The sequence below is a fragment of the Lagopus muta genome, chromosome 23, assembly GCF_023343835.1.
Source record: "Lagopus muta isolate bLagMut1 chromosome 23, bLagMut1 primary, whole genome shotgun sequence".
In the NCBI taxonomy this organism is placed as follows: Eukaryota; Metazoa; Chordata; class Aves; order Galliformes; family Phasianidae; genus Lagopus; species Lagopus muta.
The window spans coordinates 3,722,475-3,843,777 of NC_064455.1; the positions used below are offsets into that span (position 1 = coordinate 3,722,475).

The 121,303-nt window shown below is 49.0% G+C and overlaps 4 protein-coding genes and 1 long non-coding RNA gene across 10 annotated transcripts; 4 read left to right on the forward strand and 1 right to left on the reverse strand.

Moving 5' to 3' along the window:
• The first annotated feature begins 15,993 nt into the window (after nucleotides 1-15,993).
• On the forward strand, nucleotides 15,994-54,599 carry LOC125703966 (uncharacterized). Of its 2 annotated transcripts, none has more exons than XR_007381000.1 (5): nucleotides 15,994-16,089; nucleotides 44,415-44,596; nucleotides 47,508-47,752; nucleotides 51,210-51,433; nucleotides 52,292-54,599. It is a non-coding gene; the product is annotated as an uncharacterized LOC125703966 (long non-coding RNA). The 2 variants fall into 2 exon arrangements; XR_007380999.1 differs by lacking the exon at nucleotides 15,994-16,089 and adding an exon at nucleotides 39,147-40,646.
• A 2,860-nt stretch (nucleotides 54,600-57,459) lies between these two features.
• POU3F1 (POU class 3 homeobox 1) lies at nucleotides 57,460-59,420 on the forward strand. The gene has a single exon (XM_048968871.1). It carries the CDS (start codon nucleotides 57,498-57,500, stop codon nucleotides 58,620-58,622), a length of 1,125 nt encoding a protein of 374 aa, XP_048824828.1. The 5' UTR covers nucleotides 57,460-57,497; the 3' UTR covers nucleotides 58,623-59,420.
• A 15,598-nt stretch (nucleotides 59,421-75,018) lies between these two features.
• On the reverse strand, nucleotides 75,019-82,423 carry UTP11 (UTP11 small subunit processome component). The gene is made up of 8 exons (XM_048968917.1): nucleotides 82,039-82,423; nucleotides 81,882-81,943; nucleotides 81,339-81,441; nucleotides 80,979-81,092; nucleotides 80,419-80,512; nucleotides 79,986-80,116; nucleotides 78,534-78,644; nucleotides 75,019-77,973 (listed from the first exon to the last, which is right to left on the reverse strand). The coding sequence occupies exons 1-8, from the start codon at nucleotides 82,099-82,101 to the stop codon at nucleotides 77,890-77,892; spliced, it is 762 nt and encodes a 253-aa protein (XP_048824874.1). The 5' UTR covers nucleotides 82,102-82,423; the 3' UTR covers nucleotides 75,019-77,889.
• Nucleotides 82,424-82,591: 168 nt separating this feature from the next.
• On the forward strand, nucleotides 82,592-108,343 carry FHL3 (four and a half LIM domains 3). 5 transcript variants are annotated; one of them, XM_048968899.1, is made up of 7 exons: nucleotides 82,638-82,719; nucleotides 82,914-83,212; nucleotides 105,181-105,365; nucleotides 105,439-105,613; nucleotides 106,206-106,375; nucleotides 106,657-106,843; nucleotides 106,984-108,343. In XM_048968899.1, exons 3-7 carry the CDS (start codon nucleotides 105,210-105,212, stop codon nucleotides 107,133-107,135), a joined length of 840 nt encoding a protein of 279 aa, XP_048824856.1. In that variant the 5' UTR covers nucleotides 82,638-82,719; nucleotides 82,914-83,212; nucleotides 105,181-105,209; the 3' UTR covers nucleotides 107,136-108,343. The 5 variants fall into 5 exon arrangements, with proteins under 5 accessions (XP_048824853.1, XP_048824854.1, XP_048824856.1 ...); XM_048968896.1 differs by lacking the exon at nucleotides 82,914-83,212 and having other exon boundaries at nucleotides 82,592-82,719; XM_048968897.1 differs by lacking the exon at nucleotides 82,914-83,212 and having other exon boundaries at nucleotides 82,624-82,719; nucleotides 105,184-105,365.
• A 3,058-nt stretch (nucleotides 108,344-111,401) lies between these two features.
• On the forward strand, nucleotides 111,402-118,527 carry SF3A3 (splicing factor 3a subunit 3). Its single transcript, XM_048968892.1, has 17 exons — nucleotides 111,402-111,560; nucleotides 111,652-111,699; nucleotides 111,828-111,880; nucleotides 112,317-112,422; nucleotides 112,822-112,894; nucleotides 113,282-113,373; nucleotides 113,664-113,746; nucleotides 114,043-114,181; nucleotides 114,485-114,553; nucleotides 114,904-114,971; nucleotides 115,311-115,418; nucleotides 115,690-115,759; nucleotides 116,050-116,214; nucleotides 116,332-116,442; nucleotides 116,845-116,935; nucleotides 117,524-117,579; nucleotides 117,910-118,527. The coding sequence occupies exons 1-17, from the start codon at nucleotides 111,465-111,467 to the stop codon at nucleotides 117,985-117,987; spliced, it is 1,506 nt and encodes a 501-aa protein (XP_048824849.1). The 5' UTR covers nucleotides 111,402-111,464; the 3' UTR covers nucleotides 117,988-118,527.
• The last annotated feature ends 2,776 nt before the right edge of the window (nucleotides 118,528-121,303 follow it).

The following is a 121,303-nucleotide window of genomic DNA, read 5'->3' on the forward strand; positions in this document are numbered from 1 at the left end:
CTGCGTGCTATTCAGCGGACAGCACTGCTCATAAAAAGCAGATAGGAGCAAGTTGGGCTGCTGCCCCTGGTGGGTAGGAGAGAGGATGGGCTGATTGATGACCCTTGGCTGTTTTCTGATGTTGCAGTTGTTTTTTATGATGTCATTAGGAGGCTATAGTCACATTAAGGAATCCCTCATGACATCATAAAGGACTTGATATTTCGCTAATGTTATTTCAGCAGAGTGAAGCTCTGGCATTTTATAGTCTTTGCTTTCCCCATAGAATTAGGAGTTGTCTAACTACAACCTGGAAGAAATGCAAAAATAGTCAAATGCCGACTTCAAAAGTTATGGTTGAAGAATGCTAATGTATTTGGCTCTTTCTGAGCACACAGCACCTTTAGGTGGAATACATGATGTGTTTGTAAAGGATGCCGTCGGTGAATACAGATCCTCATGCAAAGGAAGGATCATGCCTTCCACTTTCTTTGATGCACAGACACAAAACTGTATTTTTTCTGGAGAGTTTTTGCAGTGGTACAAGAGGTGAATGGGAGTTAGTGCATCAGGGTGGCAGGTCAGGGCCTATGGCATAAGGACACCGAGCTGAGGTGTAGAATGAGATTGGAGAGCATTGGCAGCAAAGCCAGAAGCTCTCCCTTCCCGGCACACGGATAAGAGAAGAAACACAGGTTTGAAGAGTTTGGTACAGGTTGAGCACGTGCTGAGTGCTGCCATATGGAGGTGGGTGAGGGCTGATGCTGGTCAGCTTTACACAGAGCTCCTTGTCCTCCTGGCAGCAGCACAGGCACTCCCAGCTAAGCCTGCTCCTAGGGCCAGGGAACAGAGGAGGGGATGATTTGAGCACCAAGGGACAAACCAAATTGCAGTTTGGTTTATGGCAGTACTAAGGGATCTGCAGCATGGTTTTGTGCTGGCCTCTCCTGCTTTCTTTCCCCAATGCATTTTGGAGTATGTAAATCTGGAGGTGATGCCTCAGTCTGTCTCTTTGTCACAGGTAAAACACAGCTCTGGTTTTACACTAATTCTTTTGGTGAAATCTTTCAGACCATTCCCAAAGCAAAGGGCCTGACTTTTCAGCTCCATTTCTGTGAATGTGGTTCTCTGGCTATCCCAGGATTTGTATACACAGCAGCAGGAATAATATTTCTTGTATTGAGTGCTGTGTTGGCATCCAGATTCCAGAACTGATCTGCAGGAATGCTCAGTGCTGCTGCTCTGCAGGTATTAGAGAAAGAGAGAAAGGAAGAGAGAAAGGAAGAGAGAAAGGAAGAAAGGAAGAAAGAGAGAGAGAGAAGAGAGAGAGAGAGAGAGAGAGAGAGAGAGAGAGAGAGAAAGAGAGAGAGAAAGAGAGAGAGAGAGAGAGAGAGAAAGAGAGAGAGAAAGAGAGAGAGAGAGAAAGAGAGAAAGAGAGAAAGAGAGAAAGAGAGAGAGAGAGAAAGAGAGAAAGAGAGAAAGAGAGAAAGAGAGAAAGAAAGAGGAGAAAGAAAGAGAGAAAGAGAGAAAGAGAGAAAGAGAGAAAGAAAGAGAGAAAGAGAGAAAGAGAGAAAGAGAGAAAGAAAGAGAGAAAGAGAGAAAGAAAGAGAGAAAGAAAGAGAGAAAGAGAGAAAGAAAGAAGAGAGAAAGAAGAGAAGAAAGAAGAGAGAAGAGAAGAGAAAGAGAGAGAGAGGAAAGAGAGAAAGAGAGAAAGAGAGAAAGAGAGAAAGAGAGAGAAAGGGAGAGGAAAGAGAGAAAGAGAGAAAGAGAGAAAGAAGAGAAAGAAAGAAAGAAAGAAAGAAAGAAAGAAAGATAAGAAAGAAAGAAAGAAAAGAAAGAAAGAAGAAGAAAGAAAGAAAGAAAGAAAGAAGAAGAAAGAAAGAAAGAAATCCCCAAACTGCCTAAATCCTTTTATATCTAAGGCTGGTTATTTACCCATGGTGTATGCTCTTCTTTAGAGCTTTAATTGTAGTTTTCCTAGCTGACAATACATTTAACATTTCAAGAAAATACATAAAGTTGTCAGTTTCTCTGTTGCTTACTGAAGCAGTATGTTCCTTTTTGCCTTTTCTTTCCAAACCTTCCTTTTCCTAGCATATGTCTGTGCAGGAGGAGAATAACCAAGGTTCTTGGGGTAGGGGGAGAGAACATTAAGTGACATTAAATCAAAGATAATTATCAGCTGTCAGTCAGGGAATGGCACAGAGCCAGAGCAGCACTCAGCAGGGGTCTGCCTGTCCAGCCCCGTTTCCTTTCCCTTCCCAGTTTGCAGAAGGTGTAATGCTTGTCTTTAAACGACAGAATTTATTACCAGGTGAATCTGGAATTGTAATACACTGCTCCATTCTGGAGAATGAACACACTGTTTAATAGAGAAGTATCCCTGATGATGCACTGTGTTCTCACTGTTTCAGCCCCCCAACTTCAGCTCTGTGTTTTGTGACAGTTTCTGTCTTCTGCTTGGGAAGCAAAATGTTCCCATCGTTTGGAAAGGGTTACTGTCTGTGGCATTATTAATACAGCTATGTTGTTAAATGACTTTACATACACCATGTACAGTGTCCGACCTTTTTCAACGTGCTCCACATATGATTCTCAGTCAGAGACCCTCATCTCTGAGCAGCATCTGCATATAAGGGAGACTTTGTGGGGAAAACCAAAAAGGTCTCAGTCTGTTCTGGGTGATGTGGAATAGGAATGAGAACTTGTGTGTGTTCAGTGAATTTGGCCCTATGTACGAGGGTGTTTGCAGGGTCTGTGTGAAAGTGAACTTCAGATCAGGAGACTCTTCATAACCTGGAGTGCTGCAGGGGCTGTTTGGTGCCTTTTGTCACTTGGGCTGCAGCTGTCAGGCTTACAGGCAGCACTTTGCTGCCTGCCTTTCCTCTGTGCCTGCAGAACTATGCACACACTAGTACAAACTGCTTACACTGCCCAGCACACAAGGTGAGGACAGGCCTGCTCTGTGGAAGGACTGGAAGAAGGCTACTGGGATACCTGGGCTATGGGAGGACAGCATTAATTAACACCATCATTAACTCAGCCTGTTGTTTTACATAGAGACATTTTACTTTCTATTTTCCCCTTCAGCTCTCTCTTTGAGTTTTGTCCTTAGATGTGAAGAAGGGAGGAGAGGAGAGGCAGGCAAGGTGTGTGCACCTGATGCACGGGACCCTGGGCTGTGCTGAGCTGCTTCCCCAGCATTATCCTGGAGCCTCAGTGTTCTGCTCACAGCAGTGCTCAGACCAGGCCCCTTGACCCCCCGGAGCAGCAGAGGACCTCCTGGCACTCAGTGTTTCCCAGTGCCACCGCTGCCTTTGTGATTCTCTTATTTTTCAGTTGTGTGCATCACTGACTGCAGGTCTGCTTGCCAGGCTGCACCACCCTGGACATGCCTGGAGATGTCCTAAAGGAGGAGGTGGGAAAGGGGAGGGGGGAGTTGCCTGCAGCCTGGGATAGTTATCTGCTCGCTTTGAACAGAGCAACTGATGTACCTTTGGGGTTTTGCTTTCACACAAGTTCATCCAGTTCACCTACACACGCTGCTCGTTATTAATAGAATTGTTAGCAGGTTCACTCCACAGCTTGTAGGGAAGGTGTGCACATGGGTGGCAGCTGAAGACAGAAAATATCTGATTATATCTAATACTTATTTGGCTCATCTTCCCAGGTGTGCTGCTTTGCAGATAATGAAGCAGGCAGCTTCGCAGAGGGAGGTACAGGCACACCCTAGCTGTGGGCTCCGGCTGTATTCCAGCATCAGCTCCAAGTGAGGTACCTGTGCTGCTGAGGAGTTTGGGCTGTGTCTGCAGAGGAGCACAGACGTGGATGCTGTGATCTGCAGAGGTGTGAACAGCTTTGTCACTGAGCACCTGGTCTCCAGAGGCACCTGTGTTCTCAGCATTGACACAGAGTTGCTCTGTTGTCCATGAACACATCCTTCCCTTCTTGAGCCCTCTTTGGCCCTGATTTCTGTCCATTTAATGGATGATGCTAACAGCTACGTCAGCAGCTGCTCTGCACATAGCATGAAGCAGGAGGAGGCTGTCACAGAGCTGAGGGCTCCAGGTGAGATCAGGCTTGGGCTTCAGCTGGGGGCAGCTGAGGAACAGCAAAACGAAGGAAGGAACACCTCCAGAAATGATCAGGCTTCTCCACCAGCCTCCATGTGGTGCACAGTGATGCAGACTCCTCTTCCAACCTGCTCCACCACATCTAGACAGGAGCACGCAGGGGTGAGCAGTTCATTATTACTGAGCACTCCGTTCTGCCCTCACACGCAGATACTGATCTCAATTTAGCTGTTCAGCCACGGATGTCTTTGAACTCAGACCTAGCAGAGAGGGCTGAATCTTTTCCATCTGATTCATATCCAGAGCTTCTGCTATTTACTCAAGCCTCTCGGGTGGAGACATTGGGCTGGAGAGCTTGTGGGAACAACTCCCTTCAAGTTCTAGCTGCAATCTGAAAGCTGTGGTGTAGGAAGAAAAACAGGGTAACCAGCCTGTCTTCAAAGTGAGCCTTTCTTCTCCCCAGAGCAAGTGTAGTTCTGACCCGACTTAACACCGGTGCTCTCACACAGAATGAGAGATTGGTACACACAGCATTTCCAGCTTGTGGAACAGCTTTGCAAGTCCTTCTTCCCTGCCTCAGTGCAGCAGGTACATGTCTTTAATAGGCACTTTCTTCAGCACAATTACGTTATGGGGTGGCAAGTGACTTCTATTTTTCTTTCATCTGGATGGCCAAGTTTTCACGGCAGCCTTGGCAGCTTTGCAGTGCTAGCTTTAGCAGTAACATGTGCTCCATGCACCGAGTGACCCTCCTGCAAGGTAATGCCTCCCCATCTGCCTTGGAGGAGCTGGCTGGAGACCTCTGGCCTGCAGAGCACTGTTTTAGCTTGTCAGGATGGCTTCATTAGAATTTTCATTGCAGATTTAGTGCGTGAAATAAGTTTGGCTTCCAGCCTGGTGACTTGTCTCAGTCACCTCTGCTTTTAGCCTGTGTTCAGGATGAGCAAGAATGTCTTACTCAGTGGTAATCGTGTCATCTCGGATTTTTAAACCTCGCCTTTATTCTTGGCAAACCAACACCTAATTAGCTTGATAGTATTAAATGCACTGAATATTTTATGTGTTATCAGTTATTAATGGATGTTGCTGATATAGGATTCTATTTGACTCGAACAAAGCGCCTTTCACACCCCAGATGAAGCAAGCCTTACCTTGGTTGACTGCTGGGCAGAGATGGTGGCCTGATAGCCTTCGTGCTGGCCCTAGAAAGCATGGTGTGAGTGGGCTGGTTTCTTGGGCTGCGTGCCTGGTCATTGAGGGCTGTGAGCTGCTGGGATCTCCCTTCTCACACATCTTAGGCCACGAGTTAGAAGGCACTGTGGGAGCTCTTCAGACTTAATTGCGTTGTGTATATATTTGAGGAGCAGGGTTGTAATGCTTCTAAACAGGAAGAAAAGACAAAAGAGGTGGTATGCACCAATAGTGCACCTGCCATGCAGTTTGAACCTGCTCGGAGCAGGTGCAGTGCTGTGGCTGTTTGCTGAATGCTTATGGGTGACCAGCTTGGCCAAGCTATGTTGGTGCTGCAGGAGTTCTTTGGGGCATAAAGCAAGTCTCCTTTCCCAAGGAATTTTTTAATGCACCCAGATGCATAATAGTAATAGGAGCATTCTGCAAAAGGAAGGAGCTCAACCAGATTTACTTTAGAATAAAACAAATATTAAAGCTTATTTATAGCGCTATGCTCTCCTTTCTATTTATGAAGCCTTGACATATTTATCTTTTATTTAGAAATTATTAGTCCCAAACTGGGCTCAGATGCTTCGTCTCCTTCCTGAATTATGAGCGAGGAAGAATAGCGGAGCAATGATGCCCCTGGACTGATGGCTTTACATCTTTAATCTAATTAATTTATGAGCATTTCCAAGGGACTCCCTCCTACAGCACCCGAAAGCCTGGAAATCCCACACTGTAAGGGATTTCTATTGGACATTTTGTTCCTTTCTGCTAACCTGTAGCGTTCAGAATGTAAAAGAGTAATACGAATGTGATACAGGCTATTAGGCCAAATAGAATAATTTCTCCTGAGTTTTTGTTGGCTTTGACTGTCTCATTCTGATAAGATGCACACTGACACCGGGGTGAGAGGTCTCTATGTATTCTCCTATTGTGTGTGGCCTCACCCTCCCACTGTTTTCTGTAACAGCAGAAGCAACATATTGATGTGCTTTCCCAAAACCCTGCCTTGAAGGGGCTGGGATTTTCTTGAGCTCCCTTTAGTTCCTATAAGCTTGCAGCAGTAGATGTGCTGCATCAGAGCCATCCGAATCCGCTCCATTTCAAATCTGAATTGCGGTCCTCTTTTCCACTGACAAGTGTGAACAAATACGGAAAACTCCTGAATTAGCATTTGCTGTTTGTCAGTTCTTTGCTCTCTGACAGAATCAGACTCATATTGGCTCTTTCTCTCCCTCCCTCTTAATTAATTTTGCCTGTGCTGAGCAAGCGGGCTCCAGCGGCTTTTCTGCCGTGTGCTGATTTCCCCGTCCCCCTTTGATGTGTCTCCTGAGAGGGGCAGGGCATGCTGGAGAAGCTCATCAGAAAGACCTGCTATGGCTTATTTTCACGCTGCCTTGGGCAGAGCTCTTCTCCATCCCCTCCTCTCGCGTTATTTCTCCTTTAGCTGCGACTCCATTGCCACAATACAGCACGAGTTTGTAAGCATGGAGCCCAGGGCCAGCGTGCTGCATTGCTGCAGCAGCCAGTACAGGCATAGCACCTGTGTCCTGAGAGCCATCAGAAATGACAGAACTGCTGCCTTCCAAAGGCGCTGAGCACCCTTGTGCCCTCTGAGAACCCGCAGCTGTCCCTTGGGCACCAAGCAAACCCACGGTAAAGGCTGGCACAGGGATGGGGACACAGCAAAGTCCTCCTCAGTGCACGCATTTCCCCTTTGCTATCAGGGGATCTGCTGGAGAGAGAGCTGGCTGCTGACACCAGGGAATTAATGAGCTTTGAAAAATGTTGATGCCTGCCTCTACGTGTACGAGTGCGTGTGCACAGAGCAGGCGCCGGGCTGCAGCAGTGTGCAGTGCTCCTGTCGCCTTCCTTGCTCCAAAGCAACCCATCACAGCTCGTCACTTTTTGCCATATTTTCTGTCTCACTCTTTTTTTTCTTTCTTTCTTTTTTTTTTTTTTTTCAAGTATAAAGCCAAGTAAATGTTGGATTTCAAATGCCTTCATTATTTAGATTTATTCATGAGATTCCCACTTGATATTTCTGTATTGTAAAAGCAGTTTTGTGAATGCTTTGTAGTAAAAATTTTATGTGAAGGTTGGAGATTTACTTTGTATTAATTAATTATTGAATTTCTGTGGGATGTTCCTGTTCCACGGCGGGACAGAGACACTCGAGTTGGCAGCACAATGTGAAGCAGAGATGCCAAATCTTTGCCCAATACTCAACTGGGAACCTGGTGACAGTACACGAATCAATTCTCTTATTCCCACATCCCTGTGAAAATCCAGTTGTGCAAATCTTGGCTCAGAGATCTGCAGAGATGCAATATACCCAACAGTCTATATGCAGTATAAACTAGAGACTTAGCCTTGTGAAACTGATCATCACATTCAAGCAGACAGCGGGCAGATAACGCTGTGCTGTGTGTTTAGCATGAGTGCTGAGTGGAAAATCCTTAGGAAGAGAAAATTATGGAGATCATACTCCAGAGTGGCTGGAGAGAAAGTGAAAATGAATGACAAAACTGTATTCCTCCATTGTTGGAGGGAAAAATTAAAACACCACCAAATTTCTGATGGCAGATTTGTTTGGCAGGAGCATCCTACCATTACCGCAGTGCTTTCTCAGGCCCAACTCACCAGCTCCATACAGGTTATCTGTCACCTTAATGACAATACTCCAAGGCACTCCCCAGTGCCTTCAGCTTTCCCAGTGCTGAAAGCAGTGTTTTTTGGGCACGGTTCTCTGTTCTCAGCTGAGTTGGTGGATATATGTGCTGTGGGGTTGGGTCAGGGGTCCCTGAACATCTCTTTCTTTACTGATAAAACACTTCAAGATTTGTGTGTTTTCCTACTGCCCGTTCATCAGCCTCGGACACAACCAGGATTTCTCTCCATCCCGTATTTCCCACACTTGAGTTATGTGCTGCTTGTTTCAGCTGCTCTTTCACACTCTGTAATGGCACGAGGCCAAAACAAGCTTGTAGCATCCTGACTCTGGCGCTCACCAAGGAAATTAGCACGGTAACTCTGTGCTAGTGCTCCAAACATTGCACTCCTCGGAGGTGAGCTGATCTGACCTCCCTTCTTTGGAGGTCTGGCTGCAAAACGTGCTGCAGAACTTCAGGAGGGATCGTCTGCCCTTCTGCTGAAGGGAAACACAGATGCTGGGCAAAGCAGGTCCTGGGGTGGGTGGAGATTTCCTGCTCTATGCACAGGGGAGATGCTCCTGGAGATCAGCAATGGAAGGTTGCTGGAGGAGCTGCAGGAGGAGGTGCTGGGGCCATCCCTGCTGCTGGCTGCCCTGGCAGCTGAAGGCATGCTGCTTTTGCACCCTGTCCTTTCCATGCTGTAGGGGGAGTGAGGATGCTCTGAAGGCACTTGGTGCTCGCTGCAGTTGTTCCTATGCACGTTTCTTAAAGCAGCAGCTGGGCCTTAGGCGAGTCTTATGGCATGTTTGGTTTGGAGCAGAGCAGCCAACAGAACTGATGTCAGAGTATTACTGAATGTCTCCTTCTCCCTGGCAGAAAGTGAAGAGAAAGTGGTGTTCTTTATTTGGAACACAGTGTATCTGCCTCACCACAGACAGGCTGACCAGGGGCTGTTTGTTTTCCCAGCCCCATCAGCAGAAATATTTACCCTGCGCTAGGCAGAGCACTAAAAGGAATCAAAGCATAGAAATCCTTTGTTTGGGGAATACTTTCACAGTTCCTTCAGAAAAGCCAAAGCTAGCAAGCTGGCAGGGCTCTGTAAGTGTCCCAGGGCACTGCCCTTTCCAAAATGGGAACTGGCAGATAGGTGAGGAAGGGAGAACTCCCCTGTGCTGCAAGCTGTGCGGTGCAGTGGAGCTGCCCCTCTCTTTTTCTCTGCTAAACAGCACAACAAATACGCTCACTGACCTTGTTAGTGCACAGGCTGGAGTACCCCGAGGCTGTGCTGCAGCGTACACTTTTCTTGTCTTTTTAATTGAACTGCCAATTATGTATTTTAGTGAAAGAACTGGAGGTAAACAACCCACAAATCTGGTGGAGGAAAACGGTTAGCAAAGCCACATTTGCTAAAGCACATATTACCTCGCCCTTTGTTATCTCCCTCTGGTGTGCACAGGTCTTTCTGTGGGTTTTCTATACCTACTGCAGCTGTGGGAATTCCCTCATCTTAATCCTGCCTTCAATTTGTTCCTCTCATCAGCCCAGGCCTTCTAATGCACATCTTTAGTTGCTCTCTAAGGAATAATTGCAGTGCCTCTGCTCTGGGCTCCTCAGCAGTGCCCTGCTCTGCAGCCAGAGAAAAAATGCTGTAGGGTTTGTGCTGAGCTGGAAGACAGAGCAAGAATTTGGGATTCTGACCAAGCTCTGTGGGAAGAAATCCACCCAAGCCCTCTGCTCTGAGCTGAGCTGACCAAGAAAACCAGATGCATTTATCACCTTCTCTTTGAGACAAGGATTTGGTCATGCTCTTCAATATTTCTCTCCTGACAAATGTCCTCTGAAAAATTTATGGCATCAACAATCCGAATATCTATTTCTCCATGGCTTCCAGTAGTCACAGGAAGGCAGAACTTACACCTCACTGAAAGAATGAGCGACTGAATGCTGCTGAATTATTGTTGTGTTGAAATGAAGGCAGCTTGACTGAACTGCCTCAGCAGCCGAGAGAGCGGGACTATTCCAAATGAAAGGGTCTTGGTTTCACTAATTGGTATGAACCGTTCCTTTGACCCTAATTAGCTGTTTGTAATTTCCTTTTTTTTTTTGTGTGTGTGTGTGTGTGTGTGTGTGTATTAGAGACAAATTTGCATATCTGTAAGGGAGGAATGTGCCATTTGGAGCAGTGTGCCAGGGAGCAGCATGTGGTCGGGGTGGTTGGCACTGGGGCCATCTGGATGGGTGCCATCCAGACAGCTGATGACAGCCCTGAGCCAGCACAGCGTCTGACCAGGCTGAAGCTCCAAAGACACCAAGGTCATCAAGGCAGCAGTAAGAGTTAATTACAGTTTAGGCTTTCAGAAGATCCATCTTCACGTCACTGTTTTGATAATGTCTCTGTCCTGGCATGTCACTGCTGATCCTATCCTATCCTATCGCTCTCCTAGAAGGAGATTCATCCTCTGGTGGTGACTTACCACACCGTAATATTCTGTTGTCACCTGCGTGGTGCTGCTGACAGCTTGTTTTGGGTGAGGGCGTCTCTTCTGGGATGAATGCTTCCATTTTGGCAGAAAGAAGTTGCAGGTCTTTCCCTGTCTGCAAAAATTGCCCCGGAGATAGCACTTTCAGGAGCCATTTTCTGGACTGTGCTGAGGCAGAAGCTCCCAAGGAAAGGCTCAGCTCCTCAACACCCCCTCCTGCTGTCCTGCCATCTATCCAGCTCTTCCAGGGAGCTCTTGGTCCATGGGCCACAAGCATGCCGTGCTTCAGTTCGATGCATGCAAACCTTCCAGCTTAACCATGCACACTGTCCAGCTTTCATTTCAGAATGGAACAGCTGAGTGTTTGCACACGGGCTGTAACATTTGGCACAGCCACTACTTGGGTAGCAAGGAAGAAAGAGAAAGGGCAACAAAGTCTGCCTGGTACAGATTGCTTCAATCATGAATATTCATCGCCAAAATGAGGAGACTGGAGTTTTCATCGCAGCTCCACCCACTCAACTGAAATAACTGTTACAGCCTGTGCCAATAAACCGCCAAGGGAAGTGAACAGAAGATGGAGCACCGCAGAGGGTGCCAAGCAGACACGAACAAGAGGTCTCCAGCAGCAGCAAAGAGGGTTGTGTGATCTCATATCCTTCAGCAAACATTGAGCGTGGAGGGCACTGATGGCTGGTACTTCTATTCCCTTCGCTGGCTGCCACGTAGCATCCTCCAGGGCACCATGTGGACCCTCCAGCACCAACCTTTCCTTCTGCCTTCTTTTGGATGGCTGCAGCAATCCCCTCCTGCCCGCTCTGCTTGGGTTCCACGTCAATCAATTCTGTATCAAAACACCTCAAAATCCTTCGCTGCTGGTTTTAATTACAAGCATGTTAGCTGCTTCTCTCCATGTAATTACTAAAATGAATGGGGAAAGAAGAGATGAGAGGGTGTAAATGCTCTTCACACAGAAATGCAATTACGTCTGCGGGCATCTTTCCAACTGCTCCGTATGTTATGTAAAGTTTTGTGTATGTATGCGTGAGTTAATGAGGATATTTATGTTTTCCCTTCTTACCTTCACAATTTATTCATTTCAGTCATATTTTATAAGGTATTTGTGATTATTAGGTAGACAGATTGGTATCTTCTTTAGGCACAGTTGTATCTGCCTCAAAAACCAAAGAGAAGAGATTACACGATTATGTGCACTATCAGCTGCTATCTGATCTCATGTGCTGCTAATCTTCTGAACTCAGTCTGAGTGTGAAGAGCCTCTGAATGACCTGAGAGGTGTGACACTGAGGAAACACTCACACCTCATCATTTCTCTGAGGATTTGTCCTCCCTGTGAAATCACATCATGCTGCCCATATCTGTGATTCTCCTCCAGCATTGGCCTGGCTGGAATAAAAGCATGTAGCAGCACTGTGCTTTGTCCTGAGATGGGCTGAGCTGTTCTGTGAGCTCTGCTCCTTTTGGGATATGTGATAGGGATCACAAGGAAAGCCTGGAATACAATGGTGAGTGAGTTGACCAAGTCTATACGTATAGGAATAGCACTGCATAGTTCCTAGGATTTGGATGGCAGCTCTGTGGGACAAAATGTAGATGTAATACCCATAGGGTGTCATAACAGCACTAGAAGAACTGGTGATTTGGTGGTGGATGTTTCTCAGTCCAAACACTACAAACACAGGTGAAGAAAAGTGCATGCACCAAATGCATCCTTCTAGATGGTTCTTAGAGAGCTGCCTGCTGTTATTCTCTGCTTTCTGCCTTGGTTCAGGTTTCCTTGCAGCGGCAATGCTGAAATAAATGCAGGATGCTATTAAATTCTGGAGACAATCAACTCAGAAATCACTTCTATTTCTCAAGATAGAAAGTGAAATCCAACTTCTGTAGAGCTGATAGGAAGTTTCCTTTTGCTATTCCACTCCTTGAGGAGGCTGTGAAATAGAAAATGCCATTGGTTGTGCAGCGTGCCACATGGGGGACGTTTTAGTGATATTGTGCTCATTAAAGTGGTCTAGAAGTTAAAATACAGTGTTACTCCTTGTGAAGAGTATGTGTTATGGAAATCAGATGGAAACCGGCTTCATTTAAGAGGTATGCTAAGATGGATGATAGCACATCAAAAATGGGCAAGGTGTGTTAAAGCAGATGGAAAGAGTTTCTACCTTAATGCAACTAAGATTTTTTTGAGCCTGCTATTTGTGCTGCTTCTGTGCTAAAAATCTTTGTTTCTTATTTCCAACCTAATTTTTGGGTTGTTTTTTTGCTGTGATTCCTCAGGGGTATTGAAAGGAAGCTTTTATGCAAGGCAGTGGTTTCTGAGATTTGTGGGACAAGCCTGGGTAAAATTCAAATGCCTGTGTGATTTAATCCATTCAGAGCTGTTGCACTAAATCACAGTAGCTGTTGCTGACATCCAGCCCACAGAAACCTGGAAGCTGATGATATAAGTTTATCTGCGTATCTACAGGTGAGAACTCAGACAGCCTTGAATTGCAGTGCAAAGCATTTGCCTCTCCTCTGAATATATTTGGGGAATGAGCAGGGTCTGCTACTCTGGGAGCTCTGACAGAAGGCTTGCTGTGCTTTTTTCCCTTGAAATAAATTGTCCTCAAGGTCGTGCTGTATTCCAGAGTATCGTGCAGCAGGAACCTTCCCTCTTGTTTCCAGCAGCCCAGGTTATACAGGAACACACATCAGGGAGCCAAAAGCATTCATATATTACTGGTGGTAGGGTCACACTTACCAGTAGCTAAGTAAGGTCTCTCTAGGCACTGGATCTGTGCTCTCCCTTCTGCAGAAACCCTGAGCTGCTGGGCCATGGCTGAGCCCGCAATGATGTGGGGAAGGAGGCAGGGCTGAGCTGTTTCTGTAGACCCCCATGAGGTGCCTTTGGGGAAGCAAGTAGAAGCATCTACTTTTTGCCATTCTGATGCCATGTTCACGTGTGCTGTTACGTTATTTATGAACTTTGAGGTCTCAGCCATTCCTTTTAAGCTGATGGAGCATGCTGCAGAACAGGTGCAGGACTGGAGGTGCCTAGGAATGCAAGTTGGGATAGGAATTGTGAGAAATAATACAGTGGAAAATAAGATCAACTGAGGTATGTTCCAAGTGAAGGAAGAAAGGATAGCTTTCTCCATTCTTGTTTTTCCTCTTGAGAAACAATTTTGAAAGCTATGGAAGTAAGGGGCACAGATCAGGGCCCTCAGCTTGGAACGTGCTGTCTGGATGCAGTGCATAGGAAACGGAATGATCTGTGGGTTACCTGTAAGTCACCAGGTACAGGTTCAGGAACCTGACTTGAAGCATTTACCTGCCACGTGGGATTACATGCAGGAAGCTTCTGACTGGACTGGAAGAAACAGGGTTTAACACTGAGCTCCTGCTCTGTTCCTGACCGTATTCCCTATGGCAGCTGTACCAAAGTGCAGCATTGAGCTCCTCTTATCTGCCAGGACCTTGGCACTCCTCCTGCAGCATTACAGCGGTGCTTCTCCTCCTTAAACACATCTTTCTTCTTAAATCCGTACTCCTAACTTTATTTTTGGATGAACTCATAAATGAGAACCTCTATTATGATAAACTGAGTTCTTGCAGCAGCTCTAAATTGCAAATTAAAGTTGGAGCAGGAAGTTTGAAACATTCCCATATTTCGTAAGGGAAGCTGTAGTTGGCTCTGGCGTTGCTGGGGAACTCCCTGCCATTCTGTGGGGCAGCAGAGGCCAGGGCAGGGCAGTTCTGGTGGGGCAAACATTCCTGAGGCTGAGCTCAGGGTGCAGCCACCGTGCCCATTCAGTGGGCATTGCATCATGCGGAGGGCGGCTGGGGAATGAAACTGGGGCTCAGGCTGGGATCGTGTCCAAAACAACACTGAGCTCTTAGCTGTCGTCCTGTGCTCTACCACCTGTGTGCCTGGGAACAGCAGAGCTCGTGGAAAGGCTCCAGTAAATTGTAGGTGTGGAGTGAAATGCCTGGAGAGCACAGGGAGGGCAGGCGGTGCCAACCCTCGCCGCTGCCTTATTAAATTGAAGATGAAAGGATGAAAGGCCTCAACCCCCTTTCAGCCTCCCTGCAGACAGCCCTAGATGAAACTTCTCGGAACCCTGCGAGCTGCTCTGCTTTGCTGAGGGGAGGAAGACAATTTCACATACCTGCAGCACAGTGCTAGAACACAGACTGCGGCACAGAGTGGGAGCAGGGAACAGACAGGGAGTGATCTGACCACAGCAGTGTGGGGCTCCCTTGGGTGCTATGGGGAGCAGAGCCTGGCCTCTGCCTGGCCCCACTGTGCTGCCAGTGTCTGCTTCCATGTGCCCAAACTCCCCCATGCTGGGTTTCCTACTGGAAAGCCAAATCGCTTTCCCAAGGATCTCTACTCTGCAGCTTCCCTAAAAATCCACATGTTAGGAATATTTTTGCTGTAATTCCCACCTCAGATGAGCTCTGCTTTCAAGAGCCTGCAATCCAAACAGACTTCCAAGGAAGAAAACTATATATATATATTATTTTTTTTCCTCCCACTGTGATGGGAGCATGCAGCAGAGCCACCTCTGTGCGGTGCATCCTTTGCAGTCGGTGGCATCATTCGGCCCTGCTCCGCTCAGCAGCCAACACCATCTAACAGGGAAGGCAGCTGGTGTGCTTCTCCCAGGGAGCATGAGCAGATTCTCTGCTGTGTGTCAGCTGGGCAGAAAGTGGTGGTTTATCCTCCCCACAGTGGGGATGAGGGGGAGGGGGGAACGACTGAACTGAGCTCACACACAGTTAGATGGAGGATTATGTCATGGTTATGCTTTGCTTTCTCCATTCACTTCTACCCTGGCTTTGGTCTGTTGAAATTTGCTTGCTCTCCTCTTGCTGCATAGAGATCTGATTGATATTTTTTATATTGTTTAATTAAAAATGGAATAAACTACATAGAAGAAGCCTCTTGCTCCCCCACCCCCTCATGCCTGCTGTGCCTCCCAAACCTGAGCTCATTCCCGTCTGAGTGGCTGATGGGTATTTTTGCTCCCTGTGGTGCAAAATGCATTTTTTCTCCTGCTCTATCTGACAACGTATTTGCATCTAGTGCTAAACAAGTGAAGCAAAGCCCTCTTTGAAGTGCAGAAAGCCTTTTTTTTTTTTTTTTTTTTCAAAGGGGAAGCACAGAGTGTGGCATGTTGGCAGTGCACTTGGTTTGAATTCGTCTTGAAACGCTGAGATGCCTTTTGTGCGTCTTTATAATTACATCATTAGCACCTTTAAAGTCTATTCCACGATCTTTTAAATGCTCTGGGTAGAAATTCCAAGACAGGATTGTATCTGACCGAATGGCAGAGAAGCAGGCACACCTCGTGGGGCAACTCTGACCCATGCAGCAGCACCCAGCCCTTATGAAGATAGAGCTGTCTGCTGCGCTGTGCGCTCCTCCTGCGGGCTGTTACACAGACAGAAGGGGAACTCCCTTTAAACAGTCACTTCCTTAACCTTCTCTCAGGCCTTCTGAAGACTCATCTTTGATGCCTTCGAGTCCCTGCCAGCTGGCAGTGCTGGGCTGTTGCTGAGCAGAGTTCTGCTTGCTGCTCGCCTTCCACTTCCTCCTCCTCCCTCCCCTGCAGTCCGTCTCCTCCACCTGCTGCTGCTTGTTCTGATCTGGTTTGGGAGCACTTTGGGGCAGGGACCGTCTGATTTGCAGCGTGTCTGCATGGCCCCCAGCACAACGAGGTAAAAGCTATTAATTCAAATCACCCTATTTTTAAATGCAGCCTTATGGGATCAATACAGCTGTGCTATTAATAACAGCCAGGTATGGTAACTTGGTACTGTGCAGCAGCTTAGACCAGCCCTGCAGCCTGTGTGAGAAGGGTAATTTGCTCAGAGCTGGAACCAGAGCTGGATTTGAGTTCTCCATGATAGCTTTGCTGTGCTTTGGATTCCTGTTCCCACCTGCTGCAGGCTGGTGAAATAATTCCATCTGAAGAGCTCTGGAAATGATAGAGATGCCTTCTCCTCAATTCCCTGCAAGGTGGCATCACAATTTAATTTTTTTCCTCATTTTTCTCTGCTGAAATTGTCATTCATCTTTATAACTTCTGTGTTGACCAGCTCTAAGCAAACATTAAGACTATTAGCAAGCGTGCAGCTACTCCAGTGTTTTTGCAATATCAGGATGGCATGTCCTGCTCAGGTGATGTCCTTGCAGCACCTGCTGAGCTGAATCCCACCTTGGATTTGGTGTGCAGGCAGGGTGGCTGTTTTCCTCATGGGGACAGAGGGTCCTGCAGGCTGTGCTGTCACCTGCCAACAGAGGCTGGGATAGGTGCTGGGCTGCCAAGAGCATCCCACAGCATCTCAGTGCTTTTGGGCAGCCTGTCACTGCCGCTGGTGCAGCACAGCCCTGACACGATATCATCCCAGGGTTGTTTCTTGCAGACTGCCAAAGGCTGTTTCGGTGTGATGTTGTATCTGTCATTAAACATATGTGCCCTAAGACAATACTGCAAAATGACATCTCTGAGCAGTGAATTCTAGGACGGATCAGGCAAACATGGGAACACGGGTGTCTGCTCTTGCTCAGCAATGCTGCTCCACAGTGCTTCTGTCCAGGTGACTGCCATGAGTTTCCTGGAGGATTCTGTTTCGTATGGCTCTGAATACTGCACAGCAGCCAAAAGTGTCAGGATCTCAGTGTGTCACTGTGGTCCTGTGAGTGCATATCGTGTGGGAATGGGAGATGCATCTCTTTTGCAAAGGCATGCCATGCAACCTCTGCAGCGTGCCTGCTGTCTGGTGTTGAGTTCTCACAGGGATGCTGGGCCCCAGGCCTGGTTGGGCAATGTGCTCCAAGACTGCTGTACCCAAACCAGGAGAGAACGGTGGATGTAGGCATACAGCTGCCTTCCTGTGCCTCCAGTGAGCGACCTGTTTGAGCTGTTTGCTTCAAGGGAAGGCTTTAGTCCTCTGCTTTGCCCCTGGAGAAGCAGGTCCCATGGAGCTCCAGCAGTGTATGTCTGAGCTCTTGAGCTGTGCTGGAAGCCCTGTGAGAGCCTGGGACAGCCAGCCCCAAACCTGCACCATGCTGCACCCCAAGGCATGGTTTGGGAAGCCCACAGTGTCATGCCTGGCTCTGATTTCTGCTGGGAGATTTTCGTGTTGAAAGGTTCCTCCTATCCCATCTGCCCTAACAGTGCTCATCACAAGAAAGCAGAAGCAAGTGCTTGGTTTGATGATGCTCCTGCAAGCACAGTCTGATTACCTGTCCCCCAGGAACTGTCTGGGACCCATTTTCCTGCTGTGATCTCTTTCTTCTGGAGCTATGCTGGCTCTGCATGGCTTTGACTCTCACCCTGAAGAGTTGGGGCACTCCAAAGAGTGGCACAGATTGCTGTCAGTATGCCCAGGCTGCCGCTGTTCTGCAGCCAGGCTGATTTACAAGGGAAAAAGCCCTGAAAGTGAAGGGGAAGTCCCTTATGGTCCTGGTCTCAGGGATGATGAGAGTGGCTTTGCCTGGGCTAGTCTGGCTGCTTCATCTGTCCTTCTGCTGTGCTTTCAGTTGGACTGGGAGTATCTTGTTAAACAGTTTAGCAGGCATGCAGTAAGAACAGTTGACCACTCACAGATTCAGTGGCTGCTCATCCTCTGGGTGTTGCTGCCCCTCTGACTGTGACCATCCAGGACAGCAGCACAGCCCTCACATCTGCACACAGCTCTGTGTGGTTGCAGCTGGTGGTTCCACGTAGCTGCTCACTCCAGCTGTAGCTCACCTTGTACAGCATGTTTATGACTCAAACTGGCCTTTCTTATTTATCAGGCTGTTTTTGAATTGCTCAGTGGCAATGCATGTGTTACTTCCACTTGGGTGACTCTGCTTTCTTGTTCCCTTGTAGATGTTTGGAGAAGGGGAGTAGCGGTTCAGTGTCTACTGAAGGTGGCAAATTGGAATTGTATTCTCCAAATAAGTGTTTGGAGCAGCCTCCTTGAATAATGGTATGGAAACAAAACTATTTTAGTCACTTCTGCAGAAGGTGATGAAGCTGTAATAGGACCTGAACTTTGCTGTAGTTTCCTATAGTGAAAACAGTTAACTGTTGATTCAATTTGTTGGTGCTTCACTATTCACCATCACAAATGATGTAAATGGTGTCTGCCTGGCCAAGGAATGCTCCCCCCTTCTGTTCCCTCATTAGGAGAATGCAAAACAGTATGGAAGTATCTGTTTGCTTTGGGACCAACAATCAAGGGACGGTGTGTGTAACTGGCAAACGGTGGTGGGGGTTTTGTGATGCTGAAGTGCCCATGCTGACACTTAACCAGGAATTAACACCCAGAATTAAACAGAAACCCTTGAACCTCTTACACCAAGTTTCCACTTTGCTCTGTTCTTGGTTACAAAGCAAATCCCTTCCTCTCTGACCTCCCCTGTTCTGCCATTCACCATCACTGTGTGCACCATCACTCTCTTGAAGGCGAATCATCTTCTCCATGGTGTGAGCAGAGAACAACTTGGTGGGTTTTCCCCATGAGCAGAACTGCTGCTGCCCTGCCTTTCTTTTTGGGAAACACAAAAGATGTTTCTTCAGACACGAAGGTAGCACTTAGGCTTCCCATCCCTCCTACCCCCTGGCCCAGGCTTTGTAAATGTAAGTGCAGATTATGAATGCATGTGCGGTGTCTGATATTTCTAGGAAGAATACTTTATAACTGAAATCTCTCTTCTCCTGGGGATGAAAGCAAAACAAATTTAAGGATTAAATCACACAGAGGTATAATCCCCAAGGGAAACTTACTTTAGTTATTATGATTATATTACGATGTACGCCTCGGTACAGCAGAAGCTGTGTGAATACCATTTCAGTGGGGAATAATTTTTAGTCTTACAGCCTATAGTACATTATAATGCATTTCTAGGAGCCTGATGAATAATAACTGCAATCCTCAGATTTCTTTGGTTACTTTGGTATTCCCCACCTTCCTTTCTAAAGAGAAAGGAAGAGAGCAAGGTGTTCTTAAAACAAAAACTTGTACGAACTTAGGGAAGTTTTAAGCGAGCGTTAATTACAAATCTCTGGATATACTTCATGGTACACAAATGTTTATGTAGTTTGTGAACAAGTAACAGTGTAAGACACTGCATGGAGTCTGCTGTACTTATGTTCTGTTGTAAGACCTGAGGGATCAAATCAGGCAGGTTTTTGTGTGTTTCTGGAAGTGGGAAATGAGGTCCCCCTGCATATTGGAGTTGCACAGTCTTGTTCCATTATCTCCCTTGGGGCAGTGGATGAGCCCCCAAAGCCCACTCTGCACCTGGTGCTGAGGTACAGCAGTGTGCTCAGGGCTTGGCTCTTCGTGCTTTCACCCCTCTGTAATGTGAGAGGGAAATCTACAGCTCTAAGTGTCAGAAAACTGAAACTCTGGGTTTTTGGAGGACACCTTTTGGCAGATGCAGCTGAAGCCAGTCCTGGTGCTGGAACGAATACGAAATACATGAGACTAGTTAAAAGAAAGACAAAAGGATGAGGTCCCGATGTTGCCAACAAGTCAAAGATACAACTGACAAGGCTCTTTAAAAATGCTGTACCAGGGAACACGCACAACTCCATATCAGTGGCCAATGAGCTGCTCTAGAAAGCTGCCAGTTGGCTGAGCATCAGCATTTCCCATCTACGCAGCCAGCCCTTATCCTGCCCTGTGAACATCATATTTCACTCTGTGTCTACCAGACACCATGGTGTTTACAGATGATCAAGTAAAGTACAGGCAAACTAAGTGACTTGACCAAGGTCACACAAAGAGTCTGTCAGAGCAGGAACTTGAGCACGGGTCTCCAAAGCCCCAAGCTGGTGTCCTTACCATTAGATCATCCTTCCTGTGAAGACTGAAAATCCATACTGGTTGCATCGTTGCACTGTATACCGCTTCAGAACAGCTGCCCCTAGAATACTGTGCTCCTTGCAGAGCACTTCATTACCAGGAAGATATTGATTGACACGTTGGAGGGAGTTCAGAGAAGAGCAACAAAAATAATTAGGGAGTGGAGAGATTGACTTGAGAGATTGATTTATGAGGGAAGATTAAGTGAGATAAATATGTATAGCTTGGCTTACCTGCAGCTGAGGATGGAACATGGTAAGTCTGCAAATATTTAAGAGGTGTAAACAATCAGGAGGAAGAATTACCACTGCTGGTGCAGTCTGTTGGGAGTTTGGTGAGGCCACATGCAGTGGTTGTACAGAGCCCTTTCACAGAGTGGCTGGGCCACAGGTCCTGCCCCTTTATGTAGAGGGAAGAATGGCTTTTGGAGCCGTGAGGTTGGTGTGGAAGGGGAAGCTCCACTGGGGACATGGCTGGAGCATGCAGTCCATGTCACAGGATGCTGAGCTCTCTCCTACAAGTGATGGAGCACGATTCCCAGCCTGGAGCAGCAGGATCCAAAGTCACAAACCCGTGAGAAATGAGTGATGTGCCGTAAAGGAAACAGAAGAAATGGGGTTAATATCCCTTACATCAGTAAATGTCAGTTGCCATGGTAACTACAGTGCTTGATTATTATGGAATAGTGGACCAACAAGCCAGGTACAGCTTATGGAAATTCTTAGTAAACCTGAGTTAGGCAATCCCAGCTTTGATCTACCATGAAAACAAGTAGGAAACAAGCTAGCTGAAATCCCAAAGCAACTTCTAAAATTGCCTTTTTCAAGGAAAAGTGGGACTGAGCAGAAAGCTCTCCATGATGCTGTAACTTTTCTGGCTCCTGATTGCATTCACTAACTGATGTCAAATAGCTGTGCTCTAGAGCTTGCAGGGTGTCACCACTTGGCCAAGGCTGCATCCACTATATGTGTTCCCTAAGTGCTTTCAAAGAGTTTGGTTTTGACTTTTAGGTGTCTTTTTTCTCATTAGCCTTCTCTTAAGGCTGTGTGTATGTGCTAAATTCCCAGTGGGGATGGAATCACCATCCCTCCATCCATCCCTAGAAGTATTCAAGGAATGTTCAGATGTTGTACTGAGGGACAGGGTTTAGTGGGAAGTACTGGTGGTGGGTGGATGGTTGGACTTGGATGATCGTGGAGGTCTTTTCCAACCTTGGTGATTGCATGGTTCTAAAATCTGATCAAACCGAAAAGGATCTCTTTATGCATACTGAAATCCTCACTGAGATGTCATCACTCCAGACTCAGACACAGGGCTTGCAGCATGGACACAGCATATCTGGAGGAGCTGAGAGACTTGAGGTTGCTCAGCCAACCTCTCCACAAAGCCACAAAACGCCACCAAAGCCCCTTGGAGATGCTCTGCTTCAACAGGAGCCCCATCTCTGGGATGAAGGAGCACTTGATGAGTCCATACCTTGTGAATTTTGTGTTAGGAGAAAATGGTTTTTTTTCCTGACAGTTCTAAATTTTATCCCTTAATGGAGGGGAGAAGTAGGCACCGATTGCAGTCAGCGTGCAGGTTGCCCTGTGTTGGTGCACTGGAACTGCCCTTGATTTCTGCACCTCACTGACCTGTAACCACATGGAAGCTGAGAATGGAGCACATCTCTGTGTACAGAGAGTGGTGAGTTCCTCCAGCACTTGCCTGCCTTACCCCATCCACCTGTGCCCATGGAGCTGCCCTGCTCCAACTCCTGCCTTGTGCATTCCCATCTCCTTTTCTTTTCTTTCCATTGCAAGCTCAGTTTGTAGTTATACAGTCAGGTCTCCACAGAGTAATTTACTGGCAGAATCTCTCCCAGAATCCAGCTTGAAACCAAGCTGTAAAAACAGCTGAGAGTGTAAATAATTCATGCAGACAATATGACTTTTTTATGTAAATTCGGTGCATTAACCCTCTATTATAATGATGGACGACAGATATGGGCGACGTTGCCTTGGTAAGAGCTAATGGATGGCCACCATAAATTCACTGCACATTTTATTGTGTTGCTGGAAATTGTGCCTTCAGGCAATGCTGTTTACTTTTATGTAAAACTCAGGGTTCCCTAAATATTACAAATATTTTACATCAGGCTCCTCAGCATTTGGGCACAGCACACAAATCAAGCTTTCTTCATCTGAGTTGTAATTAAAGGTTTGTTATTTTTTTCAGGGACAATTATCTAAAACTATAAAGAGGAATATTTTTTCCCTTTAGATGTTCAGTCATTGACTTATTAGCAAAACCTTTGAAGAAAGATATTAAATAACTGCAGCGTATAACTTTGCATTAGGCTGTGTGTCGTCTGCATAGCAAATTTGGAAATAGTTCCTTGTTACTAGTTTTTATTTTTTACCATTCCTCGTGCTTAGTTACACATAAAATATTCTTCCTCCCCCCCCCTTGCATATGCTTCTCTTTATAATTCATTTCTGTTTTATCAGGGTAAATCTCTGACCCACGTCCTTGAGGAATTCAGTCTCAGTAAACACAGAAACTTTTGTTCATTGCAGGGAATTCTAAAGATTGATACTCTTTTTTTTTGTCACTTTTTGGTTTCGTGACTGTCTTGCGTGGACCTTCAATGAGTGAATTGGGGATGATGCACATGATTTGCTGAACACAAATGAGTTTCATATGTTTAAAAGCGTGTATTTAAAAACTACAGAGAAAAAAAATACAATCATTATTGCAACTATGCAATTAATTCACCTTAATCAAACATTCAGTTTAATCTCATTGTACACCGCAGCTTTGGGAAAAGAAAACGAGGTGAAAAAGCAGTCGTGTGTAGCAAAGGATCCTACTGCTTCCAACAGAAGGAATGGAATCCCATCTGTAATAAAGGCAGGTGATGCAGGGAGCAGTGGCACAACTGTCCCACTGGGAGCCTGGAGGACCCAGTGACCAGAAGGGCCTCTGGTGGAATGGGGAATGGTGTCGGATAGTTGTGCCAATGCATGTCCTCTCCATCTCCTTTCAGAGGAAGGCACCTCTTATCTTTGGCAGACCTTATTTTGATCTCTGGATGGAGAAAAGGCTGCACGAGGTTGCATAGGAGTGGTTTCAGTGCAGCAAGCTCGAGGAGAAGACCTGGCTTTCGTGGGAACTGAACAGAAATAGCATTGCAGGAGGCTCTTTGTTTTGGTTTTCAGAAAGCACTGAACAAGAGGAATGCAGCAGCTACCAAAAAAAAAAAAAAGCTAACAAAAATCAGTCTTGTGAATCACACGGTGTATTAAGTAAAGGCAAACGGTTTAATTGCACGCAACCTATTAATAATTGGGTTTATTTTGTTTCCTGGCTACGCGTGCTGTTTTCAGCTCTATTAGGAATGTCTCAAGGTAAAAGTGCATCAGCTTAGAACCAAGGGCATTCACTCATTATATTTTTTTTTCAGTCTTTAGTATTGGCTGGGATTCCTAAATTTGGACTTTCAGATTTTGCACCTTATTCTTCTGACGTGTTTTACTGCCCTGAAGCCACTTTGCAAAATTCATAGCGGCTTTCACATGCTCTGGTGCTTCTTGGGACCAATTCAATCTTGAACAATAGATGTGTGTGCAGTAGAGCCAGGAAATGTTACGCTGGAGATCCTGGGCTTATTCCCCAATAACATTTTGATTTGTAAAGTATTCCACTACACAAAACACACACAGGAGACAACATTAAAAAACATTAGAGCCCTTAGCCTGCAAGACAGAAAGGTGGCTTACAATACAGGTGGGCAGCATGGCCTGAGATATAGGCAGGGCATGCTAATAATCAGAGCAAACATTACAGAAAGCATTTTTGATGCTTTACGTTCTTCAGCCATTTAACAAATCTCTCCTGGGACAGTGTTTTGCCTTTAAAAAATAATAATAATAATTCAGTGGTATCCAGATAAGTGGTTCTTTCCTATTGTTTAAGATAATTGGGGTTTGTGGTTTGGAAAGGAGCGTTTCCCAGCCCTGTACCCGCATGGGGTTGCTCAGAGCAGAGCTCTGATGAGGGTCAGATGGCAGCTTTGTCTTTCTCCCCCTTCCCCCCTAACAGTTGGATGCATTGGAAGGAGGAATTATGTATAACCCCAGAGGTGTACGTGTTGGGTGGGATATCTCTGGATCCATGGGTCAGCACTGTGCTCTGGTCAATGAGAAGCAGAGCTACAAGGCATTCGCTCTGCCCGAGTGCTTGATTTAGAGGTCAAGTGTTCTGAACTCTTGAATATTAATGTATGTGTCTGTCACCTGTCCTGGACAATTTTATGTAATTTGTGGCAAGCTTTAGAAGGCTTTGGCTGCACTGAGGGAAAGAGCACTTTGCTCCCAGTGCCGCTGCCCCAGCTGCGTGCATGCATCTCAGAGGTGATAAAAGGAGAGGGAGATGTGCTTTCAGGTGGGAAGAGGGCTTGAAAGCAGTCAGGCTGCCTTGTGGGGTCATGAGGGAACGCTTCTCAGTGATGAAGACATCGCTGGGTCAGGCCAAATGCAGTCCACAATTACAGATTGCTGCGAATCTGAGAAGGGCAGGTGGGACTCACCTATGGAAATTCAAGAGCCTTTCTTAATAACTTGCTCCAAACTCATTGTATTCTTGTTTTTTTCACTGGATTTCTTAAGAGGCTTTTTCGTATCAGCCTGGTACATCACCTTCAGACCATCCATCTTCCTCCTCCTCAATCTGCTTGCACGGATTTCCAGATTTTGCTGCCAGTTTTGAAGCTCCTCACTGATTCTCACAGTTTTTCCCTGTCAGAAAAGAGTACAAAATCCAACTCACCCTTTGCCCAATGTATGGTCATCCAGAGAGCCTCGATGGCTCTTCCAGCCCACCAGCTCTGCCTGTGCTCTATCTCTGCCTTCCTTCCATGAATGTGATGGGGACAGAAGGACTGGGGACCTCTTGGAAAGTCCCCAAGGTGCTGGGGGAGCAGAGTGGGCACTGGGTGAGGTTTAGCTTTGGTAAGATAAGGGCCACGCTGTCACCTAGGACAGCAGACCCTTTTCTAATCTCTAAATGCAGCGTTGTCAATGCAGAGCAAAGGTTTCTGCTCACCCTCTTCTTCTCTGTTTAATACATTTAAGTACTGCACTCTACATATGAAGAATAGTGATGTTATCAGAAAGCATTCAAAAACATATGTTTTAATGAAATGTGTTGACAACTGCTGAAGTAAAGTTTTTGTTAAGTCTCAAGAGTTTAGCCATGACAAGCAGTATTAATGAATTGAATTAATTAAAAAGCATTTCAAGATGAAACGGGGCCTGTTCTATGTAAAATGCTCTATACATTAGACAAGCATTATGGAAATCACTGCTTTGTACTGCACTGTAATGCAGCCATTTATAAAAGCTTCTCAAGATCCATGGATAGCAGTAATTTGGGCTTAGCGTGTCTTTGAAATTCATTGAATACAGCATGTGCTATTTAAAAGCATGAAATCTGGATAGTTCCACTGCCATCAAAGTTCGCATGGCTTGGAGAAAGGGAGCTCAGCACGGCTGGGATGAGCAATGATGCACACAGGGAGGGGGAGACTGAAGAGCAGAATGGTGCAGCAGAATGGTGCAGCTGTGGGAAGCCATGGTGTTACAGAGCAGGCTCTCAGATTAGCAACAAGCCAGGTCCCAAACTGCCCCGAAATGTGGGTGATCTCATAGAGTCATTTCTTCCATTCTTGCTGCTCCCCTGCCTGTCTGCCCCAGGATCCCCTCCTTTATGTACCATGTTTCCAGCTCTTCTGGTTTTTTTTGGATTGCTTTTTATCTTTTTTTTGTCTTGAGTCACACCATCAACTGTGACCAGTGGCATTACAGAGAGATAGGCATGTATTCCATGTACTCCATACACAAGACACAGAACAGTCATGTGGGTGTGCCCACAGGGGACCCTTCTCTTATTGTATGGCACAGTTAACCTGAGCATCTGGCCATAGGGCTAAGAAGCCACACAAGGATAGCACAGTCCTATAACTGCATCACACCTGGCAAAGTCAGCCATAAAATGAGAGCTCTCTGCACACAGCTTTTCCAAGTGGGAAATATCTGTTTGTTTGCACGACTGTCTTGGTTGAATTAGAATTGAGACTTTTCCCAGGAAGCCAAGATTTGGGTAAGGGGGGTAACAACTTAGAGCACATTGAAGAACATATGTAATTACCTTTGAGTATCTGACTTCTTGTTAATAAACATACAGCCTGGGTGAAAGATGAGAGAGGAACAGTGAGATTTCACAGATGCGTGGTGAAGGTTCTTTCACTTCATGTGTTTTAAGATTGGGCTTGGAACTGACTGTTTCAAATGGATGCACCTTTATCTGTGTTGTAATTTGTCTGAGTCTTAATAAAGGAAATTACATCCCTCAAGAAGAAGTAGCCACAAAACTGTCAGTAGCTTTCAAATGTTGTAATGTCTTAATACTGCCTATTCGACCAAGAATGTGACTGCTCAGTGGGAAAGAAGGAAAAAAAAAAGTCCTAAATGCAAAATGATACAGTCAGGCTCCTCAAGCAATGTAAGCTGACACTTAAAGGATGGTAAAGTTTGCTAAACACTCAGCTGCTGCACATGTTTCTAGAATTATGTTTGATACATTGCTTGGGATGACAGTAAATCTGACAGGCAGCCCGCTTGCTTAGCATGGGGGGTAACTCACTTGGCCCTGAGTGTGTTAGGAATAGAGCTACCAACGCTGCATCCCAAAATGCTCCAGTCCGTAAGCAGGTGTGATTTTGCCTCGTAGAGGAAGAAAGAAAGAAAAAAAAAAAGAGTGAGCTCGTTCTGCTGCTTTGCTAAAACACAAGCAATATGTTTGCACATGTCACTGTTAACATTTGCATTCAGTATCTGCACGGTGAGAGCTTCTGAGCCTGCTCCTACCTGCCAAACAGGCACAGGTAGCGTTTGTGTCTGACCAAAAGAAGTCTCTTCCCCCTGGCTAGATACTGTGCTCCACGCAGAGCTGAAATGACGACCAGCACTTTCAGCTTCTTTCAAACTCTTCTTGCTAACGAGGCTCTAGGAAGGGCATGAAGCCTTTTGTATGCAGCCACACTGTTTCTTAAGGGCTGAAGCTGCCTGGCCTTGATTAATAGAGTAATTAGGCCAAGTCATGCTGGCAAGAGGTTCGGTGGTGGCAGTTTCTGCAGAGAGGGAAGGAGAAGGGTGGCACTGTGGCGTGAGTTTGTGTGACTGCAGCTTTGATTCTTTACGAGGTTTTATTTGGTGACACACGTGGTTTCTGTGCGAGGGGCAATGTTAATGCAGCTGTGTGTGTTGTGCTGGGCTGGGCCTGAGTTTTGATGCAGTAAGCAAGAAATGCAGCCATTGGCAACGGCTGTGCAGGGATGGAGCTGAGTGGAAGGAAGAAGGGCAGTGAGACACGATGGTAATGGAATAAGAAATAGCATTTGGAACTTCTCACTGCATGGAGTAATAAATAACCTCAGCGCAGCCCTCAGCTGTAATGAGAAAGATAGGAAGAAAATCAGTATCAGACTCTCTCATTATGACCAGAACCTCCGGGTGCAGTTGCCGCAGCCCTGAGGCAGTTGGCTGGGGACAATTCCCTCCATTGTCATTTACTTTTAGGAGTTGCAGAAGGAATCTTTTCAGCAGAGAACTGTTTCTTGACTCTTGGGAAGGGTGGCTGGCTTTGGAACTGCTTCTAAAGCACAAATTGGGGAACAGCTTGGCAACACACTTGGTTTTTGTTCACTCAGTGGCAGCAGAGAGTAGCATGTTGTAGTTAAATGGACATGGGCATTAATCACTTCAAATGATGCAATACACTCAGACCACGTAACAAATATTATTTGAATTGTATTTTGTGAGGAGTGACACAGATGCATTTCATCCTGAAATCCTGGCTGGAATCTGTATCTAATCCCAAGTGAAGTAATTTTGTATTCTCAACTCAGCACACAGGAGAACAGCAATCAGGATTGCAGTAGCATCACTGAACTGCTTACAGAACACTAGAAATTAATGAGCATTTCAGAAAAAAAATATCCTTGTAGCCTTCTTCAAGGAGAAATGCTGAATATAGTAAGGCAGAAGGTAGCACTCAAAACTGGGGGCACCAGCCAAGCCTGCAGCCTTGCAGAGAGCAGGCAGGATCTCCAGGTAGACACAATGTTCTCTTGCATGCGATGCTCTGCCAATGAGAGAAGAGGGAGATAACCAAAAGAATGGCAGAGAGTGTCATCTCCAGTGTTTTCCTGCTCTTTAGCCTTGTGCTGTTGCTTCGTGCTTCCTCAGAAGAGCAAATAAGCAGCCTGGCCTGGATGTGAAGATAAAGCAGGGCACGGTGAGCGGTTCTAAACAGGTCGCAACTTCGCGGTAATTCAACAAAAGTCCAATCATGGGCCTCCAAAACGGGTGAAGATATTCATCACATCTGATGAAGTTCCTATTAATTAGGGTTGTTAAATACTAGTAGCGCTTCTGGTACTGTTACGATTTGGAGGTTTAACTAACAACCCTAATGGGGCTACTTCTTCAGGATGTTAATTAGATATGGCAATTCCACTTACCCATGCAGCCTCAGCACACAACCATCACACATCAATATTTAATTTAATTACTGATGTTGTGGTGCAAGTCGCATCTGATTTAAGAGATAAATATGCTTAATTATTAATGAGATAAAACACATACAGTATGTCACCTTTTGTCATTCGAGCTTTATTAGGTATTGTCAGAAAAGACAAATGTGAACATCGGAGAGGCTGTGACATGGTGCTCTACATCTCTGTATGACTCCTGTCCTTCAGCTTACCTGAGCTCATGCTGCACTGCAAATAAGATAAGCAGAGCTGCAAGTGTGCAAGGCAACGTGTTGGACATTCTCTGCTCAGAGCTCCCCACAAGATGCCATTGAGAGCAATGGACACAAGGTGCGAGCACCGTGCAACGAGGTAGAGTTCTGGAAAGGTGATTGCTTATCCTTTTGTGAAGGAGGGGGAAGAAAGGACAGACAACTAAGCTTTGAGGCTAGTTATGGTGATTAACAGTATTAAAGCTGTTTCTAGCCTGGGTTGGGTTCCTGTTTCATGAGGGACTTTACATCCTGAACTGCCACTCGTACCCCGAAGACTTGTGGTTACATAGAAAACAGAATATGCAATATACAACCAAAGCAACAGATCTGGTGAAAGTGGTGAAACTGCTCATGTTCATTTTACTACAGAGGATCAAAACCTTTTGGAGGTCCTCCTCTGTACACAAAGTGTCCTTTGTAAGCCTGTGCTTCCAGGGGTTCACAAGCTAGCGCTAGAAGTTTGTGTGGGTTGAAACTTGCTGTGCAAGATCTTTGCCTGGGGCCGTTTGGTTTGATGTGTTTGACAAAATTTGAAGAGATCCTGAGTTAACTGAGCCAAACAAATAGTTTTTGAGAGGCTGAGAAGGTTTTTGGAGCTTCCTTGAGGGAAAATTCCCATTTGGCAGAAAATCTATGAAAGCAAAAGCAACTGACAGCATTGTAACCTACTGAAATGTATATTAAACTCTCAAATCTATCTATCTAACCATTTTTCTCTGTCTGAAATACAACTCTTCTATCAGTATTGAGATATACTAATTTAATGGGGACCTGATGGACTAACAAGAACGGTTAGCAAAGGAGATCATTTCCACATGGTCCTGGGAGAAATAAGGAGGGCTGGCCAACAGAGAAAGGCTGAGAAAGCCTTCAGCTGGCAAATGTGTCTCAGCACCCACTCAGCTAAAGGAAAATACCCAGGAGAATATGAGAAGAACGCTCATGGACCTAGCAGTAGTCAGGGAGGAAATGGAAATGCCAGTGCTTGTGGTGACGGAGACTTATCTCTGAGGGTGATAAAAAAGGAATTGCTGTTTTTTCAGCTCTGTGACCCAGTATTGTAGGTGGCCATCACAGGTGGCATTGTGATCTATCAGTGTGATTGATGTGCTGCAGTGTTCCCAAAGGGTGTGACTGAGGTGTGGAATTCAGCAGTGCTGAGCTCACATCTTCTGTCAGCTGCCAAAAGTGGAAGAGGCATCTTGGGACCTGTTCCCTCTAATTACACTCCTTGTTTTTTGACAAGTCAACGCATCCAGAATCAGAGAATGGGGGATGGAGGAACCTGTGGAACCCACAGCTCCACCAGCCAAGCCTTATGTGGAGGAGTATTGTGTTGGGAATGCTTTCTCCAGAAGACTGGCAGCTTGAATGACTAGCCAAGAAACGTCTGGGAAACAAGAAACTGTCCTCTGAGAAAAACCTGTAATTTTCCTCCAGGAGAGAAATAGAGCTGCGGCTGGAAGGATGGGGTAAAGCAGCACTGCCTCCAGCTCTGTCTGAGCATCTTGCAGGTCTTGTGTGGGAACACGGAGGTTGAGCATCACCGTGATGTGCGTGACTGTGTGTGTTCATCTGAAGAGTGAGAGGAGAAGGTAACAGGCAGCATCGCTCACTGGTCTGGCTTTCAGAGGAGCTGCAACACAAGTTCTGCCAACACCATGGCCATGCCCTGAAGAAGATGCTTCCTATGCTAGCTGTACCAGGCTCAGCAGCTAAAATGAAGGTGTAGTGTAAAATCAAGCTCCTATAATGAAGTTGTACAGCTTGGAAGCTTTACCTCTACTGTACCACATGGTCAGCAGTTGTACTGATATGTGAGGCACAACTGAGCTAGTTCTATTTTCCTGACTGTGCTGCTTTGGTAAACGTGTATTTCTTCCCTTTTATCCCAGAGAGTTCTGCAAGGCTCGTAGTCTAATTCTGTGATAGTCCCAAAAGCCCCGGTTTCATATTGCCATGTGGCAAAACGTAAGCTGTATGTGCCACCAAGTAGAGGCATGGTCTCATGGGATGTGCTGGAAACATGGCTGAGCATTGCTGGAGTGAAGATGTGCATGGAAGCAATAGTATGCCATTTCTTTTCTCTCCTCATTCTTCTAAATTCATACCTGTCCTCAGCAGAAGGGCTGAGCACAGCCTGGCTTGGACAGATGATTCCAACCCGCATGTGTAATGTCACCAGCACCTCTGTGTGAAAGCCTCTTGCTGTTCCTGAGGCCTGAAATTTATTGTTACTCTCACCTGCTAAGCCTGCTTGACTCTTGCAGGCCTGCTGATGCCTGTGGGTGATGACCTTCATCCTCTAGCTCTTCCCTCCCTGCCGTCTGCATGCTTTCATGAGACGATGTTGTGTTGGTCTCAGGATGCCAGAAGGCAGCATGCTGCTCTTTCTTATTAGAATCATAGAATCCTTAGAGTTAAAAGGGACCTCTGAAGGCTGTCTAGTCTAACTCCCCTGCAATGAATGGGGACACCATGGCTAGATCAGGTTGTCCAGGGCCTCATCCAGCCTCACCTTGAAAGTCTCCAGGGATGGGGCATCAAACAGATGGCTATCAACCTATGGCTGCTAATAAGTTGTCTGAAGTTTCTATGTTGACCACTCACCAGAGGGGGAATTGAACAGTAACAGTACTAAAGTTCTTCTTTTAGGGGACTGATATTATTGATAGCAGTGACCGAAACCTGGGAAATACGCTTGCACAACATCTGGCAATGTAGGCTGAACCAGATTGAAGATTACAGTGGTTGTTTGGCGAAGGAATAATGGCTGTTCTCCTTCAGGTATGGACAACTTTGCAGGCCTCTGCAGTCTGGAGTGCTCACCAGACCTTCTCACTTCTCAATTCACTTAAACTGGGTTCTCTTTCTGAGAAGCTGGAAGTTACATAGGCCCCTCTCCTGTGAATGAGTAGTTTGAAATTGTTTCCTTCAGTGTTCATTACTTGCACTTGTCTATACTAGTATGTAATGGACTTGTGCTGCAGAAGACTCACAGCTGGATGTGACAGAACCAGATGTTCACACCCTAGGCCAGGCACAGCTGTTTCCCTGTAGCTGGCAAGGGATGCTGAACAAGTAAATGCAGAGACAGCAAGACTGAAAAAAAAAATCTAAGGTAATCAGGCTGAATATGCCTGGAGATTTAGGCCGTCTGGAAGATTGCCAGAGGGCTATTTATTTTGATGTCTACACCTGCTGAATGGGAATGCTTTGTGTGAGCTCAAAGCTTTAAGCGATACTCTATCTCTCCCTTTTTCAGCACTTTACTCCCTCCAGCAGAGTTGCTCGCTTGATAAATTGAGCTTTGCAACTCTTTTTTTTTCCCTTTTCAAGACCAAAAAAAAAAAAAAGCTCAAACACCTAAAACTGATCTTGTTTCTTGGCTATTAGTGAGGGTGGAAGGAAAGCACTGCAATGCTGGGGAACAGAAAGGGAATGCAGTCAGTAAACTGCCACTTGTAGGGTTAAAGTCTGTAGGCAGTGTCATCTGTAAGATATTGCAATTTTCACTGCCCAATTTGTAGAGAGTTGGGAGCAAAATTCTCACAAGCTTCCTACCTGCTGCCTTGTGCACGTCCACTCCTTCATGGGCTCGGTGCAACAGATTTATCCCTCAGTGCCCCATCTGGCTCAGCCCTGCTGGCACACAGCCCTGTCCTTCCAGGCAACCTGTGCCTGCCTTGCTGTCATCTTGAAAGCTCTTAGGATTGTTTTCTTTCACAAAAAGGTTTTGTGTTGATAGCGGTGATGAGTGCGCTCCTACAGTGACAAACATTTCATCAGGAAGATTTCTCAGGGCCGAGGCAGTATTTTTGGAGAAAGTGAGAACAGGAACATCAAAAATTGAAAGAGTGCTGTCTTAGAATTATCTGAAGAGTAGAGTTCTCTGAAAACAAGTAGGAAAAAAGGTGGCTCCCTCCACATCCCTGTGCTTCTGTAAAATAAAGGAAAACATCTCACATGTGAGAGGGCAGTTACCTTAAAGTGTGATGCCCACTGCTGCTATAATAATCTCTTCTTAACATGCAGAAATCTGTCCTGTGTTTGATTTTTACCTGTATACTCCTGGTCGTTTTTCTAATGCATTCAGCTTTATTCTCTGAGCAATATTCCACTCACAGGCTTGCTGCAGCCATTAGCAACACAGATTTTGCCATCTCCCCATCATATGCAGCTGCACTGATGATAATTGTGCCCACTGCTGTCAGTGCCATTCCGTGTTCTCAGATGTGCAGCAAACAAGCATTTTCTTTTTTTTTTGCTCATGCGGGTGAGTTCTTCAAATGCTATTATTGTCCCAAAGGCAACAGGAAATTCAGTGGATTATCTGAAAATGTGCCATAGTTCTCCCTCAATGTCTTCACCTTTGCCAAAGGATGCAGTGGATTTCCTAACCTCATTTTTATGGAGTATTTCTTTCTTAACCCAATCTGGAAAGTGGAGAAAGTGATGTGTTGTTATGCTTTGCAAGAGAGAGAAGGAATTGCTTTTATTTCTGTCATTCGTTTGGATTCCATTAGCAGACAGGTGAGCACAGAGACTACTTAGGTTGACACCCTTGAAGGACACCAGATTCTAAAACAAATAAAAGAAGATCTACTGTGTGTTATAAGCAATAATCATTAATTAAAAGCCTTGTTAAAGCATTGCCGAAGAGTACTTCAGAAGAAAAGTAGTTATACTGCATTTCATGGTTAATTCAATGTCAATTAGCTGATTGTTAACTTCCCTCCAGCTAAATCTTGTTCAGTGCAGAGAAGAGAAATCAAAAGCATTCTAGCTTTAACAAGCCTAGTGTTTCAATCATTCATCTCTGGCCGCGGGCTCAAAATCAATGTCAACAGACGTTTCATTGCAATTTTATCAGCCATTTCTGCATGTCACCGTTTTCTTGGCTGCCCTGATTGTCCCTGAAAACCGCCTGTGAGAATCGGAAGGTCGGACAGGCAGCGTTTGCTCCCCTTCGCTGGTGGGTTCCTTGTACTCAATGATCGCTGCTGGTGTCCGGCGGGCTCCCCTCGTTCCTTTCCCGCCCGGTGCAGCGCTCAGCACCGCTCCGTTCAGCACCACGGACAGCGCCGGGCCGCGCCGTCCTGCGGGGAAAGGCTGAGGATCGTAGAATGGTTTGGGTTGGAAGCGACCCCAAGGATCCCCAAATTCCAACCCCCTGCTACAGGCAGAACCACCAACCTCCACATTTCAGACCAGACCAGGCTGCCCAGGGCCCCATCCAACCCGGCCTTGAACACCTCCAGGAATGGGGCATCCACAGCCTCTCTGGGCAGCTGTTCCAGCTCCTCACCACTCTCTCTGTAAAGAATTTCCTGGCTCTAATCTAAACCTTCCCTCCTTGAGCTGGGTTCAGCCCGCAGGAGGCTCCAGGGAGACCTCATAGCAGCCTTATGGTACCGAGAGGAGGGCTACGGGTACAGTGCGGAGGGACTTTATCAGACAGTGTAGCAATAGGACAGGGGATGACTAAAAGAGATCAGATTTAGATCGTTTGTCAGGAAGAAATTCTTACCCAATTCTTTATGTTGCTGCACAGAGAAGCGTAGGCGCCCCATCCCTGCAGGGCTCCTGGGCTCTGGGCAGCCTGAGCTGGTGGGAGGGGGGAACAACCCACAGCAGGGGTGGGGTTGGGGGCATTTAAGGTCCCTTCCAAACAAGCCATTCTGTGATCCTGTGAAATACGTGCCTGCATTGTTCTTAGAAAAATGTTGCCAAAAATAACAGACGACCCTATAACATTTATAAGACATCACACGTTCCCATTTGCTTCATAATGACAACACTAATTGTGAGATTGGTTTCTGCGAAGAGTATCAAGAGCTAAACTGAAGCCTGAAGTCAGCTGCTGGTGGTGTCTGGGACTTGTCAGGCTGTTGTAGGACTTGAATTGATAACAGGCTGTTTTCCACCTGAAATCACAGAGCATCTGACTGCTGCACTCATACTACGAGCAATGTAGCGTGGCATGTTACACACAGGAATGACACACAGGTGGAATTTCATGCTTCTTGCTGATTCCAGACCTGGTCCATAGTGCTTTAGCTTCATTCCTGTCTACAGCAGCACAGGCAAATAGATCCACAACAATGTTTCTCATCTGCTAAGACTGATGGGGTGATTGCTTCATCACAGCAATCATTGTGTAGGGATTAGAAGTCTACGGCGTTGTCAGCTTTTTCTTGTACAGCAATGGTGTTTTATACCTATACAGTTACATATCTATGTATATATGTATGGTATAAGGCAACTAACTTTCTGGAAGCTTAAAATAATACAGGATGCAGTCGCTGTAGGCAGAGTAGCTGTCCTCACAGGATTTTTTAAGGTTTGCTTTACCATTTCGGATGCTGCTTTCCAGGAGGAGCAAACAGTTAGCATTTGACTTGGAGCTATCTGTATCACTGCATCTCTGCCTTCAGTCTGTGAGGTAGAATTCTTTCTGGCTTTTTGCATTACACTTTTCCTCATTTAAATTCCGCCTGACAAACCTGCTGTTGTGAAACCCACAGTATGAGATTCAGTAGCACTGCCTGATCTGCTTAAAAAAGCCATAATTGACAAAAACAGTTTGTATCAGAGTGAGTCACTTATGGTCCAGTTGCCACAACTTTTATTTCTTCATTCATTATCAGTCATGACTAATGTTAGACAGGATGCTCCTGGGTATGTGGATCTCTATGATACACATAGCACACAGAATCAGTTAATTTTAACAAGAAATATGTATAGATTGCCAGAAATAGCATTTATCTCTTATATTTAGCTCTTATGCACCTTTTTTCTTAAGCTCATGGACAACACTGTAGGTTTCAGTTTTAGTTGTGTGATGAATTTACAGAGTAAATCTTAGCAGCATTATGGTGTAGATGCTCAAATATGTGGGTGTGGGATTACCACGCTTGAAATGATCTCTAATTTATATTGACAGGGACCTGCTTTTCAGTGCCATTGTAGATAAGGCTTTAGACTTTAGATTAATTTATAACTCACAGTGACCAAAGCTAATGAATGCTGTATTCCAGTTACTCTTGCCCCACTGGTTCTGTCTGTATCTCTGTCAATAGTTTTTATCATAGGAACCAGGAGCCATGAATGAAAAGCTGTGTCATACTAACGTGCTGCTCATTAATACACTGAATTAATGTGAATTTGTAAGAAGGAGAAACCTTTATCTTCCCATCCTTATTAAAACTGAGGAATCTTTTCTATCACTCAGTGATTCATTCTGTTCCCCTGTCTTCGTGTTCAGCTTGAAGCCATCATCACACATCCACCGTGCCACCTCGCGGAAGGCTGAAGATTGGGCTGACCTACACACAGCTGTAGAAATCCATGTCAGAAAGCGTGGCAGATTTAACCTGAAAAGAAAAAAGAAAGAAAGAAAGAAATTATTGGCCCTGCAGGGTAGAATATACATAGACTCAGTGTGTCTTTATGTATTCCGTTTGCACTTTTGAAGGAACTGATTCACCTTTGGGGTCTGTGGCCTTCTGCCTGCTTGCATGGCTCCTGATGGGAAGAGAGGAGTCACCGCCGTTACCCTTAACACTTGAGTTGGTTCTTCAGCCATTATCCCCATTCACCTTGGATAAAATGACTTCGAGAAAGGATGTGATCTAAATCTGCTGGCCAAGGTGAAGAGAAACTTGGCATCTGTCCAGGCAGCATTTGGTCAATGTTGCTACCAAGGTAAATGGGAGCCAAGCCAGCAAAGCAGAGGTGATTTCCAGCCTCGGAGTTGTTTGTTAACACCAGATAAAAGGCCTGTAGATCAGGAAGAAGTTTTAGGAGTTTGCTGCCTGACAACAGGCCCACTTGGTTGCTCCAGTTTGTGTCTTCTAGTTTACTAGATCTCCTCTTAGATGGTGTTGTCCTTTCTTCTCATGTTAGGACTGGAATTAAGCACTTGCCATGAGACTTCAGGAGCAAGGCAGCTTTATGGCTTCAGAATGGAGAATATGTACATCTGTGTACCAATGTCTGACCCTAGAGTCAAGGAGGACTGCAGAATGGGAATAGGAGAGAGACTTCCGATTGCTTCTGTTCCATAAAAGTCTTTTATAATGGAAATTTTGTTTTAAAATACAAAAAGTAGAGAAGACTTCACCTGTATACAGCTCATCTTAAATCTCTAAGCTAATGCATGATATACAATACTATGGAATAGAATGAAAGCAAGGCATCTGGCTTTCCAAAGGATCTATTCAGCTGGAGCAGATTTCTTGCAGACTACAAGAAGTTCATCTCCGTGGTGGCATTCCCTTCACACCACCCATCATCTCAGCTGTTGGTTCTGGCCCTTCCATTAGTATTTACAGTGGTGGGGGAGGTGGGAGATGAACTGGAGGTGAACCAGAGGTTGCAATTTCCTACTTAGATTAAAAAAAGATGCGTGACATGGCCCCTCTCTTGGAAAACATGAGTGCACATTAGTGAGGTTGTAGCAGCAGCAATAATGGGGCAGGATTGACAGGTAGGAATGGCTTAAGGAGGCAAAGCTTGGGGGGGGGGAGGGTGGAAGGGGGAGAATATGATTTGATCAGATATCACTGTTGTTTTTTCTCATTGTGAAACACTGCTGTTCACTGGGCCGTTTTACAGATATTCCTTGGCTGGAGCAGTGTAGTACCTTCACTGGATCCTGCAATCCTATGATGCTGCTCATGTTTTTTTCTCAGATCTGTTTTCCAGTGCTGCATCACAGTTCACACCGTGGCTGTGAGTTCTTTGTCAGAAGGATGCGCTGCTGGCGTTGGTGGAGTTGTGCAGAACCTTGCAGGGTGAGAAATGGCCAGCTGGGGTCTGTAATGCCAGTAGAAGCAGCAATAACCAGCAAAGGTGCACAGGTTTCACTGTTGGGGTTCTGTTTCTTCTTGCTTCTGTCTCAGAGACAGCTGCAGTCAAGACTTTCCAAGAGCTTATGCTAAGGAAAAGCTCAAAGTGCTGCAGTGCAAAACCTGAGCATCAGCAGGCTGGAAGTCAGCATGGTTTGGTTCAGGAAGATGCCAGTCCTGCTGCTCTCAATGGAGCCAGCAGTTCGCCCTGAACTTGCTATTGCTTCCACCTGTCTGCAGGCAGGTGTCTGTATCTCAGTACAAGTGAATCAGAATGAGTGTTTGTTTTCCTGGCAGGAACTTTAAAAAACGAAGAACAGATCTCCAGTGGAAAGACATTCATGTGAGCTGACAAGAGCCATCTTCTCCTTTGAGGTTCTGAGAAGTGGTGTTTTCAGTGCAGGAAGGCAGCTCCTGTCCCCCAGGATCTCAGGGCTACAGAAACAACAGCCGACTTCTTCCCAGCCTAAATTAGCTGAAGGTGGAGAGAATAAAACACTGTGGGGAAAATGTTGAGAGAAACAAAAAGAGGAAGAAAAAAATAAAAATGAGCAGAATAAACCTGAAACTTTTTAGAACAATATATTCTCCCATTCGGATTTTCCAATTTCTGGGACTACTAGACTAAAAAATAAGTGTCTTTTCCTATTAAGAAAATTGCTTTCACATTCCTGCAATGAACGGAGTTTTGTTTCTAATGATGGAAGAAGTTGAGTGCAGCTGCTGAGGAGCTGGAGTGGGGATCCGACTATCAATGCGTCACCAGCTAAATGTGATTTGAGATGCAGTTTGCTTTGCTGTATCTCAGATCTCAGAGCTAAACCACAAACTGTACATGACACAACTAAATTAATATTTAAAAATAATTACTTGCTGCCTGAAGGTAAACAGAAAAAGGGTAAATAATTGATAGCATTGGGACTGCCACACTGTAAGTCTGCTGAGCGTTTATGATGTGCTGCGAAGGTTCAAAGGGATTGCTCGTCTGCTGCCTCTGAAGGAGGGTTTTTGCTAATCATTCCAGGGCTTGTTTTGTCAGCCAGCAATGTTTTCAGAGTTTGAAGCACTGGAATAGAATGCCAGCTTAATTTAGGCGATTCTCTAACTTAATTTACCAACTTTCCTTCCAAGATTTGCATTGTAAATGATAAGGTGATTTTCATACATATGACTTTTTTTTTTTTTTTTTTAAATCCCATCAACATCTGAAGGGAATTTTCATGTGGTCTGCTGCCAAGAATGCAGAGCAGGAGCGTTTACATAACATGCCACCCCTGTGACAGTGCCCATCCAGCAGAGCTGGGTGATCCCAAGCAGTTGGCTTCACCTGTATCCTTCTAGCACCAGGACAGCCAGCTTTCCAAGTGGCCAATGACCATAAAGAGTGTCCAGTGGTTTAAAATTTGCTTATTTTGCCTGCAGACAGAAATGTTCTTGCTCTGATTATTGCATTGACAGTTGAAGAAGCATTCCAAAGAGGACTTCACATTTTTCCGACCTGCAGTGTATTTAAGCAAGGTGCCATACGCCCCTATGGTGGCACTGATCATCAGATGACTTATTTCTTTAAAAGAAAAAAAAAAGCAGATGCTAGGATCGTCAGCGATGCCAGCTGGGCCATGTGATCACATGCTTCTTGATGTTATCAGCAATACAGATTGTGCTGGGTGTGGGGATGGGAACATGGGCTCTTCTCTTTTGTGCCCCATCAGACCTACAGGGCTGCAGGAACTTCAGTGCCTGGCATTGCGTCACACTCTGGTGCTTGAAAATGCAATCTAAGCTCTCTTTTTTTTCAACACAAAACCAGTCCAACGCCATGCTAAGGTGTACAGACGTGTCACTGGAAGACGTGCAGTCATTCTTCCATGCTACCGAACAGCAGCACAAGTTGAAGTGGAATTCACGAGAGGTGTTCTCCAGCTGATACAGGTCTGGAAGTGAACAGTAAGAATGTTTAAATAGAAAGTTAGAAAGCACAGTTTGCAAGGAGGGACTGATAAAAGTGTGTTTGTGTTTTGTTTGGTCTCGAGGAGGCAAATAGGCTACAGCAGAGCTGCTGCCACACAAGTAAAATGGTGCAGCAAGGAGGAGAGAAAGCTCTGTTCTCCCACACTCTTCTTATAATGGCTTAAACTGGGCCCTGGAGAGTCAGGGGAAAAAATAGGAAATCCTTCTGATGGTAGAGGTAGGTCACTGCCGGAGCAGATGGCTGGGGGGCTGTGGAGTTTCTGTCACCACAGATTAACAACAAGTCAAACAAAAATTGTCTGTAAGGGAAGAATTGCAGAGTCCTGTGGTCCTGTCTCCCTGCCAGACCGGGGCTAAATCATTGAGACAGGAGGAAGCTGGGCTCTGAGACTCCTACAGCACACGTGGCTCTATGTGCATCCGCTCAGTGTTTGTGCAGAATGTGTTGTGGGGGTGTGAGGTGGCCAGTTCTCTCATTTCTGAACTAAGGTTATGGTATGTGGGTATTCCTGTGCGCCCTAGCTGCAAATGTCCTGGCTGACCTGAGGATCTCCACTCCCATTTGTAAAATAATGGCATTTCTTCTCTTCTGAAACCACGAGGATGGCACTGAAGATGTGGAATAGAGACTCAGAAGGCAGAAGATGTGGTCCTGTGTGAGCTCCCTTCCAGGATCCCTTCCAGCCTCAGCCCCGCAGTGCTTCTGCTCACCAAGAGGCAGCTTTTATTCCATCACAGGTAGGAAAGGGAACTCCTTTAAGTGCTTGGATTTCCCAGTGCAAGAGAAGGCAAAGCAAAAAAAAGTCTGCTCTGAACTCCAACATTCAGGTCACCCCCTCCTCCCTCCTCCCCACACCCAAAGACCACACACTCGCACCTCCAGGCGTGCACGTCTTCTGCCAGCGCAGAGGAGGTTACCAATCCCATCACAGGGCTGGTTATCTTTCAAAGGAAAAAGTCCTAAAAGAAACCCTGCGAGTTCAGTGGCACAGCCCCTCCTGCGCCACGGAGCAGGGCTGTGCTGTGCAGGGGAAGCTTTGCTCTGGGGGAAGCTTTCCTAGGAAGAAGAAGCTGGAGGAGAGTAATTGTTGTTAACAGGTTTCTTGCTTAAAGGGAAGGTGAAGCATTGGAGCAGGATGGACATCCCTGGCCAGTGTGGGAATTGTGGGGGAAACATCACTGTTTCTTATCTTTCAGAAAGGAGTTTCATGCTGTTTGCAGGCGTGTTTTGTCAGACTCGCCTCTGTGTTGTGTCTCCAGCCTGAGGAACTGCAAAGCAGGCCTCTGTGAAGGCTGGTGTGAAGTGGCACAAGGCAGAGCTGCACCCAGTGGCAGTGATGCTGCTGGGCAGAGCCCATGAGGTGCTGCAGCTCTGCTGCTCCCCTTGAGAGCCACAGCTCTGGGACAAGGCGCTCGTTAGCGTGGTCAACTTTCCTGGCTGATGGCTGTGGAAGAAAGCAGCTAATGAGGTGCTCAGAGCTGCTGCTGGGCTGAAGCAGAGCTGTCTGCTTTCCCAGGAGGTGCCCGAGCAAGGTCTGCATTTCAAACACCCGTAGCACATATGGCAGACAGCGCTTGGCAGGCACTGCACCAGCTCCAACTTCCCCAGGTGCCAGGATTACTGCTTATCTTCAGCACCTAATGCATTTTACCTCCCACATGGGTAGACCCCTCCCACTACTGCTGTTGTGCTGTGTCTTACAGGGTGCTGTAAGCATGGAGAAGCTCACTGGGAAAGAGACATAAGAGCTCTGCTTGGAAAGGAATGCACAGAGCATTGGCTTTCTTAAAATGGCCCCATTTCATTAGAGTGGTTTTGGACAAAAGTAAGATCTCTTTGAAAAGCTACTGGGTTGACCTATGCAATGGTTTGTCTTTAACCAGGAATTGGCTTTTCTACAAACAGGGAACGGTATTGCTAATGCAGGCTTGGTTTGACAGGGGGACTTGTGCTGGGGTAGGATTTTGGTGCATTATGAGGCTGGTGGTGTAGAAAGGACAGCAACAAAAATAACACGTGAACGTCGGTCGGATCAGAACCTGCAGGCTCTCACCTTGAGGAGAGCACAGAGGCTCTCCAGGGTGCAGCAATGAAGGCAGCCCAGGTTATGCTGGGGAGGGAGCGCAGTAATAGATGCAGTGAGGAGATTTTGCTGGTGAAATACCCACTTGAGAACCGCTCATGAGTAGAAGAAAAATGGATCTGAGGTCTTGCCACCTGAATTCCTTCCTCTACCTCGGTAGGTTATCAGCATGAAAACAGGAAATGAATTGGACACCATTAATAAAACATGAAGCCTCCGTGTTCAGGCTGTGTGCTCTGCTGTCGGAGTGTAGAAGGCACTGTGAGAAGGAAACAGAGGAGTCAAACCCACAAGTTCATTTACTTTTTAACTGCACAGCAAACTTTGGCTCAGAGTTGGAGCTGAACCTTTCTTTTTTTTTCCCCTTGAAATTATAGAAAAGCTTTTAAACCTTCATACAGAAGTGCTGAAGGATTGTTGCTGAGCTGTGAGCGTTCTCTGAACGTGGAAAATTTTCCTAGCAGATCTCACAATCATTAGGTATTGCCAATGGTATTTTTAACTCAAAAATGGCTTTCACAATGATGCCAGTTTTTAGACCTTGGTTTCGTGCATCTGCTTTTGGAGCCGTTTGTGTGGTGCAGTTTCTTCTCTCTGTGATGATCCCCTTTTTTCTTTTTGTAAATTGCTTATATTTGTGAATTTAGGAGCATCCTAAGACGTGTACCTTGCTGTATTTTAGGGACTTGCTTTGCTGGAGGGGTTTACTTGTCTCATCAAAATGTGTTTCTACCAATCAAAAAGGATTAGTTTCAAAGAATAGACTGAAAGACCCACCAGCACCAGCACTCTTTCTCTCTGTATTTTCAGACCATCTCATGAAAGCTTATGGTCACACCAGTTTGCAACCCGAGGATGAGAACTAGCAAAGCAGTTATGAAAAAGCCATGGGAACAAAAGCAGAAGACCCGGTTCAGCCAGAGACAGAGGCCTTCTGCAGCTCTCATAAAGGCTTGTTTTGCTCTCTGGGGGAGTTTAATTGCAAAATGTTTAGCATAGGTGAATCATAAGGAGCCTAACCATAGGAAGAGGTTAACCACAGTTGTAGGAAGGATTCATCTGAGGCTGCAGCAAACAAGTTCTTGGTGGGAAGAAACCAGAGGGCTCCTCAGCTGTGGACAGGCTTGTTCCTGAAACTCAAAGGGGGAGTTGGGCATCCAGGGCAGGAGTCCTCTTCCTGACCTGAGATAGGGCATAGCCAAGCATGAGGTCAGGTGCAGAGACAAGGGGTTGATTGCTAGCAGGGCTTTTGTCAGGCTGCTGTGGCTGCAACCACTGCTCATCTCCCACAGGAGGCATTACGATCAGCCACAGCTGTGCTGGGGATTAACAGGGCTTCCATGGCTTTGAACAAGCTGGTGGGTTCTCTCCTTAAATGTGGGAGATCTGCCTCGTGGGTCCTGTTGGGACCAAGGGGCTCTACTCTCATAAAGACGTTACGCTGGGTCCAAATTCCTTCAGGGATTTCTCATTGGAAAGAACCTGTTTGCTAGAATCTGAAATGCAAAAGTGAAACCTCAGCCTGGCTGAGTAACATAGACAGAGAAAATCCCCATCCAGCAGAGCTACAGACTCAGTGTCATAATTCACCTCAATTAGCCATGATTTTCTTGGCTGCCATCTACAAGTTTGACGATAGGAAATTGGATTTGACTCATTACAAGACAAAGGGGCAGTTTGGTGAACGTACAATTTCAGCCAAAATCATTAGTCAACCAGCAGAGCAAAATTGCCTTTCTGTTGAAGTTTACGTTACCGTTTGGTTACTTGTTTTTCTCTCTGGCTCGAACCACAGCAATCACAGCCAAGTTCTAATTCTCAGCTGTTTGAAGGTATTCAGCCAGGCTGACAATTCATAGGACAACACTCAAAGTCTTAGCAAGGTTCGGTCTAATTACACAGAAGGGTCTGTATTAATCTGTAATATTAAAATCACCACGCAATCAATGCACGTGCTAAAGAACGGATGTTATTTTGGTTGGAAGTGTCAAAATGCTTGTAGAAAAATTCTGATCCTTCAGAATGACAATCTAAATAAAAAAAATAAAAAACCCACCCATGTCAAAACCATTCTTTTCCCTTGGAATGCTTTGACAGAAAATGCCCATCTGCAGTGCTCCCATGCAGCTGCTGGTCCTGGTGGCACCTGAAGGCAACTTGAGATGGTTGAGTTTCCCCCTCAAGGTGCTGAATCTGAAACACGTGCTTGTGGAGGTCTTTAATGGGATGGAGGTGGCTGAGCATCATTTATTGAGTGTTCAGTACTGGAGTAGGAGCAGGATTTGCTGAACTCAGATTAGAATACAGCAGCACTCGGTCCTTGCGCAGGTACATTTCCCCAGAGAGATATTGGTAGAAATGGCCCTCACTATTCCTTTAAAGTGTTTCTGACCACCACATTCTGTTCTTTTTGATATAACAGAATGCTAAATGCCCAGATGGTTCCTGCTGACAGTGGTGCTGCTGGTAGATTACTGCTGCCCATCCATTCTCCAGGCACTGCACACCCAGGGCCACTGGGAACAGCAAGGCTGTGAGACCACCAGGTCCTTCTGCTGCCATCATCATTGCACCTCTCCTGCTCACGCTGCACCTGCTTTCCTTGTAAGTGCATCCTGAAATTGAGTTTCCCAGCTCCTCCCTGCAGGATTCTGCTCTATGCCAGTTGTTCTTTACGCTACGATTATTTTTTCTGTGTCTGGTGTAAACTTCTCCTTCCTTAGCTTCAGGTCAGTGCTTCTCATCTGGTGTCCCTCCCTCTCCTCACCCAGCTGCTCGTTCACATTAACTGCACGATAATTAGAGACTGATCCTGTCCCCTGAGCCTCTGCTTCCCCAGACTGTGTCTCCAATCCTGCCCTCCCGCAGCAAACCCCACTGAGATCCACAGCTTTGGCACATGTCCATTTGGGGCTGCTCCTGCTTTTCTATCTAGTTCTCAGCACACAGGTCTTTGATATTATAATGCAGGAATGGCAGGAGACCCTGGTTAAGCAAAAACAGAACCGGCCCTCCCTCCCTCCCTCCCTCCCTCTGGGGGTTACGGGTTATTAACAGAGCTTTCTTTGCTCAGCTGAGCACCATGGAGCTGCCAGGTCTCTGCCCGCATTCCTGTCTCACAGCTTCAGAATTCTCACCCTATTAAAAAAAGGCAGAAACGAGGCAGCTCCTGCAGCTCCCTGTCCTGCTGTGGTCACTGGTCTGAAGGCAGTGGTTTGTGACGTCCCACTGCCCACCTCTGCTGGGTTCCCCATGAGTCAGCTCTGCTGAGGAATAGAAATGAGTTCTGTCATTGGCACCATCAGTGTCTTGAACGAGGGGGTCGTTTGGGCTCGTTAGGCTCAGCTTATTTTTAAGAAATCCCTGTTCCTTGGCTGCTGTTAGGCCTGATTCTCAGGGGCTTCAAGCTCGTTATTCCTCTGTGCTGTCTGGTTGAATGGTTCATAGTTGCAGGCTTCTCCCTTTCCTGGTCATCTCAAGTGAAGTTGCTTTGTGTTCCCGCTGCCAGAGGTTCTCACATGGGTGCTGGGTGTTCCTGTGCTGACCCCCCCACTATGCCATCCTCTCTGGATGCTTTTCTGGTCCCACAGACAGAGAGAACAGCTCTGGGACGCTCCTCAACCCCACAGTGGGGACACAAAGCAGTGGCAGTGCCAGGTAAAGGGCTTGATGCTTACAAACCAGCTCTTGTTGGTTTGGGATCTTTCCATTTGAAGGCTTCTGGCACGTGAAGAGCCCTCCCCTGAGTTTTTCATCCCCTTTCAAGCTGCTGCAATAAACCCACGAACCTCTCTTTCATTTGGCTCCACCGATGCTGTCTGTGGTGGGTCTCCTGCTCTGCACACACGCACGCCCTGAGGCCTGGACTGAGCATCCCGATCCCACCTTGTGATGCCCCGTGTGCAGCTGGCAGCAGCAGCCCAACCCTGAGAGCTGTGTCATGTATGCAACCTGCCCTGCTGCTGACGTGAGGGCTCTGTGCAACACCTGGCATCTGCCTGCAGTGAAACAAACCGTTCAGCAAAGCTCGAGTGCGCATTTTGCATTGCTCACGGTGTGCAAACTGGGCACAGTCCAACGCTTCCACCTCTGCCATAACCCAGGGAGGAAATCCAGGAGGTTGCATCTCACTGAGCAACAGCACCTCTTGTAGCCTGGCTGCCAGCCTGGGGAGGAGGCTGAGCACATCCTGACCCTCACTGTGGCATCTGGGGCTGCACTGCTCTGTGCCAACAACAGTCTGTGCTGAAGAGCTCTTTCCTGCCCAGGGGTGTCCATGGGGCTCAACTCAGGAGGCTGCCAGTGCCCTGGACCAAGCCTGAAAAGCCAAACAAACATTTGGGCTGCTGCTTAAAAACCAGCTCTGTGGAAAGCTCCTATCTGCTGCAGCAAAGCACCCAACTGACAGGAGGAAACAGAACTGCTCATATTTTAGTTTGACACAAATAATCCGGGATACTGGCAAGAAGAAAAACAGCCGCACCTGCTGGCTGTCACCTGGGCATGGTTCTTGGCACAGAGCAGCAAGCTGGGGCTGAGGGTCAGGCTTCAGCCTCTTCCAGACAAGCCAGAAGCAGAAACTATCTGAAGAATCCCACAGACTCACACCCAATGTTCAAGGGCAGCGTTTCTCCCAGCACACACAACCCTGCCCAGGAGGCTAGCAGGGTTGTATTATCTGCAGTTTGAATCTGGACATGAGGAGGCAGGTGCTGCAGCAAACAGGCAGGCACATGAGCAGCTGCAGTCAAAGCAAGAGCAAGCACTCCAGGTCTGCACACTCAGCACATTGCATCCCGTCCCAGCAGAGATGGGGTTGTGGAGTGAGACAGGGAGCAACCGGGGGTGCGTCGCAGAGCTGCTGCCAAGTGGAGAGCACAGCAAGGCGAGCGCGTGGGCAGTGGGTTTGGTGAGACTGGAGGACGTGTGGCAGCGCAGCGTGTTGCACCATGGCACCATGCTGCAAAGCAAAGAGAACTCCAGACCGAGTCCTGGCAGTGCCAGGAGCACTCACATGGCAGCCACGGCTTCGGGGTTTGCAGCCCACTGGGGCTTTGCTTGTGCATGGGCATTGCTCTTCCAGAGGGTGTTTCACCAAATGGTTAGAGAGAGGTTTGTAATGTAAATGAAGGCTTCGGGGGTTGCTCTGTCTTCAGAAGGGGCTGAGGCCACAACTGATTAAGCATTGGGTGAGCCAGGGCAGAAGCAGTGCTTGTGTGGGAAGCATTGCCAACACAAATCTCTTAATAGTCTTTGAGTCTCTGCGAGGCCTTAAAATCAATCAGAGGATTAACTAAGCAAAGCTGTCTTTATGATCCATGATCCAGCTTTGTGCAATTGGATCCGGCTTTGCTTGGGCCTCTCTTTGCGGGTGGGCTGTGATGGTGGAGCCCTGCAGGAGATCTGGGAATTGGGCATCTGCAACACGCACAGAAGGGATGCCAGAGAGACACGACACTTTGTCTTCTCCCATCCCTCCCACTGGCTCCTCGTGATCCAGTGTTTCTCTTTACAGAAGCTCACTGAAGAAAAGCCACCGACTGCTCCTGGTGAGATGCCAGCTTTGTGTGGCTGCTGGGACGCCTTCTGCCAGGGGTGCATCACACCTTCCTGTTGTCCTATCCTTCTGGCACCTGGACTTTGGTTTCAGGGCTGGGCTGAAGCCTGGGAGCTGCTGCACCCGTCTGCTGCCACACGCGGTAGGAAGCATCACCTCCTGAGCTGCACTTTGGGGAATTCACCACTGAAGATGCGTCTCTGGTAGGCACATACAAAGGGCTCCTGGTGCATCAGCAGTTGGATGTTAGGAAGTCAGGTTGGATATTAGGAGAAATTTCTTCTCCAAGGAGAGGTGACGCATGGGCTGCCCTGGGAGTAGTGGGTCACTGTCCCTGCAGGTGTTCAGAACCATGGGGATGTGGCACTTGGGGACATGGCCAGTGTGCATGGTGGGGATGGGTTGGGTTTGGGCTGGGAGATCTCACAGGGCTTTTCCAACCTCAGTGATTTTGTGATTCTCTGATTCTATCATGGTCTCTGCTCAAAGCATTTCCCCACTTTTGGGTGTTTGTGTGTTCTTGGTTGCACAAACCACAGCTGATGGCAATCAGGTGAAATTTGTAGAATCATAGAATCATTTGAGTTCACAGAATCACAGAATGAATCACAGAATGGCCAGGGTTGGAAGGGACCTCAAGGATCCTGAATATCCAACCCCCCTTCCACATGCAGGGCCACCAACCTCCCCATTTAAGTTGGAGGGGACCATTGAAGGTCATCTAGAATTGCCATCAAAGCATCTGTAGACCTGGGAAATGAAGTCGGTCCAGGCTATAGCAACACATCCACTCAAGGGGCAGCTCCACAGATTCCTCAGTGAGGCGTAGGATGAAAGGACGGTGGTCTCTGCAATTGTGAGCAGCGTGAAGAAGCCACCCAGAGGTGATGCACTGATTATCTCTGCTTCCCCAAACACCAGGAGGTGGCCTTTTGTGAAACGTTTCCCTTATCTGCCGCGCAACGCCGCGGCTGTCGAAGGCTTCCATGAATTTCAAACAAACAAACTGGACGAAGCTGCGGGAAGGAAAAATAAAACAAACAAAACACCCTAACAGCTATTGAATAACAAACATCACTTCTGCCACTGGAAATCTCTGCAACCTGTCAGAGCAGTGCAGAGCTGCGAGGCGGCATTGCTGGGAGCGCAGTGCTGCTGACAGCCCAGTGCCGGACACAGCTCCTATGGGCATCTGTCTGCTCTTCTGCCCTCTGCCTCTCCTCCCCATCCTTTCACATTCTAGCACTTTTTAAAATGAAACTCACAGATTTGTGTTACAATTATATCCTGCACTGAATATATTTTTGCTTTGAGAAGAGCTGGGACGATTTTATGTGAAGGTGCCTTCTGGCTGCCCAGGAGAGCTCCTCAGACAGCCCTGAGACAGGCTGGCATGTCACATAAACTGCAAGTACGTGCCTCTGAGAGTAGAAGTTTCCCTGGGAAACCTCGGACTCTCCTTGTGTTATGGCCTGATTATCAAACAGCCGATTTACATCTTATTAGGTGTTTCCATCTGTTGATAGAAAAATGCCTGATTGCATAACATTCATTTTGCTCCTGATTGGATTCTCACCGTTGCCAGCAGCACTGGGGCCAGAGCAGCCTGCTGAAATGCCCCGGAGCTGGGGGCACTGGGCTGCTGGAGCTGTGGGCAGCACTCACCTGCACCTGGAGCAGTGTCTGCACACAGCACTGCAGACCCCTCAGGGCTGGCACCCACTGGGCTGCTGCCACCTACTTTTCCAAGTGCATTTTTCCAAGCCTTCACGCAAATCTCCGCTTCTTCATCCGTGCACACGGTTTTATGCAGCTTTGGTGATGCTTGTCTGACAGACAGCCTCTGTCTGCACTGCAGCTGGAGCGCATTGCACAGCTGGAACGTGGCACACAGCTGGAGCTCAGCACACAGCTGGCTGCAAGAGCTGCCACCTGCAGTCACCAAAGAAAAGGAGCAGTGTGGGCAGGGCTGAGCAGGTCGCCGTGTTCCTCTTCGTGCCCATTGCACTTTGCCAGTCTGTGTGTGGATGCTGCGTCTCTGAGGGCTGAACCGAGGAGGCAGCAGTGCCAACAGCAATGCATTTGGAAGCAGATGGTCTTTAGGGACCCTTCCTACCCGAGCCATCTTACGATTTGCTCACTGATAAATATTTGCATCGTCAAAGAGCCCTGAGAAATGTGATTACTCCAAAGCATCCCAGGATGTGTTGCTCTGTGGCAGTCACTGGGAGTCTGTTATCCTTGCACCTCAGAGAGCCTAAAAACTGTATTCAACAGGCGAGTAAAGCCAAATATTTTAATCAGCAAAAAAACAGAAGAGTGTTGAGATGAGTGAAGAGAGGAAGGAAATCCTGGGCTTGGTGCCTGGTTCGTAATCCCTGAACTGTCTCACTGTAGTGCTGTGAAAGCCAGGAGGAATAAGCCTGATACCATAGCATCTTGCCATCAAAAAACTGCATTAATACAGAACTGCAAAGGTAATTAACCAAATCAGACTTGGTCCAGTGCTGAAAAGGATTTCTTCCCCCAGGGATGAGCAGATGTCTCAATCTAATTATACAAGTTATTTAATCAGAACCAGAGGTTGGGTGTCTAATGAAAATATACCTAGCATGGGGGGAGAGGTTGCAGATAGGGAGCAGTGCAGCTAGGGGGGATTGGGGGGGGGGGGGGGGGAGAGAGGCATGACTTTGGGCTGGCAGCACTTCTAGAGCTCTTCTGCCCTGTTTGTGAGCACTACAGGAATGGGAATTTGGAAAAATATCAGTAGTGAGAAGAATACATTCTGGCAAAAGATTGTTTCTGGCATGGAGAGAAAATATTCTGGTAAAAGTTATCAACGCTTCAGGTCTCCCCTTCCCCGGTGCTTCTCCATGCAGCAGGCAATGAATCTTAACCACATACTTTGCCCACTCTGAATGAGTTGTTGTGTTTTCTCTGCTGCATACAGTCAGAAGGGGCCACGCACACGGAGAAGAAGCGCTCAACCATCTCCCAGATCCTTTGTTCTGAAGCATGGAGCATCTGTTTATGGCAACTGAAATGGAGAAACGCTCTGTGGTTGTGTGGTTGTAACACAAATGGGTTGTGATGTGCTGGGAGACCTCAATAAAGAGGGGGAGATGCAGTGAAGGAGCCACTTAGGTTAGTTCAGGTATCAACTCCAGTCTGTAGGAATCTGCTCTGCTGAGACACATTTGCACAGCGTGGTTCCTCTGTGTGGAAATCTGCTCTCAAGCCCTTATGCAAAAGTGGTCAGCCTTTCTATGAGCCCCCACCAACAGTAAAACTGCAAACTGAGTGTGGGTCGGGGCGGTTGCATGGGTTGGGTTGTTTTTTTTTCCTTCCCTGTGAACTTTTATAGCTTTGCAGAGACAACTGAAGCCGAGCTGAGGCACTGAGGCCATTGGAAATCTGACCCTGAATATTAAACAACCTGCCTGCGAGGTCGCACTCAGCCGGGGGATTTAAGCAGTTCTGAATTGCCGAACCGAGGTCCCCTGAAAGAGAATTTACCAGGCAATAAGAAATGGATTGACAGAAAAAGGAATAAAGATGAAATGCGACGTCTGCCGAACCCGTTTTTCCTCATTTCGTCGTATATCCTGGCTTCTTTAACCTCCCTGTTAATGAGAGCTCTTCCACTTTTGTATCCCCCAGGTGCTCGGAGTGCCACTAAACCCTCTTCCCACCCCTGGAAGGACAGACAGACAGACAGCAGTGCATGTCAGCGGACAGAACTGCAGCTGCACGGCTCCTCCTGCAGCCTCAGCGCGGGGTTGGTGGGGTGCTGGGAGCTGCTGCCCTCGGTAAGCGGGATGGGAAGAGGAGGTGACACATCACCGTGCTGTGACTCAGGAGAAAGGCCGAGCCCTGAGGGCCTGGTGAGTGCAGTGGGTGTTTGCTGCCCACAGCGTGGCTCAATTACAGGAGTGACAAGCTGCAGCACAGCTCACAGCCCTGGTAGACAGTTCTGTCAGCAGCCTGAGCGGTGCTGGGCCACTGCCAGCCAACGACTTGCAGCACAAGAAACAAAGCAAAACTTGACTTTGAACTATGCTGCCCTATATCCAGAATGGTTGCATTGGTTGCACGCTGGGTAAATAATGCACTGCTTTCACTGGGGTGCCTATTCTGCACTGAGGACCTGAGCTCTCTACCCGTGAACTAAAAAAGCACAGCTGAGCAGTGCTTTCCTAAGGTTCGCCCACTTGCAGGAGCTGTGATTTGGCCCTTTGTGAATATTTCTCTTCTGGGAATGCAGTTGCGAGCGCTGGGAATGAGCCAAAATCTGTTGTTGCAGATCTGGTCATCAGTATTTCAAAGTCCAATTAATTAAGTCCATTAGGCTTGGAAGGTGAAAGGTGTTGAGTCTTTCTTTATGAGGAGAAGAACGATGAGATCCAAGAGGAAGGGGTGGGTGGTGATGGGATGGCTGGGACCAGGAGGAACGGTCCCTCCAACAATGCCACCCCCAGGGCAGGGACTGCTTAAGGGACAGCACTGGGAGGGAAGAACACCAGCACCCAGTGTGGCCATGCTCCAGGCTGAACTCAAGCATGGAATCACTGCCTCCTCCCATCCACGTCTGTGGAGAGCTTTTTACTGGCGTCAGTGGCAGCAGGATCAGAGTCGAGTCTTAAGGCTCTTCCCCTGGAGCTCACAAGAGTTTAATAGAAAGGAAAAAAAAAAAAAAAAAAAGAGCCTAAGTTGTAATTAATCAGCTTCTGCTTCTCCTGCAGGAAAGAGTTAATGAAGGAAAAGCTTGTCTGGCCAAGGGGCTGGTGTGGCTCCAGGAGAGCCGTGACTCAGAGATGGAGCATCCTGCCAGAGCACCGAGCTCCTCATCCTCAGCTCCTCCTCTCCCAGCACAGCGATGTGAATGTGTTCAGCATCGTGGCTGAGGGTTTGTCCCGTACAGCACCTGCTCTTCCCACTCAGCTCCACACTCTTGGCTTGCGTAAGAAACTCCTTACCTCATAGTCTGTGGGTAGGACCTGGCACATCTGGCTGTATCGTGTCGGTCAGCGGTGCACAGCCCTTGGTCATCTCATTGGGGCTCTCTACAAGACAGGAGAAGGTTAACAGGATGATTTACAAGAGTAAGGAAAAGGACAGGAACAGACGGACTGGGTGAGTTATTCAAAGGTTTGACCAGAGTGTGACCAGCTTGGGCTCAAAACGAAGCGTGGAGCAACGAGATTTGGTGGCAGTGTCACAAAACAGCCCGTGCTCAACGACACACAATCCTCTGTCCCAGGGGCACGTTAATAGTTCTGTATAAAATGGATGTTTTCCTTCTCCTCAGCCCCTTGTCCCCCTGCCCAATGACCAATGAGGGGTCCCACGAAGCACCGACATGAAGGCAGCGGCGGTGCAGCAGAGCAGGGTAGGATGTGTGGTCCTGGCAATAAGTGGAATTACACCGCTTTGAACCCAGGCTGGCAGAGCATAAACATATGGATTAGCACCAACGCAACAGATCAAAACCCAAGGAGGAGGGCTCAAACAAGTCGTAATTTGTAACAACAACAAAACTGCAGGGTTTCATCACTTCAGCTCCCAACCCTCACACCTCAACCTCGCCGCAAGGAAAACAGCTGCCTCCCTTTTCTCTCACATCTGTCCTAAATATCCCGTTGGGGCAGCCAGCCTGGGAAGCACTGCCTGTTGGGTGGAACACCGCTGTCTGGAGCTGTGCGTTGTCAGAGCAATCACTGTGGGGTGGGGACAAGAAAAGGACACAGTGTTCAATGCCGGATCTGTTTGGAGAGTAGAAAACTGTTCCCGTGCAACCCTTCTTTTGCAGCAGCCAGGCTGCAGGGTGCTGCATGCACAGAGCTGCAGGTCCAGCTGCGAGTGTCCCAGCATTGCTGTGCTGTTTGGCTGCAGCTGCTGCTGCATCAGAGGTGACTGCAGATCGACAAGACAGGGCGACAGCACAACTGTAGGCACCTTCATCTGCTGCATGCATAATCCCCGGTGCTGAACCCTCTCCAAACTCATCCCCAGGTCTTATCTTTTCTAAACTGGGTATTTATTCATGTGGTTGTTTTATGTAAACTGCAAAGAGCCTCATTAAATGGAAACCTTCCCTCGTGAGCTTCATTATTAAGGTGGAATGGCACTCAGAACGCGCTGAGCAAAATCCATGAGCTTTGGTGTTACTTGGGGAAGGAATGCTCAGTGCTGGCAGCCCGGGGCTGAGCCCACCTGTCTCCCCCATTCAGGAGCATGCTCTGCTCTGGGATGACGCACTGCAATGGGCACTGTGTGCAGGAAGCTCCCAGGAGAAATCCTGAAGAACAGAATGGGGACCTGGGACCTGCCCTGCCCTAGCAGTCCAGCGCTGGGCCCTTTGGATTCTGGAGAAGGATGGAGCAGCAGTGAGGCTGACCTGGGCTGCAGCTCCAAGCTTGGGGCTGGCTGACATGGAGCTGTGGAAGGGGATGAGGTTTTGCAGCCAAAACTTCCCATTGCTGGAATGCTAGCCAGGTAAATCCCAGTGTTTTTGTGGATCCCTGTTCTCATTTGTGTTATAAATGCTCATGGCAGAATTGACAGCAGAAGACACACACACATGGTTATGGATGCATGCATCAATCTGAGGCTGGAAATGAATTGGGTTGCATGTATTTTCCCTTCCTTAACCCAACTGAACTCAATCCTGCTTTCCCAGGACTGAACACCAACAGGAACCACTGCAAATGAGTTGTTTCCTTTTGGTAGCAGTCACACTTGATGAAGCAGTGTGATATTTGGGGAACAGGCTGAGAGAGCAGAGAGGGACTGGATGCTCTGGCAGCGCCCAATGCATGCTGAGCCCTTTGCTGTCATCACCCCAGTGCCCCACTGGGAGCCGTGCATTGCCTCTGCTGTGTTTGGTGCCTCTCAGCCCCCCCATGCATCTCCAGCTGAAGGACTTGAGAGCTGATAGAGCTTTTTAAAGTGGGGATTATGTAAATGCATATTATGGCGCTTTCATAAACAGGGATTATTTGTCGAATGCTTTCGAGTGCTTCCTTCGCAGCGATTAAGGTCTGTTGTGTAAATAGGAATTTAGTGGCTGCTTAGCCTGAGTTCCATTGGTTCAATAAAAGATGAGAGCAGCACTTTTTTTGCATTCATCTTGGCCTCGTGAGAACATCTTTGGGGCGCTTCTCAGATAATTACGTGAACATCTACACCTACTGCCCACTGCAGGCAGCATACCTTGCATGTCCATATCGACCATTCTCCATTTCCCTTCCTTGCTACTTTTGTGATTAAATCCGTTGTCTCAGCTGCTATTCTGTTGGTTATCTCCCCCCAAGTTAACAAGTCTGAAAGTGTGGACGAGCAAAGCAAAGCGAGTACTTTGCCCTCAAATGCCAAAAGACAGAGAGGTCCAACACGTTGTACCGTGGATTATCTGTGCTGTAGTCGGGCAGTGCGGTGCTGTCAGTCACACAGGGAATGAATCCCATCGAACATCACCCATGGAGATGTTCATTCCTGGAAGTGGGAACGGACCACGGCCAATATTCCTGATGGGGCTCGATGAGGAAACGAGGTTTTGCTAGAAAACTTGGGTGCCCTTGGATGTGGCCACATCTCAGCCCCTCATCGCTGAGTGCTTTGGGTCACTGCTCTCCTTTGCATCTCCTTGGAGCAACTTTGCCGCTCCATTCTGCAGCTGGAGCTACCAAGGAAGGCATTAAATGGGAATTTCTCATCTTCCTCTCATTCGTTGTTATTTCCAGTCTTTAAATTCAACTTCTACCAAGCTGAGCAAGCCTAAAAGCACAAGCAGTGCACGATACCTTGCTTTGAGAAGATCATTTGTTTGAGTATAAACCAATATTACTTTCTAATTCAGCTGCGATGGGGATCAAGTTGTCACAAAATGCGTTTTCTCCTTTGGTGAATTCTCAAACACATAAACAGGAGTTTGAAAGGAGATCTCATCCTCAGCCTTTGGAAATGATTAATTTCTACTAATGATTTACTGATGTACACACGGCTTATTTTGCATAAAGTTGGAGCTGAGCACGTTTATTCATTATGATTCCCTTAAAAATGGATATAAATATCAAGAGCAATTGGCTACCAAAAATTTGAATATTGCAGCACTGCATCATGGGGAGCTGACATGAATATGAGTCGGGTGAGAAAAAAATACACAGAAAATGCTTATCCAAGTGTGATACTTTACAGCACGTCACTGAATCATTGGAAGGGGTTACATTCATTACAAATGTATGCAGTATTTGCAAAGGATTCCTTGGGAACTAAAAAAAAATAAAGAAAAGAGCAATATTTTCCTTAGTAAATGTGCTCTGTGATCTATGGAACACATTTCTCCTGTGAAGTCCAAAGCCTGGGCTCTCTGCAAGGCTGGAACACCTGAGCCATGGGATGGTTCACTGCTGGCACAGAGAGAATGAATGGGATGGGGGGCAGCTGAGATGCAACAGAGAGCAAAGGGCTGCACACCTTGGAAGGAAAAGCCTTTGAGAGGTGGCTCCCGGTGTCCGTATCCACCAGGAGAGCAGGAGGGCACCTGCACACGGCCATTGACATGTTGCACTCGTCCCTGTATTGATCTGCTGCTTCGACGGCCGCCCGAGCCCTTGGCAAAGGTCACTGTCTCTGTTCCCGTGTTACAAATGGGAGCGAGGAGGCGAAGAGATTAATTTTCAGAAGTGATTAATGTTGCCGGTGCCCATCCTCACTCACGTTGGGCCTCGAGCCCCAGTGAAGTCTGGAGCTGGGTTAATTAAGGTGTCCCCTGCCCCTCTCCCAGCCCCGCCAGACACGGCCGTTGCTCACTGTCGTTGCCTTTTCCCACAAACTCCTCCGCCCTTCATCCCGTGCCAGCCCTCAAACCGGCTCAGGGACTCCCCCAGGGCTGCTCCCTCTCCTCCCTGGCCTCACATGTCCTGTGACACCCAAACACTCACATCCTCTCCAGGCTTTGTCCAATGGCTCAGACAGAACTCCCACCTCCCGACGATTCGGGGCAGCTGCTGCCCTTCATCTCCGCTTCACCACGGGCAGAGCATCATTAAACAACAGTCAGACAAAGCAGCTGCAGGGGAAGTTTCTCCCAGCACCAAATAACTGTTATAGAGCCAAACTGCACTTTGTTTGAGTGCAGCATTAGAACAAAAACGCTTTCTGACAGAGCGAGAGCAGCGAAGCATATCTCCAGAACAAGGAGACCCTTCCAACTCTGGGAGCTGCAAAAAGGGGTCGGGGAAGTGGGATGTAAAGCAGACAACAGACAGATGTGCACTGCTAATGTCTGCCAATGCTCAAAGCAGTAACTGCAGCTCTTGGTGCCCCTGCGGCCATACAGTGCCATACGGTGCAGGATGTATACATCTCCACAGTGCCATACAGTGCCATGCACACTGTACTGTACAGGACTGTGCTGTGCTTTATTGGGCTCTACAGTGCCAAACACGACTGGACCACACCACATCATTCTGCACACCACCGTACCGTGCCGTATAGCACCATAATGTTCCACACAGCACCATACTGTGCCATATGGCACCGTACCGCGCCATCCACTGCTGCACAGTCCCGCTCACGTGCCCCTCTCCCGCCACCTCCCCGGCCCGCGCCCCTCGCCCGCGCCCGGCCCACGTGGACGCCCGCCGCCCGGCATGAATGAAGCGCCCTCCTCCAATCGGCGCCCGCCTCGCCGCCGGCCGCACGCGGGCCGCCCCGCCGAGCGCGTCTCCGGCCAATCGTGCGGCGGCGGCGGCCCACCCGCAGCCAATGGGAAAGGCGAGCGCTGGGCGGCTCCCCGGGCCGGCGGCGCCCAATGGCGGAGCGGCGCGGGCCGGCGGTGGCGGCGGGCGGGCCAATGGGACGCGGGGGCGTGGCCGGCGCGCGGCGGCGCGGCACCCGGGCGCGGGGCTCTAAAGCGCGGCGCGGCGCCGCGTCCCGCAGACGGCCATGGCCGCCGCCGCGCAGTACCTGCCGCGCTCTGCTGCGCTGCTGCACCCCGACGGCGACCGCCTGCATCAAGGCACCACGTACCGCGAGGTGCAGAAGATGATGCACCACGAGTACCTGCAGGGCCTGGCCCCCGCCGCCGCCGGGCACGCCGTCGGGTTGGCGCACCACCAGTGGCTGCCCAGCGCCGGTACGGACTGGGGCAGCGGCGGAGGAGGAGGAGGGGGCGCGCACCTCCCGCCGGCGGCCGAGCACGGCAAGGGCGGCCCGGGAGGGCCCCGCGAGGAGCTGCCCCCCGCCGCCGCCTTCCACCCGCGGCCGCACCTGGTGCCCCAGGCCGGCGGCTGGGCGCAGGGCGCGGGGCCGCCCCCCCACCTGCCCCCCATGTCGCCGCCGTCGGGGCAGCCGCTGCTTTACGGGCAGCCCTACGGCGGCCTCAACGGGATGCTGGGCCCCCCCGGCCCCGCGCTGCACCACGGGCACGGGCTGCGCGACCCGCTGGGCGCCGAGGAGGCGGCGGGCCACGAGCTGGCGGCCTCCCCGCCGCCGCCGCTGGGGCCGCCCGAGCCTTCGGACGAGGACGCGCCGAGCTCCGACGACCTGGAGCAGTTCGCCAAGCAGTTCAAGCAGCGGCGGATCAAGCTGGGCTTCACGCAGGCCGACGTGGGGCTGGCGCTCGGTACCCTCTACGGGAACGTCTTCTCGCAGACCACCATCTGCCGCTTCGAGGCGCTGCAGCTGAGCTTCAAGAACATGTGCAAGCTGAAGCCTCTGCTCAACAAGTGGCTGGAGGAGACGGACTCCAGCACGGGCAGCCCCACCAACCTGGACAAGATCGCGGCGCAGGGCAGGAAGCGCAAGAAGCGCACCTCCATCGAGGTGGGCGTCAAGGGCGCCCTGGAGAACCACTTCCTCAAGTGCCCCAAGCCCTCGGCGCACGAGATCACCTCCCTGGCGGACTCCCTGCAGCTGGAGAAGGAGGTGGTGCGGGTCTGGTTCTGCAACCGGCGGCAGAAGGAGAAGCGCATGACGCCGGCCGGGCTCCCGCACCCGCCCATGGAGGACGTTTACGCACAGGCGGACACTTCGCCGCTGCACCACGCGCTGCCCGGTGCCGTGCCGTGACCGCCGGCCCCGCCGCTGGGCCCCGACGGCGGCGGCGGAGCGGGCGCGGGCGGCGGGACGCGCCCCGATTCCTTCCTTCCTTTCTTCCTCGGACTGGCCCGGCCCGGCCGCCCTCCCCAGCCCTATTTATTCGGGCGCCGGAGCCGCTCGCGGCCGCAGCAGAAGTAGCCAAAGGTTTGCGATCTCTAATTTATTCCCTCCCGCGGGGCCCACGGCTCCGGCCCGGCCGTAGGACGCGGCGCTGCCCGTCCCGGCCCCTTTCTATTTATTTTCTAACCGTGCGCGGAGCTCTCTCCCTCCCGTTGGTAGGTTCGGTTCGGTTCATTTCCCCCCCCCTCTTCCACCCCCCTTTTCCCCTTTGGTTTCGGTTTTTGTTTGTTTGGTTTTTTTTTGTTGTTTTTTTTTTTGTTGTTGTTGTTTGTTTGTATCTTTATTGCAAAACCAATGTAGACTGCGAGGGTACGTTTCTATTTATGTTATAGTAAATATTTTATTACTTACATAAACCATTTACCCAGGAACCGGTCTCGTGTCGTCTTTCGGGAGCGGGGCGGCCTCGGGCCGGGGTCCATCTGGCCCCTATCCCCCCCCTCAGCATCCCACCCTCGGTGCGCTCCCCGCTGCCCTTCGGTCCAACCCCGCGCTCCGGAGCGCCGAAGGAGCGTCCCGCTGTGCCGCGAGTTCGTTACGCTGCGCCGAACTTCTGCTTTGCAGCGCGATTAGAGAACAGAACTTCTCTCCGCTTCTCGCAGGGATAACAGACGTCCGTGAGCAGAGCTCGAGACGCCGCGTTCTTGTGGTTTTTTTTCAGTTTGGTTTGGTTTTTTCTTTGGCTCCGAGGTGTTCCGCTCGGTGTCCCCAATTCTCACGGCTTCGTGCCCCGATGGGTCGCGGTTGCCGCAGGGAAAGCTGCGAACTGAGTTCTGCCGTGCTGTGTAGAGGGACCGACCCCCATCTCCTGTCGCTCTTCTCTTTCAGCACCGCCGGGACTGCGGCCGCCACTGCGTGTCCTTTGGGTCCAGCGGTGTTTTATGCAGAGGGAACTGTGCCACGTGTGCCCGCGCTGCTCAGATCCACTGCTCGGATGCGCGGTTGAAAGCTGGGGGTAAAGCATCCAATTTCCTTTTAATTTGGCAGAGATCTTCCCGTGGTTTCAGCTCCTAGCGTGGCCCTGCTGGAGTCCAGGCACCAATTCCATCCCACGACCTTCAGATGGGATTTTCTAGGGATAAAGAGGCGATATTCTGGGGGTAGCCTGCAGGTAAATTCATATATATGTATTTTTATATATTAAATGTAACTTATGCTCGGGAACTCGCACGTGAAAACTCTTGCATTTATTGCAGCTTGATTATTTTTTTTTTTTTTTTTTTTTTTTTTTTTTGTTGCGCCTTTGGGGCGCATATGCGTGCAGTGTTTCCCAAAGCAACAACACAATATTGGCAGTATTCACATTATAAATTACCACATTGCTGTGTAGGCACCCCATGTTAGCAGATTCAAAAATATCACGGCGTTGCTCGTCCCAAATTCCAGCAAGTGGTTTCCTGAGACTTCAAAATAAAGTCAATTGGTGAGGTGGTTTGGCTGCACGTTGGAACGGCTCCCAGTGTGTTGCTGGGCTGGGAGTGCTGCAGTGTGGGGCAGTGTTGGCTTCCCCCAAATGGAGAGCAGTAAGGGGGCTCAGGTGTGGGGCTGTGTGTTTTCAGGTGTGATGCGGGCTGAGGCGCCTTCTCTTGCAGACATGACTTGATCTAAAAGCACAGAATGGTGGGGCGGTCAAGTCCTGGATTCCAAAAGTTTTGCTGTATTTACTGAATTGTTCTGCATTCGCTGAATGCGCGCTGCACTTTGGAAATGAGGAAATACGTGGCTGTTTGGAGCTTATGCTTGAAAGAAAAAAGTGGAGGTGTGTAATGATAAATTCTTGGAAATGGAAGTTTGAGTCAATGTGTCTTAGAGGAATTTAAATTTATCATCAACTCCGCACTCTCTCCTCTCCGTTCTTTTGTGCGTCTCGCACACACGTACCATTGTGCTCCACTGCAGCTCTGCTGCCTTCCTCAGGGCTCTCGGGGAGGAGGAAACAAAAGGGGAAACAAACCGACGAAAGCAGAGGTTTGGTTTTGGTTTTTTTCCTTTTTTACTTCTTTAAAAAGCAACTCTTGTTTGCGCTGAGCGCTTTTAACTGCGCCGCTTTCCCACACCAGGAGCGACTGCAGCATCTCCTGCCCTCCGAGGCAGCGCGGCTGGCAAGCAGCCCCGGCGCTGGGGAGGAAGGGGCAGCGCTCACATTGCATTGCTGTAATGGATGAGATGCGCTGGGAGGGCGCACGGCCCTGGGTTGTGAGGTGTCAGCTCGGATCAGGCGCCGGCAGCGCTGCTGTGTGAGCCCTCCTGTGCAAAGAGAAACCCCGCTCGGTGCATCTGATTTCTGCAGCTGTGTTGCAAAGCAGTGCCCCCCCCAGGGTCGCCTGGCTGAGGTTTTGTTGCCTTCTTGGTCAGGGATTAAATGGCGATTACTGCAGGCATGGTTACTTGTTTTGTTTTGTTTGACTTCTTCCATTTGTTTGTTGTTTTTTCCTCAAGTGGGAGCTGCTGTGGTTGTATCAGAGTTCGGCGCAGGATGGTGTTGGTGCATGAAGGAGAAGCAGATGTAGAAGTGCCAAAAAATGCAGCAGAACACTCAGTGTATGGAGTGCAGATATGGGAAGGGAGCAGTTCTGTGCACCCCAGAGCTGAGCTGAGCACAGCGCTGGCACGGAGCTCTTGGTGTGCAGAACAGGGCACTGTCCATGTGCTCTTCTGTTTTATGCTGGCTGTTGGCAATCGGAGGAAAATAGCTTCTTTCTGTAAGGTGAGCAATATTCAGCAAGCCATCATTTGTTGGTTTTTTTTCTTTTTCCAAATTATTTTTATTTTTTAGTTGACGAAGGCGGAGAGGTGCTGCTCAGCTTTCTGTGCTTGGGATAAGGCTGTGTGGTGCCAATATCCCTTCCAACCCCTACAGTTCTGTGATATCCAACTCAATTCTGAGATTTCCTACCTTAGAACATGACTGCAGCCACTGGGAAGAGCAGCAGGGTGTGCTTGTCCTGCAGCAGTGTGCCTCTCCAGGCACGGTTACACGGAGCCGCTGATGCTGTGTCCCTTCATCCTTCCAGCAGAGCCTGTTCTTGTGCTCACCCTGATCCCTGCCCAGCACCTGCTGTGCCTGCAGCCCTTCGCTGCCAAACACAGCAGCAGAAACACTCCTCGATTTGCATGGAAGTTGGGAGCATTGCTGTTAGCACTTTGCCCGTTCCCAGCTTTGCTCTCCTGTGAGGATATTCAGCACCGTCCGGTTGAGCAGATATTTTAATTCTATGCTAACGCCGCCGTTGTTTGCATGTGTTTTAATTGAGTGCCAGTGCTGCTGTTGTTTGGCTGGAGCTGCTCAGCATCACCTGTTTTATCTGTGTGTCTAAGTGCTCGTGAAGTCCTTCATGCAAACCCCACAGAGCTCTGCAGAGCCAGGGCGCTCGGCGTCGCTCCCATTGCTTGCTTGCAGCTCTCACCCGCTGCACTGATGCACACCTACAGCGGGCATCTGCTTTTGGGGTCCATGTAAACTCACCCATGTAAGTTTCCCTTCCTTTTAATTAGGACTAAATGTCTCCTGGCAGTGGGAGATGGGGGCTGCGAAGGCAGGTGGAGATGCAGTGGCACAGAGCTTGTTGGTATCTCCCACCACCCCAGTGCCACACTGCTGCTGTTGGTTGGGCTGAGTGTCACTTCTGGCTGTGTAGGGGAAGGTTGTTAAGCCCTGGATGTACAGGGGAATGGATGTACAGGGGAATGCTGTCCGGGCCAAACTTCCACAGTGCTTTTATTAATTTTCCTTGTTGCTTCTCTTTTTGGAGTACATCAGCCCATTCCTGATCACCTGCCTATTTCTTACCCCCAGCTCTCTTTGCTTTTATTCCCCACAAGGCCAAAAAGGACAGCAGTCAGCGCTCACACAGAGCAGCATCTTTCTGCGGTGTTTCCAGTCTGGCTGCTCCATCCTCATGCTCAGGGAGGTCTTCTGGGGGCTGAAGCTTTGCAGCCTGTTCCCTCCTTCATTTCTTTGCGTATTTCTTTCTGTGGAAATTCATCCAGTGGTTTTCCTTCACCTGTAGCTCTGCATGTTGTGCCTCTCAGCTTTCATGTGATGCTGAGCTGTAAATCTGGCCAAAACTCCGGGAGATCAGAGCGGAGTTCTTCCCACATTTGTTGCAAACACATCGGTTTCACAGAGTCTGGCCACTGCATCAGCTGTCTTTAATTGCATATATGTCTAGTTTGAAAATGGTGAAGGTTTTCAGTTAATTCTAAGTCAAACTGAAGTAGGGGCAGGTGATGGCTTTTCAGACTGGGAACTGTCACACTAATAGCAGTGGTACGGTGGTGACAGCAGCACATTTTCCTCTAGTCCACACTGGAGCTGCAGGGCTTTACTCCTGGTTGTTCTTCTTGCTTCCTTGCAGATAACAAGAAATGCTATTTTCTGGTGATATTAATCTCTACGGTGTCACAAATGTTAAGTCACAAAGGTGGGCTCTCCTGAGTGCTCGAGGGCTGAAGAGCAGAGGAAACTGCTGGGGCTTCGCATTCCTGTGGGGTGGGGGATTTCTGCTTTGTCTTTCTTTAAACATTATCGCAGAGCAGAGCTGGAATGACTGCACAGTGCTGAGCTGAGGAATCCTGCTGCCCTTCCAGGGAGCATCTCCTGCATCCACTTCAGGCAGCCGCAGCGCTGGGTCCCCTCGGTCCCTTCTGCCCTGTGTGGAGCAGAGGTAGGTGGGAGAGCTGCGTTCTCATTTGTGGCCGTTGCAGCACAAAGGGGCTTTGCTCCTGGTAGAAGGACTCTTAGCATTTTGTTTTCCAAACATGACTTCATTGACTCTCAGTAGCAGCGTGCAATTTACTTTTTCCAGTGAGAACTTTGTGAGCTGAAGAAATGAGTTTCCCAGCTCTGGAAGCATCCCATCGTTGGTTCTCACTCCATTGCTCCTTCAGGTTATGGGGCTGTTCTGGCTGCATAGCACCATGCTCTGCTCCACCCAGGGCCCAGCAGCAGTCCTGTCCCACAGCCCAGCCTCACCACATCTGTCAGCTGCATCCCAGAAACCCACCAGAAGCACACGACCCAAAACCCTTTCCAACATCACCAAATTGCTTTTGCTGATCCAGTGCCACGTTACAATTTGAGCTGTTTCTTTCCAGTGCAGATAGCAGATCCCATGTGCAGATCCCTCTGCAGGTCGCCTCTGGATGCTGTATTTGGGTGCTGGGGTGCAGCGTGGGGCTGCATCTGGGTGCTGCAGGGACCTGGTGGCTGGACCAGCTCCATGGGGGAGTGCAGCCCATCCCAGTGCCTGCAGCTCCCAGCTGATGCAGGGATAGACACAGGGCAACAGCAGTGAGAGGGAGAGAATGGGATCGATAGCAGCAGTGCTTGATATTCCGCTTTGAGGAATGCTTGTTATGTCTTTAATTACTATTTCTAAAAGCAGCACGGGATGGTAAGCAAAAGCTACAAATAAATAGCAAGGGGGTGATCAATTGGGCATGAAACCCTTGTTATTGATCACCTTTAACCTCTGCTTAAACTAATGACAGAGCTACCATTTAGCTGTCCCCAGGCACAAAGCACATCAATTGCCCGAGTGCCACATAAATCACGCTGGGATGCTGCAGTGGGGGGAGGATGGGGGTCCCTTTGGGGTGGCTGCAGCACCCTTCCTCCCTGCTGCTCCACCAGCAGAGCCCCATCCCATGCACTGGGCATGGCTTCATGGCAGTTCTGCATTCATAGCAGTCCCTGCCTGCCTCTTTCTCCACAGACCTACAGCGTGATTTATGCAGTTAAGATTCTTTTGATGCTCCTTAGTGGGGCTGGGGGTGGTTATGGGGCACCATGAGTTTGCAAGAGGAAAGGCAGATGGGATCCAGGCAGTGAAGATCTCAGAGTGAGTGCTGTTGGAAGTATCAGAGCTGGTGTGATGAGGGTCGCCTGTTCCCATCCACCTTTGGTTGCTTCTCCTGAATCATCAGCTGTGCTGGAATTGCTATCAGTTACAAGGGGGGGGAAAAAATAATCACTATTTGCAATTGGCAGCAGAGTGAAGTCAGCACAGCCTTTCCAGATAACAGCAATAATATTCATTAACATTCGATCTACAAATTTTCCCTTGGAACCTCAGCCTGGAGTTGTGCCAGATCTCAGCACGGAGCTGCCTGCTGCCTTTCAGGGCTGTGCCCAACATATGGCACTGTGGGGCTGTGGCTGCCCCTCCTGCTGTGCTTGGGGGGTATTCCCCTTTCTTTAGAACAGGGCTGGCTGGTGCTCTGTAAACCTGGCTTCCCAGATTAGAAGGTGATGTTCTCTGCTTTTAATTCTGGTGACTCTGGAAACTGTTCAGAAAGGATTCAGGTGGTGAAAACCTCAGGGATTTGGAAGGGTCCCACCAAGCTGTGTGTCACTGTGTATCTCCAGGGGTTGTTCCTGACCCCAAGAGGACAAGGAGAATGTCCCCTGCCTGCAGTGCAGCACAGTGAGGGCACATCTCTGCAGGACTCCCTCAGGAGCTACAGTTAATCCCAGCTTTGCCCTCGCTGTGCCACTTGGAAGGCTTCTCCTGAAACCTTAAACAGTCATTTGGGTGTCCTCATCCATCAGCTGCTGGAAGCTCTATCGATAACACAATCATTTCCCCTTTGGTCCCTCTGTTTCCCTTTTTCTGTGCTGCAGACTCTGCAATTTGTCACTGCCGTCCCCCTGAAATGCTGGAGGCTGTGCAGGAGCTCTGTGGCACAGGGAAGGCTCCTGCACCCCCAATAGCAGGAACGTGGCAGGGAATGGTCATGAGCCACCCCAAGGCCTGTGCTGGCCAGGTGGTGTGACAGGGATGCTGCTGGACTGTGCTGGGTGAAATGGCTCCTGGTACTGCAGTTCTGCCCCATCTATGGGGACACGCAGCCCCACACAGGGCTCTCTGGATCCCCAGAGCATCCTTAGTCCAATGGCTGCAGGCAGCACTGCTGCTCTTTTTATGACCGAGGACAAAATAAGCTGCAGCTGTAATTAGCGTTAAGCTGCTAATTAGCTTTCACTCTCCAGGGGCTTCTGCGAGGGCTTTGCCTGCAGTCCCTGCACAGCAAGCAGAGCAGAGGGAGCACGATGCAGCCTTCCCTGCGTTGGTCAGATGGCTCTGCTGGGAGCTCAGTGTGGAATGGCACTGCTGAAGCAGTTCCTCCTGCCCTTCATTCAGCCATGGCAGTGGAATCTAGGCTCCACACAGAGCGCATTCAGCCCAGCTCTGTGCAGATGTCCCTGAGCAATTCCATGAATTGTTGCTCTATAGTCACTACGCTGTTTGGGAAAACATTTCGGATAACTGTCCTACGCATCGGGGTGACTGAATGAATGGCATTTGAATGGTCAAAAAGATAGTGTGAATTGGGAACAATGCTGTCCCTGTGAGGGGTGGCAGGAGAATTCCAGCTGGCATTTTCCTTGTGAAGGAGCGAGCCCAAGGCCACGCTACCTTGGATGGGGCTGGAGGAGCACACAGCTGCCAGCATCTCCCCACTGAACTCCCCAAGTGCCGGGATGGAATGCATGGCAGCTGTGTGAGCACTGTGCTGTCACTCTGGGGATGCATCAGTGGCAGTCAAGGTGAGCACTGCCCATCTCTACCTCCGTCCAGGAGTGGGAGAAAGCTCTGTGTCATTTCCAGATACGCTGCTGTGCCTCACTGTGCAGGATGACACCAGCACCCAGCAGCTCCCATTCCCATGAGAGGTGTCCCTCCCTGAACCCCCAGCTCGGTGTGTCCGTGTGATGGTGGCACTGCTATGGGACAGCATATGGCACCCAGGGGAGCTGCACTGCATCTGGACTTGGCGGAGCACGGCGATCCCGGCCATGCATCATCAGGAGGAACGTGTGCTTGGGTAACACATTAGAATAATACATTATTAGAGCCCTGTTGCTATGGTGATGTATTAAGGCAATATATCATTAGGTACCTTCCATTGATGATGTATTGCTTCCAACATGGCGTCTGCCAGCACCAACACGAGGGCCACGGGGGAAAGTCTCAGCTATTTGCAGAAACTCCTGAGGAAGAAAATCCCCATGCAATGGCTTCATTCGGGGATGTGGAGTGGAGGTTACCAGGGGCACCCCCCCCTCCCCAGGCTCTGTATGGAGAGGCTCACTCTGTTCCTTGGCTCGTTTGCCATGTGAGCAGCACAATGAGCTGTGTGGATGCTGTGCTGATGCTCTTCCTCTCAGACTGCCTGACCTCAAGCAGGCTCAGACTTGGGGCCCGGAGCTTTGGGTTCCGAGGGCTCTGGTCCGATGCATCCTCAGATGCCTCCACTTCCACAGGGCTGCACCGTGCTCAGCTCAGCAGGCAGATAAAATTGCTTCTGATGGAGGTTTTCACAGAGCAGAGCAGGAAAACAGGTTGCTTTATAGCTGCAAAGTATGCAGCGTGCATCAGCTGTAGTTTGATTTTAATTAGCAGGGAAGAAAGTAGCTGAGTTAATAAAGTATGCACCTCCTTCTGCAGAGCTGCTAGCACCGACTGCATGAAAAACACAACCGAAGGGGAAAGATGAGCACAAGGTGAGCAAAAGCTGAGCACGCCTGGGCAGCAGCGGGGAAAGCAACATCAGGTGAGGTGTCCTGTGGTGTTCTGCCACCGGGTTCAGTGCATGCACATTCATTTGCACAAGCAGAGACGCTGCTTGCAGTGCAGAAATGCCCCAGTCCTGCATCCCAGCTCCCCGTGCTTTGAGAAGCCCAAGATCTGTTCTTTCCCTCGCTGGGCCGGTTGTGATGGGGGCTGATCCCACATCTCCCCGGTGCTGGGGCAGCAGGGGCTGCCGGGCTCCATGCCCGCGCTCTGGGCTCGAGCTCAGAGCACTTCAGAGCCGGCTGCCCCCACATGGCCCTGCAGATGCACACTTCCTTCCCTTGAACTCTCCGTGGGAGCACAACCCGCCCACCGGGGGCAGAAGGGGCAAGAATAAGAGGTTGTTTGTGCAGGCTTCAGGCACGATAAGTAATGTTCCCCTGGAGCTGCCCTGCTGCTGCTGGTTCCCGTCCATAATAATGACAGTTTAGGAGAGCAAGTCTGCGTCTGCCCTTGATGCCAATGCTTTTAAGGGTTCAGCGTGCTGCCCTACTCCCAGGCACCATCTGCAACACTCTAAGCCAGGGCTGCTTTTAGCTTCTCAATCAATTGCATTCAATTAAGTGATAACGTGAGCTTTGGGTTGGAGAGTGATTACTTATCCCTTAATCAGCAAATCCTGCCCGGGTGGGGCAGGGCGGTGTGCACCCAACACGGTGTGGGTTTGGTGCAGATGTGCACCAGCTGCCCTGGCCTACAGCTGCTGTCTGCTGTGACCACGGGGCATCCTGAGGACGTTTGCAACCCTGTTCTGGGGCTGAGGATGGACCCTTTGCCATTGGGATGTTGCCCAACAGCAGCAGTGCTCTGCCCAGCTGGGGATGCTGAGCACTGCCTGCAGAGATGGCTCTGCTTTGGGATGCAGGGATGGGTTTATTTAAAGGACTCTCTTTTTTTACCCTGTCCCTTGTGGTGTGTTTCAGTGGGAGATGATGCCAACGGCCACCCCGACACATCTGGGCACAACGTGTTTAGAGGGGCTGCGGGCAGCCTGGCTGAGCAGAGCTGGCTCCATGGCCGCGGGATGTGCGGTGCTGCGAGGGATCTCAACCATCAATAAACATCAGTGTCAAAAAGGACAGGAAAAGGTTATTTATCACAAAGCAGGCCAAGGAGCAGGAATGCAGCAGGGGTGACATGGGCTCTGGCCACCCTGCTGGGACCATGTCCGGTGGCAGCTCGGGGTCAGAGCCGCCAGCCCAATACTCTGCGTCCCCATGGTTTGCCTGGGGCTGGGCTATGTGCTGTGCCACCAGCCAGGACAGCAGCCTGATGTTTCTTTTTCTTCCTCCGGTGTAATCGGGGTGCTGGAGGAGTGACAGTCTCCTTGGAGCGAACCAGGCTGGGGGGATGGAGGTTTAAAATGAAGAGCTGCTGCCCCATAGCACTCTGCGTGGCTCCGGGAGCTGTTGGTTCTGAGGTCAGAAAGCTGCAGGAATGGGGGGGTTTGTGTGTGAACGTGGAAGTGTACACATGTAATGTGATGGAGTCTCAAGAGAAGGGGCTTCTGCAGTGCAGGGGATGGGCACTGGGTGCTGGTGATGCTCCTGCTGCTGGTCCCCACCAGAGCACATCCTGCACTGAGGTCTCAGGGATGCTGCGAGCAAACCCCTGGCATCCAGAGAGGTTCTGCAGCCTCCCCCCACCGCTCCACATCACCTTCCCCTGATTAGAGCCTCGGAACAAACCTGCTAATGCCTTTCCCAAGCTCTCGCCCCCACACTTTTGCCTTATAAATCACTGTAATTAAAGTGTTTGGAAAATGCTCCGGGAGCCTAGACAAGCATCCCCACATGCTCCACACCCAGCTCGGCAAGCCTGACTTCCTGCTGTGCCGGCCCCAGGCTGCATCCCTTCCCTTCCCTCCCAATGCCTGGCGGCACAGAGAGGGGATGGTTCCCAGTCTGCGCCCGCCTGCTGCTCTGGGATGGGTAGGACACGGTCACAGCTTCCCCATCAGCTGCACCACGCAGGCACCACTCCCAGCCCATCCTGATCCAATGTGCGAGGAGCTGTGCTTCTGTCTCACACGGAAGGGTCCCTGGGGGTTGCAGGAGTGCTGCTGCTCAGCGTCCATGGAACGTGAATTTTTCACAGTGATCCCCCGCAGTGCAGATCAAAGTGATTGTGCAAGAGGAAGAGGCGAAGGGAAGGAATAAGGCAGAGAGCCATGGGGAGCATTCAGCCCTGGGAAAGCCGTGGGGCAGTTTGCTGACCCCAACTGGTGCTCCTGACCCCAGGGCAGAGCGCGATGTCCTGGGGCTGTTCACTTGCTGAGCCCACCTGCAGTGCTGGGGTCTGGGCACTGGCCATGCAGGGCTGCAGGCACAGCTGGGCTGTTGAAGTTCCTCTGTTCTGATGCCCATTCCTCTTGCCTTTTTGGAGCAGCAATATCTGCAGCTTCTGCTCTCGCTCCCTATGCACCTGTTGCTGGTGGCTGTGCCCCACACCTCCATGGGCGCTCCCAGCCTTAATCCACTGCTCCAGGTCCCTGCCCAGGAGCACATCCCTGGCTGTGCTCACCTGGAACCACTGTGCCCATGCCAGGGAACTCTGAGTCACCCAGACTTTCCTGTTCTGTTCCCAAGGGCCCCACTGCCAGCACTGCCAATCGGCACTGGGATGCTGCGGGCTCCCAAAACATCCAGCTCTGCCTCCTGCTGCTGCTTTTCCTTTTGTAACAGGAAGGTTCAGCAGCCTTGCTTGCTGTGCAGGCAGAGCAGCCCCTGCTTGTGCACTGTGTATTTTTCACCTCTAAATGAAAGCAACTGAACTGTCTGAAGCTGCCTCCCGACTCTTCTCGTGTTGCCAAGAAATGATTGACGCATGGAATGGAGCAGTGGGTGCAGAGGAATTTGGCAGCAGCCCAACCCCGAGATGTACAAAGGACACTGCTGATTCCGCTCAGGTTTTTGGAGCACCCTGGGAACAGGCTGTCCCACGCGGGGCGGTGGCTTTGCCTGTGACAGGATCTCACCCTGGGGATGGGGCAAGGGCCGTGTTTTGGGGAGGAGGGGGTTTGCAGGGGCTGCAGGACGGGCTGAGGACATCCAGCTTCTGCCAGTGCCTTTCTGGGCTTTTTTCACCATTGCTTTGTAATGAAGGAAATCTTGAGCGTGACTGCAAATATCACATACCTGCATGTTCTGATGTATGTGTGTGCATGAAGCTGCACCCCAGGGGTTTTTGTCTTGGATTGCCTGGACAAGACCTCTCCTTCCCCTTGGCAAGCATTGACCAGAGCTGCACAGAGCTAGCATCCATCCCTGCCCTCCTGACACCCACATGTGCTCAGAGGGGCACCAGTGGCAGAGTGCCTTCCTGGGCAGCAGGCTGATGGTCTGCTGCTGCACACGCTGTGTGTATCCCCTAGGAGCTCCCCATCTCCTACAGATGGAGAGGGCAATTTGTGAGGCTTCTGTAGGCTTATTAAAATAACATTGTGAAAAGGCGACGTAAATACCTGAGCAGAAAAGATTTGTTCCATGAACCAGAGACTTCTGAGCCTCGTTTCCTCTTCCTTGTGCCTCCTTCCCGTAGAGGTACAACAGCCTTTTCTTATCACGTGCAGGAAAATGAAGCCCCAGCTCTTGAAGGATGTGTTGGGTTCTCGCGGGAGCGCAATGCGCTGCATCTGACGGCGGCGCTGACGCAGGACAAGGCAGCATGCCTGCTGCTGGATGCCTGGCACATTCCTTCAAATAATGCCAAATGAGCAGCATTATCCTGAGAGCAGAGCAGCCTGAACCTTGTTTGTGTGGCCATGGCAAGTGTGGGCTGGAATACAGCTCGGGCCATTATCATGTAATGAACACAACAATTACTCTGTAAGGGGGAGAAAGGGTTAGGGCCTGATAGAGGCTTAAGAATAAAGGCTTGTTTGGAAGAATTATTCACTGGGTCCCTGCTGTAGGTGGACGGCAGCAGATTAGAAGGAAACATTATCTCTCAGGGCAAGTTCAGAAGGACAAATGAAGCCAAACTGGCACGGGCTGAGAGTCTCAATACATTATTCTCTCTGCTCTACAAATCTGTGAGAACAAAGTGCTCAGTGTAAATGCTCACCAGGGCCTTTTCTTCCCCTGCAGGACCACAAAAGTTCAGCATGAGACGAAGGGCCACGTGTTGGCTATTAGTCCACTACAAAGAGCGTTTGAGGCTAGAATTTAGAGGCTCATAAAAACATTATTGTCTGCATCCTGGGACATTTGTTTGCTGGGGCAACACGGGGCTGAAAAAATGTGACCCCTGCGCAGCTGTGTGCCTCATCGTGTCCATCACACACTGGGCACCGAAGGGCCACCTCAGGCCTGATCCGTGTCCCCAGTGGGAACAACTGGCCTGGACCTGTCCTCTCCCACATCACCTCTGCAAGGAAGCAGAGAGCTCTTCCCTATGCCTGTGACCACACTTGTAACCACAGCTGCTGCTTTGAGGCTCTGTTCTGTCCTCTCCGGAGGTGAGGGTGGGTTTTTGTCCCAGTGAGCACTTGGCCTGGTGGCATTTGTTGGGGCAGGATGTTGCACCTTGCCTGCAGGCTTTCCATGCTACATGGAGCCAGGCATAGGACACGCACGGCACCCTGCAGCCCACATCTGATGCTCCTGGCTGGAGTTTGGGTGTTCACCAGGCCAGGAAAGATGTTTATGCCCAAGTAAAAATGGCAAAGTCTGGAGAGGTCCTTCTGTGTCATGATTTTACCGGTGGCATCGTTCCCTCTGCACTTCTCTGCCATCACTGCAGCTCAGAGTGGCGAAACTCAGAGCACAGTTTCAGGGTTCATCTCTGCAGACGGGATGAGGACTGGGCAGGACCATGTCAGACCTGTCCCAGGACAGTTTCATGGGATGGGATGCAGGCAGCAAATGTGGTCCAGGACCACCTGCATCCCCCGGATGGCTCCAGCCCTGTACACAACGCTAACTCCAACGGCACTGCAAGGAGGAATGCCAGCTTTCAGCGGGCTAAAGAAAGTGGAATATATTATCCACTCACAAAGTCAGCGTAAATATTAAAGAGGCTGCAAGGGGAAATGTCTCTGGTGATGTCTTTTCAGGCACGGGGGGGAGAAAATCAGTCTGAGGGCTCTATTGAGGGCTATGGCCAAAAGGCAGAGGGAAGCAATGCTTTGAACTCGTTCAAAGCCACAGGTCAGCGCCTTCCTGGGACTGCTGCTGCCCACCTCCCCTCGGAGCCAGCAGAAAGGTCACTGCAGCAAACCCACCATTTCAATAAAAGAAAGCGAATCCCAGAGAGAGCTGCATGAGAATGAAAGGCATCAAACGGGAAGATGGATGTGGCATGACCGGGGGCAGGGGATGTGGGGAGCACAGGAAACTCATCCTGTCATTGAGAGAAGGCTTCAGCGGTGCGAGATGCACTGGGGAAGGCTGAGCTCCCTGCTGGGCTCAGGGACTCCTGGGTGCTCCCACATCGGGTGGGGAGAGGGGGGTCAGAAGAGAAGCTGTGATTGATGGAGGTGAGCAAACAGCGTGCAGTGTTATGTAACGAGGTTCTGTTGAAACCGCGCAGGAAAAGTCGCCCCGCGCCAATAAATCAGGCGGCGGCCGCGGAGGAGCAGATGTGAATCACACCTTGCTTCATATGCCCTGCAGTGTTTTCACTTATTGTTCCAGTTTTAAAGATTAATGGCACTCAGAGATGAGTATTATCTACGCTTCCATTCCGTACTCGTTATCAGAAGGGCTCCTTTCAGCACAATTAATGCGGATCAAGTTTTCCAAGCGGAGGAATGTCCTGCAGCTGTCGCCCACCTCCCTCACACCCTGACCCCACGGCAGGGACAGGCAGGGCTGGGAGTACAGGGGAGCCCCCCTCCTTGCAGGGCAGGCCACAGGCTGGCTCAGCAGCGATGCCCACAATCACAGTGGGTGCCACCCACAGGGTGACCCCCACCAGGACACACAGAGGTGCACCAGGGCAGCGAGGCAGCTCAGAGATGCAGGAATCTCTGTCCTTAAACAGGAGAAGAAAAGCTGTTCACATCCCTCCCCGTGGCACTGGGTAGAGCAAAGACAGATGCTGGTATTTCCCAGCCTTATCAGCCAGAGCTGCAGAAACCTGTGAGCCCCTGCTATGGGTGCTACAGCAGACAGCTTGCTATCTAGGGCTCAGGCTCTCCCACCTGGTTTAGCAGGGGTGCCAGACCATGCTCAGGATTGTATGCACACCAAGGGCAGCCTGCAGTGCACTGTGGAGCAGCAGGCTGGGGGTGCCAGTGGGGGTCTCTCCCCTTTTCAGCTGCAGAGGCCCAGGGAGAGCAGCGCTGAGCTCCCTGCTACATGAGATCAAGCTGTGATCACTTCTATCATGAAGATAAACTGGCCATTGTTGCCAAAAATAAATGTTAGTGTTCCAAATCCACACTTCAATAGCACCAGCTCATTAGAGATGCATATCATTTGGCTCCAGTCCCACACCTTCCAGCTCGTTATAAATATGCAGTTGCTGCTGGCTCTACCCCAATCATCTCTGCAATCAGAGCTTTTAATTAGGTTAATTAAATTGTATCAAACCTCGCAGGGACGCAGTTCACTGATGCTGATGAGGCAGCCAAAACAGACCTTAACTCTAGCTCTAATGAAGGCCCTGCTGCAGCTAATGACAATGCATAATAAATTAGAGCTTCCCTAGAAAGGTGCACCAGGGCTTGTGCTTCAGTAAATGATGATCTATATGCACTAACTTACTGTTTCAGCCTTTGGTATGCCAAGCTAGGGATGTCTGGGAATATGCTTTCACCAAATAATGGGCTCCTTCCTCAGAGCTCACCTTCCTGCTCTCGAGGCACCAAAAGCTGCTGGAATAGAAATCCAGCAAATATTTGCTGTTTTCAGCTTGGCCTGCTCTGACGATGCTCATCTCCCAACAGAGGCAGCAGCAAGTATTTATTTGGCCCAAACCCTCTGTAATTGAATTTGAATTGGGCAGGAGTGATGTCTGGGGGGAGGGGGGAATGTCTGCAGGTGTTGGGGCAATGCTCAGACTTGGGGGGGAGGAGCAGTCGTGTCCTGGTGGGCTGGGAGCCTGTGGAGTAGAGCTGGAGGCCAGCTGTGCAGAGCAGCAATTAGTGCCTCTGATTTACATCCTGCTCTTTCAACTCCCTGCTGTGTTGAGCGTCGAGGAGCTCTGCTACCCTTCTCTCCTCAGTGCCCTTGGGCTGCTCACCCTGGCTGAACCCCACATGAGGACAAGGGGCTCTGGGGGTGGCTGTGTCCCCACATCACTCCCTATGGAGAGCACTGGGACATCAGCGCCTGGAGCAGAGCCCCCCAGTACCTGGGCACGAGGTAGGTGATGCTGCATGCTGACTGGTGGGTGCTGGGGTGGGATCTCCTTGCTGATAGCACACAGAAAATGGGAGCACTGGGATCTGAGCACTGTGACTGCTGCAGACCCATCAGCAGCCCTCAGGTATGCTGGCTTCTGGTTCTGAGTGGGGCAAGGCGTCCCGCTGTGCTGCCCTCCAGGCCAGTTTGGAACCCAAAAATGAGGTCTGCAGGAAACAGTTCTCAAAGCTGAAGGGTTGGTGGTGGCCCTCCTGCTGCTAACAAACCGTTACAGTTGCCTAGAGATAATCTTACAAGTGTTTTAATGTAGCCTGCTATTAACTTTTATAGACAGCCATTACCAATTGAGTTCTCCAGCTTGAACAAGGAATTACATGAAATTATTAAATGGCACAATATTACTCTGAGTCACCTGAAACCCGAGCTGAATCTGTGGGGTATTTTGATATCTGTATCTTGCAAGCTGCAGGGAATCTCCTTGCTAAAGAACCTGTTGGTTCAGCCTTTTGATACTGTAATTATTGCAGGCAGAAAATTGCTGCAGGCAGTCCTGGTCCTATGGGGATCCCATCAGTGGGGCCCTTCAGATCTCCCACTGTGGTTGGGTGGGCAGTGGGTTCATGTCTGGGGTTGGCTCTCCCCAGGCTCTCGCAGAAGGATTTCACTGCTTGGGGTGAGGGCTTGAGGCATCAACAAGGGTGAGGTCTGGGGGATGAGCTGCAGGGAGGGGTTTGGTTCCGTGCAGGGATGGGGCTGCCTGCTGGCAAGCATGGCTGTCCTGCAACCCTCATCACAAAGGATGTTTTTGCTTCAATCTTCTTTTATCAAGAGGCTTTTCCAGAACCTCCTAGAAAACTTGATTTCCAGCCCAGATTTGTTCCTGGGCAGCTTGTGTGCACTTTTGTTGGTGAACAGCTCTTCTCTCTGCCATCAGCACGTACATGCTGCTTGCTTCCCAAGGCACTTGTATTGCCTTTATCTTTCTTGGCTGAAGGAGCAGGTCCTCAGTCCTGTAAGGCTCCCTGCTGCCCTTCTGCATCTGAGCAGCTCTTTCATCCATCCCAGTGGGAATTCATCTTAAGTCTGGATGCCCTGTTTCCCTTTGGTGAGATTTCCCTAGTGTCCCAGCAGAAAGTAGCTGAGAAGAAGTACAGCTTTTGCTCTGTGTGCCCTGTACAGATTGCACAGAGCTGCTGTCTCCCCCAAAAGCTCGTAACACTTGCGTGCAGGCTGAGGGCAGCACCAGGAGAGCTGTGGCTATGGCACCCATCTTAGGACCTTCCACAGTGAGCAGCACTGACAGCTCAAAGCCTTGCAGCTACCCGCTACATCCCATAATATCTCACCCCTTCAACTGGGGAGCAATGGCTGTCTTCCAGGGATTTGTGCCCATTGCAGCACTCAATCTACCAAAGGGCTCAGAGGCACCCGCAGCACCAACTCGTGGGCTCTTGTTCAGGCTGTTGCTCTCAGCCCCTGCCAGGCAGCAGCACCTCCTTCCTGCCTTCCCCATCCTCTTCAGCAACTCTCAGTGTAGGTAAAATATTTATTCTTACAAATCTCAGTCCAGTCACTGTGTTGGGAGCTCGGTGTGCTTCTCCAACACAATTATAAAGTCCCAGAAATACAGCTGACACTTAGAGCTTGCTTTTTTTCTCGCGTGCTTTTCATCCCTCTTCTTATATGTCTCTGACTATTGCTAACTGAAGCTTTCCAAGTTCAGAAATTACACTGCTCAAATCCTCAGGTTTAATAAAAATCTCTGCCAAAGAAGCAAAGCCTGCCCCTATTGCAGTCTCGAAGCCAAGAAACCTTTGCAGTAATAGAGAAGGGCTGTTCTGCTGCTCCCCCTGCAGCCTGGCCGTGCGCTGCTGCTGCCCTCTGCCGGCCCCGACCTCGTTTCCTATCGGGAAGGAGAAGAGAGTTGAGTTTTTCCCCATCTTTTCTTTTTTCCCACCTCGTTTTCCGACGGGAGATTTCCATTACGCCATCAGTAGCAAATTAGCAAAACTTCTTGTTGCACGTGGAAAAGTCTTAGTTGCCTTTAAGGGCAAAGCACAGCTCCTCCCTTTGTGCTTCCCAGAGGAAAAACAATACTGCAGAGCTCTTGCTGGATTTGGAACTTTTGCAATGGCAGAAATAACAGCCAAAGCTGCATTTCAGCACCTAAAAAAGAGTCGTGTTTGAGCCTATATGGGAAAACTGAATGGGATGGGCTTGGGAAGAGCATCTTTTTTTTTTTTTTAACCATCTTGGCATAGGCATATGCTTACTATTGGCAGCTGTATTCCAAGCAAAGAGATAAGAAAAGGAATGTTTACGCCCAGGCTCTCCTACTTGCCTGAACTGCTCCAGGACACTCAGTGATATGTCTCCATTGTTTTCAATTGAAACCCCCTCCCAACTACCAACGCTGCAACCAGCACAACATAAACAGCACAAACTTTTGTCCTACATTTGCCTTTTGGATCGCCTGTCCTTGTATGTACATCTCAGTATTGCCTCTGCTCACGCTTGCTGGTCGCATTGGCAGTTTGGTTACGTGGGCACTGCTCTGTTGTAAGGCACAGGGTAAAATAAGCACAGCTACACCTACAAATGTGCTCTTCTCAGCTACAGAAACAGCGTGTGAAGAGTGAAGCATTCCTCTGCTTCCAGAGCCATTCCAAAAGTCTTTGCTAAGGCTGCATTGCAGAAGTCAGGTGCCATCGTTAGCTGATGTCTTTCACCTCTCAAATTTCAAAGTGCAGACAGATAAAGCAGAAAACAGGAAGGATGCAGGGCAAAAATAGTCACTGGGAGGATCACGATTCGACTTTAACCTGTTTTGAAAACTTAGCTAAAAAGAACTGCTCTGAAGTCTGATGGTTTAGGCACTGCAGTGGTCCAAGAACTTAAACAGAAACTGTTCCAGCATTTGTTACCTTGTGTGCTGCCTGCATCTCCCAGTCTCTGTATTCTGACCTTGACTTCACAAGGATGGTTTACGGTGTGTATTACTAGGACAGACAGGCACCTCTTGTGGCTTCCCACTGTAAATACCAAGAGAACAAACTCTTTGATTTATTAATCAATTAATTAGCTAAAATATATTTATGGCTACTGCAGACCCGTGGTAATTTGTTTCAACCAAGTGTTAGGTTGTGACGAAAGGCAAATGGATCCTTCACTGTAAGGAAAAAACTCTTTCTAAACAAGGACTGCAGCAGTGCTTCTTCAATGGAACGATCAACGCTTCCTCTGGAACTTGAATTTGTAAATAGCTGGGCCATCTGTTGTCTCCTTCTTCACCTTTACTTTATGAGTTTTGTCCTGGAGAAGGGGAGGAAAAAGAGAGTAATGATTTTATCTGCTGTCATGTATTTTTTTTTAACCTTATGTTACAAAGTCCCTGGCTGGAGGTTGACAAAGCATTACTGGAAAATGGTCACTTTCCACTGTTTAGACTGGAATTACATTTCCATCTGCTCTTTCTGTCCTTAGTTTGTCAGGCAGAAAATCTGTTTTGTTCAAAAGCACCAGTGAGTGCAAACGCCAATTGGGAGAGTTCTTTTTGGTCACTGGGTTAAGAGCTTGGAACCAAGAGAACTGCTTCCTTCCCTCTGCTACTTCTTAGTGTTTGAGAGGTGATGACAACATTTTAAAGATGACTGCGTGCTCAAGAGTTGAGCCTTTGTTGTTGATGTGATAAAGTTGGATTAGCAGGCAAACATTTGTCACAGTCTGAATGCCTCACAAAATCACTGCCTTGCTTTCTCCGTATTAAAGGTTACATTTCCAGGTAACTGCTAAAAACAAAGTCATGGCAAAACAAAGAGCAAAGAAGCTGATACACAGACATCCAGACCCAGAGAAACAGTTAGAGCTCTCACCAAAAGATCTTTACGTGTCTGGATTTTCTGTGCAATCACAAACATGCTCTTCTCTCGCTCAATGCGCTGCTTCAGGAGGTCGTACTGATTCTTCCTTTGTTGGTCTAATTTCTGGCAGGGAAAAAAAAGAAGCATTTCTAAGAACGAGGAACAAGACACTACAGTTCACAGCTGACCTATTCTGAGGCACTTGGACCTCACAAACATTTTTTACATTTCAATCGTATTAAAGAATGCTGCTTCAGTGTTGTGGTTGGATTCCGGAGAGCTGTTTAATATCTTGATTTTCAGACTGGTTTTTCAGTTAGGTCTTTATTCTTCATACTTGTTTTAATCTCCTCAATCTAAACCATAGGAAAAGAAAACAAATAAAAAGCACCACGTTTTCTAGCTGAGATGCTGTGGAACATCATTTAGTAAGCAGGCAGAGTTTCAGTTTTACAACTCTTCTTAATTTCAATTGCAAAAGAGCATTTAACTCCGTAAGGGAAAACTCACAGATGTCTTTTTTCACTCTGGATGAATGAGATCAATTCCTGAAGTGCACAGAAACTGCAGAGAGGCCTCCCAAAATGCAACTTGTTTGGTCATGTTTAGCTGATGGTTTTCCCAGCATAAAAAGGTGTTACAGCAGGTGTGATTGAAGTCATTAAATCAAGGAGAACGGATCCAAACATGCTTACAATGTGACTCAGACATTTAGAGAGAAAACTCGTTCAACTGCTTTACTGACAAGCCAAACCAAGAAAGCTGGCAAGATGGAAGAGACCAGAGGGTGTTTGTTATCTGACATCTGGTTCAGAAAACAACAGGTTACAAATTTACCACACAGCAGTTTAAGACAAGTTTATTTTTACCTTACACACACTGGCTTCAGCTTATAGAACTGCCCAATATCTAAACTAATTAAGAGGTGTTTCCACTGTTAAAGCCAGGTTTAGCTACTTCTAGGGCAGAGTGCTGTAATATTAAAACATCAGAATCGAAGTTGATTGTGCAAGTAATTCATCCTGAAGAATTATTACTTCTGCTGGAGTACTGTTACTGCTGGTAATACAGTACAGGCAAATAGATTTTACAAAGGACTTTAATAGAAACATTTGCTTCAGGTTCAGGGATGCAGGGTTTTTGGTTTTTGGTTTTTTTACAGGAGTCAAGGAAGCATCCTCATCAGATATGTACTGCTCCTTTCTGCCCCAAACTTCACAGCTCTTAGTTTATCATCCCCACTGGACTGGGACACAACCAAACAAGTTCTCCATGTTGGTCCAGAAGATTTGACTGCAATCTCCAGGTAAGTGATGACTAAATGATACCCACTACAGCTTTGTGTCACCAAGAAAAATTCCAAGGTAACAGAACAACTTTGTTCACCTCTACAGTGGTCCAATGAACGCTTCTCACTGCTTATTATTTCTATTAAGAAAGTAAAGCATTAAGAAAAAAACCTACCTTTAAATGAGCAGGATCAGTAGCTCCTTTCACTGCCTCTTTCTGCAGTGTTGCAATGGTTGGTCGGTTGTAGACTCTGTCTACCAGCTCTGGAACAGTATTCAGATGAGTTGCAATATCAAACTCTTGAACTATAAATTTATAAAAAGAATTAAAAAGATTTTAGGAATAAACTCACACAGACTTCTTGGATTAACATCCAGCAAACCTCCCAAACATGTAGCTTATGTACAGCCAGCAGCAGAGAGAGACTCAGCTAAATAGCTCCTGTAGAACTGAGGTCTTCTCTAGTAATCAAAATAGACTTCCAGAGCTCCTGGAGTAAAATCTTCTGTTATAGCAGCACATAAAGCACAATACTGCCTTATATATTTTACACTGCCTGAAACAAACTGGGGGAAAATATGTCTGGCAAAGTCTATTTACATCTTACCTTCTCTCTTAGTATCAAAAAAGAACGTGTGCTTGTTGGGCTGCTTCCCCTCAACATCCAGCAGATGGAGCTCTGACTTCAGCCTTTCGATTTTCTGCAGGAAACAACAGGTAAGCAGTTTTGCCAAAGATCTCTAAAAGGTGGGGTGATGCCTCTCTGAAGGGAATTCCTGCTTGTTCCTCGAGCTCATGAGTACCTGAACTCTTCTTTTCCTTTTAATATTATAAAACGCATCTAGTTTGTGTCCTGTCTTCAAGTCCTTTTCAAGTCAAGGTAACCCACTTCAGTACCAATAATGCTGTTGACACGTACGTGTTTAACATCTGAAATGTACGCAAAGGTTTGCTGTGCTTTCTGACAATGTACAGCATTGTGTTTAGCAGCTTTCTGTAGGTTCCATACACAGAATTCTGCTGACATTTTCATCTTCAATTTTCAATATTATACAAATCAGATTTCACTAAATGTAGACACAATATAAACCACCACTCTAAAAAAAAAAAAGTAAACAGAACAATTAGAGGCAAACTGGGAAACGTTGAGAAAACAAAGTGTATTACCTTGGCTTCTGCCACTCTCTTCATTTCCACATACTTAAGATCCTGTGTCTTCATCAGTTTCATCTGCTCAGGGGTCACTTCATCCTTTGGCTGCTTAATTACATGAACTCCATCCTAAAAACAGAGTGCAGTGTGTAGATGCAGCTCTCGGTACAGAGAACTATGGGCTCTGATTTAAATTAAATAAAGGCAGAATCTTTTTGTCTGTTACACCTCATTTTCTTCCAAGACTGCAATGGGCACCAAGCCCAGTCTGTTGGTTTATTTACTAATTCTTAAATTAAAAACATGAACTAACTTTACAAAAGTGTGACTTAGTGCAGGAGTGCCATCCTACCTTAAAGCAATCTGCTTTCTCACCTTGAGCTGTGTACGGATCATTTTGAAGTAGAACTCATCAGGGTTCTTGTCCAGAGCTTTCTTCTGAAGTGCTCGGAGGGCATTTTGCTTCTTGTGATAGTCCCTGGGAGGAAGGCAGAGCAGCACAGAGTTCCCCTGTGCCCACATTCCCTGACAGGAGGCACAGTGATGCAGAATTGCCATGTGCTGGGCTACTCAGTTTGATCCCAGTCTGAAGGATCGTAGAATGGCTTGGGCTGGAAAAGACCCCAAGGATCACCAACTTCCAACACCCAGCCACAGTCAGGTCCACCAACCTTCAGCTCTGGTACTAGAGCAGGCTACTCCAGGCTCCATTCAGCCTGGTCTTGAACACCCCCAGGGATGGAGCATCTGCAGCCTCTCTAGGCTTCCTATTCCAGCTCCTCACCGCAGTCTGTAAAGAACTTCCCCTGACATCAAATCTAACCCTGATCACATTCGCAGCCGTCCTCTGGACCCTCTCCAACGGCTCCAGCACAGAGATAAAGCCGTTTAGCCCGCACCCCCCGCTCCCCGACTCACTGTGCCCGCAGCCGGTAGTCCTGCTTCTTCTCCAGCAGCCCCAGCTTCTTCCTGCAGGCGGGCTGCGGGGACAGGCAGGGAAGAAGATGAAGCGGAGGACCGAACTCTCACCGAGGTCCCGCGATCCGTCCGGGAAGCCCCGATGCCGCTCACCCACCTGTGCCCGCTCGCGGTGCTGCCGCTGCCTCGATTTGGCAGCTTTCCTGAAGGCGGCCGACATCGCGATACGGCGCGACACGGCACAGCCGCGTGCGAAGCGACGGTCTCACCGCGCCGAGAGGCGGGGCCTGAATGCGTGACGTCACGACGTCGCCGCAACGTAGTCACGTCACCGCGGCGTTATCACGCCGACGCAACGTCACCACGCTGTCTCCATGGCGACAGCGGCGCTCATCCCGCGCTCTGCTGCCGCCCTCGGTTCGTGCGCTTTGCTCTTCCCGCGTCTCCGCGGCTCCCCGCACTGTGGGGCTGGGCTCGACCCTGTCCCGAGGCTCGGTCGTTGCTCCCTACGCTAAGCCGCGGCCCGGCCCGTAGTTCTCCGTCCCATCGCTGGGCAGAGGTCGTTCCCGCTCCCCTTGTGCGCCATGAGGGCCCCGCAGCGCCGTGCCCATGGGGAGCTGGAGCTCCAGGCGGCACGCGGGGCTCCTTCACCTCCTCACGGCGCACGGACCGCCCTGCTCCCCCCTCCTCACCGCCCCCGGCCCGGCCCAACCCACCGCCCCTCGGCTGCGCTCCGCCCCGGGTCGGGCGGGGCCGCGCTCAGCGCTGTTGAGCAGAGCAGAGCCGAGCCGTGCCCAGCGCAGCCCGGCGACGGGGCGAACAGCGGGACGGCGAGCAGGTAGGGCTGGGGGGGAGCTGGGAACCTGGCGGGAGCGGCCCGCTTTGGGCTTTCAGCCCCCGGTACGGCGCTGAGGGGTGGTGAGCATCCGTGCGGGGTTTGCATCGTCCCAGAAGGAGCCCCTTCGGATCAACTCGGTGGGTTTTGTTCTCTGAAAGCACCAGTGAAGTCTTTCCGCCGCTTCCTTTTGCCAGGCTGTAAAGATGCGGTGCTTAATGTGCGTTTCATTAAGAAAGCGCTGAAACTTTACCCGGCTTATAAACTCTGAAGCAAAGCAAAAGCCAATGCTCACCTTCGGTATAGAGGAACGTTCTGTGTGCAGTGAATACCGGGGCTGGTTTGGAGTAAAGCTCCTCCGCTTTCTTCTGTTAAACAAAACCTCCAGCAGTCACAGCTGGCACCTCGCTGCTTTGTGGGAGGGCTCCGTGTCGTTGCAAAACGCCGTCGTTTTACTGAGCACGGCTTGGTTTCGGCTCCTTATGTTTCCTTACAGGTAAGGTTTTCTGGTTTGGTTTCCAGCTTTGTATGCATCTTGTACTTGTGGTTATGTTAATGAATTTGTCTCTGTTATGAGAATTCATGGGAATGTTGGTTTAGCTTATAGTTAACCTGGATGGAGAACATTAGCTGAAGGAGATGGCACCTGGTTGTGGTTTCTCGTCTTCATAGTGCAGGCTTTGGTGCTGGTGTCTCTCTGCTTAATTGGAGTTTCATACATTCGTTGTTTCCCTGTTTTGAAAATCATAAATCAGAACACCTACTCTGGGAGCACAGGTAATACCTCGTCCAGGGTGGCTTTGGAAATCTACAGTTCTTTAAGCTGTTACAAATAAGTGACTGTCAAATTCTGTTCACTTTTGAGAAGCCTTTTCTTGTGTATTTCCTCAGGAGCATCCAGTTTCTAAAAACCTGCCTTTGAAACAAAATAATATCTTCCTGGTGTTCACAAAGGTGTTGAAAACTGCCTAATTTATTTCCCTAATTTGCTTTGTCAAAATGTGGTTTAACTTCCTGATGTGGCATCAGCAGGATGGTAGAGAAAGGGAAGTCTGACTTTTTCTCCCATCTTATTTTTGTGCCATTCTTTTCCTGGGATGGAAACCACATGGTTTCCTCCTTCTCTTGCTCTCTTCTTCCTTAGAAGTTTTAATAGCTCAGAGTTCAGAGCTCTGGTTTCGTTCTTACCAGCTAGGACTGTAATTTTGTATACTCTTAAGGCTGGTGACACAGCCCTGCCACAGCTGAAGGCGGGCAGTGCTTGGAAATACCTCCAGTTCCCCAGCAGGATGCCCTGGGAACAGTTCCACAGTCCCAGCTGCTGGGGCACCACTGTTGCTCCATGTTGGATGTCTCTTGGTGGAAAACCTGGGCATCTCCCCTGCCTTCAGAAAAGCATCTGCAGAGCTTGTGTGCTGAGGGCCAGACTGGTTGCTGGGTCTGTAGGAGAGTGGGAGGTCACTGCCGTTCCCTGTGAAGGATTTGCAGCCATCTGTAGCACGTCTGCTGTCAGCTCAGTTTCCTGTTTACACTGCAGTTGGTTTGAGAACAGGCTCTGAAGCAGCCACGCTGACTGAGGACACTGCTTCAGCTGGAGGCTCAGAGCTCCAAGGTCCCCATGGGGAAGGAAGGCAGTTGCCCTCCTCACACGTGTTTTTTTTTCCTATAGAACACGAGCCTTGTCTGGCTGTAGACAGCGGTCACTGTACTGTAGGTTTCTGAGGGTTGTACACGTTTTGGACCTGGCACCTTCGAGACAGCAATGAACCTTTAAATGTCAGACTCAGGAAGAACATCTCTGTGGGCAGGTTACTGGAATTCCCAGCGCACCACTTTTGGAAGCACTCGGTATAGTTCACAGCCAGGACTCGCTCTATTGCTTGTGCTATGAGGCAAGATGCTTTCTGCTGTGTTCCCAGTTGTAGCCTGGCTGATGCTGTTACACGACCTGCTGTTTTCTGCAGTACTAGCGGGAAAATGGAACAAATTGGTTATTCTTAGTGCTCAAATGATTCCTGCTCCCCCTCTCCCAGGAAAGGGACTTTTATGGTAATCACAGCAGTGACACGCAAGGTTTTCACAGTGGCCTGCTGGGGTTCTTGCTCGTGTCTGTGGGATTTTCACTGTGCTTAGCTTGCATGAGGTCATGCTTGAAGAACCCTAATTGCATCAGTAGCCTCAGGAGAGACACAAGTATAAACCTTTTTTCCTCTGCCTCACCTTTCATGTCAGAAAGTTTCCATAGACAAATATATATATTTACAGAAAACTGGGGACTGACTGGCTGCTTGGTCTGAATGGAAGCCAAGCTTTTTTTACTGGACAAACAGCTTCATAATTTCTGGTAATTGCTCATATAAGGAAGTCATTTCTCCCCTGCTGCTTGGTATCCCTGGTTGACACTCATTGCCTGTGCCCACTGCAGAGCACCAGCTTGCTCTGGCACTGCCACTTCTGCTCAGCTTTCCACTCTGGAGTGCAGCTCATGGCTCCTTGTTCCTTATAGGGTTTTGACTGTTTCTGCTGATACAGCTGCAGTTTTGAGACCCTGGTTGGGAAAATGGGGAGAGAGCAACATTTTGTCTGTTGGTGCCATCAGAACAATTGTAAATGGATGAGAACAGAAAGCACCTCTAACAACAGCTACCAGCTGCAGCAAGAAGACCAATTGTCAGAGGGCAGAAAAACTTTACCAGTATTATTTAATCTTCAGGTTAATACTGAGAACTTGGGCTTGCTTCAGAAGCCTAGGATGTTCAGGGGCAAGGGCTGAGAGTTTGGCAAGTGAAGGGATTCAGCTGCATGGATTTGCAGGTTCTGGTGGGGATGCTGGGTTCAGTCGTGCACTCTGTGCTGTGGGTGCTCAGTAGAGAAGAGGTGCCATTTATTGTAATGACTAATGTGTCGTTACTGGACTTTATCCATTAATAAGTAACGTGTATTCAGCAGCAGTCAGAAAGAAAAATGTTCCATTCTAGGGAGATGTAGTTGCTAAGAAAAGCCCTTGTTCTTTGTTTCTCCTTTCCTTTCCGTTTTGCTCTGGCTTTGCCAGGTGTAAAATACAATTGTCAGCAGTTTACAGGGAAGGGGGAGTGTCAGCTTTCCTGTTGAAGAAAATATCAAGGGTCTGATTGCAAAAAAAAGGGAAACTGAAGAATGCCACACGGCTTCCACCTTCCTGTATTTCATCCTTGCAGAATTGCCTCTGCTGTGTGAGTCACTTGGTGTCTGCTGGTGTTTGCTAAACGGAGGACAGTTTTAACAAATGATTCTGCCCTTAGTCAATAGGAACACACTGATGGGACAGTATTACTCTAGGATGAAGCAGGACAAGGACATTAGGAATAAGCTAATAGTCTTAAAATTCTTAAGAGAGAGTTATTTGGAAATAGCTTAGCATGGAGTCTAAATAGCAATGCAATGAAGATCCTAAATTCATGTTCTTGCTCTTACTCAGCATCTCTTTGGCTTTCTGTTTTGGCTCTGAATGTATCACTGCACATGATAACAGGCTTGCAAGTTTGAGACTTATTTTATATAAAGCATTTTGAGATTTTCTAATAAAAAACAATCCTTAAATCAGCCACTTTTGATTAGGGTCATTGCTGGACAAAAGCTGGGTCATGTTTATGCCCAGTCTGCCCAGTGCCTCTCAAGTCTGGGAGCAGAAATCAGCTTCCAGCACCATCCAAGGACATAATCTTAACTGCTTTCTAGCTGGGTTCTGAGCATCTAAGCTGTAAGCCAGAGGAATGTGCTGCATCCAACCTGAGCTGTTCATGGCCCCTAAGCTCATAAATCCTGTGAGCAGAGAAGCCAGTGCAGGTGACTGGACAGCTGGAGCCATTCTCTACTCACAGGGAGGAAAGGGACCTCTGAATAGCTCAAGGAAATGCTCAGTGTTGATGGAATGGCTGCAGATCTGCTTCCCTAGTGCTTCCTTCACCACATGTTACGCTTGACCCTGCCAGTACTAAACACCAATAGGAGGCAAGTCATCGTCCCCAGCGGCAGATTAAACTGCTTGGCCATTGTTAAAGAGTCCAAGATTTTCCTCTCTCACCCTGGTTAAATGACTGCTTGGATGTGCAGCCAAAGTAAACATGAGCTAATAAAAAATGTAGAGATAGTAGATAGCTGTTATGGACTAAACAGTCATGCTGCAGCACAAAGATGTGTGGGTTTTGCTTGCTTGTTTTCTCCTTTAGTGTTTGAAGCTCAATTTACCTGACAATGAGGTGGTATAGATCAAGTATACCTCCTTTCTCCTGCACAGGAGAACTTTGAAGAAGAAATTGATCTCCCAGGATCCGTGTGGCAGCTCTGGAGCCCTTTCCTGTATTCTCCAACAGTACGTTTCCTTGTTGACAAGAAATACATTGTCAGTGGGTTTTTTACTTTTTCATCTACACAAAATAGCACAGCCTGTGAAGGCCATTGCTGCAAGATAACATGTTGATCAGAAGTCTGGGGTGCTGCAGAGAGGTGGGATATCTAGGTGCTATCACAGCTACTTGAACTTGTGGTAGAGAAAGAGTTTTGGAGAGGGTCAAAAAAACTCAGCGTGAAACAACCATGCAGTGATAGGGGTTGGGTTCTCCCTGTATTCCTGTGATTCCCATGGAATGCTGTATTCTTTTACAAGAGTTGAAATTAATAGCTGGACAGGTAGAATAAGTGTTTGGACACGCATCTGCTTCAAGTGCTTGGATGTTGTTAGCACACGTAATTGCTTTGTATCTGAAGCTGACTGAACTGCCCAGGTCCTTGCAGTGTAACTTGCTTTGCTTTCCTTTCTGGGGCTGGTGTGCCTGCTGCTCTACTGGGTCCTGCACTCTGATCTTCAGCCTCTTCTGGGATCAGAAGTTTGTAGAGAGAGACCAAGGGCTGAGAGTGCGATATGACATGAAAAGATTACGGGCTGCTGGGCAATAATTACCACAAATGATGCAGACAAGTCCAGATCTAGGAGCAGCTTTTTCCTCTTTCATCCCAAGCCAATCGTGGCTCAGGCTGACAGCACACCTGGAAATGAGGTAATTGAATACTCTGCCCACATTGTTCAGATTAGCTGGGGCTTGGGCACAAGCAGCACAATTGTTTTCTGTGCTCCTGGGCAACTTTTGTTCTCCTGCAGCCAGGAAGCCTTACTGCTGCAATGAGACAAGACAGGATGATTCTCTTCCTTTCTTGGGAAAGGCATTCTTAAGCCACCTGTGGTGTGACTTTCCTGAGCAATACCCTTTCCAGATGTGGAGATCTTGCTGCTATTGAAGTATGAGGCGGAAATACTTCCAGTGCTGCCTGAACATGTTATTTAGGTCAGTTGGAAGGAAGGTGGCAACATGAATCAGAGAAAGGGTTGGAAGAGGAGGAAGGTCGTTAAGTAGTGCCTTGCCATCCCCTGCCAGCACAAGATTTTTCTCTGCTGGTGCAGAAGGACGTTTAGAGATGCCGTTTGTTGTCTCTGTACTCTCTGCATACTCCTGTGACTATGAGTAAGTGGACTGGAAATGAAAGAGAAGACCTCAGACAAAAGCCTTGCCCTTATCTCTCTGCATCAGTATGTCTCTTTCCTGATGGATTAGCTAATCTCTCTCAGAGATAGACAGAGCACGGTCTCCTCTTCATTCCTCTGGAAAACAAGCTGCATCAGAATAATTGCTCTGACTTCATCCATTTGGGGTGAATGAGTCTTCAGAAGATGCTTTTATGGAGGCACAGCCATCCTATTTTTGTGGCAACTCTTGCTGGTGGAGAGCTGGCAGAAGCAGCTGGGGGGTTTCCCAGCAGGTAAGTGGCCAAAGGGGCATGAGGGGTAATGCAGAGCAAAGCTGACAGGGTGGGCTGAAGGGATGGTGGGAAACCTCCCAGAAACGTCCCATGTGAGCAGGGCTTTGCTGAGCACCTCGTTTCCCTTTCCCAGAGGAAGCAGCCTGCATTCACCCGTTGCTCTGTAGAGACCCGTAGGCTAAAACAAATTATTCTTACGCAGTAGAAAACACTGGAACCAACCTTAACTGATGAAGCAATTTGCCAGCATTTAGCCTCGAGGTCCCTAGTCCCTCAGGGCTCTCCAGTGCAATGACTTGAGCTGGTTTCCCAGAAAGATTCTCTTGGATATGTGCTGTTGGCAATGCTCTGGCTTGTTGCTGGCCTTTTATTTTTCCAAGAGCCAGCTCTTGTTAGCTTCGTTCTCACAGTATTGTTTTCTTTCTAGAAGAAGCTTTTGCTGGCTCTTCTAAGCCATCACATGGGAATTGCTTACTAGCTTAGATTTATTTTTTTTTCGTTTTGACCCAAAGCTGTGCTTCGCTCCCCTCTGTAACACTGCCAACATCATTTCCAGTCTCTTTTAAGCGTATGTTTTGCAATAATATCTAAACTCTTGGCTCCAAATAAGTGCCTTACAGAGAGATCCGTATCTTTTAACAAAGGAATTGAGAAGCTAACAGTGAGAACAAAAGCAATATCTTGAGAGCCTTTAAGCCTCTGCTGACCTTTCCCAAAGGCCTCGGCTGAGGCTCCTGCATGTAGCGAGCAGATGGCAGAAAGCAGGGTGGCCTTTGGTCGGTTTGCACGGTCCTCTGCCCCATCCCTGCATTTGCTGGAAATGTGCACTGCGTATTGTTGCCATCTGGGATCAAGTGTGCTATTCTTACGGTCTCCAGGGAGCCTTCTCCAGCAGAGCCCATCTCTGATGGAAGTCCTCTTTGGCTGACCTTGCACTTGGGCTAGTGTGGATTTTTGAGATGTGACAGCAGCATTCTTCAGAGGAAGACTTGGGAAATGTCTTGTGGCTGGGAAAGGCCAGTGGGCTGCTTGCTGGCTGAGTTCTCCAGGTATCCATCTAGGTACCTGATTTAAACCAGGCAGCAATGAGATCAATGTTAACATTTTCAAATCTTCAGGACAAACAGCCACAGCAATGCAAAGGCCCTCACCAAACCAACCTCACCAAATTGCCTTTGCTTTAGCCAGTGGGAAGACTTGGACATATAGGAAGCAAGACCAGTCAGGGAAAGTAGCAGCAGAGCTGGAAGTATTTTCTGTATCTTCTGACATTAAGAAGCTTCTCCTTGGTTTGCATCTGTGCATGAAATGGAGGCTGTCTGACCTGCAGAAATAAGGGTTAAGGTTTAGCAAATTGGCGTTTCTGGGAGTGAAGTTTCTCTAATTAGCACATTGCTCAATTTGGGTTGCAGGTGAGTTGAGAGAAAAGTTGGAGCCGCTCCATGTGTTTGTACAGGTTTGTTGGTTATTTCTGTCCTCATTTATGTCTTGCTTTGTATTGCAGTAATGTCATAGGTCTGGAGGTTGTGTATTTCAATTAAATTTGCGCAAAATGCCTTTGGGGCAGTTTCAGCTTGGGAATCTTTGTTGTTGTCCTTGTAAATGTAAAACCTGACGTACCAGACTAAAATAATGCAATCAGGATGGATTTTCTGTAAATATTTCCTAATCCCTCTGAATTGACATTCTTAAAACTTGTGCTCAGCTGCCATCTGTCGCACAGGCAGAATGAGGGATCCGAGTGGGATGAATAAGAGCCCTTGGCAGTGCTATTTACACAAGTTGGAGCTGAGCTGTGTTCAGGATGTCCTGACCTGCCCAAGTTGCTGCTCGTCCATTCGCACCAGCTGCTGCTGTGTCTGGCACAATTTCCTGCATTGCTTTTTAAAGGCTTCTATATGCAGGGACAGAGAGGGAAGAAAAAAAAGAAGACGAAACATAACAGAAGATGAGAAGATTCACATACTCCATAAAGCTCCTTTCCCAATGTTGCACGCTGTGGAGCAGCCTCTCCCTCCAAGCTCACTGCCATGTTGTTCTGAGGGTTTTACCTTTGCACAAGGGAGCCTTTTCCTGTGTGTTCTCCATCCTTAGGCAGGTTGGATGGCCAAGCTACAAGAGATGGGAAAGAATTGGGCACAGAGACCCCCATTGCTTCCTGATGGGAGGCTTCATGGGACTGCATGAAGGGTCTGCTCTTAAGAGGAGCTGAGCTGACGTGAAACAAATGGTGCTCCTGGAACTGATATACAAGCTGCCAAATGCAGAAACAAAGCAAGAGCAGAACCAAAATCCTTCCTGCCCTCTGCTCTGAGGCTCAGCTCAGCAGTTTGCTGTGGAACAGCCCTGCCCGCATGGTGATCCCTGGAGCATTTTATTGTGGGGAGGCTACATCTGTTTGTGCTGTTTCTTGTAATGTGTGCTCAGAAACCCGCATTGCTTCCAAACCCCGGTGCTCCGTGTCTGTCTGCATTGATGGATGGCCGACCACTGAACCCCCAGCATCCATTCGCCTTCTGCTCCAACCCAGCCTCACTGAAAAGTCTTGCTCCTTCCTCAGCCCTTGGAGCCCTCCAGCTGTGCTCTGCTTGGAGCCCATCCGAGGCTCTTTTTGCCACGTCTCCCAGCAGAACCAGTGGGACGATCCCAGGAGGCTCTTCTGGAAGTCTGTCCCTTTGTCCCTGGGTTCTGGGACGCCAGCCTTGTGCTTGCTGGCCCCAGGGCCTCACTCAGCCACGCTCGGAAGGGATCATAGCAGAGTTAGACCTGGCAGATGGAGGCCTGTTACCTCACCCCACAAAAATGCTTTGTTATTGAGAAAATGGAAACTGTCTGAGGTTTGGGAGCTGAATGGAGTCATTGGTGTCTGTTTTAACCACAGTTTGGTGGTGGCTGCTGAAAGTTCCCCTTGCTGAGCATTCCCTTTTCCTACACCCATAATCTTGAAGTCATCAGAGAGCTGCAGCGATTTAACCATTAGCTGAACAAACGCTGAATGCTGCTGCGTGCTCTGCAGAAACTTCACTAAAGCAGAAACTTCACTGAAGCCTCAGCATCTTCCAGCAGAAGTAAAATGAGTGGCTAATAAATAACCCTTTACAAACTGTTGCCCAGAAAGGTGATCCCTGTGAGTACGAAGCCAAATTCAACTTCCTTTTATGATCTCAGCAGTGCCCCTTGTTTACTTGATTTATTTTTAAAACGCTGCACTAAGATTAGGCAGGAGCTTTTTGGGGGGAAAAGGCACACAGACATTGGAGTTCTGTACCATGGGTATCTGAATCCCAGCTCAGAAGAGAAATTTCATCTTGTCAATGTGGGTTTTTTTAAGATTTCAATGCTGGGAACTTGGGAACATAGGAGAAAGAATACAACTAAGGGTTCAACTATTAGCAAGCTGGTTTTCCTATTGCTCTGCGTGATTCGGGTGAGTCAATACAGACCAGCTCTAACTAAACACAAGACTTGTTTGAGTTAACAGATAGCTGTGTGCGTTTGTACCACTGTAGGATCTGATACACCCTGCCAGTATTAAGCATTATTCACTAAGCACCCTAATAAAACTAAACCAAGCAGTGTTAGCTTTTTGGAAATAAAATGAACGTTTTATTTATGTGTATTTAAACTAGCAAATCTTCGTAAGCCAAATTGATGTCTTCCAGCTGCTACAGATGTTTTTTACATGACAAAATATTTTGGTGCTTAGAAAAACCTCGAATGCTGGCACCACAAGATATTAAATATTTAATTATTACACTGGAATGTAAATAGGGTCTTGATATTTAAAATCTGTTTACTCGAATTTCAAGTGCTTACTTAGAAACTCTTAAATCAACGTGCTTCTTATCTTGTTACATGGGAAGGAGAGTGACGACTTGGCATCTTCTCCAGATTTCCTTCAATGTCAACATGGGTTTTAGTTACCTGGATTTGGTTACCTGGAGAGATCATTGCAGCTGCTTCAGGCAGGGCCAGGGAGCGATGGCTGCTGTCATGGCCTCTTTCCATTTGAGATCCCTGCTTTCCGTGGGTTTGCAGTGCAACCATAAAAATCCTTTCCAGGCTGAGCTCTGGCTCCTGAAGTCTTTGGGAGATTTTTTTTAATATAAAATGCAAATAGCAGAAACAACTGGCAGTTGATTTTTCAAACTGCATCTTAGCAGCACAGAGCCCATTCTGGACGTGTGTTGTTCCTGTAGCTGTAAAGCAACCTTCTTTCTTGAATGATCCAAGCCCACAGGATTTCCCTTGTGTGAGTATGTTTGAGGTTAGGTAATTTCTCTTGCTGTTTGGATGGTGGATGTAGATCGTGCAGTTTCCTACCAGAACAGTGTATCAATAGCTCAGCCCTACAGGGGAGAAATGTTTTTTTGTTTGTTTGTTTTTTTTAAGCTCTTCTAATGAACCAAAAGAAAGGAAGCAACAATGTAAATGTCTATCTGAAAGGACAGAAATTCCTCTTTGAGGTCCACAGCTGATGGCAGGATTCCTTTGTAGTGCTTAGGATACAAGGGTGGTGAAAAAACAACGGGGAGGAGACCCCGAGCTGCCTCTGAGCACTATTGCCAGGCACTGCCCCGAGCTGCTTTTGTTGGGCTTTTGACCTCACCTTGGAATTCCACTGCCCTCAGTTAAGGAAGAAATGGTTTTAATGGCTCTTAAGACCTAACAGTCTGAACTGGGGCGTAGCTCTGTGTGCTCATGTGATAGACATTGCTGCGGTGCTGTCCTCCAGCTTCTTGCTTTGAATGCACAAAGTTGCAGTGCTGGGAGCTGCTCACAGAGACACCACATCACAGAAATCACAGGTTCACACAATGGCCAGGGTTGGAAGGGACCTCAAGGATCATGAATCTCCAACCCCCCTGCCACATGCAGGGCCACCAACCTCCAACGTTTAATGCTAAACCATGCTGCCCAAGGCCCCATCCAACCTGGCCTTGAACACCTCCAAGGACGGGGCATCCACAACCTCTCTGGGCAGCCTGTTCCAGTACCTCACCACTCTCTGGGTGAAGAATTTCCCCCTAATGTCCGACCTAAATCTTCCCTCCCTCAACTTAAAACCATTTCCCCTCGTCCTGCATCGCTCAGGTGAAAGGCCTGGAGCCCAGGTTCAGGCACAGTGCTCAGTCTGCTCACCTCAACCTTTCTCTCTCCCCTGCTTCTCACAAGGAGAGCAGTGTGGGCTCTGTTTGAACATAGGTCTGTAGCACGCATGAGTAGGCATCATGTTTTCCATGCTGCTGCGTCTCAGGAGGAGGAGGAAGCTTTTTGGTTCCATTGCTGGCCAGCAGTGTGGATCTTGGTGCCTTTTTTTAGCTCTGCCAAGCTCGCCCTGTGCCAAAAGCCTCTGAGGTGCAAATCTCAGGAGGGAGATAAATTAGCACCGTGCCCTGCAGGTGTTGTAAGGGTAAGCAGTGCTTCTGCTGGTAACAGCTGCTGGGGAACTGACCAGGCAAGAATCCTGTGAGAGGAGGAACGGGTGTCAGGTCCATGGAAACTGAGCACTCTGGTGTTTATGGTCTTGCACTGGGTCATCGTATGTGTTTGTGATGGGATGTCAGGGAGCTAAACCACCTTCCAAGCAAACTAATCTTCAGTTTGTGTCCTGGGTGAAGGTTAGTTACTAACTGCCTCTTTTCCAAGCACGTAAAGCTTTTCAAATAGAAAAGACAGCAATTAAAATTTAAAACATTTCAGTGGCTACCTTGAATTCAGTGAACGCTTTCCTACCAAGAAAACTGCTGTGATGCCTAAATCAGAGGTTTCTGGAATATGTGGAGTGTCAGAGGTACTTATTGAAGTCATTAATAGCAGAAAGAACACTGTGTTGCATGTAACTCAGCCAAGAGAACTTTTATTTCTAGTATTTCTCAACCCTGTGCAAACATCATGTAATACACAGGAAGATTAATTCTGGCCCGTTGGGCTTGTATAGCAGTCTTGGATGTGTTGCTTTTGGAGAGCCTGAGCAGCTGTATGTGGAAAATTGCAAATGCATTTCATGTTGGCAGAGGTGTTGGACCATAAGCACACACTGCATCATGCTTCATGCTCCGAAACAATGACTCAACCCAAGAGTGATGAAATACGTGCTGTCAGATCCTTGATAACTCTGAGCTTTAATTTCAGAAGGAGATGCAAAGCAGAGCTTGGAATAAGAAGGGAAAAGAACAGGCCAGGGATTTGGAACAGCTGGGCCCCAAGTGGATGGTGCTGTACAAATTGCACTGACCATTTCCAGTGGAAAGCAGTGAGCGTTGCTGTCTTCAGGAGATTGAGAAGCAATTTATATCCAACAAATTGGAACCAGGGATTCCTGCGCCCCTCATGAAAATATAGAGCAACTCAAATTGTAAGAGTCCAATTTCATGTCACAAGTAACGAAATCTGAACCCGTGCAGGAAATGCAATCCCTGTGCTGATGTCACCCTCTGGTTTATGATGTGGCTGCTTTTGTTCCTGGGTGAGCACTCCAGCGTTCTGCGAGCGAGGTGCTGACTTACAGGAGAGTCTCTTGCTCTGCACCTGCAGTGAGTGCCTGCACCGTGAGTCAGTGGGAGCCTCCCTAACTCATCCCCAGGCTCTGCACAGATCCTTCACTGCCACGATGCAAGGTAACAACAGCCCGGAGGTTTGGGTTCCCAGCTCTGCCAGCTTGGGACACGTTGTCTGTGGATAGATTGGTTTTTGGTCTGACTCATGAGGAGAGCAGAGGGAGGGTTGTAGGGTGCTGATGTTTTCTTGCTGCAGTGAAGCCTGAAGTGCAGGAGCATGCAGACAGCCCTGGGAGCTCTGCAACTCTTGGCAGAGAGCAGCTTGCTGTTGCTTCCTTCAGGGAAAGAGTTTGGAGCATCTCCTCTGCAGCAGAGAAATGGGGCATTGCTTTGCATCTTCTGTTTCATGGGCTGAAACATCAGCTCTTCTTGGTCTTTGTGTGGAAGCCTTGGATGTCTGCCTTTCTTTTTTATCTGTTTCACGTGGGTCTCCTTGTAAATCTCAAATTTAAGCAAGATGATGAGGATCTGTGAATGAGCCCTAAGTCTGGACCGAGGGCTGATTAGTGTTGCTCTTTCTTATCTGTGTGTGTTTGCTCAGCAAAGGAGTGCTTTTCAGCTGTTGTTGAGTTTCTGGGCAGTCAGCACATGTGCTTTGTGCCATGTGCCAGCAGCAGGGCATGGGGCTGCAGCACAGCTGTGGGGTGGGCTCCTCCACACACTGGGAACTCCATGTTTACTGTGTGAGTGATGCAGAGGCATTTACACTTCATTTTGTGAGTGTTTGTGACCATTTATAATAGCTGCTTCCACTGCATCTTTTGGACGTGGCGAGTTTTCGCTTTCAGAAGTGCCACCAAAGTCTTCACATCTCAGCATATGGCAGAAACTGGAAAGCATGTGGCTTCCTGCAAATTCATCTGTAGTGTTTGCAGTGGGTTATTTCTAAGAGGTTTTGTGTAGAGCTTAATAATCACAACTTCTACAGCTGGAAACGTGCAGTGCTTCAGATTAATTTTAAAAGATCTCCATGAGAAGTGCTTTATGAAGGAGACCAGTTGATGACCAGGTTGCTTAGCAATAAGATCATTAGCTGTAGAAGATTGAAACTTATTTCGTGTCTACGCTGGCAGGAGAGTGGCTCCAGGAGGCCTCCCTCTTCCCATGCCATGTCCTTCTCAGCTTGGCTCGCCGTCCTTGGGAGCGCTGCCTTTTTCGGGATGGCTGCAGCTGGCACATGCAGCATCTCCCAGGCAACAGAGGATCTTAGTTGTGTTTCGGACCACAGGCGAGCGGTTCTTGGGATGGTAACCTGAGACAATCTGCCTCTGCCAGGATTCAGTCCTTCCCCAGATTTAGAAGTGTTCACATGCTGTGGGTTACAAAGCTGTAATTGCCTTTGCTTGCGAGGGACACAGCAGCTGTAAGAAGTGCGGCAGGCGGGACTGCAGGCTGCAGAAGTGAGGGCAGAGGCAAAGAGGCCCCTGGCTGGCGATCAGACAGCGAGAAGGCAGCTGCGTGGCATGCGAGTGGCAGTGCAGCATCTCCCTTATCACATTGGCTTTTGCTTTGCTCTGCTGGTTTTGTGTGCAGGTGCAGTGCCATCCGCCTGCCTCAGCATCGCTGTTGTGTGCAGGAGGCAACTATGAATGCTCAGAGCAGGGAGACAAGGAATTGACTCGAAGAGAACATGTTGACCAAATCTGGTGGGGTGGGGGGGGGGGGGTGGGGGGGAAACAAACCAATCCCTTTGCCCTTGAAGCAATAGGCGCGTGTTAAATAAGATGTGCCTGTTCTGGATGTCTTTTCCTGCTCCTGTAGATCAAATTTACTCTGTGTATTAAAAGAACATCAACAACAAAACTAAAGTTGAGTGGATCCTCAATCAACAAAAGAGCTGCCAGGCTCTCAGATGAAGGTGATTAACAAGGGATGGGCTCAGACCACTCAGAACTGCTTTTCAGCATAGGTGCACAAAGCATTCACGTGGCTGCATCTGTCCCTTGCAGCCTGCCAATGTGGACACAAGCTTAGAGGCAAGCTTGAAGCTCCCGTGCAAAACAGAAACATAATCTTTTTATTCAGGGACTACAAAACACTTTGTAAAGAGAAATTTAAATTATTCATCGCTTCTGAACTAAGAGCGGCTTCATCCTCAGTGTAAGAAAACAGCTGAAGGAAACAAAAACTACAGCACAGAGCTGGAATTGTAAGAGAACATTAGGGAAATAAAGCAGAATGCCTTTGTTTTGCAGTGATGTCCGTACCGAGATGCACAGCCCCCAAAGCAAGCACCTCGAGCAGCCTGATTCTTTTTTTCTGCATGGAAGATGTGATGTCTGTTTGTATTGCAAGATCTTTGTGTACTGGGTAGATCTAAGACAAAGGTAAATTGGCCTCAGCGTGCAGTTAGTCATTTCCTGTCATGCTTTCATGTTTGAGTTGTAGTGTACTGGGTTTGACCTTTATTTCTTGGGGCAAAGAGATTTTGAAACATTACTGCTGCAGCCCTTGTCCTGTGCAGTTGGATAAGCAGTTAGGCATCTACATGGCCATGGCCCAAGTCAGCTGGGTTTTATGGGCATCAATCAGTTCAGTCCCAAACTAAATGTTCTCTGCTCGATGATTATCCTCCCATGGGCTCGGTCCTTGGGACTCCCTTTTTGTTCTTGTCACAGCCAGGGTGCTGTATGGATCTCACTGTGTTTCTGCCCTTAGGAGATGTAGGACAGCCTGTGCTCTGCCGCAGAGTTCTGCTGAGTTTGAGGCATGAATGTGGGTTGGTTGGTTTGTTGGTCTTTTTGTGGGTGCATATTTGATATACATTTGTTCAGTGGAGAACGCTGCCTCCATACAGGTGACCTGCTGTGATCCTGATGGGCTGGGATGGGGCTGCAGCAAATGGAAGAAGAAAGGCATGTGCTACAACAGCAAGGTCACACGAAGCCCTCAAACACCACTTTGCAGTTTCATGTGCATTTATATATACTCTCTTTATGACTTTCTAGTTGAACCCTCATCCAGTTACGATCCCCCACCACCTTTTCTTGTCCATCACTTTGTAACGACAAGGGCAAAGGAGGCTTACTGATAGATTAATCCACCTCTAAGCAACAGGCACTTTCCAGATTAGCTCCTGCCTGGACCTGGTATGAAACCTGGGGCCTGGAGGCCAGCTGCTGCCCGTTAATTTGTTTTGATGACTATCTTTAGGGTTTGTTTGTGTTCTTGCATAACTGTTTGTTGCCAGTAGGACAGCGGTAAGCGTATGGTCTGCTCAGTGCATCTGAAAGGTTTATTCAGCCCTGCACAATAAATATATTCCTTATTCTTGCCTAATTTTCTAGTTGAAAAAAGGAAGAAAAAAAAAAGGGAAAGTAAAGAAGAGAAGCAGGAAGGGATTGTGAATGTTCCTGTGCTGGGAGTTCAGTGGGAGATGATGAAGCCAACTCCAGGAGCAGTGCTATGGCTGAGCCCCACAGTGCCTTCAGCAAGGCAAGTCTTAAGACTGCATATGCTCTCAGCATGCATGTTTTTGGTATCCCTGTTCCCATAATGGAGTGGGAGAATACCCTTCTTTCAAATGGCATTCAGAAAGCAGTTGCATGTTTGATTCTTACTCCTTTTTCAGGCTTTTTTTAAGCATCCAGCAGTCGCTGCCCCAAGCAGTGAATCCCCACTCCTCTCATCACGCCGAAGCTCCCGTGCTCAGTCACGCTCCTTGAAACTTGGCTCCAGTGTCTTTCTTCCTATTATGGTCACCCTGGCCATGTCTGCAGCTGCTGCCCTGGAACCAGTACCAGCTCCAGCAGCAGTCCTTGTTGCAAGCTGCTGCCAGTGGGGGCTCCCCTGGCTCAGTCGGTGTGGCACAGGGTCAGGTACCTGCCGTGGGGAGCTTGGGCCATGCTCTCTCCTCTCCCAAACCTCTTCAGAGACCAGTAAGAATCTCCTCTGGCACATTTCGAAGCCCCACGTTCCCTGACCATCTGGTAAATGAGACTTCATTTCACTGGGGAGAAGTTTCTGATGTGTTTGGATCTAACTGCTTTGCTTTTGGACTTCCTCCTCGAGTTAAGTGGTCGGTTTGAATCATGGGGGTCCAAGCAGACCAAGTGGTTTCAATTCCTGACTTCCTGTTGCATGCACAGAATTTGCTTACTCTGTATACATTTTAAGTAAGATTAACAGCTGATCTCTTGAACAAACGTTGGGTTTCCATGCCAGCAGAATGACATGGGGCTCTTGTTCCAAGTTCACAGCTCTGCTTTCCATTCAAGGCAGGATTTGTTCAGAACCTGAAATAATCCTTACAGATGTTTAGTGTTGCAGGTCTTAACTCTGAAATTGTCTCCTTTCTCCCTGGGCAGAGTTTCATTTTCTGGTTGCATAGGAGGGACTTATACCTCTTCTTTCAACCCAGTCAGGATTCACTTTCCCTAAGGGAAGTAAGCCTGCAGCAAGAACTGAGTGGGCTATTGCCTTTCTCCTTGTCTGCCTGAGCTCTGCTGTCCCTTTTGGAAGGTGGGGACAGGCAGTGAGGACGAGCATCCAGGGGAAGCCTGCATTTCTCACTTGAATGGATCTTGTGTTTCTCTGCTTCCAAACACTGGCTTTCGTGCTCAGCCCTGGAGATGCTTCCTCCTGTAGCTGAAGTCACTGGACCTGCTCAGATAAGAAAGGGACAGAAGCTTGAAGACAAATGTGGAATGAGGTCCTGACTGCAAGCAATTACAAGCTGAGTCTCGGATGGGCCATCCTGCCTGCTTTTCCACAGTGGTGTGGAAAGTTGGATTCCCTTGCAGAGTGGCCTCATTAAAAAGAGGTTCTTTCTGTAGAGGACAAATGTCACAGTGTGTACAAACACTGGCTCAGAACTTTGTGCCATTACCTTGTATGGGGATGCTGCTTTGTGAGAGCCTGGCTTAGCAGCAGCAGGTTTTCCATTCATGTTGGAAAAGTTTTATGTTTCCTTATCTTTAGTGGAAGAATGAGGAATTTATTACCAGAGGGTGAAGGTCTATGAACTCAGTAGTGCTGTGAGACCAGAACAGTATCTTGGAGTGGCTCAGAACTCTGCACGTCCTGACTGCCCCACCGTGTCCCTGTGGGCAGAGCAGCTTTTGGGGCACGGAGGACTCCTGCCAACCTGTCCAGGTCTGCAAGCACATAAAGGATGAGGCTGTTTCCATCTGCACACTCTGAATTCTGCATGCAGTCTCTCAAAGTGTGTTGGCTTTCCTGGATAATCTGGCTCATTACATATAGTAGTCCAAAAAATTAATCTCCACTAGGAAATAATTTGTTTTCCAGATCTTCTGAAGTGTATCTTGTCTAGCAGAATTCAGTGGGTACTTAGGTCATGCATTTTGCTTCCAGAATCAGCGCTGCTGATTCTGATGCAAGAAGGCATAAAAGGAGAGTCCTGGCCTTGTAGAGATGGGGCTGAGCTCCTTCAAGCTGTGTCTCTTCTCCTCCTCCTCCTCCATGGAGTGATGCTGTCGTGGAAAATAAATAACAGCATACATAGTGTGCTGTGTCACTATGTGTAAACTGATGAGGATGCCTCCTTTCTGCTGGTTGGGGCACCTCTTGTTGCATTCACCAGTGTGGGGCTTTCTCTCTGTCAGCATGTGAGATTCTCTGGGTAAGATCTGACCTTACGTGGGACAGCTGAGTCTCTCATATAAAAGCTGCTGGGAGCAGCGGGTTCTGGTTTTGCACTCTGAGGTCTTTTCTGAGCACCAGGAAACCCTCAGATTACCATTCAAAGGGTGTATTAAAATTATGCACAGCCTCAGCTGCCTTTATTCCTTGTCAGATGCTTTAACAATTCTTGCTGCTTCTTTCTCTCGTAGCTTCGAGAAGCTGCCTGCTGTGCTGAGCAAAATTCAGTTCTGCTGGCACAGATCTCATGGCAGTGCAGGGTGTTTCCTCACAGCTGTGGCAGCCATCTCAATGGATGCATTGCACAGCTCCAGGCCAGCAGTCAGTCTCCCTGTGCCTGGAGAAGCAACGGTGCCGCAGGTTTTTGGATGCCTGCAAACCATGGCACAGCACCAGTAGTGCAGGTGGGCTGTGCTCACACCCCGCTGCTCCAGGTATCCGCTGCCTCTTCCAGGCTGCCCTTTTGTGGAGCTGGGAGGTGTAGCTGTGAGCAGGATGTGACTCAGGGGTGCTTGGAGCAGGCGGGGCCCTGTGCAGGCAGGATCCAGCTGGCGAAATGCCTGGCACCCTCTTGGCTCCCCCACTTCTCACCTGAAGGCAGATCCAGCAGCAGCACGGATGCTGGACTGCTGGCCCAGGCCTGCAGCTCACAAGTTTGGGACCATGGGGGCAAGAGCCATCCCCACATGGCCCAGAGGTGGTGTAGGGGAAGGGGATGGCTCTCAGTCCACAGCCTCGTGCAGGGGCCAGCGCTGCTCCCCTGAGTGAGCAGCTGGTTTCCCTTTTAGGGTTGGACGAGAGGCAGAAACAATGTCACGCGGATTCCAGCACCTATAATGGTTCTGGAAAGCCAAGGGGAACAAAGAGCGTTCTCCTCTGTTGACCTCAAAGCATGCTGAAGACCATCTTCCAAAGCTGCCTCGCCAGGAGGTTTCATCCTTACATGGGAGCCCGTCCTGCAGTGCTGCACTGTGCCCACCGCGTGCCTGTAGGTGTGAAGTGCGAGCGCCAGGGCGAGGAGAGGCAGGAACCCAACACATAAAGGCAGCTCTATTCCTGTGTCCTGGGAAGATTAAGTGTTTCCCTGGGAATAGCCTTGTTGGATTGCCTGGTGGAGCAGCTGGTTGTGACCTGACAACGAGCAACAAACGCATATGGAGTTACACAGGACTGTAGGTTCACTGTGTGTGTGAGAGACCTCGTGTAGCCCGAATTGCATCCAAAAGCGATTAAACTCTCAAGTGATTGCATGCAGCAGAAAGTCTGGCCCCGGACCTATTCTTTGCATAACAGTTCAAGACACTATAATGAATGTAACGATCTCCTGGGGTTGTTGCTAAGCCCTCTGAGGTGTTGCTGTGCACAATGACACCGGCGTGGTGTTATGTGCCTGGTACTCTCTAATTAGAAAGCAGCCTCTGCTGCGCGTCCTTGGCGAACCGCTGACCTTTCCCATACGTGCAGCTATTCTGAGCTCTGTTCCAGACTGATCAGGTTTGCATCCCGGAACACTTTAAATATTGTTTGCAAGGGGAGCTCTTGTTGCCAAAGCTGTTTGTTCTTGGGCGCAGGCGAGAAACTGAGCTTCCTTTCTTCCATGAGCACTACTCTGTCAAGCAGAAGGATTGGGTGGGCAGCTGGCAAGCAGGGAGCTGCTGTTATTTCTGCCCTCGGACAGCTGCAAGAGTGCCCCAGGTCTGGCAGCCTTCATCCTGACATGGGCGAGTGGGTGAATGCTCTTTGCAACTGGAATCCTATCAGGTTGGAGCAACACCTTGGCTGTTGTCTGGAGGCGTTGCTGACACCAGCCTAGATCACAACTGGTGTTTACAGGGTGGTGCAGAGTGCAGAGTATCAGCACATGCTGATTAGCATGCATGATGACTACCCAAAAGTCAATTTAAAGGGTCCTGAAGCCAGGACACATTTTTAATACATTTTCAAACTCCACTTCTTGTCTTCACGAATTGATCCCAGATCCTCATTGCAATCACAGTAAGAATTGGGTACTTTTGACCTATTCCTTCGCTGTGTTTCTTTTGTCTCCCCTTTCTCTGGGCTGTGACCTTGGTGCCACATCCGTGGATGAAGATGTGGAGTTTGCTGTGGTGCTGTGCAGGGTTTGTCACTGCTGCACAACGCTGTATGCACGACCAGAACAAAGAGAGCAAACAGATCACTTCCCTGCAGCTTATCTAAGTCAAATAACTCTGAGTAAACTTCCTGGGCCTGGGTTTTATTCTCTGCAAAAGGCAGCACAGCGCCTGATCCTGTGTGCTCTCGCAGCAACCTCAGCCATGTGATGCTTGGCTCTGCTGACCCCACACCCCCCAGCTAGGACCAACGGAAGCACGCTACATCTGGGGAGAATCTGCTGAAAGCAGAACTGCCCCAGGGAAGCAGCGCTTTGCTTCCAGTGCACCCAGCTCTCCCAGTCTTCATTTTGAGGGCTTTGGCACACCAGCACAGTTCCAGCCCCTTGCGAGCAGGGTGGGTATTGTACTGGCACGGTACGATTTGGGGCATTGCTTTTGAGCAGAACTTGGAATATCATTTTCAGAGGGTTTCTATGGGTTTTGTTCCCTGTTCCATGCACTCCTGCAGCACCACCCACCTCACTGTCCTTAGCAAAATGCTGTGACTTGCTTTGTGTCTGGGGACAAGGAGGGACAGGCTCCGGGCTGGGGTCAGCAGCGCTCAGGGACTGAATGCGTCTCACCAGCAGAAGCCAAGGCTTCTCCCATCGTGCTTTTTTTTTCCGTCTCTCGTGTTTCCTGATGTTCTCTGACCCCATATTTTAGGACCACAGAGATAGCACAGCCCATTGAGCAAACAGAGTAGCTCCAAGCCCTGGCAGTATCATGGTTCGAGGCCCTTTTATTACAGACACACCTTGGAAAGTTCTGTACAGCAGGGCTGGGAGGAGAAGAGTGGTAATTTCATTTTCTGTCTTCACCAGAGGGAAAGGTCCCAGGTAGCTGCGGCAGTTGAAGGCAAGCAGGGTGGCAGGGGGGAGCGATGGGGGTGCGGGAGCTGCTCCTTGCGTGGGCATCACAAAGAGAAGGTGCTTGGGGACAGAGCTGTGGCAGCAAGGGGAGCACTGGCACAAGCACCCACTTGGCTCTTTTGAACAAAGCTCCATCCCAGTGCCAAGCTGGGAGCTGTGAGGCAGAGCAATGGCCCTGAGCTGCTGGTGGGGATGAAGCCATCCCCCGGGGGCAGGCGGCAGTCGGGTAATGAGCATCTGAATGGGGACTTTTTTCCCCATCCGCTGGTCACGTAGCCATGTGGGAACGCTGGATTTATTCCCCAGCAGTGCTATCAGCACATACCAGGCTTCACAACAGCTGGGAGCCATGGAGCTTGACCAAGAATAGCACTGGGGAACTCACTGCCTGACTCAGAGCTGTCTGGAGCAGATCCTGCCTTGCACCAGTGGATTGTTGCTGCCCCAGGGGGGAACTTTGGGGCAGCAGGCACAAAGTGGGGGGCTGCCGGTCCCCATGGGCACTGGGTTGGGGATGGAGCTGTGTGGCTCCTCCTGGGGCAAGTGGGATCCTGGAGGGAGCTGCAGTGCATGGCTGTGTCATGACTGCTCAGATGTAATTGCATGGGCTTGTCTGCACTTGACAGCAAGCTGGTATTACAGAAGGGTGTGAATTTGCAAGCGGAGAATTCCATATTTAGGAATAACCAGGTTCAACCAAACAGCAGGAAGATACTCTCATTCTGGAATTAATGTTCCAAAGAAAGCACCCGAGTTCTGCATCCTGCCTGCCTGCAGGAAGACGGGGCAAGGAACGATGTCAGATCTGCATGCAAACTCCAAACACCTCTCTTGTTTGTAAAATACATGCCCTCCCCTCTGCTTGCTCCCTGAAAAGAATTTGTAGCTGGAGCAACAACATATGCGTGGAGCAACACGTGCAAGGAGGGTTGGTGGGATATGACTGCAGCCGGGTGCAGCTTGAGGTGCCCGATTCCAGCTCCCCTGCTGAGCAGCTGCTTTAAAGTCCTGGAGCTGTTCCAGCTCTGAATGCTGCAGCTCGATGGGGCAGCAGCAGCCCGGGGCCATGTGCAGGGGCCCTGCCCTTGGGGGGCTGATTAGGGATCTCTGAAGGAGGCTCGTGGCGGCTGTCCCTGCTGGTGTCTGGCTATGGTATAGCAGTAGGTGCATGCATGCACACAGTGCTTGTGGGCCTGCTCTGGGTGCTAAGTCAAAACTTCCCATGTGGAAAAACATTCTTTTTTGATCCTCATTTACCCTTTGTTTCCCAGCAAGGAGCCAAACAGTGCAGAGCTCCCTGTGCATGCATCTGTATTTCTCTGAGCGTCTGCGTGCTCGTGTGGTTGGATCCATCCCAGCTGTCTGCAGATTTGGGGAGGGTGTTCAGGTGCAGGAGCTCAGTTCCCATTCTTGTCCTTGTGTCCCGGGGACACCGAGCACTGCAGGCACATCCCAGGCAGTGCAAAGCAACTCTGAGTGAGTGCCCTGCTGCTCTCTTAGCAGGTGAAGGTGGCCCTCAGACCGGCACCATGACCGAGTGCTTCGACTGCGACAACTGCAAGGAGTCCTTGTATGGGCGCAAGTACATCCAGATGGACAATGGCCCCTACTGCATCCCCTGCTACGATGCCCACTTTGCCAATACATGTGATGAGTGCAAGGAGCTGATCGGCCACGACTGCAGGGTGAGTATGGGAACGTGCCGGGCAGTGCAGTCCATAGGTGCCCATCCCCATCTCATCCTACTGTCCTCCCCAGGAGCTGTACTATGAGGATCGCCACTACCACGAGCACTGCTTCCGCTGCTTCCGCTGTGACCGCTCGCTGGCTGACGAACCCTTCACCTGCCAGGACGAGGAGCTGCTGTGCAATGACTGCTACTGCAATGAGTTCTCCTCCAAGTGCATCGCCTGTGAGAAGACAGTCATGCCAGGTGGGAGCTGGTGGGCACTGTGGTTTGCTCCCAGTCCCACTGCATTGGAGCTACAGGGTCCAATGCCAGGGCAGCAAGCGAGAGCTGAATTTCTGCCCTCCCGCTGCTCCTTCACTGCACGGTGTGGGTTGGGCACAGTCTGGTGAGACAACAGGCTGTGATGAGCACAGCCCTGACTGTGTCTGTTTCCCTTTCTTGTGGGGAAGTGAGCTGAGGAGGAGAAAACAAAGGGTTTCCTGGGCATTTTCTGGTATGTGCTGACAAAAAGGGAAGGAGTGGTTGAAGGCATGTGAGTGGCTCTGGAGATAGCCTGAGGCAAAGGAGTGCCTTCACTTGGCCATTCTGGCATTCTGCAGATATGGGTTACAACAGATTGCTCTGCAGTGGCCATATTGGTGCCAGAGAAGTGTTGCTACAGCCCCCACTCGTGGCTGCTGCTGCTCCTGGGGCTCTCCCCCAGCTGCCCACACGGCCCCACTCACACACCACTCTGTTGTGTTGGGCAGGAGCCTGCATTGCCCTGCACAATCTCCATGTCCTGTGTGAGCATACGTGCTCCCTACTGTCCCTCTGAGCACAGCTCTTCTTGCAGGATCCCGCAAGCTGGAGTACAATGGACAAACCTGGCATGAGCACTGTTTCATATGCAGCAGCTGCCAGCAGCCCATCGGGTCACGATCCTTCATCCCAGACAAGAAGGATTATTACTGTGTCCCTTGTTACGAGAGCAAGTTTGCTCCTCGCTGCACTCGCTGCAAAAAGGTATGTCTACCATGGCAGGCTGAGCTGTGGTCCTGTGCTGGGGGATCGTGCTTCCAAAGCAGGGGGTTCTGTTGGCTCAGGAAAGGACAGGGTGCCCCTGCACAACCCAGCCCTGCCACAGTCAGTGGCTGCTCTGCTCTAGCAGTGCTAGGGATGAGCAGACTGTGTACCAGCTCTTTCCACACCCTATCAGAGAATGATTCGGGTGCCAGCACCCTGGCTGATGGCTGCTCAGGTGTGGCACTGCCCCTGTGTCACATGTGTGCTCTCTCTTCTCACAGACCCTGACCAAGGGAGGAGTGACCTACCGGGACGAGCCGTGGCACAAGGAGTGTTTTGTCTGCACAGGCTGCATGACCCCCCTGGCTGGCCAGCAGTTCACCTCCCAGGATGACAACCCCTACTGCATCAAGTGCTTTGGGAACCTCTATGCCAAGAAGTGCAGTGCCTGCACAAAGCCCATCACAGGTGAGCAGGACGGCCCTAGGAACAGTGCGCTTCCTCCTGGCAGGCCGTGGTTTGGAGATGAACCAAGACCTCTGGCTGTGCAAACAGCTTGTCCAAATGGCTCCCGAGGGTTTTAATGCTGTACTCTGTCCCTCCCACAGGCTTCGGTGGTGGTAAATATATCTCCTTTGAGGATCGTCACTGGCACCATAACTGCTTTAACTGTGCCCGCTGTGACACCTCGCTGGTCGGGAAAGGCTTTATCCCTGACAATGATGAGATCCTGTGCCGCGACTGCAGCAACGACCTATGAGCCTTGGAGGACACTGTGGGGCAGGGGCTTTCTCTATTCTTCACAGTCTTTGTGCCAGTTAGCCCTGGCAGCATTGCAGGGGCAGGGCACAAAGCATAGGAGATGAGGGCTGACCCCTAACCACTGTGTGTTCAGGAGGTTCCCGTGCCCCTCCTTGAAGGCTAGAGTATGCTACACTGTGGCTCTGTGCAGAGCCAAAGCTAAATAAAGTTGAAAAGGAGCTTCAAGATCCCCATTATTTACTCTTTCCTTTTGCTTACTGTCTGACTGGGCATGAGCTGAGCAAAGGGCAGCAGCAGCAGCTTCAGTGCAGGGCTGCTGGATCTGCATGCTGGCAGCACGCATTCGCTCCCCTGGGCACGGTGCTCATCCTTCTTCTTTTTTCCCTGCTCTGCGTGCTGCAGGGCAGCAACTCCTGCTCTGGTCTTGGCGGTGTTCACAGTGGATGGCTTTGCAGCCCAGCATTGCACAACCTGTGCATGTGGGGCTCTCTGCTCTATTCGGTAGGCTTGGGGACACCAGGCTGGAGCGGGAGCACGTGTCACCACCATGGGATTCCTGCAGCCACTCTGCCACCTATGTGCTGCACCCTTTGCTCAGCGTGGCTCTGCGACAGAGCTCAGGCACTTGCAGGGCTGTAGCGCTGCCCCAAAAACCCCCTGCCTGTCCTTAACTGTTAACAACGAGGGGTCTAAAGGCTCACACGAGCCTTGCCCAGTGGCTTGGCTGGCCCTGCCCCCCCAGAGCTCCTCTGCAGAGGGAGCTTGTGCTTCTGCCTAGTCTGCATCCCCCTTGCTTCGCCCTGCATGGGGCCCTTCCCCCAGCCCTGCTTTCCTGCTTAACCCGTGCTTCTCTGAAGGCATCTTCTTGTGATGTTTATTCGTTTTTGGTTTTGTTTTGTTTCTTTTTTCCTTTTTTTGTATTCTTTTGTCATGATTATCTGTTATTCTGTAACCAGCTGTGGGATGAAGGGACTCTCCTGCCTGCCCAGGATTCAGTAGGAGCAGAAAAAATTATGCATGTTGAAGTGTTATTAACTCTGTATTCAGATCCTGCTTGAACCCTCGTTTGAAAGCTTTGATGCAGGCAAATCAGAGTTTGTGTGTTTGCTATTCTGAGGCGCTTGGAGCAGTCTCTAGAAGGAAGTGTCCTGAATGTCAGCCCCTTGTATGTTTCCTAAGGCTTTATATAATAAACTGTTTTAGTGACACTCATTCCCGTGTGTTTCTCAAGCAGCAGGCACAGGGCAGTACTGCAGTTCCATGCTCAGCCCTGTCCCCATTTCTATCCCCATATAGGAGTGGGGCTGATCCCCACCACACTCCTTCCTCCTCTTTCCCAACCCCACCAGCTGTACAGGCTGAGGGCAGGGGAATGGCAGCTCCCTCTCCCTCCAGCGGCTGCCTGTCTGTCCGTGCCCACTGTCAGCCTGCAGCACCAGAGCAGTGATGCTTTCTGGCTGATCACAGCCCTGCCACAGCTCTGGGTACTGCCTTGCACCCCACTGCACACAGCAGCTTCCCCATGCTGCGCCCCACGCTCTGAGCTGTGGGGAGCTTTGCTGGGGATGTGGCTGCAGGCTCCTCCTGGCAGTCTGCCCCACAGCACTGAGTGCTTGTTACTCACTTTTATCAGCTGGGGAGCCAGTTGTTCCCCTAACATCTGAAACTGTTTTCCGCAGATTCCTTTACATTTACTAACAGCTGCCACGGCTTCCTGCAGGCTCGCCAGCCCCCGCACCCCACGGGTGCTGCTGCAGCAGGACCACGATGCTGGCTCTGCGCCTGCACACTCCTGGATCAGCTCCCGCAAAAACTATGGTTTTGTTGCTTTTTTCTTTTCTTTTCTTTTTCATGTAAGACTTTTGCTGCTTGTGACCTGTGCCAGGCTCTGGTTTTGCTGCTGTTTGGCCTCAAACAAGGAGCGAGCAGCTCAGGCCCTGGAGGTTTCTGGCTGAGCCTGTCCTGCAGCAGCAGCACCACCAGCCCTTGTTTCTGCAGCGCTGTTTCCAGGGATTAACCACAAAAGGTTTCTGTACAAAGGGCCCCCGGGCTCCTCTTTTGCTCAGCCTCAAGAGCCTCACGTTTTTAGCCAAAAAAGGAAATGACCCAGCTGCACGTAGCGCTGGAACATCTGGATTTTATCCCTGTCATGAATGGGTCATGGCTGCGCGCGGCCCCGTGCCTGATTTACGGGAGGGGGAGGGTGATGTCATGCACAAACCTCCCCTGGGCTCCCGGAGCACGGTCTGAAGCAGGCACGGAAATACTCCTCAGCACGCAGCCTGGGCCCTCGCTGGGAGCCCAGCATTAACCAGACACTGAGCTCAGCTCTCCTGGGGAAAAGTCAGCCCATAGGGGGACACGGTGGCTCCTGCCACATGCTTTTTGGGCTCGCTGTGGGCACCCCACTCTGCCCTGTGGATGAGGGCTCTCTCTCCTTCCAGGCAGACTTTTCAGCTCCCTGCTGGCGGTCACCCATTTCTCAGCTGCATGCTTGTACATGCAGCAGCATCGGGTCAAGGCTCCAGCACAGCCTCTCCTGAGCTCCTTAACCCAGCATGGACCTGTCCCAGCCGCTCCTGCAGCCCTGCAGGGATGGGTCTGGAGGCCAGGTGCTGCTGGAGGCCGAGACTTGACCCTGTGTGTGGTAACAAGCCCAGGACCACTACTGTCCATTCTGCCTGGGGTAATGGGGAACCTGAGTTGAAGAACTTTCTCCTTTGCCTCCGTTGCATAAGGTTAGGAAGGTGGCTGAGCCCTGCAAGCATCCTGCATGCTCCTCCTGGTGTGATCCCTTCTTCCAGGCCCCCAGCAAAGGTCCAGGAAGGTGGGGAGAACTCGCAGAGCCACCTTTATTCCTGTTGCCCCACCTCTCCTGGTGGGAAAACTGTCCCCCATCTGCCCCAAGCACTATGGCTGCTCCCACATTGCCTTCCCAGCCCTGCACAGCCCAGCCCACAGCCTGCCTCCTCCCATGGTGCTGCTGATGGGCAGAGGAGGAAGAAGAGCAGCATCAGGCTCCCGGTGCACCAAGCCCACATGGCTGGGGGTCCCCACTGGGTTTCAGCTCCTTACCTTACTGGGGATGAAGTTCCACATGAAAGGAAAGGGAAAAATCAAAAACCAAGTCCAAAATCTTATCTCCGCTTGTATTTTTAGATGGGCATTCATGAGAAGAAGTGACACATGTAGGGGAAGACTTTATTCCAAGAGTAATTAAATACAACACTCCTATCATCAGTATCATCCCCTCAGTGCAATGAATGTTCCCAAGGCAGGATTGTCTTTGTCTGCCATAATGAAGCCAAGTTTTTTTTGTTGTTATAGTTAAATAAATTTAACATGCATTGTAGGGGGAAATATATTTATGAGTTTAAATTTAATTATAGTTTTGCATCTGGCAAAGTGGAGGCAAAGCACTGACACGTTCCTCAGCATTTAGAGTAGATCTGAAGATGGTAATTAAAATCCAAGAAGAAGTGGAAGGCCACAACCGTGACCTCCTCAGGATGACATCCTCCAGAGCCACATCCTTCGAGCCCTGATGCCCAAAGCCCACAAAGCACTCCTGTTTTTCTCAGGAGCAACGGCTGTGACCCAAGGCAGGCGGGAAGGAGGCAGCACCGGGCTGGACACGTTTTGTTCTGCTGGGTCTGTTCCTGTTCGGGCTGTGATTCACAGCTGTGTAACGCTGCCCACAGCCGCCCTCAGGCTGGAGGTTTTCATCCCAGCCCCGGGGGCGCCGGCAGTGCTCGCTGGTCCCCGGGGTGGGCAGGAGCAGAGCCGCAGGGTGCTCACAGGGTTCTGTGGGGGAGAAGGGGGGGGTAACTCAAGCTGTGGCTTTTCTAATCGCTGTGACAAAGGGCAGCGTGTGAGCGTGGGCTCTGACTGACCCTGCTGGGCGGGCAGCCCTGGTTAGAGGGAGACCGTGAGCTGCCTGTTTGTGTGGGGACACGGGTGTGTTTGGAAGCAGCTGTGGTTGGCGCTGAAACCCGCGCTGATCTCCTGGAGGCCCAGAGGCTGTTCAGGCTGCGAGCTCCTCTCCTTTCAGTGCACACTGGGACAAAGCCGCCATGCTGGCAGCGTTTGGGACAGGACTTGCGGGCGTTCAGCCCTCCTCTCCCACCATCCGATACCGGAGCGGCTTCCCACCGCTCCACACCGCCTTGAGGCTGAACGAGATGTGGGCGAGCGGCTTCATAGCTCTGCCTCCCCCGCTTCGCAGCGGCGATAATCACCGCGGTCCCACGTTCAGCCCGGACCCTTCCGGTAGCGCACAGCTGCGCCGGAAGTAGCGCGCTTCGACTTCCGGGCGGGACGCGAGAGGATGGAGACGATTCTGGAGCAGCAGCGGCGTTATCATGAGGAGCGGGAGCGGCTGATGGACGTCATGGTGAAGGAGATGCTCACCAAGAAGTCCACGGTGCGGCCGGGGAAGGGCGGGGGGTCCGGTGGGGTCGTGTGGGGGATGGGCCGGGCCCAGGCCCTCGCTGACGCCGTTCCTTTCCCCGTAGCTCCGCGATCAGATCAACTCCGACCACCGGACGCGGGCCATGCAGGACGTGAGTCGGGCGGGGTGGGCCGCTGCGGCCCCGGGGTCCGTACGGAGCGGCCCAGGAGGCTGCCGAGCTGCGGGGCCGGGCCCGGCTGAGGTTCGCGGTGGCAGCGCGGGGTTTGTGTTGTGTTTTAGAGGTACATGGAAGTGAGCGGCAACCTGAGGGACCTGTATGACGACAAGGACGGGTGAGTGTGCGGCCTGCCGGCTCGCGGATAGAGGACCTGGGGCTCCTCTGGGTCTGTTGTAAACACTGCACGACGCTGCAGTCGAGGCTGGGGGTCAGCCCTGAACCTGCTGGAGGAGGACCCAGACTTCACATTAAAAAGTGTTTGTGCGCAACGCAAACACTTCATTGTTTTCTTGGATTGAATCATTGAGGGAAACTTGAGTGTTTGTAACTGAGACTGCAGCATTTTCAGTCGAGATGTGACCCATATCTGCAAAGCATGGGCCTGACTGCCTGTGGAACATCACTGGGGCTTTGTGGGGCTGTGCTGTCAGTCTCACTGGTGTTTTGTGGGAGCAGAATTCAACGTTACACTTCCAAAAAGATTATATCAGCATAAGCATGTTTTGTTTGTTTGGTTGGTTGCAATCTGTCTTCTTCTCATGCACCTGTAGCTTACGGAAGGAAGAGCTCAGCGCCATTTCAGGGCCAAATGAATTTGCAGAATTCTACAACAGACTGAAACAAATCAAAGAGTTTCACCGGAAGCATCCCAATGAGGTGAGTAATTCCCTGCTCTGTAAGAATGACTGTGGTGTGTCGGGCTTCACCTCTGCTGTATTGAAATGTCACTCAGGACAACAAAGCGTTCAAGAGTAGGCGGTGCTTTAAGGCTTTATATAAGGCTCTGTCTGTGTAGGATAAAATGCAGGATGCTCACCATGTCCTCCCCACACTCTATTAGTTTAAGAACATTCTGCTTCTGAGCTAGTATTCATTCTTGCTTGCATAACTGTCAGAGTCACTGGGTTGTACTTTTTTTCCTTAGTGCAGATGTGATCATGAAGAAATGCTTTGAACACCTGTTCAGTTACCAGTTTTACTGTTTGCAGTATGAATTACTCCTGGGCATTAGCTGAACTGATCACTTTTTTCTGTAACTTCTGTCTGTTCTTGAAGATTTGTGTTCCCATGTCCGTGGAGTTTGAGGAACTGTTGAAGGCCAGAGACAACCCAAGTGAAGAAGCTCAAAGTAAGTCTTTAGGGTTGTATTTGTTTCTTTTTTGGGCCCAGTTGAAGTGAGAATACATTGCTTGCTGCGATTTAGTGACCTGTCTGATCTGGTTTGCATAGAGTCCCACCTCCCTTTTCCTGCATTAACCGTGACAAATGTTCTTATTTCATTTACATTCTTCTGAGCTGCAGAAATATTCACAGTTAGATGATTCTTTTGAGGAATGTTCTGATACAACACAAGGAAGCTGGCAGGCATCTAGTCAACGAGGATCCATGTGCATTATAAACATGCTTAAGAAAGATAAATTGGCCTGCAGTTAATTATTTTCAGATTCTAAAGCGTGCATTTAATAAGCAGAGAATGTGAGGTTGGTGACAAAGCTCTCCATGCTCTTTCCTGCAGACCTGGTGGAGTTCACAGATGAAGAAGGGTACGGGCGCTACTTGGATCTGCACGACTGCTATCTGAAATACATTAATCTGAAATCATCAGAGGTGAGAGGTTGGGTTGCTGTGGGCACTCAGCTGTGTTGCACTTCAGTGCTGAAGGCTCTTGGTTTCATTGGTTGGTTGTTGGTTTGTTTCAAATGGCATTTATGTGCAAATAGCTGTTTCACAGTGCTTGTTTTGCTTTGAAAAGCAGGTGGTAAACCCGAGCCCTATGCAGACCGTGCAGAATAAATGAGCTTTGTGCTTTTCTTCTGGTCTGGTAACTGGAAATGAGATGTTGATTTGGCTGCATGTGTATAAAGTCTGACTCAAACTGTTTGTTGTTTTCTTCTTAGAAACTGGATTACATCACTTATCTGTCCACGTTTGACCAACTCTTTGACATCCCCAAAGAGAGAAAAAATGCTGAATATAAGAGGTGAGCCTTTTGTCCTGCTTCATTTATGACAGTCGATGAGAAGGAATTTGCTTCTCAAGTGTCCAGGAACAGAGTTAGCAATCAAGCATAGCTGATATAAATTGAGCTGTAGTAACTCAGTCATAATGAGTCCTGAGAGGACATGAAGCACAACAAAATGTGGGGAGCCATTGGGCTTCTTATTCTGTGGAAGTACTTGAGTTTATTGCATTAAAAGCTACTCTTGATAACTTTGATACTGTTCTACCAGTACTCTGATATGGAATTATTGTCTGTGCTGATAATTACTCTGCCAGGTATCTTGAAATGCTTCTTGAGTACCTACAGGAGTACACAGATCGAGTGAAACCATTACTGGACCAGAATGAACTGTTTGGGAAAATTCAGACTGAGTTTGAGAAGAAGTGGGAGAACGGAACATTCCCTGGCTGGCCGGTGAGCAGCTGTGAATTCAGAGCTTTGTTTCATTTGTGATGGATTTCTTATGAATTGCTGGTGTTAAATCACTGCTGAGGTGAAGTCTGATAGCAAGATGTCACACAGGTGGAGTTTGAAGGCATTTGCAAGCAGCCTTTTTAAACGTTGGCTTGCTTTTAATCTTTTCTGTCCGTTCATTGCGTGGTTCAGCGATGGGGTGTTTGTGTGTGAACTGAACTGCTGTGCTGTGTGTTGGGTACCTGGATTGCATGAAGAGTTGCAGAGTGTCACACAGATGTCCCACATGTCTTCTCTTGGCAGAAAGAGACCAGCAGTGCCCTCACTCACGCTGGAGCCCACCTGGATCTCTCAGCGTTTTCCTCTTGGGAGGTAGGTATTCAGTGCTGTGCTTCTAAATTGTGGGCAGATGGGAGCTGAACCGTTTGGTTTCTTGCCTTCATCTCTCTTCTTCAGCTTTTGTTTTTGGCTCTGTGCTCTCTGGATGAAACTTTGGTTGTGCTGATGATTTAATTTCTCCCGCTAGAGGGCTGCAGCTTGAAAGCTCTGTTGAGATTTGGCACATGCCTCATTTTTTTCAGTAAGGAGTGGCACCCATTTGACAGTCATTTCTTTAGTGCTGCTCATATTCCTTCTTCCTCTTTTTTTTTTTCATAAGACACATCCATATTATTTATATTTTTAATAGCTCTTATCTTACTGTGATTTGCTGTGTTGAATAGGAATTGGCCTCCCTAGGACTGGACAGATTGAAATCAGCATTATTGGCACTGGGGCTGAAATGTGGCGGGTAAGATGTGCTCTTTTCCTAAATCCTTTTCAGTTTTTGAGGTCTTGCCACCTTGCATTCCTTTATGGGATATTTGTTTGGGTTCTCTACTGTACAAGAATTACTTTAATGATGTTCTACATGTTGAAAGCCAATCAGGGAATTCTGTGATGTACAGTTCTGAAAAGCGTGCCATACTGAAGTCTGTCATGTAGGAGAATTTGGTCTAAAAAACAAAGATCATAGAAAAGCTCTTCACCTTTAAAAGCTGGATTTATGATGGTGCTGCACGAATTCAGATAATATTCTGGAAATAGAAAAGAAGTGATCTGAGTTCATCTCCTCCCTGTTTCTCCACAGGACTCTGGAAGAGCGTGCGCAGAGACTTTTTAGTACTAAAGGCAAGTCCCTGGAAGCACTGGATCCTTCCTTGTTTGCTAAGAATCCAAAGACAAAGGGAATCAAAAGGTGAGTTCTCAAAGGCCGTTTGATCCCATCACTGGGGGATAAACATCAGCACTGTATAGTTGTGTTAGATTCCCAGAGCGTTGGAATCCTTTTATGTTGGTCCTGAACCAAATGTGAGATATCAGAGCTGAGTAGTTTGCCTGCAGTTTAGTTCATGTCAGCTGTTTCCTTCTCTTGCTGCACTGGAGTCAAAGGTGTCCTTAGGAGTTCACGTGTTTGGTGTTTGCAGTTCTGGAGTGGACTTAGTGAAATTTCCCTTCTCTGCTTTCAGAGACACTGAAAGAAATAAAGATCTTGCATTCCTGGAAGCTCAGATATATGAATATGTAGAAGTTCTTGGGGTAAGAATTTTGTCTTTGAGCTTTTGGTTACAGACCTGTCCAGCAGTGACCAGAAGATCATTCTGTTTTTACCCAGCATCTCCATAGACTGTGTCCACAAGAACTGCTTTTCTTTCCAGAAGTTTACATGTTTTCTGTGGAGAAACTGCCTGCCTTTCTTTCTTTCTTACTCCTCCTTAATGCTTGCCTTAAATCCCTGCTTCAGTTTGGGTACGGTGGCAGCTGCCATTGACTTGCCATCTTATTTTATTGCTGTTGTGTGAACACAGTTCTGTTTCCTCACACTCCAGGAACAGAGACACCTCACTCATGAGAACGTGCAGCGTAAGCAGGCGCGGACAGGGGAGGAGAGGGAGGAGGAGGAAGAAGAGCAGATCAGCGAGAGCGAGAGCGAAGATGAAGAAAATGAAATCATTTATAATCCTAAAAATCTGCCCCTTGGTTGGGATGGCAAGGTAGCTGAGGCTGTTAGGTCTGGATTTAGCTCTGAACCAGTGGGAGATCCCACTTCACTCTTCTGTTTGAAGCTCCCTTGTCACTTGGCCTAATCTTTGTTTGTCTTCCCTTCTCAGCCAATCCCGTACTGGTTGTATAAATTGCATGGTTTAAACATCAACTACAACTGTGAGATCTGTGGTAACTACACCTACAGAGGGCCCAAAGCTTTTCAACGCCATTTTGCAGTAAGTGAGGTTTGGTCACAAGAACCATCAGTGCCACATTCAGACAACCTTTATAGTAAGTGATGAGAAAATGACACGAGCATCTGAGTGGCATTTCTTCCATTTACAAAATGTGTGTCTGCACCGATGCTGCAAGGCCATGCTATTGAAAGTGGAAATTCCCCAGAGGGTGCAAAGATCTGTTCTGCCAATTTATATCCAGTCTCTTGTTTGAACACCGATATCCAGGCCTGATTGATGCAGGGCACTCAGTGTCTTGTTACCATCAGAAAAAAAAACAATGTTTGGGAGATCTGTGTTTTGTTAGCATTTGTTTTACACTGCTTAGCTCATCATAGGCCTCCCAGCAGGCACTGTGGTGAGGTGCCATTCCCTCTCAGTGACTTTTGCCTCTCGTTCCAGGAGTGGCGTCACGCTCACGGGATGAGATGCCTGGGCATTCCCAACACTGCACATTTTGCCAATGTCACACAGATTGAGGATGCTGTCTCACGTAAGTCTAGATGGCATTTCTTTGCACAGGGACTGTGCTACAAGAACGCTGGTATTTGCTGGCTGGGGCCAGGAATGTATTACCCCACAACTGGTGACTAAGGGAGGAGTGTAAGAAGCACGATGCTGCTGGGATGACCCTTCATTGGAACATCTCTCACAGTTCTTAGAGGGAGAATGTCTTTGTTTCTTGCTGGATGCCTGCAGAAATAGATGTTTGCTAGGAATGCCAGCCAAGTGTCTGTTTGTTGCCAGCTTTTTTGTCTGCAGTGCTTTGTGTATGGAATCTCAGCCAAGTGTAGCAGGCCACCATTTATTCAGAGTGTGACTGTGTGATCCCATGCAAGTGTTACTTCACTGATGCTCCTCACAGTCTCCATGGGGAAGCCAGCAAAACATTCAGAAATGGTGGAGCCTCCAGGGAGGTTTTGAAAGCCTGCAGTACTCAGTGAAAGGCACAGAAGTGACAGTGGTTGGGATTTACTTTATTTTATTGAATTTTTTTTAAAAGCTGATGCATTTTAGTAGTTTCAAGCGCAGCGTTTGAAGTGAAATGGTGCTCATGTTGTGAATGCCTTTGTGTTTACAGTGTGGGCAAAGCTGAAACTACAGAAGGCTTCAGAGAGGTGGCAGCCTGATACAGAGGTAAGATGGTAGAGGCACTGGGGTGTTTCTAGTCCACTGTACTTGGGGGTCTTCATCTACCTTGCATGAAGTGGCTCTGGCTGGAGAGTTTCTAACACAAGCTGTATCACAGGCTGAGGTCTCCAGGACACTTCAGAGCCTTCTGTCATTATTCTCAGTCTAGATAAGATCTTGCTGAGCTTGCTGGTAGATGCCCTGCATGTCTTCATGTAGGGAGGCTCCTGGCAGAGTGGCTGTGCTCAGATGGAACTGGAGCTAAACTGTGAATGCTGTAGCACAACCTGAGTCAGGCTGCATGCAGGTGTCCCTAAACTGTTCATTCTATTCCAGGAGGAATATGAGGACTCCAGTGGGAATGTGGTGAACAAGAAGACCTACGAAGACTTGAAACGTCAGGGGCTGCTGTAACTTTTCCCAGGTGAAGGATTTCACATCAGAAAAAAAAAAGAAGTGTCACCAGCTCCAGTTCTTCAGCTTATTGATTTTTTTTCTACTTGCATGAACATAGGATACTTTATAGAATCGCTTTCTAGTAAGCCCTCTGTGAGAAGCAGCCTTGTGATGTTATTTTATATTAAAAACCTTAAAAATAAATGGATTTTAACTTAGGAAGTGCTGAAAATGCGTCTCCTTTTGTATGCTGGAAGGAGGAGATTTGATAATGGTGTCTTTCAGAAACTTTCTACACGGTTTGAATTGTTAGAAACAATTACTTGTCTCTTATTCCAGTGCTGATGGAAGTTTTTATGATGAGGACTGCCTTTAAAGCACACACGAGCATTGCATGCTGACAATCTTGTACTGTATAATAGTTTAATGTCTGTCTGTGCTCCTTTGCAGAGCAGATATTTGACTTGCATTGCTGCTTTGGCTTCAAGTCTGGCTTCCTGTGAGGCTTTGGCTACTGGGATTTTTTTCAGGGAACCAATAAATGAGTTTTGTTTAGGATGGGCTGCCGTGTGGGTAGTTTGTGTTAGTTTGTCCAACGCTGGCGCTGACTTTGGCAGATGCTAGCATGGATCCTTCCTTTGCTTCTCTTGAACTGTGGTACTGCCACACGAATTAAAGTCAATGAGGAGAAAAGAGGCGTTGGGCAGAGGCCTTGTGCTTTGTGGCAGCCCTCACACTGCCTACAGTGGGCTTTCATTTCAGTATAGATGTTCTGGTGTGACACCTCTAGCCTCAAAAATCCCTTCCTCTGTTTTTTGCTGCACACAGACGTTTGCATCTCCAAATCCAGCAGAGCTGCAGGTAACAAACCCTTCTCCCTGGGTGACGGTTTGTGCAGCTGCTGGTTGGCAGGCTGGGGCTCACTGGCACCAGGGTGTGAGCTGTGCTGCAGGCACTGCAGCTGCTCAGTGCTCAGAGGCTCTCCATCTCTTGCAGCAGCTGCAGGCTTCCTCTGGCACGCAAGGGCTTTCAGGGCACGGACACAGGGTGAGTCTGTGAGCAGATTCCTTTCCCTGCTTGGGGGGAGAAGCTTGTTTCAGGGTGAGCCTTTTCTGGTTTGACCTCAGCCTGTTGTGGAGGTGAGCCTGGCTGTGCTGGAGCTCTACCCTCCTCTGTAAGAGCTCTCCTAACCTGCTCTGGGTGGGGGGGCTGCCCTGCTCTGGGAGGTGACAAACTCCAGCCTGTGTTGTTTTCTGTCACTCTGAAAGAGTGCCCTAGGAATGCTATCTGAGCTTAAATGCTAAGGCAGAAGGGGAGTATTCAGAAAACAGCCTTGGAACTTGTTTGGAGTTATCTCCGCTGTTTCCTATCTTGAATTGGCAAAGATTTTGCAAGGAAAACGTCTGCTTTCATTCAATGGAGAGTAGTGTATCTCAGGAAACACCTGAGGAGGTAGAACTTCCCCACCCACAGTGTGAGCAGTGCAGGGATCAGCGTTGGGAAGCAATGCAGACGACTGGATTCAGAATTCCATGCAACAGGGATGTGTGTGCCTCCATCCTGAGCTGGGCAGCTTCTTCATTTACAACAGCATCAGCAGTTTGCTGTGTGTGGTGCCAAGCTGGTGCCTCTCAGAGCTCTGTGTTACACGAGGGTGGAGGGTTACCACACCAACAGCAGCATGTGGCCTCCTGGGGGGCTCCTGTTTGGCAGGGCTGGGCTGAGCCCATGGGGAGAAGTGCTTCCAGGGTTCCTCAGTCCTTGTTCAGCCTTCTGCTGCTGCAACCCAGACTGGAAGGGCCTGGCTCTTGGTCCCTGATGCCAAACCAGAAGGATAACTTCTGGGTGATGAGCTGATTCTGATTGCATCTGTCTGCCAGGTCCCAGCTGAGGTTGCTGGTGGGGACGATGGCAGCTCACCGGCAGCTCCTCCCTGCTCAAGGTAATGTGTGCTCTGAGCAGAGTCCATCCCAGAGCTGGTACCCCACAGACCAACCAACCCACCAACACAGAGGCTGCCAGAGCTGAACTTGGCCTTTGATGGTCCCAGTTGTCTCTGCTCTGTTTCAGGCCTGCTGCTCTCTGTCTTGGCTCTGCACTTCTGCACCCAGGGCCCTCTGGCCATAGCAGGTGAGTGCACAGGAGAGGATCCTCTTGGGAATGGGGCAAAGGCAACTTGGTGTGATGGGACAATGTCCCTGTCCTCTCTTGGCTGTAAGCTATCAGACAGAGCTGTGCAAAAGAAACTTTTCTTGGGGTTTTGACCCCAGAAATGGCTGTAATCTCCTATACAGTGTGCCTTGAAGGGGAAGGGAGAAGCTGCTGTAACATTTCCATAATCAGTGATTATCTCTGACCTGCTGGGCAGGCTCCTCACTGCTGGTTGCAAACAAATCTTTGCTTTTGTTTGGGATAGGGAACCACAACTTGTTAAGCACATGGATGCTATTTCCTTCACCAAGGGGGAACTTTGTGTTTTTCAGGGCGCAAAGTGGTCAACATGTCCATAACAGCCACCAACCACGCCTCGGTGGCTGCCACCAAAGCTTCCGTGGCCACCAAGCAGACCTTGGTGGCTGCTGTCAACACCTCAGTGGTTGTCACCAACCAGGCATTGGTGGCCACCAAGCAGAGCTCATTGGCTACCACCAGTGCCTCAGTGGCCACCTCCAACCAGGCATTGGTGGCCACCAAGCAGACCTCGATGTCTGCCACCAGTTCCTCAATGGCTGCCTCCAACCACACCTCAGTGACCACCACCACCACCCTGGTGGCCATCGACCAGGCTTCAGTGGCTGCCAACGCCTCTGTGAACCTTACAGAACAAACCCTGGTAAGGAGAGGGGAGGGGGACGCTGGCCATGCAGAAGCTCTGCTGCGCTGTGACCCCTGGCACGTCCTCCCCCCAGTTCAGCTGTCAGAGCTTCCAGTGCTTCGGGGAGAGGTGCTACCAGGATGAAGCCCACAGGAACACGACGGCCACCTGCCACAATGAGACCTTGTGTGAGGTACGGAGCTTACAGTGGCTGTGAGCACAACACCTGATTTTCCTTTGCCTCTCTCACAGTCTGTCCATTATTTTTGTTCCTCTGTAATTGCCTCTTTTCACACTTCTAGTGTTTGTTTGTTTTTTCCCTTTGGCTCTGCTGTTGCAGCTTTATCGTTTCTCCAGCACGAACTACACTGCCAGGTGCAGCAGTGTGTGCAGGGCAGAGCCATGCAGGACCAATGGCAGCATGGCCCTACAGCAGTGCACCCTGGAGTGCTGCAACACCTCACTCTGCCTGCAGCTCAATGCGAGCTCCTATGGTAACTGCTCCGTGGTTTATCCCAC

Bases quoted from the DNA above. Each gene is read 5' to 3' on its own strand.
- POU3F1 (XM_048968871.1), top strand. From the start codon at position 57,498: ATGGCCGCCGCCGCGCAGTACCTGCCGCGCTCTGCTGCGCTGCTGCAC.
- UTP11 (XM_048968917.1), bottom strand. From the start codon at position 82,101: ATGTCGGCCGCCTTCAGGAAAGCTGCCAAATCGAGGCAGCGGCAGCAC. The intron at 81,093-81,338 runs GTGAGAAAGCAG...CTCTGTTTTTAG, and splicing joins TGATCCGTACACAGCTCAAG to GATGGAGTTCATGTAATTAA. The intron at 78,645-79,985 runs GTAGGTTTTTTT...TTTCCCTGCCAG, and splicing joins CTGATCCTGCTCATTTAAAG to AAATTAGACCAACAAAGGAA.
- FHL3 (XM_048968898.1), top strand. The intron at 105,366-105,438 runs GTGAGTATGGGA...TGTCCTCCCCAG, and splicing joins TGATCGGCCACGACTGCAGG to GAGCTGTACTATGAGGATCG. The intron at 106,376-106,656 runs GTATGTCTACCA...CTCTTCTCACAG, and splicing joins GCTGCACTCGCTGCAAAAAG to ACCCTGACCAAGGGAGGAGT.
- SF3A3 (XM_048968892.1), top strand. From the start codon at position 111,465: ATGGAGACGATTCTGGAGCAGCAGCGGCGTTATCATGAGGAGCGGGAG. The intron at 111,881-112,316 runs GTGAGTGTGCGG...ATGCACCTGTAG, and splicing joins CTGTATGACGACAAGGACGG to CTTACGGAAGGAAGAGCTCA. The intron at 116,936-117,523 runs GTAAGTCTAGAT...TTGTGTTTACAG, and splicing joins GATTGAGGATGCTGTCTCAC to TGTGGGCAAAGCTGAAACTA.